The 120,052-nt window shown below is 56.8% G+C and overlaps 4 protein-coding genes and 2 long non-coding RNA genes across 14 annotated transcripts; 5 read left to right on the forward strand and 1 right to left on the reverse strand.

Moving 5' to 3' along the window:
- Positions 1–9,449: 9,449 nt before the first annotated feature.
- Positions 9,450–42,101, reverse strand: LOC131815076 (uncharacterized). The gene is made up of 3 exons (XR_009347552.1): positions 40,888–42,101; positions 38,124–38,180; positions 9,450–10,075 (listed from the first exon to the last, which is right to left on the reverse strand). It is a non-coding gene; the product is annotated as an uncharacterized LOC131815076 (long non-coding RNA).
- Positions 36,259–38,947, forward strand: LOC131815077 (uncharacterized). Its single transcript, XR_009347553.1, has 3 exons — positions 36,259–36,975; positions 37,368–37,471; positions 38,416–38,947. It is a non-coding gene; the product is annotated as an uncharacterized LOC131815077 (long non-coding RNA).
- Positions 42,102–42,205: 104 nt separating the features above from the next.
- Positions 42,206–44,903, forward strand: SLAMF9 (SLAM family member 9). 4 transcript variants are annotated; one of them, XM_059146710.1, is made up of 4 exons: positions 42,206–42,373; positions 42,798–43,139; positions 43,884–44,156; positions 44,544–44,903. In XM_059146710.1, the coding sequence occupies exons 1-4, from the start codon at positions 42,328–42,330 to the stop codon at positions 44,744–44,746; spliced, it is 864 nt and encodes a 287-aa protein (XP_059002693.1). In that variant the 5' UTR covers positions 42,206–42,327; the 3' UTR covers positions 44,747–44,903. The 4 variants fall into 4 exon arrangements, with proteins under 4 accessions (XP_059002693.1, XP_059002692.1, XP_059002694.1 ...); XM_059146709.1 differs by lacking the exons at positions 42,206–42,373; positions 44,544–44,903 and adding an exon at positions 43,567–43,676 and having other exon boundaries at positions 42,380–43,139; positions 43,884–44,054; XM_059146711.1 differs by lacking the exons at positions 42,206–42,373; positions 44,544–44,903 and adding an exon at positions 43,597–43,676 and having other exon boundaries at positions 42,380–43,139; positions 43,884–44,054.
- Positions 44,904–49,421: 4,518 nt separating this feature from the next.
- IGSF9 (immunoglobulin superfamily member 9) lies at positions 49,422–65,991 on the forward strand. 2 transcript variants are annotated; one of them, XM_059146706.1, is made up of 21 exons: positions 49,422–49,509; positions 51,458–51,706; positions 51,927–52,115; positions 56,046–56,216; positions 56,853–57,007; positions 57,239–57,356; positions 58,769–58,910; positions 58,995–59,140; positions 59,235–59,377; positions 60,540–60,680; positions 61,181–61,297; positions 61,486–61,636; positions 61,834–61,957; positions 62,202–62,377; positions 62,694–62,944; positions 63,110–63,194; positions 63,286–63,462; positions 63,683–63,725; positions 64,067–64,927; positions 65,179–65,306; positions 65,508–65,991. In XM_059146706.1, exons 2-21 carry the CDS (start codon positions 51,649–51,651, stop codon positions 65,687–65,689), a joined length of 3,558 nt encoding a protein of 1,185 aa, XP_059002689.1. In that variant the 5' UTR covers positions 49,422–49,509; positions 51,458–51,648; the 3' UTR covers positions 65,690–65,991. The 2 variants fall into 2 exon arrangements, with proteins under 2 accessions (XP_059002689.1, XP_059002690.1); XM_059146707.1 differs by having other exon boundaries at positions 56,046–56,198.
- Positions 65,992–67,424: 1,433 nt separating this feature from the next.
- Positions 67,425–74,547, forward strand: TAGLN2 (transgelin 2). The gene is made up of 5 exons (XM_059146712.1): positions 67,425–67,549; positions 72,433–72,640; positions 72,918–73,092; positions 73,411–73,513; positions 73,781–74,547. Exons 2-5 carry the CDS (start codon positions 72,461–72,463, stop codon positions 73,920–73,922), a joined length of 600 nt encoding a protein of 199 aa, XP_059002695.1. The 5' UTR covers positions 67,425–67,549; positions 72,433–72,460; the 3' UTR covers positions 73,923–74,547.
- A 14,215-nt stretch (positions 74,548–88,762) lies between these two features.
- Positions 88,763–111,230, forward strand: CFAP45 (cilia and flagella associated protein 45). Of its 5 annotated transcripts, XM_059146273.1 has the most exons (13): positions 88,794–88,837; positions 91,520–91,693; positions 93,170–93,295; positions 95,632–95,768; positions 97,547–97,691; positions 97,991–98,161; positions 99,249–99,427; positions 101,194–101,323; positions 104,087–104,233; positions 106,570–106,683; positions 107,282–107,475; positions 110,483–110,707; positions 111,030–111,230. In XM_059146273.1, the coding sequence occupies exons 1-13, from the start codon at positions 88,835–88,837 to the stop codon at positions 111,106–111,108; spliced, it is 1,824 nt and encodes a 607-aa protein (XP_059002256.1). In that variant the 5' UTR covers positions 88,794–88,834; the 3' UTR covers positions 111,109–111,230. The 5 variants fall into 5 exon arrangements, with proteins under 5 accessions (XP_059002257.1, XP_059002258.1, XP_059002260.1 ...); XM_059146274.1 differs by lacking the exon at positions 91,520–91,693 and having other exon boundaries at positions 88,763–88,837; XM_059146275.1 differs by lacking the exons at positions 110,483–110,707; positions 111,030–111,230 and adding an exon at positions 110,284–110,476 and having other exon boundaries at positions 88,771–88,837.
- Positions 111,231–120,052: the final 8,822 nt, after the last annotated feature.

Here is a 120,052-nt window from a genome sequence, read left to right on the forward strand (position 1 = left end):
TGCTAATTGCTCTGTCTGCTGTAGGAAATGAAACGACACAGTGACTATACTAATAATCTGGAGGCTGAATATTTGAAGCTCAGTTCATTTGTCAAAGGGAAGCTTTCACCTTTGTTCTCTATTTTTAGGCAATTCCATGGAGATCCAGGCCTGCGCCAAGTCTTACAATAGACGAGTTTGAAGAGTTACCAGTAAAGACAGAAACGCATCCTGTTGCATGCTCTGTGAGAGCCCACTGAGGCCACAACAGCCCTGTGATCTGCGATGCGGGCAGGTAGAGGGTGTCCCTGCTCCTGTTTTATGGGTAAGAACGCTGACAGAAACGACTTTCCAAGGTCGAACAGCTTGTTCATGGCAAGACTGGATCTCCTCTAATCCTACTATTTTCTATCCTGTTTTATTTTGCAAGTCCTTTTTAATTGCACATGATGACAGGTGACAACAGGGAAAAACCTCATTTCTTTGCCCAGTGTCATTTATTTGGCAAACCACATAGCACGAAGCCCCGAGTATCTTCATGTGCTGAGCTCCGTTCTGGGTGTCGTAAGGGAGGCGTGCTCTCCGCGCAGCTGACGTTTCAGGGGAGGCCAAGAAGCAGCAAAAACGTGATGACTGCCGTCCGGGAAGGGAGGACAGGCTGAGGAAGATGAGAGCCACCGCGGGGAGGAGGGGGCAGAGCTGCTTGCCACAGAGGTCTCAGGGAAGGCCCCGTGAGGCAGCTTCCCAGCCGAGGCCTGAAGGAAGTGCAGACACGACCTTCCCATTATCGGGGAAGAGTGAACAGCGGGGCAGAGGCCTGGGGTAGGAGCCAGCGTGGCACGTTTGAGGTATAGCAAGGTGAGTGCAAGTGATTGGGGCAAACGGAACAGCCAGAGGCCAGCTACGGCTCCCAGCAGGACAGTGTGGGTGCTGGTGGAAAAGCACAAGTAAAGACGGTATTTGGACTGGCCTGTAATACAGTAACTTTGAGTTCAATATGTTTTTTCTGACTTCGGAGTACAGGTTTGTTTGTAAAGAAGAGGGTAATGTATATTAGATACACCTTATGTTTGAGCAGTGTTACGAAGTGTTGGCACACATTATTTTGAGACTCCCAGGGTTTTTTGAAAAGCCCATCTTCATGGGGTCCCTCAGCGTGGCTCAGGGGGTTAAAGCCTCTGCCTTCGGCTCAGGTCATGATCCCAGGGAGCCTGCTTCCTCCTTTCTCTCTCTCTGCCTGCCTCTCTGCCTACTTGTGATCTCTCTCTCTGTCAAATAAATAGATAAAATCTTTTTTTTAAAAAAAAAAAAAGCCCATCTTCATAGACGAGAACCCTAGATTCTCAGGTTAGAACATATGCGCTTTGCCCGAGGTCCACGTTCTCATGAGGCAGTAGCAGAACCCAGATCTTCTGGAGCCAAATTCACTCCTTTGGGCTGCCCTTGGCATCTAGATGCGGTGAGATGACCAACTGGTTCGTAGGAGGCGGGACGTTCAGGAAAGTTTGCCTGACCGATCATTCATTCGTTCGTTCGTCCACACGTACGAGGCGATTGGGCTGGGCCCTCGGCGAGGCTGGGGGGTCCCTTGGCGAGGTTGGGGGGTCCCTCGGCGAGGCTGGGAATACAAGGACAAGCAGAGTCTCGGCCTCGAGGAACTCACTGCCTCTAGCCGAGGACACAGCCGGGAAGGGGACGGCAGTCCCCTGTGACGAAGGCTAGAGCAGGGCCCCTCTCTCGTAGCTGGATGGGCTTCCCTAACCCAGAGTCCGGCGAGGTTAGTGCAGAGCTGGGTGCGCCCGTGGTGATCACACAGGAGGCCATTGGGCTGCAGGTGGGTCTGACTCCCCAGTGGCCCACCAGAGCGCACGCAGCCCTCAGCCTGCCCGTGGCTCAAGGTGAAGAAGTCAAAACTGAAGAACAGCCAGTCCCAGTTCCGGCTTTTCCGTGGGCTTTCCCGAATGCTGCCACCGTGCAAGACACAGCTGTCCTTGCTTCGGGTCTGCCTCTCCCTGGGCTCCGGCTGGTGGTGGGAGCGGGCCTTACCCTGTTCCAGTCCAACCTGCCCGCTGGAGTCAGTTTTTACTCAAGCCCTGAAAGTGTTTCGTGTGCCTCAGTTTACCTTCCAGCTCCAGGCATCGAGACATTTGCTACCTTCCCTGCTTTCCTCCGGTACCGGGCAAGCGCCGGGGCCTTTCCCTGAAAGCTTTCTGTTTGTGCCCGCAGCCCATCGCTCGGGGTCCGCTCTGCTTTTGATGACCCTTGGCCCTTCCAGACGCATCCCGCCGGGCTCTCGCCTGTGTCAGCCTCGTCTTCACACCCCCTGCCCACAGCCCTGCCGAGTTCTGCCGCCCCTTCACGCCTTGGCAGCTGCCGGTACTGGGGCTAGAACACTCTGGTCGTGCCCTCGTCTCTCTCCCCAGCTCCTGCTTTGAGGCCGATGCCCTTCATGGAACGTTTCCGGGGGCAGCTCCTCCGCACGCCGTGACCGCGCAGGGCACCCTGGGCCGCGCTCGGCCTCTGTGTGCCTGGCCGCCTGGACTGTGAATTCCCCGCGGACGGTGATGATTATCCATTGACACCATTTCCCTGCGCCCGCCCAGACCAGGCAAAGACGGACAGGTCTAACCTGTCCCCGGGCCGGGCTGCTGGGCGGGGTCAGCCACACACACTCCCGGGTTTGCCAAACTGAGTTGTGCGGAGGTCTGGCGGGGGGGGGGGGGGGGGGAGCGGGGTGGGGGGGCGTGCGCTCCTCCCCGGAGCCGGTGCGGGCAGCTGTGAAAGGGAAAAGGAGCCGTTTCCCGGTGCCTGTCCTTTCTAAATGCCACCGGGAGCCACTCAGTGCCCAGGCTAGAATCGCATAATCCCCTCCGTTCCTTCTTCACTTGCGGCCAGCCTCCCCGTCTCATCAGGCACCAGCTCCTGTCAGGTCTACAGCTTGATGTCCCCGAGCTGCCTGGCATCTCGCCATTGTCCTTACGGCTTCTCTAGCTCAGGCCTCATTAGCGCTCCTCTGGAGTCCGTGGCTCCCGTCGGGTCTTGTTCCCCAGCTCTCCCGCCCTTCATCCCTCCTCTCCCGTGTCCTCCCACTGCCGCCAGGCGGGCTTGCCCGAGCGGGTCTGGTTCTGTCCCCATCCTCAGAGCAGCAGCCTGGGCGGCTCCGCCTCCCCTGCCAGACCGGGTCCGAATCCCTTCGCTTCCTCCACGCTGCACCGGTCTCTCCCACGCACGCTCCCTCTCGCCCACAGGATGACAGTGTCCGGAGATACTCGCGCCATTGGCCTTGGCCTTGCTGTTTCTAAGCCCGCGTGGTTCTCCTGTTTTCAAGACCCGACTCAGGGGCCCCTTCTGCTATCAGGAGGCAGGACCGCGAGCTCATGGAGAGAGACGAACTAAAAAGGGAAAAAAGAGATAAAGAGGGTCACAGTTACAAGATTTGTAAGTATTTCCGTGAACGCGCGTGTTCTGTTCAGAGGCCGGCGCTTTCCTCTCTGCGAGGCGGTTAGCTCCTCGAGGACAAGAATCGCGGCGTGTTTATCCTTTGCACACAGCCCAAGCACTCAGTAAATATTTGTGAAGTCAATGAGGCTGGAGTTGGGAGGGAACAAATGTTTGTTGAGAACCTATTGTGAACCAATATGCTTTGCACGCATTTCATTCCCAAAACAACTTTTTGAGAGAAATATTATTTGCTGACAAGACAACAGGCTCAAATAAATAGTGGGTTTTCTCAAGGTCATAGGCTTGTGAGGGATGGAGCGACAGTTGGAACCCAAGTCTGTCAGCTTCAACTTGCCTCGACCGAGTGGTTCTCAGCCAGGGGCTGTTTTGTCCCGACTCGGGGCACAAGTGTAGCTGTTGCTGGGGGGAGGGGTCACCAACATCCAGTGCTCAGAGGCCAGAGGCACTGCAGATCAGCCCCCTGCCCAGGACGGGTCCACGACAAAGACGCATCTGTCCCCAAATGTCAGCGACGCCCAGCTGGGGAAAGCCTGTCCCAGACTCTGTTGACTCTGTTGAAAAGCAAGTAATCAACCAAAACGCAAGCTTGCGTGGGAGAGGGGGCTGAAGGAAGCCTTAGGGTTTGGGGGCAATCCTGAGCCTCGGGCCCCGGCGGGCAAGCGGGCTCCCCGTCCAGTCCTGACTGGCCCCGATGTGCCGCCGCTTTCTCTACGGCCTCCACACAATCTTCCTTCTTTCCACCTCCTTCTCGCTTCTTCCTTCCCTTGGCACCTTCCCATTTAGCTGGGAGAAGGGCCCCAGGCCCCTAAGCAGAGGGTAGAGTCAGTGTTTGAGAAGCAGCAGGTTTCCAACCGACAACAGCCCTAAAATCTGGGAACAAGTCCAGAAGTGTCAACCTCTGAAACTGACAACAGAAAGTAGATGAGATTAATCACTGTGATAATCTTCCAGGAAACAACCCACCTAAGGAATTCTGGCCCAGGCTGCTGCTGATAAGGCTTGGCAGAGTCCTAATCTCTGTCAGGGTCCAGGAATGCCTCCCCGAGAAGGGAAGCACTTAAAACCCACCTGTGTGAAATCTGCTGTAATCTAGGAAATTTCAAAATGTTTGTCCAGGGAAGTGCCCTAACAGGGAATCTTTTAATGACTCGTAACTCGGGCTGCCTGTAATGGTTAGGAATGTGTGCACATGTGTGCGTGTACGTGTACATGTGTGTGTGTTTGTGTGCCTCGATCGCAGGACCCTGAGATCATGACCTGAGCTGAAGGCAGCGGCTTAACCCACTGAGCCACCCAGGCGCCCCGTGCCCATTTTTTGGTGGGAAATATCTGTAGCCTTCATCAGAGGGGCCCCTGGGCTCCAAAGAGTGAAGCCCCCAGCCCTGGTGTTGGCCCGCAGTTCCCGAGCCAATGAGAGAGGAAAAAGATAACCCAGGGAAGACGGGGAGGCGAGTTCCTCCCCGGAGACGGAGGTGTCTGTGTCTTCAGCGTTCAGACTTACTGATGTGCACACAGGAGCCCCTTCGCGCACGTGTGCGAGCATACGGCTGTGACCACGGTGGGCTCGCGGCAGGTGTCCTCTCTCGAAAAGAGTGGGAAACCCGTAGCCGAGTCCTCCGATGGCTGGTCACACAGCGCGTGCCTTCGAAGCATATTTTGAATTTCTTACCGTTTGAAAATCTAATTAATAGGAATGGACGAAAGTGGGGTAGGAGACGTTTCACCCAAAGCAAACAAAAGTGCAGGATGAGCTTGGAGTCCTGGAAATAGAAAGAAGGCCCTTGTGGCTAAGAATAATAATTGGCAGGACAGGGAAGCGGAGGCAGGGCGGTCATAGACCTTGCAGACCACGGCGAGAAGTTAAGGGGTTTCCCCACATGCGACAGAAAACCATGGAGGGATTCCGGCACAAAAATGACATTTAAAAAAAGTCCCTCTGCCAACACAGTGAGAACGTGTTCTAGAAAGATGCCCCTGGAGGTCACTGGAGCGGTGCAGGTGAGAGGCGCTGGTGGCCAGTCTTGGGAGTCAGCGGCCCGATTCCAGACAAACTCACAGCTCCAGGGGGTGTGGGGATCTAGGGGGACAGCAACAGGCAGAGGGGCAGGTAGTGGTCAGCCAGGTCCAAGAAATGCCATCACGTTTTTAAAGCTCAGGCTCTTAATCTGTAGCTTGCACACGTACCACTTACTTTATTTGGGGGCCTTGCCTTCTGACTGAAGACCCCACCCCCCGATTCACCTAGGGAATGTCGCACCCTTCCCAGCCCCACGCTTTCGCTCTAGCTTCTCTGTGTATTTGAGGGGTTGGCAGGAGGTCACTGTTAACCTGGAAGGAAGGCCAAGTCCGCCAGTAAATCTCTCCCTGGGCCTGTAAATATTTGTATATGGTCCATTAACTGTGTTAAGTCGCTGTGGATAAACCAGGCACTGACAGGCAATTCTCGTAAACCACCTAAAGAAAACCCACTTTGTGGATTATTTGCAATAACATTTTAATTTTTCAGAGCGTTCTGTGAAAGCCTGCCTGAGCTGGCTCCCGGCACTCCGCACATTTCCGGAGCGGCTCTCTTCACCGCGTTTAGCGTATGACTTGACTTTAAAAGCCGCCCAAGCAAAGCTGAAGTAGGCAGGTAAGCCCGCTGATGACACCCAGCGCGGGTGTTCGTCCCCGCACAGCTAACCACAGCGGGCGGACTATGTCTAGCTCCTCCTAACAACTAAGTAACATAATAACCAACGAGTCTACCCAAGGACCCCAGCTTCCTTTATCTTTTAATTTAAAATACAGTTTTCCTCTTTCTTTCTTTCTTTCTTTTTTTTGTTTTAAAGATTTTATTTATTTATTTGAGAGACAGAGATCACAAGCAGGCAGAGAGGCAGACAGAGAGAGAGGAAGGGAAGCAGGCTCCCTGCCGAGCAGAGAGCCCAATGCGGGGCTTGATCCCAGAACCCTGGGATCATGACCTGAGCCGAAGGCAGAGGCCTCAACCCACTGAGCCACCCAGGCGCCCCCCTCTTTCTTTTTTTGAAATCAGAACAGTATGTCCGTTAACAAACAATGTTAAAAAGATAATCTGGAACACAACAATTCCGAGTGCACTATCCAGAGGGGACCACTGAGGGAGTTCCTTTCTCATCTCTCTACAGACTGTGTAGTTTCAAGAGACACTGATTCAATAGTAAACTGAACTTATTTGTTTTAACTTCAAATGAAATTAAAATAATGCCTTTAAGGGGCACCTGGATAGCTCAGTCAGTTAAGTGTCTGACTCTTGATCTCAGCTCAGGTCTTGATCTCAGGGTCATGAGTTCACGCCCCGTATTGGGCTCCATGCTGGGTGTGGAGCCTACTTAAAATAATAATGATAAATAAATAAACTTAAAAAAAACTTTAGCAGTGTATCATATCTTTCAATAATAAATATTTTGGGGGGCACCTCGCTGGTTGGGTTGGTGGAGAATCTGACTCTTGATCTCGGGGTCATGGGTTCAAGCCCCACGTTGGGTGTAGAAATTACTTAAAAAAATAAAATCTTTAAAAAAAATTAAATACTTTTCAGGACTTTTTCAGACTAAGAATGCCAGGAATTTCATCCTGTGAAAGTACTCATTTATCTACTTCTCAGTCCGTGTGGGCATTGTTCTGTCTGTTTTTGTGTTTTGCTGTGATAGTAATGAAGTTCTAGAACCTAGGTGAGGTTCGGTGAGGTGAGGCCCGGAGCCGATGACCAAGAAAGAATGCTTGAAACATCTTTGGTGCAAAATGGTGGTTTACGAAAGCAGGGGGACAAGACCCCGTGGGCAGGAAGAGCTGCTGCCCCGGGGATGTGAGGAGTGCTCTCTTATATACTTGTAAATTGGGAAGGGGATTAGGGATGGCTAAGTCTCTAAGGAATTTTGGAAGCAAGGTTTCTAGGACCTTGAGGGGCTAGCTATTGTTTGGGGAAAAGGTTATTCATTACCAGTAATAAAACCTTCTCCTGAGACCCTTTAGATGTCTATCAGTGGGCCATATGCTTGGGAATGATTGTCAACACTATCTTGCAGGTTTAGAGATAAAGTTTCCAAAGGACTGAATTGTTCAAGTAGACTTACAGGATCCTGGCTGGGGGTAGAGGGGGTCGGTCAGGCTAGGATTGCCCTTTGCCCCTTAGCAAAGCCTTAAGGTGGGGGTAGTTGAGTCCCTAGAGGAGAGTCACTCTGCCCTGTTTTAAGGGCTTGTCAATAGGTAAGGAAATTTAATAATTTTTCTTCGGTCTCTGTTTCCCACATCAATAGCAGTAATGACATTTTGCAACTAAATACTTGTATATATTCTGATTTCCTTAGATTAACCTTCCAGAAATAGACTTGCTGAGTCGAAGGTTCTGACACATATTGCAGAATTGTTGTACACATTGTTTGTGTATCCTTCTACCAACCATGAATGCCTTTTCCGCCTGGACTAAAAACAAAAAACAAAACAAACAAACAAAAAACCAAACAAATAAAAAACTTTTGTCAAATCAGTAGGGGGAAATGGCATCATGTAATTGGCTAATTTGTATTTGTTTAATTGCTAGTGAGACTGAATGCCTACCATATACTCATCAGCCATCGATGATTCTTATTTTGGGCTGGCTTTTCAATCCTGTGCTTCGGATCTTCCGGAGGTTCTTGTTACTGATTTGTAAGACCAGTCTCTGTCTCGGGGATATTGACCCCATGTGTTTTTAATGTTTTTCCTAATCTGCCACTGACCTTTTATTTTTTGACCTGAAATTATTAAAAAGTATATATATAATCAAGGCCAGTCTTCTCTTTTTCTGATTTCTGGATTTGTTGTTATTTGTAGAAAGACTTCCCCACTCCAAGATCATATAAATATTTAAGTATTTTTTTTCCCAGTGCTTGTTTAGTTTCATTTTTTTACATTTAAATCTTTCTTCTGTGGCCTTTATTTGGTGTCATGTAAGAGGAAGAAGCTTAATTCAATTTATTTCAAATGATTAGCGATTCGAAAATTAATCAGTGTTTTCCTCCAAAATGTATTTCATTTTTAAAATTTAAATTCAGCTCATTAACATATGCTATATTCTTAGTTTCAGAGGTGGAGTTCACGGATTCACCAGCTGCGTGGAACACCCCGCGCTTGTCCCATCACACGCCCTCCTTAATGCCCGGCCCCGGTCACCCCTTCTCCTTACCCCTCTCCCCTCCAGCAACCCTCAGTTTGCTTCCTATGATTTCAGAGTCTCTTCTGCTTTGTCTCCCTCTCTGATTTCATCCTGTTTTATTTTTCCCTCCCTTCCCCTGGGATCCTCTGCTTTGTTTCTTAAATCCCACATAGGAGTGAGATCATAGGATAGTCGTCTTCCTCTGATTGAAAAATTGATCAGTTTTGGTCCTGGTTAACATTTGCTCCCATTATATTTTCGCATGAGTTCTACGGGAACGTGCTGATTGGAAGTCACACACTGGGGGCCCGTGGTCACATCTAGCCTACGGACACGGTTAGTCCAGACAATTTTTGAATTCATTACCCGCATATAGAAATTGGGAATTTTGATACAGAAAGCGGATTTTACCAATTCTCTTGAACAACCAGAATAACAAATCTGGGCTCGCTTTCCCTTTGCAAGGGATGTGTATTTACTGTCTCCATCCTCACGGAAGCTCCATTCGCTTTGTGCGCTGGAGGGCGTTGGAGGACATGATCACCACCACCAAGTTTTGTATGTTTATTTTGCAACTGAACATATTATAAGAACTCTCTAGTACTAATCATGTTTCAGTAAATTTTCTGGATTTAAAGGTAATTATGCCAGAAATGATAATTTGGCCTTCTCTTCCATATGTATATTTCCTAATTATTTTTTTCTTACCATATTATACTTGCCTAAAACTTAACAATTTCAAATAACATCATGATAGCAGATGTCTTTCTATTGCCCCAGATTTTAATAGGAATGCCCCTAGCATCCGACGTGTAAGTATGAAGTAAACGGTGTTCTTCTTTTTTTTTTGTAAAAGATTTTATTTATTTATTTATTTATTTGACAGACAGAGATCACAAGTAGGCAGAAAGGCAGGCAGAGAGAGAGAGGGAAGCAGGCTCCCCGCTGAGCAGAGAGCCCAATGCAGGGCTCAATCCCAGGACACTGGGATCACGACCTGACCTGAAGGCAGAAGCTTTAACCCATTGAGCCATCCAGGTCCCCCTAAATGGTGTTCTTCTGTCCAGGAGCTATACTTCTGTGGGTCAGTGATGAACAGGTTCCTTATTAAAATCAGTAAAATATGTTCAAGTTGATCAAATGAATTGCCAGCGATTATGGAGACTTTTCTCTGAATTTAATCCATTCAAATAGGAGATATGCCGAACCATGCGTGTGTTTTTATTACAAACGCCCACAGTGACTGACAGGATGGGCCCTAGTAGTAATACACTTCTCACTCTAATCGCCTATTTAAAAACCAAACAAGTAGGGATTTTGCATCTATTTTTGTGAATGAGATTCGTCTGTTATAATCTTCCTCTCTCTCTCTTTTTGGTGTTCTGACTTGTTGTTTCTTGAAATCTGCTGCGGGCAGCGTTCTTCCCGCCGCTGGTGCTTCCTCGGCTTTTAAGTCGGCTGGGACATTCTTTAAACCTGCAAGAAATTAATTTTTCATTATATGTTGCCTTTGCTTTCCACTTGAGATGTCTTCTTAAATTAAAAAAATTTTTTTAAAGATTTTATTTATTTATTTGAGAGTGAGAGGAAGCAGGAGAGAGAGCACAAGCAGGGGGAGCAGGAGAGGGAGAGGGAGAAGCAGGCTCCCCGCTGAGCAGGGCTGGGTCCCAGGATGCCAGGATCGTGACCTGAGCTGAAAGCAGACGCTTAACGACTGAGCCACCCAGGCACCCCGACATGTCTTTTTTCGGTGTTTTACAATTTTGTTTGAGACGGGTTGTCCGTGCGGAATAGTGTAAAACACGGGTCTGTGCCATTTCAAGGGCAACAGTAAGCCTCACGCCCGAGCCGCACGTGGAGCCTCATTACCGCCTGCAAGTTCCTTCCGATGGCGCCCCCCTCACCCCCAGACGGACCCGCTCTCCCGAGTTGTGCGTACCTGCGTCCTCGCTTTTCGCCTCCAGTCCCCCCTTGGCTACGCATCCTGGAACAAGGTGGTGTCCACTTGGGCGGCGTCTGAGGCCCGCGTGTGTGGACTCACCCTGTAGTCTCGGGCGCCCCCGTGCCCCCCGCACCCTCCGCATGTCGTGTGTGCAGCTCGTTCCCGCTTGTGATCGGGGCCTGTCCCTGTCCAGCCCACGCGCTCACTGTCTGCTCTGCTGTTGAAGGACATTCTTGCATTTGAGGTTGCAAAGGGGAAACCCGCTCCTTCTCAGTACCATACCCCGTTCTGTTTTCTACCTGGATGGTTAGAGGGGTTTGTTTTTTCTTTTTCTCTGTCTGACATTCCATCTTTGCTAGAATCTTTCCGGGTGAAACTTCTTTTATGGCATCCGCCTGGCGTGTCTCATCTCCGCCCCTTTAATTCTGTATCTGGTAATGTTTTCCGCAGGTTCTCAACCTTGAGGGGAAGATCTGGGTTTGTCCAGCCAGGGGGTGACCCACGTTCTGTTAGAAATGATGTGATCCCATTGAAATCTTTTAGTCTCGGCAAAGGAAACGAGTTTCTATTTTCCTGATGTCCGCAGCCTTCGAAATGTCACGGTCTGTGAGGGTCAGAGGGGCTGGCCGTGGGGGGTGCCGCCTCCGGTCTCAGGGTTCCCAGGCCGCAGCCAAAAGGCCTCCTGGCTCACTCGGGCCTGCCTGGGGTCACACGGCGGCAGGAGGGTTTGTCGTCTGTGCCACTAGTCATTTCATCTTGTGAAAGGCGAGTTTTTGTATTTTTTTTTTAAAGATTTTATTTATTCATTTGACAGAGATCACAAGTAGGCAGAGAGATAGAGAGGAGGAAGCAGGCTCCCTGTTGAGCAGAGAGCCTGATGCGGGCCTTGATCCCAGGACCCTCGAATCATGACCTGAGCCGAAGTCAGAGGCTTTAACCCACTGAGCCACCCAGGCGGCCCTTAAAGGCATCCCCTCGAATGGTCATTTTGGACAGGAAACAGCCCGTGTCCCCCGTGCTGACTCTTGCGCTGCATCATGGACCTTTGGGCGTTTGCAAGGCCTCTCAGAGCTGGGGGGCGGGGGGAGGGTGGGGGGCGGGCAGCATCTTTTCCCCCCCCGATCCCTGCCCTGAGAAAGTCGGAGCCTATTCAGCGGGTATCATGGAGACCCCTCTGAAGGCTGCAGATGCCCAGGGGGGCCCTCTGAAGGCTGCAGATGCCCAGGGGGGGCCCCTCTGAAGGCTGCAGATGCCCAGGGGGCCCTCTGAAGGCTGCAGATGCCCCGGAGCATAGGGTCCGCTCCCCGTGTTGAATCAGACGCCTCTCCTCTTCCTTTCTGGACAGCACGTGGGAGCCTGACCCTCTGCCCTCTGGCAAGGACACTGTGGGCAGGGGCCGGACAGTGTCCCTCATGCTTTTCTGTCCAGAAATGCCATCACTGGTGCACTGTCCGGCCGCTAAGGCGAGTCTCTCCAGTCCTGGAGTCTTAATGTTGCGTGGCGGCTCCTTCAGTGTCACCGAGGGTTTTGTGATCAGGCTTTGAAGGATGGGGCCATCTGGTGATCGCAGGGATATTTTTATTGTCTTAGGGCCTGACAAATCAGAGATGCCTTCCCTTCAGGGACCCTCCCGTCACAGCCCCCTTGCCGGGCCTGAAGGCCCCCATCAGGCTGTGATGACTTCCCTTCGTCCTGGGAAACGCATGGGGGTAGCAAACAGTGGCTTTGCTTACTGTTCCTAAGTACAGTGCATTCACATTTATACGCGCCTTTCCAAGAGAAGATAAATCACACACATTACGAGAAAGGATGAAAGCATGGGGATCACGACATTTCTGAGGGAAGGTTCTTTGCTTTTCACTCGCTGTATCATGTGTCTAGCAGAGCAGGCCTGTCCATCCAGCTCGTCTCAGATGTTGAGTTACGACCCGGAGTCTCCAGCGTACAGCTCCCGCTGCAGCGAAGATAATGCAAGGGTGAGAACCTTCCCGGTTGTGTCCGTGGGGCTCGGCAGGGAGGGTAGGGCACCTCCAGCCAAGATCTGGAAACCGCACATATGACCATCAGTTCTTGGATGGAGAAAAGAGGGGAGAGTAAAATAACTCTCTGATTCCTTCCTGCCTGTTGGAGCCTTGAAACTCGTCTTTGACTACAGTACCCGGCAGGTGGGCCCAACCTGGGAAGAATTAGATAAGCCTCCTTTATCTCAGCTACAGGAGGATTAGATTAGATAGATAAATCTAATTTAGACCGGCCGGATGCCAAGACGAGAGACCAGCCAAAAGGACTTGAACCGTCTCTTTTTAGGTTGTTTTTTCTTATTGGACAGAGTGCCAGGCAATATTCAGGCCCCGTCCATGCCCCCTCGGGCCTGGTGCAAATAGTCCTGGAGACCAGAGCCAGGCACCTGCTGCCCACAGCAGGGCCTTGGAGGGTGAGCGGTGGGCAGTGGGTGCAGGTGGGGCTCGTCTGACTGCTGTGTCTGCTTCCCCACGGGCAGAAAGTCTGGACCAGCCTCGTCAGCCAATCCTAACTTCCTTAGCTATTTAATGACTCCGTGTCTCAGTTTCCTGGTCTGTAAAATGGGGTTAAAAATGGACTGTCCTGGGCGCCTGGGTGGCTCAGTGGGTTGAGCCGCTGCCTTCGGCTCAGGTCATGATCTCAGGGTCCTGGGATCGAGTCCCGCATCGGGCTCTCTGCTCAGCAGGGGCCTGCTTCCTTCCCTTCCCCTCTCTCTGCCTGCCTCTCTGCCTACTGTGATCTCTCTCTGTCAAATAAATAAATAAAATCTTAAAAAAAAAATGGACTGTCCTTTCTAGGGATGTGGTGAGGATTAAATGAGTTAACAATGCTCTTGGAACCCTTTCTGGGCCAGAATAAGTACTTAATCAGTGCTAATTCTTCATGATGTATTATTACCTTATTTGGACCATTGAGGAGTAAATTTCTCCCTATACTTTTAAAATTCTTTTTTAGAATGTGAGCACAAGGGGTAGGGGTGGGGAGGGCAGAGGGAGAGGGAGAGAGAATCCCAGAGTAGGCTCCATTCCCAGCACGGAGCCCAATGTGGGACTCGATCTTACAACCTTGAGATCATGATCTGAGCCAAAATCAGTGTCTGAGGCTTAACCGACGGAGCCACCCAGACACCCTTCTTCCTATTCTTTAATAGAAATGTTTAAATATTAAACAACTTGAATTCTGAATGAAGATGAATAGGAAATTCCTCTAATGGGAAATTTGAAGATAGCTTACATGTCTGCCCTTGTTGTAGATATATAGCCTGTTTTCTGGGTCCGGACACCTAGAGCCTTATAGACTTTGCTTAAAAACCAAAGATAATGCTTACAAAGTCTCTTAATCTCCCGGGCTTCCCATGAGAAGGACATGGGTACGTAGTGACAGTGAATCTCAACTCCGTGACGGCTTCTTCCCAAGAGACTCCTGAAACATTTGTTTTACAGTGGAGATGACTTCCAGCAAGACAGACTATAAAAAGAATTTTCTTTCCCATTGATTTGTATTATAAAATCAAAGATATGATCACATGGAAAAAATACCCTAAAGATTTGGCAAAGATGCTTTATTAAGGAAGGAGTAGCAGCCGATGTGCTGGTTTTAGTCCACGATCAGGTTGTAAGCCCTTTTGGAGAAGGGACTCGTATTTGTAGCTCAGAGAGAGTTAGTACAGGATCTTCGAATGTGGCAGGCGCAGGAAATGTTGTTGATGGGCACTGGCCAGGTCTTTATAGCAGAAGCAGAATTTTTGAAAACTTAGAAAGAGCTCTGAAATTCTTTTCGAAATCACAGTATTATTTTAAAAATTAGTATATAAAGAGACAAAAAGAGAAGTACCTAGATCAGAGGGAAGGGGAGGAGCCTGTCTTGGCCCTGCCTTTCTGACACGCCGCTGGGGGTACCCTTAGGGCTTTAGGGGCACAAGGTTGTAGCCCCTGAAATGCTGTGATCCCCACCCCCTGTGATGCTAGATGAGGCTCCTTTGGCCGGGACACCAAGCGACCCAACCGAGTTTATACAGCTGGCAAAGTGAGGACCAGAACTCGGGCTTGTAACTCGGGCTTGTTCTGGAAGACTCCAAGATCTCCCCTCTGTGTTCTCTCTATAACAGGAATTTCTCCTATTTTGATTTACAGGGGAGACAAGTAGGATCGACCCCAAGTGGCTCCTTCTATTTCCTAGAAAAAGAAATTGAGTGCAATACCCCCACTGACCAGTAGATGTCACTATGTGCCACGTTATTGAGCAGCCGGTCTTCACCCGACACGGTACTTGAATTTTCAAACTCTGGGGCTGGGGCCTGGGAGGAGCTAGCCTTCCCTGGCAGTCCCTTGGGCTCACCTCCAGCATCACTGTTTTCTCAGCCTGGATCAAATGGAAGATTCTTGGCTTAATATCGAGGTCAGCCTCCCCAACTGAGATGCAGAGAGTCATTTCTATTAAATTACATTAAATTAAATCACTTCCCGGCTGCCTTGAACGGAAGCCCTTTCCTTCCTCTTATATGGAGCCTCCTCATCAAAGCAGTGCAAACCTCCTGTATTAGTCGGGGTTCTCCGAAGAAACAGGACAATCGGAGACTTACGGAAAAACACAGATTTACTGTCACATTTGACTGGTGCACAGGGCTGCACACGCTGTCCGCCTGGCCCTGCGGCCGCTGGCTTCCGCCGCCCGTGAAGGGAGGAAGGTTCTCCATCATCATCATTTATGAACTGAATACTTCCCATGCGGGATGTATTGAATATAAAAATAGCTCCTGACCCTGAGTTATCACAATCTTTTCTCAGCCTGGCAGGGCAGACGCTGGGGCTCATGGGTCAGACTCACGCGCCCGTGGATTAATTTCCAGCGGGCACCGTCACACTAACAATGTTCTAGCTGCACCCAGAAATGAGCAGCACCTCCTCCCCAGCCACGCGCCCTCCGTGCTCCTGCTGTTTCTCCTCTGTGATGGGAGGCTGTGGTCTTCGGTCCCCTACCGATCCCAATCCATCCGATGCATCCAGAGGCCAAGCTCTCTTGTCCAGAGAGCGTGTGCTCGTACCCCCCTGTGCTCCCCTCCTCGAGGGCATCTGGTCATGGGAGGGGGTGTCCCTGGCTCCCAGACCAGGGCTTGGGGGCTATTTCCTCCACCTCAACAGACTGCCATCAGTTCCTCTGAATCTTAGTGTAGTCTCTCCTGCTAATTAACCGCACTTTCATCTCACATGTACTCTCTTCTAAGTTCACAATACATTCAGCACATCTGCAAAGACCCTATTTCTGAATTAGGATGCATTCGGAGGTTCTGGGCTGACGCGAGTTTTGGGGGACGCTATTCCATACACGGTCCCCTCCCTCCTGAGTTTTCCGTCACCCACGTACATACCTGCTCTCAGCCTGTCTACTGTCCCTCAGGGACTTTATCGAGACAAATGGCTGATATAAATATTTTCTGAAAACTAAACATCAAGATTGACAGATCTTATCAAATTTTATCTTAAAATTCATGGGCCATGAATCTGGCCAAATGTCTGTCAGTTTGATTGAATACGGCTGAAAGGCAACCCGCGGTAGAAATCCAAAACGCGGGTGGCATCAGTCCAGGGCAGTCTTCGTCCAGAGTTTGAACCCAAGCACCAATGTGGCACATTAGTTAAGAGTTGGTTTTTAGTCATCTTTGTCTGTGCACATCTTCGAAATGCGTATTTCACACTACTTAGCTGTTTATGAGCTGTTCTTCCTTAAGTGTGCTGGTGAGTATCTGGGGCGCGGTGGCATAAAGAAACCCAAGAGGAAGTGAAAGGTATTGACATTGGAGAGGTACAACTCTGTAACAGAAGGACTTTGGGTTGGTTCATGTGATTACTTAAAAACACGGCGTTCATACATACGAAATTAATATACAGTCGTTGCCAAAGACCTGGAAAACCATATCACCAGGGAGAGAAAAGAAGATGCTCCTGTAATCCCAACCAGCACAAGAACCATCGTTCACACTTGGGGATTTCCCGTCCTTCGTTGCGACCACAGCAAGTAGTAATACGTAAACACGAAGCGCGAAGCGAAGACGTCCGCCTTGACAACCTGCGTCCACACGACGGTGGCTGCTTCTGCCTTTATGAGGACAAGGGAACTCCTCTCGACGAAGCTTTGTTTTAATTTAGAGACATTCCTGTTGCTGGGTCTACAGCGGGCATGGCGGGCACCTGCCACCCCGCCTCCCCTCCAGGGCGCGGAGAGCCCTGAATGGCAACTTCGAGCTGGCAGCTCAAGCGACGGGGCCGCTGGAGGCCGGGGGTGCAGAGCTACAGAGCGGCAGGAGACGCGGGAGAAGCACTGGCAGCAGAGAACATGGTAGACCCTCCAGAGGCTCATGGCGGGCGAGGAATTCCCCATCGCAGGCAATGCCAGCTGTTAAACGGGAAGTGGTTTCCTCCCCTGGCGATAAGTGTCCGCCGTGACTCCACCCCTCAGTAAAACTGTGCTATTCACAACACCCTTGGGTTGCGTTGCCCTGGTTGGAAGGAAGCATGGAAGAAAGGAGAGACGCAAGGGAGCGAAGGAGCCGGAACAGAGGTCAGGAGAGGACGCTACGGGTAACCAGAGTACACCGCAAGCGTAGAAGGCTGGGTCGTTTTTGTGCTTAGCAGAAATGACAACAACAGCGCAGCTTCGCAGAAACGACAGTCTTCCACACCCCTGGCCCTCAGCCTGATATTCATAGCACTTTTCAAATACTAGCATTTCTGGTGGCACAGGGGAAGGGGTGGCAGGACTCAGGACGACACGAACCCGCTGGCAGTAATCTCGGTCCAGTTGCCAACGTGGGAGAACAGTGTCTGTGGTCCCCCCCTAACCGAGTCTAGATGGAGACCCTGCAGCCAGATACACACGTGACGCTGTGGTGGCGTCGCTGCACCTGCCGGCTGCCCACATCTCTAATGATTTCCTTGAAAACGCCCGGAAGCGGAGTCACAAGGTCCGAGGAGCATCTCAGACCACTGACCGGCATCACCAGTTGTCTTTCCCAAAGCGCCGTCACTGGTACTTCAGCCACTTACCCTTCCCAAGACGGGGTGATAGCCGTCACTCACGTCCCCTCATACCGTAGAGTTTAAAAAATAGCCTTAGTTTTATTGTCATTTTTTGGTCACTGCTTGTGAGGTTGAATTGTCTGTTTCCATCTTTCCCCTATTTTTCCTATTAGGGTGATCGTCATTTTCTTAATGACTTTTGGGATCTCATAGAATAAGAATGTACCTCGGGGCTCCTGGGTGGCTCCGTCGGTCAAGTGCCCAACTTTTGGTTTTGGCTCAGGGCATGATCCCAGGGTGTGAGATCAAGCCTCTGTGCTGAGCGTGGAGCCTGCTTGGGACTTTCTCTCTCGTTCTCCTTCTGCCCCTCCCCACCCCGCTTGCACCCTCTCTCAAAATAAAAAAAAAAAAGAATAGACCTGTACTCGTTAATTATTGCATGCATTTTGTCCTGATTTACCATTTGCCTTTCATTTTAGTTACGGCATTTTGGGACTGAGAGATGGTTTAAGTTTTCCTGCAGTCAAAATTGTGTATCTTTTCCTTTATGGATTTGGTGTTACGGTTTAAGAGTCTTCCAAACCCAAGAGTACGAGTTTTTTTCTAGCTCCTTTATGATTTTGTTTGTTTGTTGTTTTATTTTGTTTTTTAAGATTTTATTTGTTTATTTAACAGACAGAGATCACAAGTAGGCAGAGAAGCAGGCAGAAAGAGAGAAGAAAGCAGGCTCTTAGCTGAGCAGAGAGCCCGACGTGGGGCTGGATCCCAGGACCCTGGGATCACGACCCGAGCCAAAGGCAGAGGCCTTAACCCACTGAGCCACCCAGGCACCCCATGATTTTGTTTTTTAAATGTTCACCTCTTTAATCCACTGGGAATTTATTTTGATATAAAAAATGTAGTGGAGCTTTAGCTTAACTACTCAAAAGGCTAGCCACTGATCTCAGCACCCCATTACTAGATAACCCTCTCTCTCCACTGGCTGTAAATGCCACCTCTACACTATGCTGAATTACACTCAGTGCCAGGATGGCCCTTCTCTTCTTCATCTTCAGTAACGGAACTTCCTAATTTAGCTGGGCACAAGGTTCCCCCAAATCAGAACTATGTTCCCCAGCCTCCTTTGCTGGTAGGTATGCTCACGTGGCTATGTGAGACAGGAATGTTGTATGTAACTTTCAGGACTTACCCTGAAAGAGAAGGATCATACTCTTCTTCATGTCTTTTCCTCCTTTCTGACAAGTGCGGTGACAAAGAGCATTCTGGAAGCCATCTTGGACCATGAACAGAAGTTACTTGTTGAACATTATGGCAAAATAGAAGTCTCAGTGTCAAAAGGGTTCTTGATGACTTTCTATCAGCTATGGATTATTTGCCTTGGTTTTTTCTTTGTTGTTGTTGTTTTTGTTGTTATCTTGTTGTTTATACTAGTAAATGAGAGAAAAATAAACTTCTGTACTGTTTAAACCATTATTAGGTTGTTTTATTGGTCATTGCAGATGAACCAAATTCTAACTGATGGAGATTCTTATTAAGTTCCCTTAGTATTCGCATATTCATGTAACAAATTATGCCATTTGATTTCAACATTGTAACATTTTAGTATGTGACAATGCAGACAGCTGTCTTTCTTCATTTAGAATGTTTTCTTGACTATTCTCATTTGTTATTCTTCATGGTAGACTTTATGATAATATGTCGATTTGCAAAGAAATTCCCTTGGGGTTTTGATTGAAAGTGCATTAAATTTATGAGTTAATATAAGAGCACTGACACTTTTACAATATTGAATTTTATCATCCAGGAATATGGTGTCTCTTTCTCAAATCTTTTTTATAATCCTCAATATAAGGTTTATAATATTTCCTTATATCAATTCTACATACTTTTTATATTTATTGTCAAGCATCCTTTTTATTGTTTATATTGTTAACAGAATTTATCCCCATAAATTCTTATACTAAAATATAGGTGATTTTCACAAATTCATCTTGTGTCAGAGAACAGACAAAAGTAGGTTTGAAGAAAGAACTGTTACCTCTGCCTTATACCCCAATGTCATAACTCATCTTTGGAGTACATGGATCTGTGTCTTTTTTTTTTTTTTAAGACTTTATTTATTTATTTGACAGAGAGAGACACAGCGAGAGAGGGAACACAAGCAGGGGGAGAGAGAGAAGGAGAAGCAGGCTTCCTGCAGAGCAGGGAGCCCAACATGGGGCTCGATCCCAGGACCCTGGGATCATGACCTGAGCCGAAGGCAGAGGCTTAATGGCTGAGTCACCCAGGTGCCCCATGGATCTGTGTCTTAAGCAAATTCCTCAAGGGGCAATTTTGCTTGAGGAAGTCACAGCTTCATATTTGGTTAGGCAAGACTTAAAGAGGCCTGAATGACATTATTATAAAGTGAAAAGAATTTTAAGTGCCTGCAAGCAGGTTGGGGGGGGGGTGAGGGGCCAAGGGCCGGAAGGTGAATGGAGAGTGAGGGGTGTCTGGAGAGGGGGGTGGGGGGGACTGGAGAGAAAGAGGCTGAGATGCCCACGTAGACTGGCATGCAAAGTCAAGTTGCTGGTGTAGACTAGTGCCCAAGGTTGATACGCTAGTGTAGACTGGCACCCAAGGATTATGGTCAGTGGGAAAGTCCCCATGTTGAGAAACAAAAGATGCATTTTTAAGACAACGATGCCTTATATTCCATGTGGTCATCTACACTGTTCTGCAATAAAGAAGTCTCTTTCTCAGGTGCTTTGCCTAAACGTCCACTATATACAACAGATTTGGGTTAACAGTGCTTCGGTGCATGAAGGAATAGGGTCACCTCCAGGGTAGCACTAAGGGATGGTGGAAGAATAAAATTGTCATGAGAGGTGAGTTCAGGGCAAAAACTACGGATCAGTGAAATGCAAGAGTCACAAAGAGAGACGGGTCCCTGGGAGAGGTATAAAGTCCTCGGAGAATCTCATTTAATTGGATGCTGTTCTGTTTGAATTAAAGAGAAAGGTAATTCAGGAAGCCTGAATGACTCAGACATCCTGGTGGCAGAAATCTGGGTTACAGCTGTACTTCGTTACCTTATTATGTTATTGGTTTTCATTTCTTTTTCGGCCAATATTAAAAGATTAAATATGCAAATGAATGACAGTCACACCATAAGTGACTGTAGCACTCTGACCCACATCCTTGGCAGCGACCAACCAGGGAAGTCGAACCAGGACCTCTGGAGGGATAGGCTCAGGAATTGAGGACTCGCTCGGTGACAGCCAGCTGCCCCAGTTTCTACCCCCTATTCCAACTCAACACCAACGAGAGAAAACCAAAGATGCTCCCCAAACCGAACCCACAGGCTGCACCTCGTGAGGCTTCCTCCAGCTTCCTTGTGCCAACAGCCTCCTATTGGAACATATGAACACTCTCCCGTTTCCGCTTTAAAGCCTTCCTGTCCCTGACCGGCCTTTGAGTTTCCACAAAGCAAGGGAAGGTGGTTGACTCCCCTGAGATAGCCAGCTCTGAGCAAATAGCCTCTGTTTTCATTTGGGTGGGCTTCTTTATTTCCACAACATTCTTGGCTTTTTAACAGATAGCAGTTGTATGACAGGCGATGAAAACTTCCTCCTCTCTGACAGCTGTACATTTGCGTCTTTTCCTGTCTTATTGCGTGGGGTTGAAACCACCACCACAATGTCACCCGAGGAGGGCAGGAGCAATCACGATTTCTTACTCTTTTTATTGTATTGGGAATGTCTCTAAAATTTTGCCCATTTTTTTTTAAGTTTTATTTATTTATTTGAGAGACACAGTGCGTGTGCATGCAGCCGGGAGGGGCAGAAGGAGAAGGGGAGAGAATCTCAAGCAGGCTTTCTGATGAGCACAGAGTCCAACAAGGGGACGGATCCCACCACCCATGAGATGGTGACCTGAGTGGAGATCATGACATTCGACTGACTGAGCCACCCAGGCGCCCCTAAAGTTTTGCCTTAAATCCAACATTGCCCATTGGTTTGAAATGAATATTCCTTTTCCTATTAATAAGTGTATTTTCAGCTCGAGTTTACTTTCTTTTTTAATATCAGAAAGCAGTGTTTATAGTGTCTGTTGAGTTAATCTTTTAATTTTTCTCTTTATGGGCAATAACATATTAATAGATGTTCTAATTTTGGTCCTTACTATATCCTTATAAAAATAAACCTACACCATCACAGTGTGTTATTCTCTTAACACAGTGCTGCATTTAATTGGCTAATATTTTATTCAGAATTTTTGTGTCTATATTCATGAGTCAGGTTGGTCTGTAATTTTCTCTTTTTGGTGCTATTTTAGTCAGACTTGGACTGGAAATCTATCTCTTTCACCATTAATATTGTAAAGTCTCCTTACGCTTTCTGCTAGCATTAACAACTGGCTGTTGGTTCGAACTATCTATTTCTCGGCATGTTAAGGGACTGTATCTAGATCTGCCATAGGGAAGATGCGGTTCTTCAGCGATGATCTACGACCTATCCCATGCTTCTTACTTTTCTCAGACCTACATTCTTTTGAGTCAGTTTTGATCCTTGTATTTTCCCATAAATTTGCCATTTTGTTAAGATTTGCAAATAATCTGGCTTAAAGTTTTATATAGAATTTTTAAAAATTTGCTCCCTATTTGTGTGATTATAACCTTTAGTTTTAATCTGTGGCTGTTACCTCTAATTTGGTTCATTTTGGTTTTCTTTTTTTTTTTCTTCCCCTATAGGTACAGAGTTTTGTTTGTTTGTTTTAGATTTTTATTTGGTGTATAGTTAGGGTTTTCCCAAGACAAGGGTTTGAGTTCAAGCAGGTTCTGTTCTTTTCTTTTCTTTCCTTTCTTTCTTGCTCTCTTTCTCTTTCTTTTTTTAAATTTAACTAAACTCTATGCCCAGGATGGGGCTCGAACTCCCGACCCTGAGAATGATGCTCTTTGAGTCTCATGCTCTATGGACTGAGCAGCTACCAGGCGCCCCTGAGTTGAAGTGGTTTGTTTGGTTGGTGTAGGGAAACACTGGGCGGGGGGCGGGGGCAGCAGGGAGGTGACCCTGGGGAAGGAAAGCAGCCGAAAAAGGATGAATTGTTCAGCCATCCACCCCCGTAGGGAGGGGCTGGAATGTGATCCCCGGGACTCTGGGGAGCAGAAGCATGTCTCAGAGGCTTCCCACCGGAGGGATGGTGGAGTCGAGTGATTTACACACAACTCCAACAGTTGTTGGTTGAGGGCTACTGTGCATGGCGGTGGGGTGTGTTGGGGGGGCTTAGGCATCTGCAGAAAGGCCTCCCACAATCTCAGAAAAAGCCGTCGTGTCTTGCAAAGGGATGCAGGTCCTGGCGCTGGGATTTCTCCCGAAGACCCTGAGGGATCGAGCCCTCGATGTACTAGGACCCGCTGCTCCCCATGCCCTGGGGCTGATTTACCACATCTGCTCTTTCACGGGTTTCCAATTAATTCCATCTCTTAGCTTTTTAATTTATTTCTTCTCCTTTTTTTTTTTTTTTTGTTAAGCTTTAATGTTCCTCTTTTTAACCTCTTCAATTACATGCTTGTTTCATATTTTTTTACTCTCAATTTGAGAGAAGCCTGGAAACTTCAGCCCCTCCTGCTCCCCTTCCAACATACAGGGAGTTGCGGGGGTGGGGGGGGCTGGAGATTGAGTCAATCACCGATGGCCAATGACTGAGCAATCATGCCTTCACAGAAAACCCCATAAAGACCCTAAATGATGGGATTCGGGCAGCTTCTGGGTTGGCAAACACACCGTGTGCTGGGCAGGGGGCTCCGGGCCACCCCGCGGGGACACAGGCTGCCAGATGCGGGACTTCTCAGGACCTTGCCCTCCGGTCATTTCCTTGGCTTGTTCACTTGTGAGCTTTATGATAAAAGAGAATCTGAAGCATATTAAAACTCCGAAGAGCTTATTTGAGCAAACATGGTTTGGTAGCGGCGAGACGCGCTCTGCTGAAGACCCGGCAGGGACAGAAGCAAGCAAGGAAGCATCGACCGGCTGCAGCTTCAAGCTCGTGGGCTGTTTGTGTCGGTGTTTGTCCTTGAGCTTTGGCTTCCTAACCTGGAGGCATTTGTGAGCTTAGATCTGGGTTCACTCTCTAGGCCATCAGGGAGTTGGAACTACCTCAGTCTCAGGGCCTCCTTGTCTAATTAACAGAACCGTAATGAATCACAATTGCAAATGTAGAATTTTCCGGATTCTGGGAGTTTTCCAGCAAATTATGGGACCTGGTTGGGGGTGGGTTGGTGGGAATCCCTGATTTTGTAGCCACGTTGGGCAGAAGTGCGAGTGAGCCGGAAACTGATTCTGAAGGGAAGACAGCGGAATGGGACGGAGCCCGGCCGCCCGTGGGTCCGGGGCTAGCTCGCGCCCCGCATCTGTGCACCTAGTGCTGGAATCCCAGTGAAGGGCGGACACCCCACTGGCGCCAGACGAGCAGAGAACAAGACAAAACCCTCATGCTTGGCAATGATGGAATTTACTTGTAATGCATGTGTGTGCTTGCAATTAAGAAACACTCGTCATTTAGGCGTAGACCTGTTCCTGCCCGGCCTCATGGCTGGTGGGGCCCGTGAACGTCCGACGTGATTCCTGTTCCTCCTTTGCTGCTGCTGCTGGGCCTCGTGCTTGGCTCCTCGGGAAGCCCGCCGTCTCACCGGACCCCATCTGCACCCTTCCTGGCTCCTCCCGGGGGCCTCCCCTTGCATTGGCCTCTGTCTGTGCAAGAGCAGGGGAAGCTGCAGAGCGTGGGGCGGCGGGGAGGGACGGTTGTGCTTCCTCGAGGAAGAGGAAGAGAGGTGAAAACCACCCTGTCGTCTTTCTCCAGCCTTGTCCTACCTGAGCTTGTCTCAGAGAGATGCACTGATGTTTCCGGCACGTGTTTGCTGTCTTCTTTGAACTTTGGTTAAAGCAGAGTTTTCAAACAGATGAAAGCCCTATTCTCATGCAACTATAAAATAAACCATGTCAAAAATTGTATTCGGCCAACTCATGAATTAAAATGGAAACCAGTAAGGTGTTCAAACGGGCTCAGACCGTGTGCAAGAACTAGATATACATACATAGATAGAGTTAGGCAATTTACTTTTTAAAAATATTTTATTTATTTATTTGACAGAGAAAGAGAGAGAGAGAACACAAGCAGGGGGAGAGGGAGAAGCAGGCTTGCGTCTGAGCAGGGAGCCCGAGGCGGGGCTCAATCCCAGGACTCTGGGATCATGACCTGAGCCGAAGGCAGAAGCTCAACCCACTGAGCCACCCAAGCGCCCCAACAGATATGCAATTTAATAAAGAAGTGTTAAGTTGAGATTGTTGGATTAGATTCAGAACCCCTTTATGGTTGGGTGCCCCACCTGGCGATAGATTATCTACTGAATGGCGAGCTTCACGCGAGCTTCCTCAGTCTTGCAAAATGACTCGATGATAGGCATCGAGCCCAGCGCTGCTCTGGGAGACACTTAGAAATCTCTTTGGCCTGAGTTACAGATCGTTTTTGTGACAGACATGTCATTTTCCACTTTTCACTAATTATTTCTGGCCTGGGTGGAGGTAGGGGACTTGCCATCGTCCTTAAATATTCGCGCTGGGCTGGGGCGACGTCCCAGGAGACTTTCCCATTTCTCTTACTGATGGGTTATTGGCAGGCTCCGCATCGTCTTGGCTAAACGAGGTGTCTTCGGTTATGAAAGCAGCTTCTCCGACATTTATTACAAATGTCTTATTCATTTAAAAAATGCAAACACCCGAGCTCAAATACAGGAGAACTGCAGGATGTACTTGTTTCAGGAGTAAATCCGAGAACATACTAAGCCAGAGAGCACGTTGCCTAAGAAAGGAGGCCGCGCTCGCCGGTCGGTGCCTTTGCTGCCGGGAAGGGGATGAGCGGAGCCCTGGCTTGGCTCGCGCTGTTAATCTCAGCTTTCCTGTGCGAGCATCTCAGCATGCTGAGTGTGACGTGGTGTTGAAAACACATACATTTTTGAGCCACATGGTCTCTAAATGAAAGCCACCTACTTCAACTCGTACCATAAGCTCCAGTCTAGAAGGGAGAAACCTAGCTCTCACGTCGGCTTGCTTCAGGGATTTTCTCGGGTAATTTTAACACTGAATTTCCTCTGCCTCGCACCACGTCTGCAGATGCTGTATGACTTGTTTTCTTGCTGCGTAACAAACTGCCACAGGTTTAGCTGCTTGAAAAACACACACGCTCATCAGCTTACCGGGTCAGGAGCCCGGGCGTGGCTCAGCAGAGTCCTCTGCCAGGGTCTCCCCAGAGGGCAGTCGGGGTTTTAGCGGGGTTGTGCTTTCATCTGGCAGCTCGACTGCGGGCACATCTGCTTCTGAGCCCATCGGAGTCACTGGCAGCATCAGTTCCTTTGTGGTCACAGGTCTCCGTGCCAGCAGCAGGCTCTGCTCGGTTCTCTGCTGTGTAGACTTCTTCCAAATGGCTCATACTTCATCAGGTCACCAAGGAGAGCCCTCTGACCTCAGGCAGGACCTAGTCCTTCACTTAAGGACTTCCACCTGATTAAGTCAGGCCCACCCCCAGACCGCCTCTTTTTACTAACACAAAGTCAAATGCTCTGGGGCCTTAATTACGGCTGCAGAATTCCTTCCCCTCTGCTGTGCTCTGTGGTTGGAAGCAGGTCACAGGTCCTGCGCATGCTCAACAGGACAGCCTACCGAGCCTGCACGCCAGGGGCCAGGAGTCCTGGGGTCACTCTAAGGGTCTATAGGCCACAGACCTTAACCACCATTGCAGTCAGGGGCTGGCCAGAAAAACAACCAGCACACTAGGCAGGTTAGCAGAAAATAGTTAATGTAAGCAGTTGGTTAAATAGTTATTGGAGGACTAAAACAAATGTGAGGTAGGAAGGTAACAAGAGAAACAGGTGCAGGAAGCAGCTGCCCTCCGGGGCTGGGGCACAAGGGCTGAGGTCAGGGTTCTGGGCTGTGAGCTTGGAGAGCTGCTGTTGCCACTGTTGGGCCCCTCCTCGAGGAGCAGCAAGCCTGGGGAGGAACCTCGCTCCCTCCCCCTGCCTTCGGGCCTCTGCCCTGCATCCCTGCTGGCGGAGCCCAGCAGTCTCAAGCCGGCAGAGGGGAGACATAATCTGCAGAGCCAAGCAGGGAAGGGCACACTTGGAACCTCCAGACGATAGCTTCCTAAGCAGTGCACACCGTCCTAAGGTAAGCTTGCCCAAACCTAGGCGCATGAAAACCGCACTTGGCCTTCTGGTCTAATATGGGCAGCGCTGGGATTTGAGGGGGTCACGGGCTAATACCTCTCTGTCCTGGGCTTGACGTCGAGCCAGCCCCGGGAGCATCCGTGCTTAGAAGAAGGAGATACCCATCTCGGCTTTATCGCCACCAGGCTCGGGTGTCAGGTGTGAGGCCCTCAGTGCTCGCCAGCGTCCCAGGGGCGGGACTTACTGCCGTGGCCTGAGGGCTCCCCAGGTTGGTCCTGTGGCGCATGCGCTCTGGAGGCCCAAGGACAGGCGGGGAGGCGTGGGAGCGAAGCCCACCAGGCCCCGGGGTGGGAGAGGCCTGGGGGGTCCCCGGTGGGGGCTCCTCCCCGCCGGAAAGGGAGGGGCACGCGAGGAGTGTTTCAGATTTGGGGACCTGTTTGGTAACATCCTGGCTCTGGTTAGAGATCGAGAAACTCAGATTTTTTTCCCCCTAAGTTGGAGGCACTTTTTGTTTTAAATCGTGGTAAAGTAGCCGTAACATAAAGTTTACCGTTTTAACCATTTTTAAGTGTGCCGCGCAGTGGCGTGGGGTACGTTGACCCTGATGCACGACCCTCCCCACCACGACCCCCAGGACATCCCAGACCACCCCCTGCACCGTTCATCAGGGAGTCCGCCTCTGCCTTCGACATCGGCCTGGAACCCGGAATCCGCTTTCTGTCCTAGGCGCGGGGCTCCTCTCCCGGCCTCACCGGCTGGGTGCCACAGTAGTTCCCATTTTGCGTCTGGCTTGTTGCATGGAGCACGGGGTCCTCGAGGTTCATCCCTGCGTGCAGCTTCTGTCCAAACGCTCTCTTTTTAGGGCGGATGCTGTTCCGCCGCGTGGGGGGACCCCGTTTTGTTCCCCGCCCATGGACCCTTGGGTAGCTCCCGAATTTGGCCACCGTGAATAACGCTGTCTTGCAAACACTGTGAACATGGGTGTCCTAATGTCTGTCTGGAGGGGCTGCCTTCAGTTCTTCGGGGTCTATACCCAGAAGGAGGATGGCTGGATCTGTGTTAATTCTCTGTTTGGTAGGAACACAGACCTTCATGGGGATGGTGAGGGGTGTCCGGAGGGAGATAGGAGCAGGGAGTGAAGTGGGCATCACCCAGGCCTACTAGTGGGGAGTGGGCTCCGCAGACACGGGAGCCGGCAGCCCTCACCTTCAGGCGGTGAGTCCCACCCCGGGCATCTGGGCAGGGTCCGATGCCCACTTCAGTGCCACACTTGGGACTGGTCACAAGAGTCGAGCGGGACCTGTTTGCCCAGCCCTGTCCTCTGTGGACTGTCCCCTGTCTTGAGGGCTGTGTGTGTGCGTCTCCAGGGACAAAGTGGAGGGGGAGCCATGCTGGGAGGTTCTGGTCGCAGGCCGCTCTGGGGCCAGAGGAGCAGGGAAACGTGTGGAGGCCGACGGTTCTGGAGGCTGACCGTTGTCAGCCCCAGCCTCCACCTCCAGACGGGGTTAAAGGTCCTCTTCACGAGCATCACCCGAACCGCGAACGGTTGCATGGAGCCAGCTGGCGAGTGAACGTTTTGGAACAGATGGCAGCGATTAAAAGGACAGTCCAGCATGGGGCGGGGGTTCTGGCACCTGCTGAAGCCCGTGTAAGGATGTGCTTCTGGCTCACCGTGAGTCTCAAAGGCTGAGAGGCAGTTCCCCATCGCCGCAGCCCTGGGGCTGGGATGCACGCTATGTCTGAGCCCAGCCGGACTTGCAGTCCTGGTCTAGTCGTACTGGACAGTCACCAACGAAGCGTGATCCCCAGAGCATCCCGGGGTCAGCATCATGGGTGTGCCAAGAGAAGCAGCAGGTGAGCCCCGGAGTGGGGGCCACTTCTCCGAATGCGTCCAGCTTTCCTCTGTACCTTGGCCAGCAGGTGCCAGAGATGCCAAGGACGCTGCCTGGTGGAAAGACAATGGGAGCCACAGTCAGAAACCTACATGTTCTAACAGCTACTTTACCATGAGGCTAATGGCAAGGGGACAGGAAACAGGTGACATTAATGTTAATAATTTGGTTACGTATCCAGTACATCCAGAATATGATCATTTTGATGTGTTCCATAGAAGAACGATTGGGCCGTGTTCTTCTCGGTATTGAGTATTTAACATTAGGATGTATTTTGCTTGTGGCATCCCTCAGTCCGGACGGGCCACGTTTCCGGTGCTCAGAGTTCCCCGTGGCTTGTGGCACTGTTGCTGCGGGTAGTGCACAGTCACTGCCGTGACGGGGATTAATCACTTAACCCTCACTGACTCCCGGGTAGCAATGCTTCGAGGTGGCTGCTGTCTCCCGAGGACCGCAGGTGTGTCGGTTTGCGGACCCCTTCTTCTGTCTTTAAAGAGTCTGTCCCAGAGCATCTTCTGTCCCTGATAGTGCTTCCCTCGGCATCCGTCGTCACCGGGCCGCCTTTGATGGTGACCTCTCCAGAGTCCCTTTTCTAAGGACCCCGTGGGGACATCAGGTCTTTCCAGATCTCCCAGGATCATGTCCCCACGGCAAAATCCTTATTTGAATTACATCTGCAAAGTCTCTTTTTGTCATAGAGTGGAATGGTGATAGGTTCGGGGGTTAGGGCTTGGAAACATCTTGAGGGGATGTGATGCAGCCTGCCTGGAGCGAGGGGGCCTCCCTTTTCATAATCACAGCAGGGGGACGCTGAGCCTAGGCCACTTTCCCCTTCCACTTCTCACCTTCCGTGTTGTCAGAGAGCCCTGCTCCTGCCAGGGGCCACTGCCTGTTGCTGGGGGAGGTATGGCCACTCCTGTGCCTCCCCCGCCCTGGGGGCTTGCAGCTGAGAGTGACCCTGTCTGGATTTACATGCCTCCCTCCTCCGAGGGAGCTGGAGATGTGTGAGGAGTTCTTATTGCTGCTTTTTTGCTTCTCATTTTGGGGGGAGAAGAGGGAGGAGACTGGCAGCATAATGGACCCGAAGAGGCACCTCTGTCCTCCAAGGAGGGACCTCAAATGTCATGCAACCTTTTCCCCCAGCCCTGCCCTGCCACCACCCTGCTCTGCTGTGTCCTCGCTGACCCTGACTTGCAACTGAAGCTTAACCTCTCGAGCAAGTCATTTCCTTTCTAACAAAGATCTTTCCAATGAATTCATTAAAGTCCCTTAGTAGCAAGTAATAGAAACGGACATGAAATAACTCATGAAAAAAAAAAAAAAAAAAACGTGGCCAGGAAACATCTTCTTGGGGAGATCTGATCTCTTGCTTTTCCTGGTAACTTGGGGACCCCTTCTCCAGAAAGGGAAGTCTCCCTGTCCACCTCTGAACCCCAGCCCACACTCACGCCCGGGATACTTCAGGCTGCGGTTCCTCAACTACCCACCCGTCCTATGCCCCTGGCTGCCCGCAAGGGACGGAGCCTCGCAGACCTGTGGTTGTCCCGGGGCAGGTGCTGAGGGCAGGGTACGACCCTGAGAGAGGAGCCTGTCCCGAGCAGGACGGCAGGACGTAAGCGGCACCTTCAGAGTTGTTCTTCTGTGTGGGTATCTTGGGGGGGAGGGGTGCGGGGAAGGAAGGATTAGGGGGCCCTTCCTGCGAGCACGCCTGGCACCACCGTTCTCGCGGGCGGGCGGGAGGAGTTCTCAGCAGCAGCAGCAGCAGCAGGAGAAACACAGAGGAGCAGCAGACGTGTTGCTGATCGGCCCCAACCCCCTTGGCCTTGGTCTTGCTCCGAGGGTCCCAATCTTCAGTCCGACCCTTATTTTCTCCCGATTTTCTTATTTCTCCTGCTCCCGCCCCATGCTCCATGCAGACCCGACCATGGATGTTTCCTGAAGCATCCTGTGACTTCGCTTCCCCGTGTCTCCTTCCTGTCACCGCCTTCACAGGCAACGCATCCCGCTTCGGGCTGCCGGCAAATCCCTTCCAGATGCCGGCAGAGCCCTCCGACGGGGTGGGCTGCCTCCCCCTCCCAGCTCTCCTGCTCCCCCCGCCTCGGCTTTGTGTGTCTGTGTGTTTGGTCTTGCGTGGCCAGGCCGCCTGGGAATGGGGCTGCCGTATGCCATTTGGTCCCCATTTCTAGCCAGCACAGTGCCTTCCCTGTGGCAGCATTAAAGAGATCTTTGTTGAGTTGAACTGGAGTAGAAGAAGATGTTATTTTGTCTGTGTCATTCATGGCAAAGAGACCCACGAGGGGCTCTTCCAGTCAAGAAGGTATCTTTCTGGCGCCCGTCCTTTGACTCTTAACTCCTGCCCTTTGAAGCTTAGATTGATTTAAAGCCCTTTGCTTTAAGTGTTTAAGCACATTTACTGAAAGGAGCACACGGCCTCATCTAAGCCTGCCGGCTCGGGAAGATTTACATTTTCCGGGCACATTTACAGACGTACCAGAATGGTTTCTAAGAAGATATGATGTGGTTCCCTCTTATCTTCCTAGCACTGTTTGCATATTAAAAGAAGAACTTGCGGAACATAGTGACCAGAAAGAAATCAGCGAGATTTCATGTGTGGGGCGGGGTGGACGCCGGAGACATGGGACTGGAGGGGCTTCTGTGAAACCACTCGGAGGACACCAGCCCGCAGCTTCCGCTTCCCCTGCTCTGTAACCCCTGCGACCACTCCCCCTACCCACCCCACTTCTGCAAGCGTTCCTTCTGGCAGCTGTGCCCAGCAAGCCACAAGGGGACAAGGGGAACTGAACGTGGCCAGTCACAAGGTCAAGGGACAGAAAGCTGCAGCCTCACGGGACCCATGTGCTAACATCCGGGGTTCGGGGGTACCTCGCCGTGAGCACAGATGAATCCCCTGCACCACAAAACCCGAAGCTGCCCGTGTTGCCACACAGTCTAATGGGGTGTTTTCTGGGAGTGGTTTGGAGAGAAGACGGAGTGAGAGGAACTCCCCTTCCTGCCGGAGCAGAGAGCCGGTGTGCTGCTTGGTCGATGTATTTGCAGGGAAGCGTTGCCTTCTTAGACAGGACCCGAATTCAGGGCTTAGCCAAGTTGGGCCTGGAGCCCATTTCTCCGGTTTGTGGGGAGGGGCAGCTGGACCTCAGAGACCCAACACTCTCCCCGCCCCTGAGGCTCGCCTTCTCTCAGAGGCTCTCCGTGCTTCACTGCCAATGCCCCCTGTGCTGGGCTTTGGGGGACCTGTTTTCCCTCTCCCACGTGGCTGACCCCTTCAGACAAGTACGTAGTGAAGACTGGGGTAAGCAAAAGAGAAACTTGAGGGAAAGACAGAGAGTACGAAGAATCGGTCTTCCCAGACGTGACTTGGGCATCTTCAGCTGCCTCCCTCCTGAGCTCCGGGCGTGCCTTAGTGCCATCCCGGCGGCCGTCACCCAGGGGACTCCAAATTGGAGCCAGGCTGCCGAGGGATTGGGAGTCCTTTCTGCCTGCCGGACGCACCTCATCGGAGCAGGGGCCTGCGTGGAGAGCTGCTCTTCCGCAAATCCGACACCGGAGTCCGGCTCTCCTCTGCAAACTGCTCCTCTCCGACCCCGGGGATTGTCCCGCTTGCTGCTGCTTAGAGGACGAGGTGGCTGTGCTCGGCCTCCTTTCCATGTGCCTCCTGAGGCAGGGAGGACAGAGAGTGGGGAGCCTCCAACAGCAGTGGGAGCCAAGGCCGGCGTGAGCTCTTCCACGCGTGTTGTCACGTGGACGCCAGGTGTGTAACTCGGGGAGAGGATACGCTCGGCTCTTTTCCGGGGCCGACGGACTCCCCCACTGGGCTGAGCTCAATCTGTCGCCTTTCCCTGTCATAAACCACAGTAGTGAATGTAAAAGCTTCCAGCGTGTTCTAGGAATCCTTCTAGCAGATCACCGAAGCCCCGGTGGTTCTGGGAACCTCTGCAGCTTGCGCTTGGTGGGCCGTGTTCTCTAACTGCACCTGCGGCGAGCCTCTTGCGTGTGGTCTGCGAAAGGCTGCGAAAAGCTGCCAGTCCGTCGGGGGAATGAGCCAAAGCCAGCAGGGTGAAAAGAGGAGCCAGAGCCAGGAACGAGGTCAGGATCCAAAGGGCACACGTCAGCGCTCTGTCCTGGCAGTGGCCGGGCCGCGGGTGTGGCTGTCCCCTGATGGCAGCGAGGTCTATGGCATCACAGGACAGGTCTATGCCCATCTCAGGGCAATGGCAAACTGCGTCTCTCACTGCGTCTTGTCCATGACCCCCGGACTATTCCTGCTTCATGCCCCTCCACACAGGCTCTGGGCCCCGCGGCCAATTGCTTGGGAAGGGCCAGTGGGCAGGGTCCCTGCGGGATGTGGTTTGGCTTTCTGCCGTAACCGGGCTGGTGATTCTCCAAGGCCGGGGCAAACTCCCCGCACCCCAGCTGTGATAACCTCGGCTAGAGCCGACCATGCTCAGAGCGGGGTGAGGTATTCTCTTGCGATTTGAGAGCTACAAAGTTGGTAAAACAACAACAACAACAACAACAACAAAACACCAACACAGTATTTTAAAGAATTTCTAGTATAGTGGGGGGATGGTTTTTGAAAGGCAAGTTCTCCCCTGCCCCCCAAGAAATCTTTCCATAAGCCCAACATGTGAGTAAGAGGGAGTAGGTCTAGAAGCCCCTCTCCCTGCTGTCCTGTCCGTCAGACCCTGAGGGCCCCGGTTGCTGCCGTGGGGTTTACGACGAGAGGGGCTTCACCCTCCAGCTCCCACCAGAAAAGTCCACTTGTGTTTCACAAACTGGGTTTCTCTTCATACTTCCTTTGAGGAAGCGACCGTGTGGATATTTTTGAACATTGAGAATCCCCCGGTCTGAAGGTAGAACTGGGTGGCACAGACTTCGGGGGACACGGAACCAGGCGAGCTTTTGCAAAGCGTCGAGTTCGGACCCGGCCCCTTGCTCCTGCTGCGCGCCCTCCCAGCGCGCAGTCGGCCGGCCTGGCGGTCCGCGGCTCCAGGAGCTGTCCGTTCCCGGGACCCGTCTCCCCCAGCTTCTCCCCCTCCCACAGAGCGGCCTGCTGGGAGCCGCTAATTCTCCACTTCTCCTTATGACCTTCTAGTTCCTCTTCTAGTAGATGGGGGTCCCCGAGGCCTTCCCCACTCCTTACGCATTTCCACAGATTGAGGGGACATGGCTCATTGTTGGTGTCTGTTACAGGCTGCTGCCCCCTCGGAGAAGGGTACCCTCTCAGTTCCAGGAGATGGCTTGGCCCCCAGGCCGCCTTCGGTGCTCTGGCTCAGGCCCCAGAGAGCCCCTCTCTTGTCTAGGAGGAAAGATTTGACCCAGAGGGCCCGCTGAACCCACTGGGTATCATGAAACCTCTCTAGGGAATCTGCTCTTTGGGGAACTGGATGGGGAAGAGGGAGCCGTTTTTTAATCTGAGATGAGGAGCGCAGCATTTCTCGGAAAGTATTTAGTGTGTTGGGGGGCGGCGAGTGGCGGGGAGGACCAGGTAGCCCTGGAGAAGGGGAAATTGAGGTCGCCTTCGGAGTCCCAAATCAGTACATTTGCCAATTAGTGGATCCGGGATGAGATTTACAAATCATCCCCAAAGAAACAAATGATCCAACGGAAGTACCTGCCTTATTAGAAAAACAAGATGGGGTGCTTGTGGACGCATTGCAATGACAGTCACAGAGGTGACTCCTGACGGTGGCTGCTGGCTTCTGTCTGGGGCTCTGACAGTCGACCCGTGGCGGCCCAGTGGCCTGGCAGAAGGAGCACCACGGAAATGGGCACGGCGGGTTGTCACGAAACTGTTGGACCCCGACCGCCTCTGTGCCCCGAATCCCATGCTCCCGGCAGCCTTCTGTTGATAACCCCTCAAACTGACTGTTCGTGTGGGACACGCAGGGGCCGGAGGGCTACTGCTGGTGTGGGGGATCCCAGCACCCTCAACCGCGTGGATTTCTGGCCCCCGTCCCAGGTCATAACTTGGTCCGGCTCAGTTCTCACTTTATTATCTAATGTCAGGTGCCTCAGCGCAGTAGGTAGCACGTCAGTCTCATATTACCCAGTGTCAGGGATTTGTTTGCTTCTCCTCTGTTGCCGGTCTACCCCAGCCCCACTCAGTGATGGGGCCTCCACGTTTTCCTGCTCACGGCTGCTGTCCCCATCCTGGGCAGCGCCTGGCACTCACCCGGAGCTTTGTAAATACTTGTAGGACGAGGGGGTAATTGTATACATCAGCTCGTGACCGCTGCGGTGATATCAGGCAGCATCCCAGGTTCTGGTCGATTCTGGGACGTGGAAGAGCTGGAGTTCTGAGCCTGGGATGCGAGAGCCGGGGTCGGATCCAGGTGAGTTCCGTGAGAAAAACAGCATCAGGCACAGACCTGCGTGGGCTGCCCGCCACGGCTTTCTTTCTTTCTTTTTCCTTTTAAAAATTTATTTAAATTCAATTAGCCAACTCGCAGTACATCATTAGTTTCAGAGGTAGCGTTGAATAATCGGTCGGTTTTGTATAACTCAGCCCAGTGCTCATCCCATCGCGTGCGCTCCTCCACGCCCGTCCCCCCCCCCCCCGCCCCGTTACCCCACCCCCACCCAGGCCCCAGCTTTTCTCTGCACCCTCCTCTTTGAGCTTCGAGTCTTCAATACAATGAGCAAACGAATACAAATACAAACTAATAATTCCACCAACAGTGACAACATTTACTGAGGTGTTTTTTTTTTTTTTTTGAGATTTTATTTATTTATTTGACAGACAGAGATCACAAGTAGGCAGAGAGGCAGGCAGAGAGAAAGGAGGAAGCAGGCTCCCTGCTGAGCAGAGAGCCCGATGCGGGACTCGATCCCAGGACCCTGAGATCATGACCTGAGCCGAAGGCAGCGGCTTAACCCACTGAGCCACCCAGGCACCCCTTTACTGAGGTTTTTCTGTGCGCTGGGACATCACCAGACACAGGTCTGTTACCTGCAGAACTACTCTAGTCCGGTCTGGTCAGCAAGACACCAGGTGACCCAGGACTGGGCTCAGCTCTGCCTTGTGCGACCTCAGACCTCTTGATGCCAGGCCCTCCGGTTTTTGTTTTTACCTTTTGTGGTTTTGATTTGTAAAATAAGGGGCTGGACAAGACCAGTAGATTCTAAACTCTTTTTCTTTTGGCAATAGCGCCCTCGCATCCAACAAGTTCTGCTTCATCACCCCCCATGTCCACAGATAAAGCAGACGGGTCAGGTGCAAGTTCCCAGGCCTCACACCTGTTTCCCATCTCCTGGGAGACGGTGCTCCCAAATTCCCCGGGGGGGGGGGGGCAGGAGGACAGACTGAAAGCCCCAGAGACCCTCTCATGTTCTAGGAAACCCAGCCCAAGAAGGTGGCAGTCTCACTGCCCTACTCATGGGGAGAGAAAGCTTTTGTGACAGAAGACAAAGGCTAATGACGGGGGAGGCTGGGGAACTTCCTCTCGGTTTCAGTGAAACACAAGAACAGAGTGTGGTGTTCTCAAACTTAAGTGCACACTGGAACCCCCAGGGGACCTTAAGCAGCAGGTGGATTTGCGGCCCCTCCCCCCACAGCCTCCCCCTGATTCCTTGGGGCTGGAGTGGAGCCAAAGGAGCCAGCCCTGGGGCGCCTGCATGGCTCAGTGGGCTGGGCCTCTGCCTTCAGCTCAGGTCATGATCTCAGGGTCCTGGGATCGAGCCCCGCATCGGGCTCTCTGCTCAGCAGGGAGCCGGCTTCCCCCTCTCTCTTTGCCTGCCTCTCTGCCTACTTGTGATCCCTGCCTGTCAAATAAATCAAAAAAAAAAAATCTTTAAAAAAAAAAAAAAAAGGAGCCGGCCCTGTGACCAGCCCTCCCTGGCACTGCGTGTGACTTTGCCTGCACGTGCTCCAAACCGCGTTCTGGGAACCAGAGCCCCTGACACAGAAGTGGAAGGACGGGGGCGTGTGGGAACCCAGTGTGGGATCCGGGAAGCACGAGAGACGAGGAAGGAGTTCCCCGCCAGAGCATGCAAGGGGCTGCGCCTGGCCCTTGCCTCCCGGACCGGGGCTCACTGGTCCTGCCAGAGAACGTTCTGGAATAACCTGTTCATGTCCTGTACCATAGACTCCCTGTGTGTTCTCCTCCATCGTCGCAGACCCTGGCCAACGGCACGGGGGCTCCGGGGCCTCCTGGCACCAAAGCCCTTGGTCTCTCCACTTCACCAGCGGTCATCGGCAGGCACAGCTCGCAGGCACGGACCCTCCCGGTGCGCCCGGCTCATCTCATTCGTCGTCTAATTCCGTTCCCCGCTGCCCCGAGGAGCAGGTGTGGTGAGCAGCTCCCTGCAGGCCGCGGATCTGCGGGTCGTTCTCTTACCCCTGGCCCCCCCGCCGCCCGCCAGATCTGCGGGGCACTTCTTTGGCCAGATAAGCTAAGGGTGGCCCGGGACTCAAAACTTAGCCAGCTCATGGATAAGACTTCGCTCCTGTTCTAGAGTAAACACATAATGTGTCCTGCAAACAGGACCCTTTCTGAGAGTGAAAAGGGGCATTGCAGGTAATCGGGCGGGGACAACAGGCTTAAACTGGGACAGCCCCCAGACACCTGGACGCAAAGTCCCCTCATCTGTTTCAAAGCCTGTCCTTTCTCCTAAAACACCTGCCTTGGACGCACCTCCAACCTCGGTTTCAGCCAATAATGTGGTCTTCACTTTGCAGGGGAGATGGAACCGCTAGGCAGGGCTCCCCTTGACGTGCCGCAGACACACCGACCTCCCTCTCCGGCCGGCTGACTCCGCTAAAACACCACCTTGCAACCTAAGGTTGGGTCTTCCTGCTGGGCTCCGAGTCTGAGCTCCCTCCCTTCCTCAGGGGCCAGTGGGGCCGCGCTTCGTCCCCTGGCTCCTTTATGTCCGGCTTCCCCATCCCCACTCCCTGCTTGTTTCTCTTCTCAACATTTAAATATGTTCGGATCTCTCCCATCTTAAAAAAAACCAACAGCGATACAACTTTCCCTCTACCCCACACTCTGCTTTCCCCTCCCTGCTGTATTTCTCCTGCCTCTGAAAGGCGAATGCTGGCGAGAGGGGCCCTTACAAACCCAAGCTGCCCGTGAGGCCCAGGGGCTGGCTCTGGCCCTCTCCTGGCAGCCCCCGCCGCCCCCCTGCCCGCTTCCGCTCAGCTCCTCCAACCCAGTCTCTCGGTCCTACCAGGCAGATCCCTGTGCTTCCGTGGGTGTGGCTGTTCTCTCCCACCTTGGGGACCCCGTGAGGGCCCGTCCCTCCTCCGCAGGGAGGGCTGCTGTCCCCTCTGTCCCCAGTGGCCGCTCTGGGTACACCTTCCTGGTGCGGCTGAGAAACCAGCCTTTTAACCCTGACACAAGAGAAGGCAGACCGGGCAGATGGAATAAAATCGAAGACGCGCACGTCTCCACCCGCTTTGCTGTGAGAGGGAGGTGACTTGTTGGGGACTTACCTGTTGATGGCTCCTCCAGGGTCATGGTTTGCTGTGTGGGTCCCCGTCTTTCCAGACCTAAAGAGAAGCCAAGGAGAGAGACTGATGAAGGGTTTGACCTTTTGTCGCCGCCCCCAGCCCTCCATCAGAGCAGGACTTGCTTCTCCTGGTTCCTCTTTCCCAGGGTTGTTACGGCAGGAGAACTGGGGTGGGGGCTTATTCCTTCTCAGTGACGGATTTGCCCATAAAATCCAGGGCATCTAAATTTTACTGGCTCAACTACCTTATCATGTACTATTGTGCCATAATCTAGGTCCCTCCCAGAGCAGGGCCTTGGACATGGACTTGGGTGGAGGACGTCTTTATGGGAGGTGAGCTCGGAACCAAGCGGAAAGGATGGAACACATGCCTGGACCCGGGAACAGGAGAAAACGAACGAAGGGTGTGTCGATGGCTGGGTGCGCTCTGGGGTCTGCACTCTCCCCCCACGTCCCGCGGCACCGCGCCTGGGCTGAGTGGCCTTCCGCTCCTTCCCTGAAAGCCCCGAAGGGAGCAGCAGAGGTGCGCACAGAGGGCGCGGAGGGGAGCCCTCACGCAGCTGTCCGCTGCGCCCCAGGCTGCAGGAAGGGAACCCCCGCAGGATGTTAGCTGGAAGCTCCCTGCGGGGTCCCACCACGGGGCTATGGGAGGGTCAGCAGATCAGCAGGAATGAAGGGGAGCCTTGTCACTGCTCTGGGTCCCCTCCCCCGGGGTAGGGAGCTCAGAGTAGGAGACTGGGAAGAGATTTCTTTGGAAACAGCTGTTACTTCCTTGTGAGTCCTCACCACTTCCAGTGGGGGGCTAGTGAGAGGGGTGAAGGACAGGACTGGGGAGGTTTGTCCTGCGGGCCCCGCAGGGATGGGGGACCAGGGGACAGGGGCCGACACCAGGCCTGGGAGAGTGGAAACCATCGTGCACTGAGGTCGGGGTCCTCGCAGGCAGACAGCGGATCTTGGTGTCAGGGGAGGAATACGGCGGGCCACCAAGCGTCGGCAGGGAGACACAGCTTGGGTGGTGGGTCTGGTGCCGCTCAGTGGGGACGGCTGGCCAGATGTCCAGGGGCTGTGGGGCGGGACCTTCAAAGGACCACCCAGAATAGAGATGCAGCCACCCAGGGTCAAGGGTAGGAGAGATGGGACCAGTGGAAACTCTTAGAACTGACAAAACTCTTCCTCGGAGGAAGAGACCATCGTATCCGTCTGCCAGACCCCCAGACAGCAAAGCCACTCAGCCCTGTGAGAATGATTCCATCATTGCTGGCCTTCCTGGAAAGGCAGGAGACAGGTTGGGGAAGGGAGTTCAGGGCAGCAGAAGTGCGGGGGTAAGCTGGGATTGAGGAGAGAGGGCCCTTCCCATCCCCCAGTGTCAGCTTCCAGCCCGAGACAGAGCCAAGCCAGGGGAAGGGGAGATTGCTTTGAATTTTAGTTTGAAATTTTGTATATTTCATGAGACAGGAAGTTCTCGTTTCTGAACTGAGACAGAAACCAAGACCAGAGTTCTCATTTGGGGCAGGAGAAGACCACCCCACTGAATAAAAGTGACGGGTCGGGGGTGCCTGGCTGGCTCCGTTGGTGGAGTATGTGGGACTCTTGATCTCAGGGTTCTGAGTTTGAGGCCCAAGTTGCGTGTAGAGATTAATGTAAGTTAATTAAATAATAAGTTAAATATTTATTATTTAATAATGATTAAATAATTAATATAAATTAAATTAATAAAATATCTGGGCTACCTGGGTGTTGGTGAAGCCTCTGACCTTCCCACAGGTCATGATCTCAAGATCCTGAGATCAAGGGTCCAGGCTATGCACTCAGTGGGGAGCCTGCTTCTCTGTCTCCCTCTGCACCTCTCCCACTTGTGCTCTTGCTCTTTCTCTTTCAAATAAATAAATAACTTTTTAAAAAATAGAATCTTAAAAAAAAAAGTGAAGGGGTGGTGAAAGACAGAAATGGAGTTGAGTTTGGATCCTAATCAATGAGCCAGAATGAAAATCAGATTTTCAGGGGCGCCTGGGTGGCTCAGTGGGTTAAAGCCTCTGCCTTCGGCCCAGGTCATGATCCCAGGGTCCTGGGATCGAGCCCCGCATCAGGCTCTCTGCTCAGTGCAGAGCCTGCTTCTCTCTCTCTCTCTCTCTCTGCTGCCTCTCTGCCTACTTGTGTTCTCTGTCAAATAAATAAATAAAATCTTTTAAAAAAAAAAGAAAATCAGATTTTCAGAACACCGTCTTCGGAGAAGTCCTTTCTCCACATTGGACTGGGTGTGTGTGCGTGTGTGTGTGTGTGTGTGTGTGTGTGTGTGTGTGTGAGAGAGAATTACCTCCCTCTACTCAAGAAGCACACGCACTGTTTGTTTTTGTTGGTGGAGACGGGTCTAACCCACCTGAACACAGCTCCCGTTGGTGGATATCTGAGGAGCTGCCATGGGGGGGTCCCTGGGTCTCCTTCCCAGAGAGCTTGTCTTCAGCTGCAGGGTTGCAGCTGGATCCCTGCTCCTCCGGGGCAGGTTCAGAGAGCACAGCGGGGTGGGGGCGGGGGCAGATCTTGGCCCCAGAACCCCCACTAACTTAGCAACTTGCCCTGGCAGAGACTGGGCTGATCTGCTTTGCATGACAGGGGCGTGGGCTCCCCCTGCCCCACTCTGCTTCCTTCCCTTTTATCTTTCATAGGGCGGGCATTCCCCTCCACCACAGGAAACCTCCTTCACACCCAAAGCCCACCGGCACCTGCCTCGCAGAGACCCCCGGACTCACCTTTTAAACTCGGGATTACACAAGTGACCTTGTTTCCGTTTTTAAAAAAATTCTGCTTTAAATTTTTTTAAACAGGAAGACTGCATAAGAACGTTTTCATCTGCATTTTCAGAAAACCACAGTCTCTCAGGTTTGATGCTCCCAAATTGAACTTTCAGAGCTGCCCACTCTCTTCCCTTCTGCACTTCGCAGATCCTAGTACCTTGAGGTCATTTCTCCTGGAGGACTTTCTCTGACCTCCTGAATTCAGATGTTAAACCCCTTGTCCTGAGCAACCCAGACGAGTCCGTGGGGGAAACTCATCCAACTCGCTCTTAGTTGTCCTTGGTCAGATCTCAGCCCCTGAGAAGTCATGATCTGAAGATCTTGGTCACAGCTAATTGCTCAGAACTTAGGGCCTGGGCCAGCAGCTGCTCAGAAAGTATCTGACAAGGGCTGAATCTGACGCCGCGAACGCCCGGGGGGCTTCCAGCTGCCTCCGCCGTGGCCTCAGTCTTAGGCCATCACTCCTGCTTCCTGATCACCACACAGACCTGTAAGACTGGGCACTCGAAAAATGTAAAAGTTCTCCTGTCCAAGTAGCCAGCGAGAGGGTCTGTAGTCCCCCACCGACCCAAGACTGTCCCCTGTGAGCTTGAACACCAGCGACGGAGACTCCTCCCAAGGCCACCGGGCATCCTGAGCGGCTCCGCCTGTCGGACCTCCTCTAGCTTTGGTCCGCGTCACAGCCTCACAGGACAAGTTAGTCTTTCCGTAATATTAACCTAGATGGCCTCTCTGGCCCAAAGTGTGCTTTTTTTTTTTTTTTCCTTAAGAGAGTTAAAATTTTTCTTCCTCTTGATAGTCTCTCAAGTGGGAACCTGGCAAGCTTGAAATATGGAGTGCTTCGTTTGTTCGTCCGTGCCAGAAGTATCAACCGGGTGCTGCCTGTGTCCAGCATGGGACATAGAGGTGTCCCAAAAGACGGGGTCCATCTGGGGAGACAAAAACGCTTATAAGGTCAATGCATGACAGCAACATGGGAACCGCCGAGCAAGAGCTGACGGAGGATACGCTCAAGGCCAAGAGCTCCGGGCAGGTGGGGGAGGGGGGCTGCCTGGGAGCACAGGGGCAGGGCGTCTAGGAAGGTTTCTCTTAGGAAGTGGGATCTGAGTGGGGTCTGATGGACAGGAAGCACGGGCCAGTGGGTGAGCCAGCTGGGCAACCAGACTCCGAGAGAGAACTTCCCAAGATGGACAGGGAGGGGCTTAGTGGGGATGAAGGAAGTTGGAGGCTGCTGGCGGGGCGGGGGGGGGGGGGGGGCGGGTGTTGAGAAGCATTTCCCCTCCAGGACACTGTCTGTCAGTCATTCGTCTCCAGCAGCCTCCTGACCCAGCAGCTGGTCTGCTTCATCAGCTCGGGGGCCAGGAGGCCAACCTGCTGGCGAGCAGGGCTGCTGTCATGGGGGCCCTTCCGTGGCTCCTCCTACTCTTGCTGGTCCGGACAGGTGAGAGAGGAGAGGCTGCAGCCCTGGATGGGAGCCTCTCCCTCCCTCTGCTCTCCTGTCCTGCTGGGGTTTGGGCTGGCCAGGCTCGGGGCTGGATGCTTCAGCTCTCCGGGAGTCAAGAGGAAGAGGGTGTGGCTGCGGTTTAGGACCAAGAGGTGGGGAAGCCTGCAGCGTAGAAGGAGCCAGCCCACCGCGGCAAATGGCCACGGTGAAATTTGGAGGAGGAGGGCCCAGACGGAAGCCAAGGCCTGGGAGGTGCTCAGGTCGAGTGCAGCGGGAGCTAGAGCCAGAGAGGGTTGGGACGGAGCCGGGGGCCACGGAAGCCACATGTGGGAGACAGGTGCCCATCACTGCCCCGGCCCCAGGCGCAGCAGCGCAGACACACCAGCTGGGCTGCTCCCGTCTTTTCTTCCTTTTTCTGCAGCGGAAGGGTATTCTGGAGATGATGGGGACACAGAAGATGTTGTTGCGGTCCTTCAGGAGTCCGTCAGCCTCCCCCTGGAAGTTCCAGCCGATGAAGAGGTTGAGAATATCATCTGGTCCTCTCATATAAGGCTTGCCACCGTGGTCCCTGGGAAAAAGGGGCAGCCGGCCACCATCGAGGTGACCAACCCTCGATACAAGGGCCGAGCGAGCTTCCTGGACCCTGGCTACTCCCTGCACATCAGCAATCTCAGCTGGGAGGACTCAGGGCCGTACGAGGCTCAGGTCAATCTGAGGACGTCGCAGATCTCCGTCGTGCAGCGGTACCATCTACGAGTGTACCGTGAGTGTCGGCTTGGAGGTCCGGCGCTGCTTGTCCAGGGCTCTCCCCCGCTTTGCACGCGAAGGAGCAGTGGTCTCGGGACTCAGAGTTACGGCTGGAGGGGCGGGGATGGGGGGTGGGCTGTCTCCTGTGTGCCCAAGCCCGGGGTCTGAGCTGCGGAGTAGCCGGAGCGGCGAGGCCCTGGGCACGCGGGCTGTTCCCCTGGGCCTTCCGCGCGCAGGGAGACGGGTCTGGAGTCTGTGTGCGGACGTCCGGGGGCCCTTCTCTCCCACTGAGATCCTGCATCCTGGGAATGGGTGCCGCCTCTAGGCCTGAGTGCTCCATCTCCCTGTGCCCTTGAGGGCTGCTAATCAATGTCTCCTCTCCACCCGAACCAAGTTTCTCAGTGCCGGTAACACAGACTGATACTCCATCTCGAATCTTGCAGAGACACTGATTAATCTATCAATGCCCTCAGGAGGTGTGGCGATATTTTCTGGGATCGAAAAGGCAGAACGGGTTTGGAAGAAGGTGGGGTATGCAGGGGACAGAGAGAAGGTGAGGCCATGTTGCGGGGCGCGTAGAAAATGCCAAAGGCAGCCCTGTCTACCTTAGCAGTTGCCCGGGGGACCCTGGAACCAGATTTTATGGCGGCTTTGTTAGTTTCTGGACAGGCACCCCTGTCCCCCCAGGATCGAGGACCTTAAGAGAACAGCCCCAACCCCTGATTACTTAAGAGGGTCTTTGTGTCCCTCCTTCATCCAGGCCGGCTGTCGGAGCCTCGCGTCACCGTGAACTTTGAGATCTCTCGGGAAGATGGCTGTAATATATCTCTGACCTGCTTTGTGGAGAAGGCAGGCCTGGACGTGACCTACAGCTGGCTATCCGGGGAGGATGGCGTGGACGCAGTGCACGAGGGCTCTGCCCTCAGCACATCCTGGCGGCCTGGGGACAGTGCCCCCTCATACACCTGCAGGGCCAGCAACCCCATCAGCAGCATCGTTTCCAGCCCCATCCCTGCTGGGTCCTTCTGTTCAGGTACCAGGTCCCTGGGGACAGCCCCGAGCTACTGCAGGGCTCACAGCTACCACCACCCTTCCTCCGTTCTTCCCAGGAGAGTACCTGGTACCCAGAACCGCACTCCTCCCCAGGGGACCTGGTCCCCTGGGCTGGGGATGGGGCCGGCGCTCCCAACTCCCAAAGGTTCTCGAGTCTCTCGCTCAGCTTGAGATCATTCCCTGCATCTCAGCACCTGACTTCTGTGATCAGAACACACATGCCCAGGGACCCTTGACAAGGAACAGCAATTGGCTGTGAACTTGAGACCCCTCTGTGGGATCTGGGCTGGATGTCCGCCTCTGAATCTGGACCTCCCCCCTCCCCTGCCCTGGCGAGCCCCTCTCTCCTTACCTCCTTCTGCCCCAGATCCTGGCTATCCTTCGGAGAAGTCCACTTACCTCTGCGTCTTGGCCAAGGGGCTGCTGCTCCTCGTGCTCCTCGTGGTTCTGGCTGCGGGGCTGTGGCTCACCGGAGCCCCAACATGGGGCCGAACACCAAGGATGAGGAAGCTCAAGAGAAATAGACTCAGACTGAAAAAGAAGGAGAAGCCCCACCCCAGCCTGGCCTGAGCGACCCTGGGACCCCAGTCCTGAGCACTGTTTCTCCCCCAGCCCCGGGGGCCTCTCCTCCCAGAGGGCGGAGGGCTGGGCGCTGTAAGGGCCATACTCCACAGGGGGTGGGGGAGAGGATGATTATCCTGCAATAAAGTCGAATTAGGTGACCACCGCTCTGGGGGGGTGGTGTTGGGTCCTCGGCCGCGTGACTCCCCAGACCTGCTTCCCAGGCTTTCCTTGTGATCTGGGCATCCTCCCGGCCAGCCGCTATGCTTTCCCACACCTGCCTCTGCTAAGGAGAGTGAGTCCAAAGCTCCGTTCACAGTGGTCTTTATTCTTCAGCCCCTACCCCAACCTCGCCCAGGGTACACTTTCCTGTGACCCTACCTGAGTCTGGGAGTCCTACCCCGGGGAGAGGTGCTGGAGAGATGCCGGAGAGAGGTGGGAACACTGAGCAGCCCCAGGGGGGCTAAACTTCCCGCTCAGATTCTGCTCTCAGAGCCTGCCGCCTGCCCAGTCCCCGGGCTCAGGGCAGAAGCTGTGTGGCCCATTGAGATGTCCTGTGTCCCGGGGCTGAGCCGAGACGGGTGGCCCTCAGTCAGTCGCCTTCCTGTTCACTTGACACTCGCTAGCTGCTCTGGACCTCTACGGCCTGGCCTTTGAGGCCGGCCCCAGACGGACGACGCCTCGGCTGGACTGGTAGCTGGAGTCTGGACCGCTGATGCCGTCTGTGGTTGGTACCGCTGTCCGGTCCTCTGTCTGTGGTTGGTACTGCTGCCTGGTCCTCTTCTCCAGATTTCCCGTCTCGGACCTACTCCCTGGGCCCTTGTCCTGGGGGCACGCCCGCCCGCTCCACGCACACCCATCCCCGGCCAAGCCCTTATGCTGATCCCAGGAGCCTGAATCCCCCACCCAAGACTGCTGAGCCCTTGTCGAGGTCATCGGATAGGGTGAGAGCCCTGGGGGCGGGGATCGCAGGGGCTCTTGGCTCTGCTCTGCCTCTCTCACAGGACACTTTGTCCAGCAGACACCCATTCAGGCTCCGTCCCTTTCCTGGGGCTGTGGAGGCGCAGGAAGGCTGGCTGGTACCCCTGGGGGGGGGGGGTCTCTGAAGTAGAGTGAGGAACCAGGGGTGGGCCGCGTGGCAGAAACTGTCTGACATTCCTCCTCCTCTCTCAGTGAGAAGGATGCTGGTCTCCAAAATGACTTCCAAGGGGCAGTGGGATGCGTAGGGGAATCGTGGGGACCAAGGACACTGCTTTTGGGAAGACAGGACAGGTGGGCCAGGCACTAGGACACCCAGGAGGAGGGTTCTTTCCCGGGTTCCAGCCTGGAAAGGAAGCAGGACCATGAGGCAAGGGAGGGGGGAGGGGAGTGTCCTAAGTTTCTAGGCAGGAGATGGAGCCCCTTGGGGCCTGGAATGGAGTTGGTGACGTTGGGAAACCAGACCCCAAAGAGCTCCTCAGGTGGGCAACAGATCAGCTCTACTCCCTGAGGGCCTGAGCCTTTGTCCCACTGGACAGCAGTCCTGGCCCGAGGCTGATTCTCTGCCCCTCTGCCCCGCCCCCCAGGAGGTCCCACCTTCCAAGAGGCCTGAGGTTTAGGGCCAAGGCTGCAGCCCCTGTTCCTCCAGCTCCTGCATTCTGTTTCTGGAGACTGACTGGGAAGGCACGCGGGGCCTCTGGTTTTTCCTGGATCTCAGAGTCAGGCCCACGGAAAGCGAGTAAAGAGACGGAGGGTCCCTGTCCGGCTGGTCCAGGGCTCTCCCCGGAGCTGGCCAAGTCTTTCTCCCACCATCCCCCAACAGAGAAGGGCTGAGGCCCCAAAGCATCAGGGGGAACCTGAAAGAGGAAGGCAGAGCCCCTCAGACGGAGGAACGGAGGCTCAGGGAGGTCCGGGCCTCTCTGTCTGCAGGAAGCCAGGGAAAGGATCAGCCGGTAGCACTTCGCCCCTGGCCGAGTTCGCCTGTCCTTTGACACAGATGGAAGCAAACCGGGGCGGGATTGGCGTGGGGCTGAGGAGGGAGGGCAGTATTTAGGGATCCACTAAGAGTCAGGCACTGGGCTAGCCCTGGGGAGGCAGGAAAGACCTGGCCTGCCCTCAAGGAAGTCTTCCTGCAGCCTGTGAAGACCATAATTACGAGGTGTGACAAGGGCCATGGGTGAAGGTGAGGGCACAGTGGGCGGAGAGGTCCCTGCCCCCGAGAGGAGAGGAGAGCACAGTTTCTGACCCCAGATTAGCCGGGAGTCCGAGGAAGGGACATTCTCGCCTGACAGAAGACGAGTTGGAAGACACTGGTTTGTGGCAGAGCACAGTGACTTCTAGGGACTTTGAGACCGCACCTGGCAGGGGACAAAGGGAGAGGTAAGAAGCGGGTCTGAAGAGGAGGCCAGGCCCCTCTGATAGACTCAGCGTTGTGGGATATTCAAGCAGGAACACCCTCCTGGACCTACAGCCTCACGGGGACAGAAGGCAGGGATGCCCATGACGAGGGGACAGTCTGTGAGAGACCACACTGGGTGACAGGGCTGGTGCTCCCAGGTGTCAGCGGTGCCCGTGGAACTGACCACAATGTCTGATCTTCTTCTCAGCAAGTTGAAAATATGTGGGCCGGCTGATGCTTGGGTTACATAAAATCCTAGTGGGTTGAACACCCTTTCCCTGAGAGTAACAATCACAGATCGAGGGGGACCCAGAAGAAAATCTTAATTTTGAGACTCAGAGACTATTTTTAATCAACTTTCACTTCTGGCACAGTGAGGGAACAAGTTTCGGGGCTAGGTTCCTGTTCTTGCCCCAAAGCCCCCAAGATACTTCAGAATCAGAGCAAAATGACAATAATAATACATTCCACAAAATAAGGATTCAGGGTGGGAAATGACCAGACCATCAACTTTTTAAAAATGGAAAGCTATTTTAAATCCCAAGATCACAAAAAGTTATTTTACAACCAAATGAAATTAGCTCCTCCTCAAGAAAACCCTGGAAACAGGGGGCGCCTGGGTGGTTCAGTCAGTTGTCTGTCCGTCTTTGGCTTAGGTGGTGATCCCAGGGTCCTGGGATCAAGTCCCGCATTGGGCTCTCTGCCTTGCAGGGAACCTGCTTTTCCTTCTTCCTCTGCCTGCTCCCCCTTTGTGCGCTCTGTTAATAAACAAAATTAAGAAAAATAGGAAAAAAAAAACCCGCAGGAAACAGCAGATGCGAACTTTTGGATCAGAGGGGGAGGGAGATCTTCTCTGCTGGCTAGCGAGGGACCACGGGGTAGAGAAGGCTGCGTGCGGACATCTGTTTGAAGCCGTCTCCTGGCTTTCGCACGGCGTCCACTAACCTGTGCTCTGAGCGGCCTCGTCGCGGTCATGAGGTCTAGTACCTTGTAAAGGAATGTGGAGAGCTGCCACCTGGAGAGTCTCCGCTGGAAGGGTGGTGGGAAATAGCCCCCCACCTCTCCTGCCCCCCCCTTCTCCCCTTCCTCTGCCACATTCTCTCAGGCTGTTGCAAGGAGCCCACAGATGTTCACACCTGGAAGAACTTTCCAGCAGTCTGTCCCTAAGGATGGAACGGATTACTAGGGGGATGGCGAAGCTTCCTGGCCCAGGATGTGGGCCCGTGGGGCCAGAGACCACCTGGAAGGCGAATGTGGCTGGGGTCCTGGTGGGAGTGGTTCAGCGTGTCCCGCAGGGTCTCTCCTGGCAGACCTGGAGGCCATGAATCCATGAATGGGATGCCTGGAAGGCTCCAGGGGGTCCCGGAGTTCAGACTGGGGGGAAAGCAGTGAACGGGAGGGACCTGCACAGGTCTGGCTGCTTAAGCCTGCTGGAGAAGGCGTGATGACCCTAGATCCCTAAGGGGACCCTCAGGTCGCCAAGGAGAAAGCTCTGAGGGGCAGCAGTGCCAGACATCTTTTGGCCTGAAGTCTCTGACGAGGTGGGTTTCACGAAGTCCAGGCTGGGAGAGCGCTCAGCCCTGCGCAGATCGGGATGGGAAGCCCGGGACAAGTCCCAGTTTTCTCAAAGCAGAGCCATACCCCTCCCCAGGTTCTTGGTCCAGGGGACCTAAGGGCTGCAAAGCCCGTAGTCCAGGGTCTGGCCCCCTGCAGAGTTCAGGAGGCGATCTTTCCATGCGCCTGTCCGGATGCCTCCCGTCCTGCCCGCGCCCCGCCCCCCGCCCCCGGGACTGTTTCGCGGGGTCGCGGGCGCAGTGAGCTGCCGCGGGGGCGACCTGGCAGCCTCGGCCGGGGCGCACGGTCCCCTCGGCACCCTGTGGGAGGTGCCGGGGCAGGACCTGGGAGCTCGCCAGCGCAGACAGGTATTTCCAGTCGGGCCGGAGCAGAGGCGGGTGGGTGGCGGTGGGGGTGGGGCCGGGGAGGCGAGCCCGGGTCCCACCCACCACCCCCCATCGCGCGGGTCCCCCGGGGGTCCTGTTCCCGGCCGAGCGCGGACGGCAGGGCTCGCGGGCGGCTGGCCGGGGACGGGGGCGGGCCGGCTCCGGTCGGCCGGGGCCCGGGTCCTGGCGGCCGCTGCCCCGGGTGGCGCCCAGCGCGCGGAGCTCCGCCAGGGGGCGGCCCGAGCCCGCGGCCACGCGTCCCGCGCCGCCGAAACTACAACTCCCAGGCCGCTCGGGGGTCGCGGCCGCCCCGCCCCGCCCCGCCGGTCGGCCCCCTCGGCGGCGGGCGGGGCGCGGCGGTCTCCAGGGCGACGCGGGCGCTGGGGCGCCGGGCGGGAGGCGGGCCCGCCCCCTATTGTGTGGCTGCGGGAGCCGGGCCGCGCGGCGCCGGGCAGGTGAGGGCGGGGGCGCGCCGGGGGCAGGGACAGCCGCCCGCGGGGCTCGGGAGTCCGGGGGCGCGGAGCACGCGGGGGCGCTGGGGCGCCGTGGGATTCTTTGGGGAGCAGAACTAGAGTTCTGGGGAGTGAAGTGGGCTTTTTGGTGGGCGGGTGGGGGGGTTCCCCGAGACCCGGAGGCGTCTGAAGGTAACGCGCGCGCACGCGTGTGTGGGTGTGTGGGTGTGCGCGCGCGCGTCTGTCCATCGGGTGGGTCCCGGGGTTCCGAAAGGGAGAGTTCTGGGGTCCGGAGCGGGCGAAGGAGCGGGGAACTGGGGGTGGGGCATCAGAAGAGTCTTGTGCGCTGAGGCCGGAGAATTTGGGGAGGGAGATTCCAGGGCAGAGGATGGGAGAAGTGGGTTGCCGGGTGGATCCTGGAGGAGACAGGAGGGGAGTTCCTTGAAGCGCGGAGGACCTGGCGCAGTTGGAGATCAGGGGTGGAAGATGGGTACTGGGGGCGGGGGGTACGGTGAGAAGTAGAGGGGTAGCTGGAATTGGAGCACTTGGTGGGGAGACCCAACAGGTGAGGACATGGTTGGGGGGTGGGTGGGCAGAGGAGTAGGAAGATGTAGGAAAAACAGAGGAATTCGGGGGAAACCCGGGAGGGGACTGGGGTTCCTATCCACTTGGAAAATGACCTGTCAGGGAAGAATGGGAGAGCTGGCTGGGGGCACGGGGAAGCAAGCGGAATGTTTGCTGGTGAGCTGTTGGGGCCGCTGGCCGCTGAGTAGAAGCCCGGGCCAGGCTGCTGGGCGTGGAAGACATTTTACAACCAGTCCAGAAGTGGGAGGCCAAGAGGGGGGTGGAGGCCACAGTGCAGAGCCTGGTGGGCTTTCCCCGGCTCCAGCTGGGCCCCTGACCCCAGCCGGCTGTGACTACCCTAGATGCTCTGGGGCTGGGGCGGCTCTACCCCAGGGCTCACTCTGTACACCCTAGGGACTCGCAGGCTCTCTGGCTTCTCCTGGGTCTGCCTCTAGGGTTGGGGAAGGGAAAGCCTGGCAAACCCTGGGCCCCAAGGACCGTGAATGGGGAGCCCTGGGGTGCAGCACCTGGGTTGGGCCGAGGGCTGCCTGGCAGCATCACGGAGGGAAAGGTGCCAGCGGGAGGGAAAGGTGCCAGCGGCCTGCCAGGGGACCTGCCCAGACCTGGAGGATGCTGGGGGCGGGAGCCTTCCACCAGGTGGGGGAAGCCACCCCTCCTCCCCCAGAGCCTGACTCACTTGCTGCCCAAGCTGTGTTGGGAGGCCGAGTGGAGGAAGAGATGTAAGGTCTCCAGTTTCCAGGGTTCACAGAGGCTGGGGAAATGGGCAAGGAATCATGCGTGGGGGTTCCCTGGGAGCCGCTGTGTGTGGTTCTGATACAGGTTTTGCCCTTCACGGGCTCCGTGCCCCTGAGCAAGCCTGTCTGGGATCCCGGGGGTCCCGGCTTGTCACTGCGGGGTGCAGGCATTGCGATCTCGTTATTAGCCTCAGGGCTAGGGAAGGAGAACAGAGGAGGCTGAGCCGTGGGGCTTCTTCCTTTCCCATTTTCCTGACATCTTATTCCCAGTGGATAGGAGCCCCAGTTCCCTCCCAGCTCAGCCTTCTGAGCACTCACGGAACCCCAGGTTTCCCTGGAATTCCTCCGCCTTCCTTAAGATCTTCCTACTGCTCTGCCCCACCCTCCCTGTGTCCTCACCTGTCGGGTCTCCCCACCCGGTGCTCCCGGGCTCTTCCAGGGCTCCCACCCCGGCCCTGGAGGGCCCTGATTCCCCAGGGCGACAGGATCTCTGGTCTCTGGGCCCCTCCCCTACTTACCTGCTCTCCCCTCTCCTCCTCTGCTCTCGCGTCCTGGCCTTTCTCTAACTGTGGGGTTTCTTCCGGTCCTGAGGATTGGCCAACTCTGTATGCTGCTGTGCATTTTGCGCTTAGGTCTAGTGGTGCTCCAGGAGCGGCTTCAGCAGGTGTTATGTGAGCCAAACCCGGATCGTCCAGAAGAGTGAGCGCTGAAAGCTGCCACCCACTCAGAAGGCTCTGTGGGGCTTGCTGGGCTGTGGATACCCCCAGGCCCCTCCGCCTGGGCCCCCGTGGATAGGAGGGGCCGGGCACGCAGGCCGTGGGCTATGGTTTGGTGCCTCGGTGTGGCCATCCTCAGCCTGATCATCAGCCGGGGGGCTGACGGTGAGCCGGACTCCTGGGGCTCAGGTGCTCCCTGCTGGCCTTGGGGTGGGGGGCAGTCCCCGGGGAGGGAAGCGGGGGTGGGGTGGTAGGGTGGGTCCTGGAGATGTTGGGGAGTCTCTCGGTCACTTCGCCAAGCCCGGGGGAGCCCTCAGAGCTATGGAGGAGCGCCCTCTCCCAGCCCTGACTAGGGTCCCTGCTGTGGGCCTGCCCCACCTCACAGGTCGAGGGAAGCCTGAGGTGGTGTCGGTGGTGGGCCGGGCCGGCGAGACTGCAGTGCTGGGCTGTGACCTGCTGCCCCCCGCCGGCCGCCCACCCCTGCATGTCATTGAGTGGCTGCGTTTTGGATTCCTGCTTCCCATCTTCATCCAGTTCGGCCTCTACTCTCCCCGCATCGACCCTGATTACGTGGGTAAGACGGTCCTCAGGCGGGAAGTTGGGAGGTGCTACCACCACACGGTGGTGGGGGGTGGGTGGAGGGCAGGACTCGCTACTGCTCTGCCCCCCACCACTGTTTCAAATGCCCCTTAGGAGGTTCAAGGCCTCTGGGGGGTGGGCGGATGGGCAGCAGGGTGGGTGGGTCTGTGACCTGCCTGCTTCTCCAGTGGGGGCCCAGTCTGGTGTGAGTACAGAAGGACGTGTGTGTGAGTCTGGTGGGGGGCTGGCCAGGCCGAGTTCCTGCTTCTGATGGCTCCTGTCCGGATTTCCACTAGTACATTGGCCTCCCAGGGGCCACCTTCTCCGCCTTCTGCACCCCTGCCCCCTCGCTGGCTCCCTAGAGGGCTTGGATTCCTCCTAATCCCAGATGGATCCTTAATCTGAGCGGTTTCCTGAAGGCCTCCGAGGGCAGTGTGTGGCAGGGCCCAAGGTGGGGGCTGGGGCTCCTGGGCTAGACCGTCTTCCTGCCTTTCTCTGCCTGGGGGGATCCGGGAAAGGCCACCTGGGCAGACGTTAGTGGGGGAGAGCCCCCCAACCTTTTCCCTCTCGAGTTTGAATCCCGAGAGCAGCCCTGGGATTGGCTGAGGTCTTCCCGAGGGGCAGGCTGAGCTCAGGCAGGTGCTGCCGAAGGAAGAGTTTATTTTCAAAGTGGGGACCGTTGTTGGCAAACAGCCTGCTGGGAGCATGTGTGTCTCCACAGGCTGAGGCAAGCAGGCCCCAGTGAGGACAGTGCGGGGAAAGGGCCGTACCCAGCAGCCCTCCCTCCCTGCCTCTGTGGGCTCTGGCAGGCAGGAGGGGTTTGGGCCCCGGAGCTGAGGCTGGGCTGTTAGAGAGTGTCCCGGGTGCGGACAGGGCAGGTGTGGGCGGGCGGTGGAGGGAGAGGGCTTTTCCTGGGGGCTGTGCAACTCTCCTTCCCGCCCTCTGCCCTGGCTTGGGGTCCCTGGGGCCGACAAGCCACTGTGTGGCTGGCAACTTTGTGCCCCGTGGGTTTCCGTTCTCTTTGTTGCTCCTTGGAGCTGCAAGGACCGGGGCAGTCCCCGCCGGGCTCTTCCTACCCTGCCCTTTGTGTCCACCCCTGCCCCTCCTCTGGAGCTCCTGGTCTGGCCTGCGCTGGTCTGGGGCGTCGGGGCCCTGGGGGGAGGCCCCCGTGCCCATTAACTCTCTTACTGCCTCCCAGTGTGGAAGGGGCCTCTCTGCCTTTGTGTAGGGGACTCGGGACTGTGGTTGCTAGGCAACAGGAGGTGGAGGTTGCTAAGGACAATGGTGTCCTGTCATAAGCTCTCTGGGCAAGGGAAGGAGAGATGGCCCGGGACTGTGTGAGGCCGGCGGCCTAGAGTGTGGGAGGGACTGTGCCCGAGACCAAAGCAGCCCCTCTTGGAGTACTCCAGAACCCATCTGGCGGAGTTGCCGGGCTTTACAGACTAGCACAGAGTAGGGGAGAGCAGTACGGACCAGGCTGGGGCTGCGTCCAGGTGAAGGCAGTGACTGTCCCTCCAGCGCCCAGCACCGAGCCTGTGCAGGACACCTTTGTGGTCCCGGCGTCCAGAGGGATGGCAGCCTCGGATTACTCAGACTTGAGTAACCCCGGGGGCAGGGGTGGTCTCAGACCTGCCCTTTTAATCCACGACACGGTTCTGGTCCTTGACTTTCCTGGTGTCTTTCTTGGCGGTTTGAAGGTAGCCCGTGCTGCAAGGAGGCACGGGTTTTCTCTCTGCCTTGAGCAGTGGGGTTCAAAGCAGGTCTCGCCTTCTGTTCAGAACCCCTGCTCTCTCCTGTCCTCTCCCCTCGCTGCCCTCCGGGTGGTCTCTGGAAGTGCTCGGTATTCCTCGCGCTTGGCGGTCCTTGGACTGTCTGGACACACCAAACACCATTTCTTGAGCTGTGTGTATGTGAACTTGTACATGAGTGTGGGTTCTCTGCCTTCCAAGAGCTTGAGAGCAGAGTCTGTGTCTCCTCCTCCCCTTACACACCCCTGCATGCGGGAGGTCTAGAACCCACCAGGCTCCGGCCCTTCCGGTCCTTTGCTCTAAGTGAAATCTTGGGAGGATTAAGTGTGGTGCTGGTGGTCCAGGTTCAGGGCTCAGTCTCCCTTTTCTCCTCTTCCTCCCTTGTAGAACTTGAGGGTCACCATCGTGAAAAGTTGCTATCCTACGGCACTTAGGAGAGGCCGCACGCGGGAGTCTGCAGGGCTCCGTGGCCACGCCAGTTAGGGTGCCGGACGAATCCCAGAGCAGGGTGGAGGGTGTGATTATGTTAAATATTTACCTGCAAAGTGTAGGCTTATCTCCTGGGTGGGGAATTCAACCCCAGCCTGTGAAGCAGGTCCCCACCCGGAGAGTCCACACCTCTGGACCTCATGCTTGGAAGGAAAAAGCCGTGGCCTTACTAAGATCGCCACCGCAGCCCGAAGCCCATCATTCTCCTCTTCCCTGACAACACTAGGGGCACTGCAGGCTTCAATTATACTTTGGAGACATCACCCTGGAGGTAGAAGGGAAGCAGACGCACAGCGTCAGAATTTCTGGTCTTAGGAAGGGCCGATTAGGGGCGATGTCTGGTCCGTGGGCGCAGGCAGGCGTGAAAGGACTTGTCTTAAGACTGGCAGTGGTTTTGTGTAACCCCAAAGATTTAGAAATGTTCATCCATCCATATCAAAGGCCAAGGTGTGGTGGGCTGATGCCTGGAACGGAAGGGGGGCTCAGGCAGGGGAGACGAGCTGGTGGGCCGCGGAGGAAGGCAGGGGAGAGGTGCTCCGGGACCACACCAACGCGAGGCTCTGGGAGAAGGAACAGAGAGCGAGGAGCAAGGATTTCGAAGATGGACTGAGAACGCAGGGGTGGGAGGTAACAGACAGGAGTTGGGGTGGTCCCAGTTTCTGGTAGGGCAGCTTGGTGCGTGGTGGGGCTGGCCATTGCTCGGGCGGGAGGAGAGGACGTGTTACCAGGCAAGGGGCAGGAGCAGGGGCAGGGGCAAGGTCCAGTCCAGCTTCTGATTTCAGATCTTGTGCTCGTTCGTTTGTTCAGCAGTATGTGAGCCCAGTGTTCCCCACACCCCACCCGGCCAGGTTTGCCTTCCCCCTCTTACAGGTGACACTGAAGTCGGCTGACTCGTCCAAGGGAGTGTCTCTGGCTCCCGAGTGCAGGCCTCGGTCACTAGGCCGCCCCGCCAGGGACATCCGAGGCTGTGTGGGGAGGGTGCTGAGGGATCTGCGGGGGCGGCCTCCGTCGGAGCCTGCCGCTGTGCCAGATGCTAACTGAGGGTGCACCGGGGTGTCTGCCTGGGCTGTGGCTCTGTGGCTTTGTGGAGCTCCACGTGGCCAGCTGGCGGGGGGGCCCCGGGGACATGGGGGGATGGGGTGAGGAGGCTGCTGACCTTGCTGCCTGGCTGGGCTGGACTCTGGCCACCCTAAGGCGCTTAGGCCGTTGATAATAGCCCTGGGGGATTAGCGGCTTTGGGAGGCGAGACCTGGGTCCCTGCTCAGGCCCCAAACACTGCTGAGGTTTCCAGGGACTGTCCTCTGGCAGGAGGAGTACTCGGGGAGCCAGACCTTGCCCCTGTAAAGAGCTGTGGGGCGGGATAGGTCCTGTAGGAGTCACAGGGAGACTAAGTGTGGCTCTTAACCCCCGACCCCGTCCCCCAACGGCCTTTGCAGCCCCTGCGGTTCAGGAGAGTGTGTCGTCCACCTGCTGCCGCTCGGGGTTCTCTTGGTCTAGACAGGGTCGCAGCTGCTGAAAGGCAGGGGTGATCCAGGGCTGAGTGGAGGGACCTGCCCTCCGTGACCCAGCCCCACCTGTGTCTCTCTGGGCCGGGCCCCCCTTGATCAGGGTAACTGGAGGAGACTGGGCCCATTCTTGAGCTCTGAGAGAACCACAGTGTGACCAGGGCTTTGGGGCTCCTCTCCCAGGGCGAGTCCGGCTGCAGAAAGGGGCGTCTCTCCAGATTGAGGGGCTCCGAGCGGAAGACCAGGGCTGGTACGAGTGCCGCGTGCTCTTCCTGGACCAGCACAGCCCTGAGGACGACGCTGCTAACGGCTCCTGGGTGCACCTCACAGTCAATTGTATGAAGCCGGGAGCAGGTGGTGGTGAAGGGAGGCGAGCAGCATGATGGGGGCCTGTGGCTTGGGGGAGGGCAGGGGTCCCCGTGCCCCACCCTTGTTCACACCCCTTGTGTGCTGGCTCACTGCCTCCCCGCCCTCCCACGCCGGCGCTCCCTCTTCTTCAGCCGGGGTCCCAGCTGCCTGCGAGGCCCTGTTGGAACTTCCTTGAGTCTTACCTGGGGGACGCCACAGGGGCTGTGGGGTCCTGAGTGACACATAGCTCACGACATACACAGCGTGTTTTTTTTTTTTCCCCAAACACCTTTGAACGCAGCACCTCATGAACTCTCTCAGCCCCTAGAAGGGAGGGAAGTCCTAATTGTTCTCATTTCGCTGTGGAGACTGGGTGATGCTACTGATTAGGGGCAAAATGGGTCTCCTGGAACAGTGTCGGAGGCCACGGGCTCTCCCGCAGCCCCCAGCCTGTGCGCAGCCCTGTGGCCAGCTCTACAGGCCAGTGCGGGGATGGGCTGACACATTCCTCACTGGGCCCGGAGGGCGGCAGGCAGGGTGTCCCTGGCTTGGTGGGCTGAGGGGTGCAGCCCTGACCTGCCTTCCTGGCCCTCGGACACTGCTCTGTGGACTGACATCTGGCACCCCCATGCCTCTCTGCAGCACCCCCTCAGTTCCTGGAGACGCCTCCCCAGGTGCTGGAAGTGCGGGAACTCGAGCCTGTGACCCTGCGTTGTGTGGCCAGGGGCAGCCCGCAGCCTCATGTGACCTGGAAGCTCCGAGGACAGGACCTTGGCCAGGGCCAGGGTCAGGTGCAAGTGAGTACTGGGGCTGGGCAAGGAGGGCAGATAGAGCGGGAGAGGCAGGTGGAGGCCTGGGAGCGGGGCTGGAGGACCGGGCGAAGGCCAAGCTCCCGCAGGAGGGGCTTTGTGTTGGCTTCCTGAGCCCGGTGTGCTGCCTCCCTCTGCCGGCCAGTCTCGGGAGTGCAGGGTCGGAGGCCGGCAGGGGGAGGAGGCACAGGGGACCCTCCTCATCGCCTCCTACCCTAGGTGCAGAATGGGACGCTGTGGATCCGACGGGTGGAGCGAGACAGCTCCGGAGTCTACACCTGCCAAGCCTCCAGCACCGAGGGCAGCACCTCCCACGCCACCCAGCTGCTGGTGCTAGGTGCTCTGGGGCGGGGGGGGGGGGGGCATGGCCTGCGGCTGGGGTGCACACAGCAGAAGTGGGGAGGGGTGTGTGGAGAGAGAGGGAGCTCCCAATGCAGGCGGGTCCTCCAAAACCAGCATCTTAATTTTTAAAGGATCAGTGAATGGACAAGTAGACATTTAGTGCCCAGCAGTGTAGTGTGTGACCCCCCAAACCCCCAGTTTCCTCGTCTACATATAAGGAGGTTGATATCCGCATCTTAGCACTATTACAAGAATTTAACCGAGCACAGTGATCAGCAGTTAGTAATTCCTGTCCAAGCCCCTTTGAGGAAAGTGAGCAACGGGGCCTGGACGCTGCCTGTGATCCGGAACCACTGTCCTGTCGCTCTCCTTGGTCCTGAGGGCGGGCGTGTGCGGAACTGCTAGGGGCCAAGTCCACCAGTGGCGGGAAGGCCTGGATGAGGCCTGCCTGCCCTGTTAACCTGGGGCAGCTCTCCTCACTTTTCTGCCTCTGAGCCTCCATTTCCTCATTTGTGGAGGGAGACAGTGACTCCTCCCACAGAAGGCACTTGTGAGGACTTGTGAACGAGTCGTGCGGTGACGTGCTTACGGGAGCGGCCTGTGTGCCGGTGGTGTTCTCTATGCTAGCTTGGATCATTACCTCTTAGGACTGACCACTGGCGCAGCAGAGCCCAGGGAGGGGCGAGGGCGGTGGAGCAGCCGACCAGACTGCGTGGCCTGGCCCGACTCTGTGGGAAGAGTGTTCCAGATGGGGTTTGGAGCAAAGGCAGGGCAGTGGGAATGAGGCGCAGAGCCGGCTGCCCTAGTGACCTGAGTCTGTAATGGTTGGCCAGGCTGGGAGCCGTTGGATCATGAGGGCCCATGAGGCTAGATCAAGAAGTTTGAGCTTAACGTGGTAGGAGCCAGGAGCTGTTGTGAGTTCTGGGGCAGAAGTGTCCCGTGGCCAAAGGGAGGCATTTCTACATGAACGGCTGCCGGAGGGGCAGAGATGGGGAGCCGGATCAGAGGTTGCTGCAGTATCTTGGGGTAAGGTCCTGGGTGTCCACAGCAGGGTAAGACACACAGCGGTGACTTCAGATGGGACAGATGAGGGATGTTAAGGGTAAATAGGCAAAGAATAAACCCGATTTCCCAACCGCACACACATGCACACGCACACGCACACGCATACACACAGCTTCTAGGCCGGGGAATCTGGGTGAATGGTGGTGTTCCTGGAGGGAAGGAAGGGGAGCCGGTCTGGGGGAGAGAAGGAACTTTTTTTCACGTACAGGGTCAGAGCCTGTTTCAGTTCCCCGAGGCTTCTGTATTCCAGAAGTCAGATCCGGAAGAACTGCTGAAGGGACCTCAGGGTTCTGGGCAGACTGTGGGCTGATGCCCCTCCCTCCCCTTGTGCTCCCCCAACAGGTCCCCCCGTCATCGTGGTACCCCCCAGGAACAGCACGGTCAATGCCTCCCAGGATGTTTCCCTGGCCTGCCGGGCTGAGGCGTACCCCACTAACCTCACCTATAGCTGGTTCCAGGACAGCACCAACGTGTTCCACATCAGGTGGGGCTCGGGGGTGGGTGAGGGGCTGGTAGGCAGCCTTCGGGGAGTGAGCCTGGAACCCAGCCCACACGTGCCATCTTGCAGACGGCTGCAGCCCCGCGTGCGGATCCTGGTGGATGGGAGTCTGCGACTGCAGGCCGCCCAGCCTGATGACGCGGGCCGCTACACCTGCGTGGCCAGCAACGGCCTCCTGCACCCAACCTCGGCCTCTGCCTACCTCACGGTGCTCTGTAAGCCTGACCCCGCTCCCTCCCCAGTCTGCTCCCCTCCCCTGGGCCAGGCTGAGCCCCTGCCCTCCAACCTGCCACTGCTCCCCTCCACCAGACCCAGCCCAGGTGACAGCGATGCCTCCGGAGACACCCCTGCCCGTGGGCATGCGGGGGGTGATCCAGTGCCCGGTCCGGGCTAACCCCCCACTGCTCTTTGTCAGCTGGACCAAGGATGGGCAGGCCCTGCAGCTGGATAAGGTAGGGGCCTTGGCCCCAGGGGAAGGAAGGGCTCGGCTTGGTGTTCTCCTAGTCAGGGTAGCTGGGCTGGAGGGAGCTCCACTGAATTCAGGTCGGTGGCTAGGGTACACTTCTTCCCCGGGGCTGTGTGGGGTGTTTGGGGAACAGGAATGCCACAGCTGTCCTTAAAAGCACAGCCTGGAGGGGCTAGGGCAGCACACATGCTGGAAGGCCCGGGCTGGTTGAGGAGAGCTCAGCAGCCGCTTCTGGGACTTTGGTGATGGGCCTTGGGGATGCACAGACATTCCAAGCGGAAGCCAGGGCCCTGGGGCAGGGAACCGTGCAGAGTGTGGAGGGTATGGTGAACCCCAGGGTCGGGGTGGGGGGCTGGTGGGAGTCACAGTGCCTGTGGGGACGTGATGCTACCGAGAAAGCTCAAGGGATAGGTTGGGGCCAAAAGGAAGCTCTGTGGATACCGAGCGACTGTTCCATCGTTCCCTGGCAATCTTTGCAAAGGGAACACAACCCATGGGGCGCTGTCCCCATGTCTTTGGATCCCAGGGTCCCCGGGGCTTCTGCAATTAGGACTCAGTACATTTTTGTTGAATGTTACCAAAAAAGCCTGCAGGCAGTTGGAGCCCGTGAAGTTGTCTGAGCAGAGGTGTGACAGCTTCGGAGCTCTGAGCAGGAGCTGAGTCCGTCAGTGAGTGGAGGACAGAGTGGACGCGGGGACAGGGGTTCAGAGGCTGTTGAGACGGTCCAGGGGAGAGGTGAGGAGGTCATGGCAGTGGACGGGCTTGACGCCTAGACAAAGGCCTTCCCAGAGGACAGAGCTGGTGAGCATTCGGATGGGGGAGTGAGGAGTCTGGGGCTAGTAGAAACAGTGGGGCCCTTAACACAGAAATAGGGAAGCCAGGGAAAGGAAGGGATTTGGGACGGAAAATGCTGACTTTCATCATGGAGTGATGGGAAGACAGGTGGGGGACACCCCGGCAGGCAGGGCGCCCCCTACCAGGGCTCAGCTCCAGGGGGCGCCCCTGGGGAAGAGAAGTGAAGGACCAGTTCAGAGAGAGGTCAGGCCTGGAGGAGGAGTCCTCTGTAGGGAGGCGGCTTTCTCCTCCCTCTCCCACCCCTGCCCTGCTGCTGGGACTGGTGGCCATCTCCTCTCTCCTGTCCCCTCCAGCTCCCTGGCTGGTCCCAGGGCCCGGAGGGCTCACTGATCATTGCCCTGGGGACCGAGGACGCTCTGGGAGAGTACTCCTGCACGCCCTACAACAGTCTCGGTACCGCGGGGCCCTCCCCGGTGACCCGCGTGCTGCTCAAGGTGAGCCTGTGGACAGGCCGCCGCACCGGGCCAGGGAGCTGAGGATGCACCCTGGCCTTGATGCTGGAGGACCAGGGGTGGGGCAGTCACACGTGGGGAGGGGCTTCCCATCTTTCCTATGGTGGGCACAGCCGTAGCTGTCAGGCACCACCCCAGAGGTTTCTGCAGAGATGGTGCTGGGGAGGGGGGGCGGAAGGCCGGCACACCCCCAAAGTCAGATACCCCGCCGGGCCAACTCACTAACCTTGGCCTCTCTGGAGAAGGAGTGGGCAGCAGAAGGGAGGTGAAAGGGCGTCCTGTGGGGCTGTATACATCCCTGGAGAGGCTTCCCAGCCCCCAGTCCTTGTGCAGTCCCCCAATTCCCTGCAGCCCCTCCAGGGAGCAGAGACTACGGGGAGGGAGATGGGGCCTGAGAAGGGAGAATGACTGGAGACCCAGAGAGGGGAGCGGCCCTTCGCTAGCAGGGCGAGGCCCTTCCCGATGCCAGATCTGGCTTGCAGGCTCCCCCAGCTTTTCTAGAACGGCCCAAGGAAGAATATTTCCAAGAAGTAGGGCGGGAGCTACTCATCCCCTGCTCCGCTCAAGGAGACCCCCCTCCTGCCATCTCTTGGGCCAAGGTAAGGCTCCTGAGTCCTCTCTGCCCGGGCTCCCGCCCACTACACCCCTGCCTCTCCCTGCCCTGCTCATCCAGTGGGAAGGAGGGGGCCCTCAGGGCCCGGGTGGGGAGGACACTGGAGCTGCCCTCAGTGAGGGGTGGCTGCGTGTGTCCTCAGGGCTGACCAGTGGTTGACCAGTGGTTCTGTAGGTGGGCCGGGGGCTGCAGGCCCAGGCCCAGGTGGACAACAGCAGCAGCCTCATCCTGCGGCCACTGACCAAGGAGGCCCATGGGCGCTGGGAGTGCACCGCCAGCAACGCTGTGGCCCGAGTGGCCACCTCCACACATGTCTATGTGCTGGGTTAGTGGCTGGAGGGCCGGCCAGGAGCTGGAGGAAACTGTGTGGGACAGGAGATGGGGGCGGGGAGAGGGGGATTATTTTTGGAGGTCCACATGGGGGGGGAGGGGAGGGGATGCCTGGGACGATACACAGAGGTGCGAGGCCCCGGGCCTCCCCTTAGTTCTTCACCTCCCCCTCCCTCAATTCCCCCTCCCCAGGCACCAGCCCCCACGTTGTCACCAATGTGTCCGTGGTGCCTTTGCCCAAGGGTGCCAATGTCTCCTGGGAGCCTGGCTTTGACGGCGGCTATCTGCAGAGGTTCAGTGTCTGGTATACCCCGCTGTAAGTGACCTGCCCCTGCCATTCCTGTCCCCCCAGCCCCCATTCCATCGGACCCTCTGCCCTTTCCCCCACCCCTCCAGTCCAGCCCTGCCCGAAATCTGCCCTATTTCCAGGGGATCTTAGGTGTTCAGGCCCCGCGTCTTGAGACCCCAGATGGCTGAGAAGGGACAGGTCGGATCTCTACACTCCAAAGCTTCCTGGGCCTCCTAGTTCACAAGTTTCCTCATTTTCTCACGTCCTCTAGGGCCAAGCGTCCTGACCGAACCCACCATGACTGGGTGTCCCTGGCAGTGCCTGTGGGGGCTGCTTACCTCCTCGTGCCGGGGCTGCAGCCCCAAACCCAGTACCAGTTCAGCGTTCTAGCGCAGAACAAGCTGGGGAGTGGGCCCTTCAGCGAGATCGTCTTGTCTGCCCCAGAAGGTGAGAAGCCTCTGCCCCGGAGAGCAGGGAGAGCAGCCGGCGGGGTGGGAAAGGACTGGTAGGGAGCACCCAGATGTGTGACCGCCGGGGTGGGAGGGGGCAGAGGTGCTGGGCAGCTGCTTGGGGTCCGCAGGGGTTTGTGGAACATGATTCAGGCTTGTCTTTGGGGCTCTGGGAAAATGGGCACGGAGGTGGGGGCAGGGGTGGTGGTGAGAGGTGGGTTGGAGGGGCGGGTGTGTAGTGGAAGGGGCAGGGGATAGGGGAAGGGCACTGGGAGCCTAACCCTGTCTCCGTCGTGCTTCTCTGCCCTATTCAGGGCTTCCCACCACACCGGCGGCCCCCAGGCTTCCGCCTACTGAGATGCCTCAGCTCCTCTCACCTCCCCGAGGCCTGGCAGCAGTGAGGACACCCCGGGGGGTGCTCCTGCATTGGGATCCCCCAGAACTGGTCCCTGAGACGCTGGACGGCTATGTCCTGGAGGGACGGCAGGGCTCCCAGGGCTGGGAGGTGCTGGACCGCGTCGCGGCAGGCACGGAAGCGCAGCTGCTGGTGCCCGGGCTCATCAAGGTGAGTGGGAGGCAGGCGCAGGGACGGGCCCCTGCTCGGCTGTCCCGGCCCCAGCTCCAGCCCAGGCCTCAGCCTCGCACCCTAACCTCCCAACTGCAGTCTTTCTGAACGGGGCTGCGGTGGGGGGAGCTGGGCCCTGACGCCTTCCTGGACCCCCACCCCCAGGACGTCCTGTACGAGTTCCGGCTCGTGGCCCTGGCCGGTAGCTATGTCAGCGATCCCAGCAACACGGCCAACGTCTCCACTTCCGGTGAGAAGCCGGCGGGAGGGCAGGGCGCTGGGCCTGGGGGCTCCGAGCCCACCGTCGCGGGCACCGACACTCCCCTCGTGGCCCCGTCCAGGCCTGGAAGTCTACCCCTCGCGCACGCAGCTGCCGGGCCTGCTGCCCCAGCCGGTCCTGGCCGGCGTGGTGGGCGGGGTCTGCTTCCTGGGCGTGGCTGTCCTCGTGAGCATCCTGGCCGCCTGCCTGACCAACCGGCGCAGGGCAGCCCGTCGCCGCCGCAAGCGCCTCCGCCAAGGTAGGCCCCGCCCTCCCTAGGCCCCGCCCACGGGGGGGGGAATGGAAGCCCCTCCCCGCCGCTGCCACGCCCCGCGGCTCGGGGGGCCAGGTGCGTCCTGTCCGCCAGCACAGTCCCGGGGCGGGAGGGGTGCGGGCGGGCGATGGCTGAGGCTCCGCGCCTGGGGCCCTGGAGGCCCTGAGTTTTGCCGCTGTCTCCTCTGGTTCTCCTGCCCGAACAGATGCGCCTCTTATCTTCTCTCCTCCCGGGAAGTCAGCTCCACAGTAAGTCCTTCCACCTCCGCGGCCCCCTCCTGCCTGCCCTCTGCGCCCACTATCTCGGTTTCTGGGGTGGTGCTGTGGGGTGGTGCTGTGGGGTGGGCTGGGAGGGGCGGAACGGAAGTGGGAAGGGGGTGAGGGTGGGAGTGCGGAGGCCCCGGCTTGGGGCCGCCACTGCGGCCTGTGCCAGCTCCACCACGGGGGTCCTCGTCTCCCTCACTCTCCCCAGCCCCGCTCTGTGGTACACCAAACCTCTCAAGGCCCCGAGGCTGGTTCCTGGGGGGGAGGAGGGGGTCGGCCGGGGACAGGACGCCTGCCACAGAGCCTGATCTCCTGTCCTTCCCCAGCTCTGCCCCGGGCTCAGGCAGCCCTGATAGCGTGGCGAAGCTGAAGCTCCAGGGTTCCCCAGTCCCCAGCCTGCGCCAGAGTCTACTCTGGGGGGAGCCTGCTGGCCCCCCCAGCCCCCCTCCGGATCCTCCGCCTAGTCGGGGGCCCTTACCCTTGGAGCCCATCTCTCGGGGACCAGACGGACGCTTTGTGATGGGACCCAATGTGGGAACCCCCGAAGAAAGGTCAGGCTCTGAAGGAGCTGAACCTCGGACCCCGGCCCAGCGCCAGGCCAGGTCCTACGACTGCAGCAGCAGCAGCCCCAGCGGGCAGCCCCAGCCGCTCTGCATTGCAGACATCAGCCCCGTGGGGTCCCCTCCCGCAGCACCACCTAGTCCTCGGCCTGCTCCGGGACCCTTGCTCCAGTACCTGAGCCTGCCCTTCTTCCGGGAGATGAACGTGGACGGGGACTGGCCCCCTTTTGAGGAGCCCGCGCCTGCTCCACCCCCAGATTACATGGATACCCGGCCCTGCCCCACTTCCTCTCTCCTTCATCCCCTGGACCCCGACACTGTGTCTCCCGGGGCAGTGCTTCCCAGGGCTGCGATGGGGGCCGGGGCCGCCCCAGAGCCCCTGTACACAGCCCTGGCTGACTGGACGCTGAGGGACCGGCTGCTGCCAAGCCTCCTGCCTGCCGCCCCTCGGGGCAGCCTCACCAGCCAGAGCAGCGGACGGGGCAGTGCCTCGTTCCTTCGGCCCCCCTCTACAGCCCCCTCTGCAGGAGGCAGCTACCTCAGCCCTGCTCCCGGAGACACCAGCAGCTGGGCCAGTGGCCCTGAGAGGTGGCCCCGGAGGGAGCATATAGTGACAGTCAGCAAGAGGTGAGGACAGTCCCTGTCCATCCCTGTCCTGGTTCCTGTTCCTGCCCAGACTTCCCCTAATGCTCTGTGCCTTCAGGCTCCACTCCCATCCTGGGACCAGGAAAACTTGTGCCTTGTTAGAAGCTTTGGCTGAGGTCCCAAGGATCTGCAGGGAATGCATGGCCCCTCCTCAGCTTGGGGACTCTGGGTTGGGGCTTTTGTGGTCACTCTCAAAACTCCACCCAGTGCTGGACATGTGTCCCTTTTAACAGGAGGAACACGTCTGTGGATGAGAACTACGAGTGGGACTCAGAATTCCCTGGGGACATGGAACTGCTGGAGACTCTGCACCTGGGCTTGGCTGGCCCTCGGCCCCGACCTGAAGCTGAGCCAGAGCTAGGTGTGTGAGGTCTCAGAGGGGCAGTGTGGCCTCACTGTTCCCCGTCTCCCCACTCTGTTCTCCGTCTGGTCCCCATCGCCCCGTGCCCCAGCCTTGCTGTTCCTGTTCGCATGGCTCATCTGCACTGGCAGGCCCCGGGGGCTTCATGGGGCTGCTGACCCTCAGACCTCTCCCTCCCCTTGTTCTGCTTTCCCCTTGCAGATGTGAAGACTCCAGTGGAGGGCAGCCTCCCTAGCATGGCCTGTGCTCCAGGCCCCGAGGCTCGGTGCGCTGCCCTCCGGGAGGAGTTCCTGGCTTTCCGGCGCCGCAGAGATGCCACTAGGGCCCGGTTACCAGTGTACAGACAGCCAGTGCCCCATCCTGAACAGGCCACCCTGCTGTGACAGCTGGGTGAAGATACACAGACTGGGCAGAGGAGGGCCCGTGGAGACCCAGCTCCAGCCCGGAGCCCTGGCCTGCCCCTTTGGTGCTCAGACATAGCCCTGATGGTGGGTTGGGAGGGTTTGGCAGGAGATGTCTGTGCTGGGCCCTTAGAGCCTGGGGACTGGCGCAGGGATCTTAGGTCTTCCCGTGTGTGTGTGTGTGTGTGTGTGTGTGTGTGTGTGTGTGCTCGCGCGGTGAAGGTGATGGTATTTGTGATGTGGGTGAGGTTTTTTACATGTGAATAAAGAAATTCTGAAAAATGTTTGTGTATCTTCTGCCTTTGAATCTGAGAGAGAGGTAGAAAAATCCCTGAACCCTGACAAAGGAGGAGACTCTTCCGGAATGAACAGAAGTGCATTCAACAGGTCTTTGCAGAAAGCATTTATTGAGTGCCTACTGAGGCCAGCTACTAAAGACAGCCATTGAGTTCGATGCTAAGAAAACAAAGCTTATTAGGTCAAGCCTTTGCCCTTGGCAAGTTCTTTCCAGTCCGAGAAGCTGGCAGAGAAACAGTTACAGTGTGATGTGATAAGTTCTGTGATAAAGCTATGTGTTGCGTATTGTGGCTGCACAAAGGAATGGGTCAACAATGAGTATTTATAGCGTGTGCTGGGACCGTGCTACCTCCAGCTGGGAGATCCTCCTGGAGTGGGAGTGATAGCAGTAGTGAGGGGCTGAGCCCCCACTGTGTGCCAGGCACGGCTCTAAGCCCCTTCCACTCATCATTTTCCACCACTCAGAGGGAGGAACCATTCTTGGCTCCCATTTTCTAGACTGTGGAACGGAAGCGTGGAGGCTGTAGGAATTTGTCCAAAGGTCACACAGCGGGTATGGAGTAGGGCAGGTCAGAAGTTGGTCAAGGGAGGGACAGCATCCCAGGCAGAAGGCACAGAAAAGTGAAAAACACCTGGTTTCCCAAGGGCTCACTTGGCAGCGGGTTATAACATTGGGGGGTGGGGTGGAGCATTGGAGGGAGGACACTGGTGGTTGATGTCCTTGGAAACCAGGCGAAACAGTAGCTTCTACCAAACAGGAAGGTCCCTGCTGTTGGATGCAGGCAGGGACTCTACCAGAGGGGAAGAGAAGCCTCCGTAGAAGCCTGAAGAGGGGTGCTCCTTCAACCCTTAAACTATGCCCCCTCCACCCTCAGACACAGAAGAACTGCCAGGCTCCTCCCCTGAGGCCTCCTCTTCTGATCCCTGGGATCCCTCCAGGATTAAGAGATGCCAGGTCAGAGAGGAGGTAACGGAGGGGAGAGAAATCAGATCTGAACCCTGGGTCCCAAGGCAAAGAATGACCTCACTGTGGGTTCCTGCCCAGGCCTGAAGAAGGCGGAGAGCAGGAGTACTGTCCTGGCCTGCAGCCCCAGTACTGTCACACCCTAGTCACCTGGGGGATGGGGGTGGGGGTCTTCCGGTGCCTCCATATACCTAACCACCCTTTTAAAGTCAAGAGGCTTCTTCCCACTTAAACATGCCCATAGTCTTGAGCTGACCTTCCAGGCAAAAAGCTTCCCGCCAAGGCATAAGTTTAAGGGCTTCGGGGTGGAGGTCGAGGTTCTCACCGATGGCGACCGCCATCACGGCCCGCATAGGCTCGGACTCCTCATACCCTCCGGCCCAGCTTCCCGCCCACCGCCCCTCCAGCAGAAGCTCTGCCCTCCGCGCCCGCCACGCGGCGCCTTTAAAGCCAGGGGCGCTCGCCCCGCCCCGGGTCCGCCCCGTCCGAGGCGGGACCCCGCTGAAAACCCCCGGCCCCGGCCCCGCGCGCCACTCGGCCCGCAGGCCCCGCCAGAAGTGTATCGCGGCAACCGGCCAACGGTGAGCAGGGGGCGGGGGGCGCGCCCCGGCAAGCGGGAGGCCGGTGCTTGCTCCCGGGACTGCGGCGAGGGTCCGACGACCGCTCTGCCCGCCCTGTGCTGTCGGGTCCTGTCCCCAAGCCCCGACCCCGCATTGCTGGGCGATGAGGTCAGCCCCGGTTGCGGGTGCACGGACAGGGCGTCCGTCCGGAGCGGGGGGGACCCGGCCCTCGGGGGAGAGGAGCGGCGGGCGCCGGGGCTTGAGCCGCGTGCCCCGAGGGCGGGCGCGCCGGAGCTTCCCCGCGACCCTCAGTGCCGGGTTCCAGGAGCACGTGTGGGAGCTGCCCGCGCTCCGCGGCCCCGAGGCCGCCCTTTCCGTTCCTCTTCCCGCCCGCCGTCCTGCTGGCGAGTCGGGGTCTCGGGCTGGCGCGGACAGCTCCCCGACCTGGGGCTCCCGGGGCCGCAGCCCGCGCCGGCGGGCGGTGTGGGGCGGGGGTTGGTTGCGGGCGCTCCCGCCGCCGCGCCCGCCGGGGCCCCCACCCCGCGCCCCCTGCTGCTGGGAAAGCCGGCGGGGGCTGCGGGCGGGCGGCGGGCGGGCTGCCCAGACCACTGCGTCACCCCGGCGGTGGGCGGTGGGTGACTCATCCGGCCTTAACGGCCCAGGGCGTGGCGTGGCGAGGCGGCGGGGCCGGACCTGCAGGACCGGAAGTGGACGGCCGCCTTCCCGCCCCTGCGGGCCCCCCGGAGCCTGCTGGCGCCCCGGCCCGGGGAGGTCTGGGGCAGCCCGGCGTCTGGGAGCAGACGGGAGCGTGGCGGGAGTGAGGGTGGGTGGGGGGAGGTCCCGGGTACGGCTTGGCTAGGCTCTCCCGACTGCTGACTTCAGAGCACGGGGCGCAGGGACAGCTCCCCTCCCCAGCGCCCCTCCCTGCCTAGGTCTCCTTCCTCGGTCCCCCGGGAGACCAGCTGCCCGGGGGCCAAGGGAGGGTGGGGCGGCGGGGCCCCGCCCTGCGCGGGGCAACCGGTGGTCTTTGTCCGGCTGCGGCCCCCAACTAGCGCCCCAGCCCTCTGCTGCTCCTGGACTGGCCTGGGATCCTCCCTCTGCCCAGCCCTTCTCTCTCCAGGATTTCAGGGAGCGGGCGCTCTAACTCCGGACTTGCCCTCGGTGCCCGGAGCATTGCTTCTGAACTAGTGCTTGAGTCCGCTTCTCTGTCCCCCGACGGGTAACTTCCCACGCCTCCAGCCCCCCACACCCGCCTCTGCCGCTGACCTAGCCCCCCCACCCCCCGCCCCACAAGGGATCCCTCGCACCTGCCTGCACCTGGGAACTGCCGTGGGGCGGGGGGGGCTTTTCCACGGAGGCCGCGTGTGGCCCCCGGGCGCGGAGCCTCCTCCCCACTGCATGGGTGTTGCGTGCGTGTTTCTGCCCGGCGCCCGCACCCTGCGGAGTTCCTTTGTTTGGTACACAGAAGCCATGGCAACGGCCCCACCTCACCCCTCCGCCCGCTAGCCTTGCGGCTTCCTGTTTGTGCGGCTTGGGCTTTCTCTTCTGTTCTTCTGCTCTGCTCGCTGACTTGATGGGGAGGGGCTGTCCCCCGAGGGGCTCCTCGATCCCAGGTGTCCACCACCCTTGCCTCTGCCTGCTTCCTCTGCGTTTCCCTCTGGGGGCGGGCCCCCCCAATCTGGTCCTTTCGGAATAGCCCTAAGCCCCATTCTGACTTGGGAAGTTCCCCTGCGACCTGTGTGCACAATGAAAGGAGAGTCTCTTTGTCCCCCCCCCGCCCCCCCCCCCCGTGAGACGCCCCAGCCACGGATCTTTGGCATCTGCGTGGGGTGGGGTGACGTGAGAGGCCTGCCCCTCCCCCTCGTGAGAGCACTGCAGTCTTGTGGGTGGGGGGTGAGGGCTGTTCCCCCTGCTGTAGGCAGCTGTAGGCCCCTCTGGCTTATGTTACTCACCAGGGGGCCGACCCCCAAGTGGCTCAGCTCTGGTCTCCTCTTTGGCTCCCCAGCCCTGGGGCTCCACCACTCCCCACCCCAGCAGGCACCTGGCTGTCTGCCGTTCTGTTGAGGCAGGACTGCAGAAGGTCCCCTGGGTGCTGGGGCCTGTCAGCTCGAGCCTGCCCAGCGGGGCGGGGACAAGCCACAGCTGGGGACAGGCTGGCTGGGCCGCCCCTTCCTGGAGCTCTGCCCCAGGGCTCCTCACCTACCAGGTTCCAGGACAGTGACCCCTGGGGGACCCAAAACAACTGCGGCTGGAGGCTGTGACAGGCCCAGCTGTGTCCAAGCTCCAGAGTGGGGAAGGGGCCCTCAGCATCCTCTCGGAGCTGGAGCCCCGGGGCGGGGAGGAGGGGTGGGCGGCTGGGAGGCCAAGTCTGTTTTGCCCCTGTGCGGGGACACTGGAAGGGTAGGGCGTCAGGACTGCTCTCCCCTCTTAACCCGGTGCCTGGGTTAATGATTCTTCTGCCCTTTTTCTCCCTGGGCCACTGGGATCTCTTGGCCTCAGGCCACTTGGCTGCAAGGAGACAACCCTTAGGCCCAGGGGACCCTGGTGAAGCTGCTCCAGAAAAGAGATCTGGACATTGAAACGGGGGCTTACTGGTGGCTGCAGCCCCATCCCCCCTTTTCCCCCCAGGTATCCTAGCCATGCCCCTGTGTGTCATGGACCCCAGGTTGAGCTGCTGGGGCCGCGCTGGGAGGAGACAGTCTTGTCCGCCTTGCTTCTGAGCTGCTCTCTGCTTGCCCTCCCCCAGCCGAGAGTCTGTGTGCCTGGTGGTGTGGGTCAAGGCTCAGACCAGCATTTATCTGGGCCAGCCTTCAGGCGGGGGGAAGTGAGGGTGGGTTGCTCTTAATGAGGTATAAAAATAACTGATTTATGGGGAGGATCGGGGCGGAAATGTGCTGCTGGATAAGCTGGAGTAGAAGGGAGCCGCCAGGCTGGAGTGTGGGGGAGGGGACCGGCCTGCGACCCAGGGGCTGAGAGCAGGAGGGGTTTGGGGCGGCTCTGCCCCTGCCCCTGGGCCTGGCTCCACCGCTGAGCCCCGAGGCCCTTGGAGGGGGTGGCAGGATAGTTGAACTTGGGGTGTGTGGGAGGGAGGGAGACAGTGACTTCATCCCTTCAGTCTGACCTGGCCTGGAGCCAGATGTGGGGAGTAGGAGTGGCTTCCTTTCCTGTCTTTGGGCACAGGTGCCTGTGCCTGGGGGTCCCCCCTCCCCCGCCCTGTCGGCCACAGCTGGATCTCACGGTGGAAGGGGAAGAAAGGGAAGCTCATTCACAGAGGGTTGGGGACAGGGAGTGAGGTCCTGGCCCACCCCCCAACCCCCCACGCCCCCACATGGGTAGCATCCCGGGACTTGCGCCCCAGGGTCCTGGGGCTGGGACCTAGGCAGTGAGGTAGGAGGTGGCGACAGACTGCCCCTGGGCCCGCGGTCTGGAAACCACCCAGTTCTTCCCAATGCAGGTTCTCAACCGAAGTTCAAACCTCCTGTGTGTTTCCCCAAGTCTCCCTTCCCTCCAAAGTTTCCCTAAAACTACCACCCACCTCCGGGGTTAGTTCCCTATTCCTGCTGTAACAGATGAGTACAAATTCAGTGACTTAGAGCCACACCCGTTTCACGTGGCAGGGACCTCAGCAGAGGTTCAAATCAAAGTGTCAGCAGGGCTACCTTCCTCCTTGGGGAGTTCAGGGGAGAACGCCTTGCCTTGCCTTCTCCAGCCTCTGGAGGCCCGTCTCCCCGACTCCAGCTTCTTGCTTCTCCCGCTCTGACTTGTCTGCCTCCCCCCCTCGCTTGTAAGGCTCCTGCTGTGTGTATAAAGCCCCTTGCTGTGAGGACACTAGGCCGTCTTGGACGATCAGCACAGCGTCCCTGTGTCGGGACCCTTCATTCAGTCCCACCTGCAAAGGCCCTTTTTGCCACGTAACATTCGCGGGCTCTGGGCGTTAGGATGCAGACACCTTTGGGTGGCACCGTTATTCTGCCCACTGTAGCTTGTCAAGGGCAGGTGGGATTGGTTTTGATTGCCTGGTTTCTCATGGGAAGTTCCTTCTGCCTGCTGAAATCTTTTTCTTTTTTTAAAAAAATTTATTTATTTGACAGAGATCATAAGTAGGCAGAGAAGCAGGCAGAGGGGGGGTGGGGGGGGGAAGCAGGGGATGCGGGTTAGGACCTGAGCTGAAGGCAGAGGCTTAACCCACTGAACCACTCCAGCACCCCCTGCTGAAATCTTTTAAGGGACTACTCAGACCTGCTCTTCCAGGAAGGCTTCCGGACTGCTTCTGCCCATACTCTTCTCTACCTTTCTGTCACATAGGGTCTGATTTGTACAGTATCTTCCCGCACAAGCCTTCCGCTTTCCTGGGTGCTCTCTTTGTCTCTCTGTTGGCTTTCCAGGACCATGAGCTTCCACCGCTTCCACAGTCGCGGGCACAGATCGGGGGTGCTCGCTCAAGCCCAGAGGCTGGTGGTGAGGGTGGGTGTGTCCGGTTCTCTGGCTCCTGGAAGAAGTTCCCTAGTCATGTCTTCCTCTCCCCAAATCCTCCTCCTCCCCACGGCTGCGGTTCTAATGACCGGTTTGCCTTGGCTAAAGCAGACCACCCCGAATGAGGGGCCTCGTGTACGCCGTATTCTACTCCAGTGGGTTTTCTATTTCATTCCAGTAGTGGGGCCGTTCGAATGAAGTCTAATGGCAGCACTCAGCGAAGTCAGCCTGCCGTGGGGGTGCCCAGAGATGGCCTGCACGGGCCCTTACCCCAGAGCTCTGAGCAGTGTAGTTTTGGGCCCTGTGCCAGAGGTGGGGTGAGCCCCGTGTTTGACCGTGGTTCTCACCTCTGGGGCGCACCCTGGGGATACAAGGTGTGTCCCTGCAGGCTCAGAGTACTGACTGCGGGCCCCGCCGTGTCCTCTCTCCAGCACCCCACAGCCACCACTGCCCTAGGGAATGGCCAACAGGGGACCTGCCTACGGCCTGAGCCGGGAGGTGCAGCAGAAGATCGAGAAGCAGTACGATGCGGACCTGGAACAGATCCTGGTCCAGTGGATCACTACCCAGTGCCGCAAGGACGTGGGCCGGCCCCAGCCTGGGCGTGAGAACTTCCAGAACTGGCTTAAGGATGGCACGGTGAGAGCTGAGCCCTCTGACTGGAAGTGCCTGGAGCGCTGCGGGGCCTGGGGGGCCTGGGGGGCCTGGGTTTGTTCCACTTCCTCCTGAGCCTGGGTCTCTACCTCACAGAGGACCCACGGAGTGAAAGGGGGTGCCCTGGGGGACTCCGGGAAGAAGTGCTCCAGGGAGAGGACCACGGGAGGGTGTGTTCCGGTGGGACAGGAACCCCGGGGGCACACCGTCTGCCTCCCGGCCAGCGGGCTCTCACCGCCGCACACCTTCTGTCCTCACCCAGGTGCTGTGTGAGCTCATCAATGGGCTGTACCCCGAGGGACAGGCCCCAGTGAAGAAGATCCAGGCCTCCACCATGGCCTTCAAGCAGATGGAGCAGATCTCCCAGTTCCTGCAGGCGGCCGAGCGCTACGGCATCAACACCACTGACATCTTCCAGACCGTGGACCTCTGGGAAGGTGGGTCGGGCCAGGGGACTGTCTCCCAGAAGAACAGACACCAGGCAGGGCCAGCTAGCTCCGGGAGACGGGGTGGGTTTCTGGCACCCTGAAGACAAAGGGTGTGTGTGTGTGTGTGTGTGTGTGTGTGTGTGTGTATTTCATGGTGGGATGGGCCCTGTGGGAGGCTGGGGGGGAAGGAGGGTGTGGGGACAAAGGGAATTAGGAAACCATTAGGTGCATTAGGGAGTTAGGTGCTGGCCTAAGTGGTCGGGGTGGAAGGCGGGCCCCCAGGACCCCAGCGTCGCTGAGGCCAACACAGCCCCTCCCCTCTCCTAGGAAAGAATATGGCCTGTGTGCAGCGGACGCTGATGAACCTGGGCGGGCTGGCCGTAGCCCGGGACGATGGACTGTTCTCTGGGGATCCCAACTGGTTTCCCAAGTGAGTATGGCACGGTGGCCCAGGCCTGTCCCTGTCCCTAGCGAAGGGTCTGGCACAAAGCCCTTTCCTGTCCCTCGCAACTCTCCAGGGGTGGCAAGGTACTGTCCCCTTTGAGACACGAGGCGGTGTCTTGAGAGAGCTCGGGCCTCTCAGACGGGGTGGACACCGGCTCCCGAGCCCCCCAGCGAAGCCTCAGCCTGTGCAAAGGCAGACGTGTGCTGAGGCAGCCTGCGGGCTCGTCCTCACCGGCGCTTCCTTTCCACCCAGGAAGTCCAAGGAGAACCCTCGGAACTTCTCGGACAACCAGCTGCAGGAGGGCAAGAATGTCATCGGGCTGCAGATGGGCACCAACCGCGGGGCGTCCCAGGCCGGCATGACTGGCTACGGGATGCCGCGCCAGATCCTCTGACCCCGCCCCAGCCCCGTGCCCACCTTCCCATGGATGGTTAATATATATATATATTTTTTAGCAGTGACATTCCCCGAGAGCCCCTGGGACTCTCAGACTCCCTTGGCCAGGGTGGGGGCCCGGCCTGCCTCCTCTGGGGTGCCCGGTGGCAGGCCCCCCGACCCCGTGCTTACTAATACATTCCCTTCTTCAAACCCACCCAAACTGGACCAACTGGCCTCCTTCCTCCTAGGACCAAAAGTGGGGGGCCTCGCCACCCTGCAGCCCCATAGCTCTTCTCTTTCCCTTTGGCTTCTTTCCGCCCTGAGCTCTGCCCTCAATCTGTTCCTTGGCTGGGGGTCCGAGACCCTGCCTTCTGGCCTTCCTTCGCCTCGCCCCTTAGCTGGGGCTGCAGGGACTTAATTTATAGGGAGAGGCCTGGGGCGGTGGCCACCGGCCCCGGCTGGGCTGCCGTCCCCACACACGGAGGCGGTCTACCCCTGGCGGCGCCTTCTCTCCCAGCTTCCCCTTTTCCGTTCCCTGTGCTGTGGCTACGGGGTGGGGGTGAGGGGACAGGACTGCGACCATGGGCTGGGGCTCGAAGAACCTGAGTTTGCTGATTTCAATAAATATCTCTTGTCTTTTTTGGGTGGTCTCTGGCTGTGTCGGGGCCCTGAGTCCCCCATGGAGTGTGGGGAGTGAAAGGAGGAGTGTGGGGACGGTTCCATGACTTTGACAGGGAGAGGGCTTCGAGATGAAAGGCTACAGTCCTCACCCCCATCTTCTGATTTCCTTCCCGGGCACCTTCGTCCCCAGGTTTAAGGGAGGGGAGGTTGGGTTGAGGACCACGGCCCTTGGTCCCGGAGCCGAAATGCAGGAGATGTGGGCGGTGTCCACACGCCAGCCTAGGAATCGGGCATCCACCCTGGTGCTGGGGTTGGGCCCCTCGCCCAGCCCAAGTGGCTTCTTCGCCACCGCAGGAGGGTGGGGCTGGCTGCTGGCCCTGCCCGGAGTCCTGGCAAGTCTGGGGGCGGGAGGCCCCTCGGGCGGGCCTGGGGTAAGGCGGCCTCTGTGGGAGTTGGCCAGACCAGCTTGGGGGCCTGGGCAAGGGCGGCAGTGCTGGGGAGGAATGGCCCGGCTGTGAGTGAGCCGGAGGGAAGAAGCCCTGCAGACGTGGGAGCTCTGTGCTTTGGAGAGCCGAGAACTTTACTTCCAGGCACTGGCCTGGTACCAGGTTATCTGGAGCTTGCCCTGATGGAGGCCTGAATGTCCCCCCCACCCCACCCCCCGTTTCCAACTCCTGACCCTACGGCCTCCCCATCAGACCCTGGGACTTTCTAGGGAGAACGGGACAGAGCCTGGGCCAGCCCCTCACACCAAGCTCCCCCACCCTCTCTACTTCAGCGCATGTTTCCTTAGGAGGGCAGAGCCCCAGCACTGTGCCAGGGGGTGACAGATGCTGAGGAGGTTGCTAACCAGAGGGCTTCCCGTCTCTTCTCCCTCTGCCTCACTGGCTCCCTCTGCCAAGGAGCACCTACTGCGCGCTCGCCTCAGGCTCAGCCGGCATCTGGAGGGGTCCCGACGTGACCCGCCTGAGGGAGGGGATTTGCTGCACAGCAGGGGCTGAGGTGCAGATAAGATAGGCTGCCGCCTGTATGCAAATTCCCAGGGATTAGCTGTCATTCGGTCCCTTTATCTCTGGCTCTGGAAGGCTTTCTCCCAGGAGTACGGGGAGGGAGAGTGACGTCATTGCAGAGAAAACCTTGAATTCGCTAATGGTTCCACTGAAACACTGACCTATGCACATCCTTCCCAGCTTTAACCGCTTACAGCTTCCCGTCCTTGGCTGGGTGCTTCCCGACATTCTGAGACACTCCGCTTGATCCAGGGCTGAGACACTGGGTCCCAGGGCATCCATGGCCACGTAAAGACTAAAGGGGGGATGTGGGTTCGATGCCAGGTCAACCTGGCTGTGATCTCGTGCCCTTGGAGGCTCAGTAGGAAGGGGAGTCGTGGAGGGGATGCGGGGGCGGTGGGTGCCCCTCCTCTGAAAACTGGAGGTACTGGCTCCTTCCTCCTGTAGCTGTAGGGGTTTTGCCAGCCTGGGCAGCAAGTGCGGTCCTTGGCCCAGCAAAGGCTCCAGAGACAGACAGGCAGGTGCAGCGGCATCCGTGTGGATGCCTCGGGGCGGGGTGGGGGGGGGTGCTGCCTGGCTGGGCTCCAAGATGCTTCAGGCAACAGCCAGGCCACCCTCCCCAGAGCAACTGACTTCCAGCCGGACACGGAGGGGATGGGGGAAGTGCTTGGTTAAGGGGCGCGCCTCCCTTCTGGCTGTGACCGCCACCCCCACAGGCCCCGTGAGCCACTGCTGCCCGCAATCCACCCGGCCACAGCTCCAGCAAATGTGTTCTGGAAATGGCCTGCACCGATACCCCAAAATCGGGTACGTGTTTTGTCGCATGGGAGGCCACAGTTTTGTGCTGAATCTGGCCTGTTCCACCTCTCCTGACCTCTTCCCCCTTCGGGGTCCAAGAACTAGGGGAGAGGGGCAGCCTCTGTGCGGCACTTCCTTCTCCGGGGCTCCCTATCCTGCTGTCTCCTGACGCCCCACCTGCGGACTGTCCCCACTGCTGCTAGGACCCCTGTCCCCTCCAGGTCTCACCAGGGCTTGTCCTTCAAGTCTTTGGTCAAAGTTTACCTTCCAAGTGCAGCCTTCCCTGGTCGGCCTACTTTGCGCATTCCTCCCTCGCCCCACCCCCACCCGCTTTCTCCTATCACCGCCTCTGGGTGTATTTTACTTTCTGTCTCCACCCACAGAATGTACACTCTTTAAGGGCAGGTTTGTGTTGGTTTTGTGGATGTGGAGAGGTGCCTGGCCCGTGGTCGGTGCTGAATAAATATTTGTTGAACAAATGAATGAATATCACCCCACTCTCCAGTTCCTCAAACCCTTGGCCCCCGTGACACGGCGCCCCGGTCAGGCCAGGGTCTCAGCAAGCCAGCCTGACCTTGGGTCTGAGATGGAAACAGCGCCTCTGTCCGCTTCCTTCCAGTGCTCCCCCATGGTTCATTTCCAGCAGGTGGAACACCCGAGACTCTGGGGCTCCAGAAGGCTGGAAGGGGGGGCTGGGGAAGGAGGGGAGAGCCCTGTGTGGTCTGCGCAAAAGGAAGGCTCACTGTGGATTTGCGGGAAGACAGCGTGCCTGCGAGTAGGGCAGGAAGAGGTAGGAGCCGACTTAGGTTCAGGCTCATTGACTCCTTGCCTTCAGCTTTGAAGTGCAGAATCCCTGAGGAGGTAGAGAGAAGGCAGGTTTGGCTCCTTGTGGCCCAATGGAAAGAACTGGAGTAGGAAGGCAGGGAGAGGCAGGGAGAGGCAGGGAGAGGCAGAGCGGGGAGGAGGAAGAGGAAGAGGGCTCCCAGGGCTCAGCCTAGCTTGGCTCACCCTTGGGGGAAAAGCACAGGTCTCTGTGGTCCCTTCCCGTGCGTGTGTGTCCAGGTGGGTGAGCATTTGCAGGGCTGGGGCTCAGGGGCACAGGTGGGAGCAGAGGAGTCTGTCACCCCGCGTGGAGGCCACCTACAAGCGTGTCTGCCAAGGAGCGGAATGGGTGCAGAGAGCTGTGCGTCCTGCGTGCGTAGGCAGAAGGTAAGCATCTGTGAGTTTGCGCACGGGTCCTTGGAGAACAAACAGTATGTCCCATTCCTGCCTTTCAGCTGGGGGAGGCCTTGGAGAGCTTGGCAAAAAGCCCAAGGAGCGGCAGAACAGGGAAAAGGCTGGGCAATAGGGCCCTGGGGAGAGAACTATAAAGGGTCTGGGATTAAACTTGTTGAAGAGAAGCCCAGAGAGTAAATTAGTAACTGTCTCTGTGCAAAGCAATGAGTTTTAGTCCCAGTGGCCATAGAGGTGGATTAGAAGAAAATGCACTGAAGTTGTATCTAGAGAAATTTAGGTCAGCCAAGGAAAAACGATGCCCTTGGCTCTGAAGGTTATCAGCCTCTGGTCTCTCTTACAGATCAAGAGGCATGTTTTCAATAATAGGATGGATCCCGTCTTGGGGTAGAAAATGGGCAGTCTGCTTGGGAACGCATATACTACACCCATCTTTAAAATTCAGGCCTTCATTCAATATTTATTGGGGTTCTCTATGTCAGGCCTTATGGGGGAGATGAAGATTATTAATACGTGATCTCTTTGCTCAAAGAGCACAGAGTCCTGCAGGAGAGAGAAAACACAGATATGAGCCGAGCCACGATCATTGGGGAAGCCAGCGCTCTGTGCCTGTGGAGAAAAGCAAACAGCAATGTTTGGGCGGGTCACTCGCCAACCTCCCGCAGCCCTGGGTCCCTTCTGCAGTGGAAGGGGGTGACATCATAGGGAGCTAAGACTGCATATCTCGGGGATCAGCTCAGGGGGGAGCAGGGCTGTAGGTTGGGGGCTAGGGGGGCTCCTCCAGGAAAAGGAGCAGTCCTTGCTCTGTGGTCAGAGGTCAACTCCTCCAGGAAAAGGAGCAGTCCTTGCTCTGTGGTCAGAGGTCAACTTTCAGCGCTGGTGGAGGGGGGCTGTTCCCTTCCATCCTGGAGTCGGGAGTGGGAAAAGAGGCCTGAGTTTGGGTGAGCACCAGGGACTGGGTAGGGAGAGATCAGCATCACGGGTGGGCTGTGAGGAGAGCATGAAAGAACTCAGACACGTCGCCCTGCGCCCAGCAGACCCTGAGTTCCTCTTCTTCTTTTTTTTAAGAATTTATTTATTTATTTGACAGGCAGATCACAAGCAGGCAGAGAAGCAGGCAGAGACAGAGGGAGGAAACAGGCTCTCTGCTGAGCGGGGAGCCTGATGCGGGGCTCTATCCCAGGACTCTGAGATCACGACCCCAGTGGGTCCGACACTTAACCGACAGAGCCACCCAGGTGCCCCTCAACAAATAGTTCTCGAGCACCCATTTTGGATAAGGTATTTGCTGAGTGCTGGGGTTACAGCATCAGCAAGGCGAGTAGAGTTTTTGCCCTCCTGGGAGGAGCTAGGCAAAGCAAAGAGCAGGTTATAATGGGAGATGGGGGGTGGAAAGGGGAGCGAGCCTAGGTGCTAAGGGACCCCGCAGCAGGGGACTCAACCCAGCCTTGCAGGGGTGGGGTGGGCAGGGGAATCCATGAGAATCTCTGGAAGATGCTGGAGTCTGAGCTGGAGATTTAAGGACAATGAGAAGCACGAAGGCAGGGCCCGTGCTGGTGGGGAGAATGTTCCAGGCATGGGTGCAGCATGGGCACGGCCTGGAGGTAAGAATGTGCACAGCCGGACAGTAGAGGGCCGGTTCATGGGCTGAGAATGCAGCTGAGAAGAGAAGAAAGGCCCAGCTCTTCCAAGGAGCGTCAAAGCCAAATGAAAGATTTTGGATATTTCATTAAGGACTTGGGGGTACCCCTGAGAAATTTTAAGCAGGGGGCTGCAGAGACGAGACTTGTGTCTTATTTAGAAAGCTTCCCTCCATTGTAGGGCAGAGAAAGGCCTGGGGTTGGGAAGACTATGGAGGCACGCCAGCCTTAAGAGTCTACTGCACAGGTCCAGGCTGGAGAAGAGCCGGGGCTTTAGGGGGCTCGGCAGGCGTGAGAAGGGGAGAATGGATTTCCAGATTGGCTTGTGCTCTGTGGAGAGTGAAGAGGGTTTCAGCAACCAGGTGAGAGCTGCTGTGATCTCCCGGGATGCGAACTCCAGGAGCAACACAACACAACACAACGGATGCGTTTCCTCTTCTCTCCCATAGTCCAGGTGAGGAAACTGAGGCTAAGAGCAAAAGTTACTTCAGAACCCAGCTGGTGGCTGAACTGGGATTTGAACTGATAAGCAAAGCAGTTCAAGCTTATCGCTTGCCCCATCGGGGCCTGCGAGCTGGCTGACCCGGGGAAGGGTTCGGCTGGCAGCCAGAGTGAACTGGGCTGTTTCTGTGGGCGGAGGCCGGGGCCGCAGTGAGGAAGCAGGAGGTCAGGCCTCAGAAGCGGGGCAGGAAGTTCAGCTCGGAGGCGGCTGCCCCTCCAAGGCCGTTGCCGATCTGGCAGCTTCAGAAAGAGGCTAATGGAGAGACCCCGAGGCCCAGGCCCTGGATCTTGCAACTCGGGGTTCCTGTCCTCAAGGCTCTCTGACTTTCTGGAGCTTTCTGACTGCTCAGCTTACCCTGGCAACAAAGGCTATCGAGACCATGAGGACTTGGAAGGCACTCCCGTGTCTTGGAAAGGCTTTAGTATTCCCATATCCTTTGTAGAAAAGAGAAAAACACACCTGAACAGTGTTAAGTGGCGTGCTCTAGGTCCCAGCGTCCTCGAACCCCTGGTGTATCTGCCTCTGGCTTCTGGCGCTCAGCCCGGTAGCTCCTGGCCCACCAGCCGGCTCACGGGGAGTTGGTGGTTCTGCACTGGCTCTGCATGTTCTAGAATCCAGATCTCTGGACTCCTGATCACTCCCTGGACACTGAAGATACCTAAAGTGAAGCATCAACAGGCCTGGGGCCGGTGGCCGGCGCCGGCAGACACAGCAGGGTTGGGCGACCCTAGGTCCCCTCCCGTATCTCCCCCGGTCCTCCACAAGGAGCCCAGCTTGCTCAGATGTCTTCTGTTCTCCAAGTGACATCTGTCCTCACGGTGCCAATACTGAAGTCACCCCGGGCGCTGGTTTGAGATGTTTAGAAACACAGATTCCAGTTTGTCCTCTTAGAACCCTCCACCCTCCCAGTTCCCCCGGGGGCTGGGGGGTGCTCTCTGGAATTTGGTTTTAAACGGGTTTCCCCCATAATTCTTAGGCAGCCCTGTCCTCAGAGATGCAGAGAGAAGTTTCTCCACGGAAAACAGGTCTGGGAGGGCCCTGGCTGGAGGCCTGGCCCGGGAGTCGTGCCCCCCCTCCCCCCCTACTGCCCTGTTTGGCGACTGCGGCTGGGTTGCCGGGGAAACAGGCTCTGTAACTTCCGGCCTTCGGCGGCTCTCCCACCTCGGCCTTATCTCAACATCCGCCAGGCAGTCCCGGGTCTGTGCCGGTCACGTAGGAGGGGAAGCTGGTGCCAGGCGTGGGGAGGCGTGTGGGGCACCAGGGACCTGGGGCAGGCCGGAGGGTGGAGATGGGGTTTGGAGGAGGGGCGGAGGCTGTGGTTTCCTCTAAGGTCTTTCTCCTTGGCCTGGGGGCTCTCTGCCCTGGGGGGCTGGGGCCAGGTAGGGGGTGGGCCGTGTGGCCTGCAGGGCTCTGTCAGCGCTCTGGAGGTCCCCCCCACCCCCCAGGCCTGAGGGGGGTAGGGCACAGCGCTTCCTCAGCCGGTTCCCCTCACCCCTTCCCTGCTTCCTCCCTCAGGCCCCAGCGCCCTGGGGCGCCTGCCACACCCTCCTCTCTCTCCCCCAGCCCTCCGTCCCCGGCCCTTTGCCTTGTGCTTCCCAACGTTCCCCAGGGTCCTCCAACTCTCTCCCCAGGCCTCGCCTCCTGGCTGTAGCGGGAGGCCCCACAGTTTTTAAGGATGGGCAGGAGAGTTGTAAAGAAAGAGGGGAGGCAGTGAATACTCGGGGGAGAACAATTCACGCATTTGAATGTTTGTTCCTGTGTTCGGCTCTACTCTGCTTTGGGAAGAACTGAAGGCCGTTTTGAGAGTTCAGGTGCTCCAGGAAGAAGGGGGTGCTGAGACAGGCTCTCAGGCATCTTTCAGGCACCCTGATTCCTGACCGCATTTGTACTACACCGAGGACGAAGATGTCCCCCACCGTGGCCCACACATCCCCTCCTCTGGCGGGGAGGAGAAGGAGTAGTAACCGCCAGGCACGGTGCAAACTGTTTTTCGAGCCTGGTCGGCACAGTGCCTTTTGGGTCGGTTACCCCATGTCAGATGAAGAGGCAAGGCCCCGTGGCTGGGCAGGTGGCCCAAGGGCTCTCCCCTGTGAGCGGCTAGGTCAGGGCTCTAATCCTGCCAGTCTGGTTCCGAAGCTGCTGCCCCTCGAGCACAGATTCAGAGACCACACGAGCGGCCAAGGCCCCGTGGGAGAGCTTCTTCACCGGCTGGATGGACTTCCTGGCCACGAGGCAGCCGAGGAGCAGCGTGTTTTCCTGAAAACAGAGTGCGCATCCGCAATTCCCTTTACCGACAGCTGGTCCCCCCCCCCCGGCCTCCAGCAGAAGCTGGCAGGCCGAGGCAGGCAGGTCCAGAGGAAGGAGATGGGGGCCCTGTGTCGGAGAACTCCCAAGACCCGTGCATCAAAGGCGTTCAGAGACCACAGGAGCGAGGAGAGAACTCACCGCGACCAACACAAACTCTTGGAAGCCCCTGGGCTGCCGGCCATTCTCTCGGTGTGGCCCAGCTACCCCCAAGTCCCTTACAGGACCCTCGGCCTCGCGGGTCCCCGGCCTGCAAAACGCAGGTTCCTAAATGCTTTTCAAGCACGGAAAGAGAGAGAGAGATCGAAAGAGATAGAAGGGAATCAGCTTCTCTTCTTGCCCTTAGGAGACGCGCTCCAGCGAGCGCCCAGACTTGTTTTAACCATCGGCTCCTCGGGTCTTCTGTCCCCGGCTCCTCCCATTTAAATGTGCTTATTCGTCAGGGTCCAGGTTCTTACCCCTCTGGCCGGAGCCAGTGTGGGGAGGGCGTCGGGACGCCTGCAGGGTGCGGCCGAGGCCCGGGAGGGCTCCAAGGCCTCGTGCGGCGAGAAGGAGCTGCGGGGGTGCCCAGGGCACCCCGGGGACCGCGGGGTGGCTGCTCTGGGAGTGGCGACGCGGTAGGGACGGCCCGGGGGGGGGCCGGGGTGGGATTCGGGCAGGGCCGGGAGCCGGGACCGGCCTCTCCCGCCGCGGACTGCTCTCCCGCTGGGCTGGCGGGGCCGCGGGGCCGCGGCGAAGGGGCGGAGCGCAGGGCGCGAGGGAACCGGGAGCCTGGGGATGCGGCCGCGGGAAGCGGACGTCCGAGTCGCGCCGCGAGGAGGCGGGACCAGAGGGAGGGCAGCGCGCAGGGGAGGAGGTGGGCGAGGGCGGCGGGGAGGAGTGGACGGAGCGGGCGGAGGCTGGGAGCGGAGAGCGAGGGCCGCCCACCCCGGCCCCGCCGGATACGGCCGTACTGGGGAGCCGAGTTGTGCTAAGGGGAAGGCTGCCTCCCGGCTTCTGCGGGTGGACCCAGGCTCGGGGCGGCCCGAAGCGCGCGCAGTCTGGGAAGCCCCATCGGGGGAGACAAGGCCGCGCTATGTTAATGGCGAGCCTGAACGTTTATGTAGTTTAATCCAACGTGACAGGTTGGAAATGTTTCAAAGTCTGGCAAATACTGTAAACATCATCACATCTGGAAGAGTAACAGATTTAAGTGAAGTCACGGCCTGAGACAACCCCGAAATAGCTTTCACCCTTCCCTTTTTTGGGCTGTTTATTCTTTGTGTCCAAATGACAGCGATTTTATTGATATTTTATATGGAGAATAGAGTGATAATTCATTCCTCCTGATATGGATTGACACTTTTATTATTATTAATAGATTAAGGGGGCGCTTGGGTGGCTCAGTGGGTTAAAGCCTCTGCCTTCAGCTCAGGTCATGATCTCAGGGTCCTGGGATCGAGCCCCGAATGGGCTCTCTGCTCCGCAGGGAGCCTGTTTCCTCCTCTCTCTCTGCCTGTCTTTCTGCTTGTGTCTGTCAAATAAATAAATAAATCTTTAAAAAGAAATAGATTAGGATGTTTCTTTTATTTCAGTTTGCCTTTGGTAAAATCATATCAATTTTTGTAATTGTACAATTTGGGGAAATCTGTGCTACGTTCCTTACCTGGGCTGTAGAATTTCAGGACATTGTTCAGTAATTACATGTTCTTTGAATTGATGGCACTCATGAACCAACTTGTCATCGGTTCTGATTCTAGTGTACTGAGTTTTATGCAAGCTCTGTCAATGTCAGTATTTTATGTCAGATCAACAGGAAATCTGATACACTCCCGATGTGTTCATAGGATTTTCTTCTTGTTAATTGCATTATTCAACAATCCAAGGGCCTATTTATTCAAAATTTGTCTATTTCTCTTATTGAATTATGCTGTTGATAGAGTCTGAACGTTTTTGCTACAATTTACTTTTCAATTTCATAATAATTTGTACTGATTTCATGGTTCATTTTTATCACTTTGGTTTCATAAACCTACTGAGTTCTTTTATTGAGATATAATTGACACATAACATTATATTAGCTTCAGGTGTGCAACAGAATGATACAGTTTGTATAAACTGAGAAATGATCACCACGAGAAGTCAAGTCAGTGTCTGTCACCACAAATGGTGACACATTTTTTTTTCTTATGATGGGAGATGTTAAGGTCTATCCCTTAGCATCTTCCAAATATACAGTACGGTATCATTAACCACAGTCGTCCTGTTGCACATTCATCTCCGCGACTTACTTATTTGATAACTGGGAGTTTGTGCCTCGGGTGGGAGCCGGACGGTTGGATCTTCCACCTGCCCCTCCAAAATCTTAAAAGTTTGAGGCCTTAGCTGGGTCCAGTCATATATACTGGCCAAGTGGTCTCAGTGCCCCATCGTTCTCTTAAGGCTGTGTTCTTGGAGCAGCCTCTGGGAGTGGTAAAGCCAAGTGGAACCCATATTCCAAGGTCAGGGTGGGGCTCAGGAGCCTCTGATTGCCTGGGTCCAGCTTACGGGTCAGCCAGTGGTCAGGTCTTTGATGACCTCCCCCAACAGCGGGATCATACCATTTGTCTCTTCCTGTCCAACTCATTTCACTTAGCAAAATGCCCTTGAGATGTATCCATGTTATCACAGATGGCAGGATTTCATTCTTTATGGCTGACTAGTATTCCATTATATATAATATATGTATCACATTTTCTGTATTCATTCATTCATCGGTGGACACTTAGGTTGATTTCATGTCTTGGCTATTGTAAATAATGCTGCAAGGAACACAGAAGCATCTATATCTTTTTGATCTAAGTGTTTTTGTTTTGTTTGGATAAATACCCAGAAGTTGATTGCTGGATCATACGGCAGTTCTCATTCTAGTTGTGTGCGGAACGCTGTTTTCCACTGTGGCACTAATTTACATTGCCACCAGCAATGCACAAGGGGTTCCTTTTCCCCACACCCTTGCCAACACTTGTCACTTCTTGTCTTTTTTGAAACTAGCCATTCTGACAGGTGTGAGCTAATATCTCATTGTGGTTGGCATTTGCATTGTCCTGATGATCAGTGATGTTGAGCCCCTTTTCATGTACCTGTTGGCCATTTGTATGCCTTTTCTTAAAAAAAAGATTTTATTTATTTATTTGAGAGACGGAGACAGAGCACAGGCAGGGACCAGGGATAGAGGAAGAGGGAAAAGCAGACTCCCCGCTGAGCCCCATCCCTCCCCCCCCCCCCCCCCCGCTCGATCCCAGGACCCTGAGATCATGACCCCAGCCAAAGGCAGACGCTTAACTGCCCTTGACTGAGCCACCCAGGTGCCCCCATTTTTATATCTTCTTTGGAAAAATGTCTACTCGGAACATTTGCCCATTTTTGCATTGGATTTTTTTCTTTTTTCTTTTCTTCCTTTTTTTTTTTTTTTTTTTTTTGCTGTGGAGTTGTAGGAGTTCTTTATATATTTTGGATATTAACCCCTCATCAGATACACAATTGGTAAATATTTCCTCTCATTCAATGGATTGCCTTTTCATTTTGTTGATCGTTTTCCTTTCTTGCGCAGAATATACTCATCAATTTTAAAGTAACTTTTCTGTTCTTCAACACATACGTTTAAAGTTGATGAAAGAAGGGAATGTGCTCTTTTTAAAAAATTAAAAAAAAATTTTTTTTTAAAGTAAACTCTGTGCCCAACATGGGACTGAACCTCACGACCTGGAGATCAGGAGTGGCACGCTCTCCCGACTGAGTCAGCCAGGTGCCCCGAAGAGGATGTCCTCTTGACGTAGGTCCACGTCTGTTCAATCTCACTTACATTATTGAAATCTTCAGAGAGACTCCAAGATCAGTTTAGAAAGGCATATTCAAGTTGTATCAACTTTTTGAATAAATAGTTTTGCATTTCCTTTTTTGTATTTCTCTTCCCAACCTTTGAAAATATGTTACAGATCCTTAAAAGGTCCATGTTACCGAGCAATGTGTGGTAGGCAGAATAAGGCACCACCTCCCCTCCAAGTACCTACCTCTTAATCCCCAAGCCTCTAAATATTTACCTTACGTGGTAAAAGGACTTTGCAGGTAGGAATAAGTTAAAGATCCTGACATGGGGAGATTCTCTTGGATTATCATGGTGGGCTCAACCTAATCAGGAGTCCCTAAATGAGAGCAATTTCCCCAGTAGAAGGAAGGATGACTTCTTAGAGTTGCTCAGCTGCGTGATGTGACAGGCTTTAAAGACGGGAGCAGGGGGCCGTGAGCCCAGGAACATCGTGGCCTTCAGAAGCTGGATAAAGGACTCACCCTAGAGCCTCCGTAAGGAACACAGTCCTGCTGATACCTCAGTTTTTAGGCCGGTGGGAACTCCAGGACCATGAGATAATACATTTGTGCTCTTTTAAGCAACTAAATTTGGGGTAATTTGCTAGAGCAGCAGTAGAAAACTAATATACAGGCTTGAACAGTTTTTAAATGGAAAGACTGTCTCACTATACTCAGAAGAGTTCAAGTGGGTGTGTGGGTTTGAAATTATCTACGAGAAGAATGCAAAAAGGAAAAACTGTGTCTATCACTGTTGGCAAAAACAGAAGTTGTCAACACGTTTAGGCCCTCTGGAGGCAGTTTCTTCTCTGGTGAGATGTGTAATGTGTTTATAATCATATATGTTGTATTATTAGGTCTCTTCCTGGCCAGCGAGAACTTCCTTTTCGGCCCGGCAGTGATAAGAACAGAATCTCCACTTACAATTTTACAGAGTAGGAGGGTTAACATTGATTCATGGACTGGCTTCTGGCTTCTGAAAAAATTTCAAACTTTGTTTTTCTTCCACTTTGCAAATCTTTCTGCTGTCGGGCACGACAGCCCCTTTTTCCCACGGAGAATGTGGCCAGCACTTTCCTGTCCGGACCTCAGGTGAGGTGGCAGGGTAGAGGGTAGAGGTACGTGGTGTCGGCCTCACCAACAGCCCGCCGGGGAGGCAGTAAAGCAACGAGAGAGGTGATGGGGAACCGACACAAACAGGTTTCACCCAGCCAAAATCCATGGATCCCTAACCCCGCTTCCTTTTGCAAACTCCAAGCAAACACACAGCAAAGAGCCCTGAAGGCCCGGAAGCATATTGGGCTTCCAGGTCAATGCAAACAAAGCTGGGCGAGGGGCTCCCACTCTCCTTCCTGCCTCAGCCTTAACCTGGCCTTCAGAGCTCACCTGGGTTGAGAAAAGAACACCAAGTGTTGAGTTTGGACGGTGGTCCCTCTGGGCCTGTCTCCTCTCTGGGGATGGGGATGGGTACACAGAGATGTGGCTGCGAACACTCAGTGGGACACTTAGGGGAAGAGTCCCGTCTGGGGCAGGCCGCTCACGTCGTCCTGTCCCTTCTCTCCATGCTGCTGGGAAGAGGCTGGGAGGAACCCCAAAGCCCTCCCCTCATTCCCAAGCCCGTGGGTTGTGCTTCCCCTTCAGGCCTGCCCGGTGGGGTCGCTGCTCTCTCCTCCAGGTCGGATCCCACCTCCCACACTGTGGTCTCCCTCAGTCCCGCCCCCATGTTCTTTTGAGGATCCCAAAGGAGATAAGGCTGGGAAATCTGGAGAAGGAATGTGAGGTCTGTGGGAGTTAAGTCCTTTTAAGAAGAACTGGAGGTGACCCCGGCTGCCTTCCTCCGTCCCCCTGGGGCTGTGGACAGCCCTCGGGCCCCTGGCTCTGCGGACGGTCCAGCCCGGAGTGTGTCCCGGATGCAGCGCGGGGCTTGGAAGCAACAAGTCAAGCTGGAGGGAGCTTCAGAAGGGCGGGCTGTGAGGGCGTGGGGAGAGGTTCCCCAGTGGGAGGCAGTTCCCAGGATCACGATGTCATCGCGGCCTTCTGGCGGGAGTTCAGCTCGTCAGGGCTGGAGGGGAAACGTGCCTGGTGCTTGCAGAGGCTCCGAGGGGCTTGGGGTCAGCAGGCCGAGGCCCCAGCTCAGTTCATCCCTGCAGGCTGGGAGGCGTGAGGGCGAGCCAAACTGGGAGAATCCTAGAGCTCCTAAGACCTCTTCCAGAACAGTCCACACAAACGTTAAAAGGCAGATTTCCTAAGGCCAGTTCTGTCGATTTCCATGCTGGTAGTCTTTGGGGCCTCCCCGGTGGCTGAGCTGGAGGGCCCAGGAACTGCTCCTGAAGCTACACGCGCGCACGCACACACACACGCACACACACGCGCAAGGACAACATGCACGCACACACATACACACACACATGCACGCATGCGCACACACGTGCGCACTCACATGCACATGCATGCACACACGCACACACCCACACGCACGCACGCTCACACACACGCACGCACGTGCTTACACACGTACTCGCGGTGGTAAGTTCGTCCTGCGGTCTCACTAGGCTCCCTCCTGGTGTGCAACTTGTCTCCTCTGATCCAGGGTTGCCTGGCATCTCCCAGGCGGCCCTTGGGCAACAGTAACCATGGTAACCAGGGGGCGTCTGGGCCTGGCTCTTGCAGGAGTGCCCGCAGTTGGACGTCCTCGGCCCGTGCCAGGCCCTTGAGGGTTCGGGTTGACCCTACGGTCCAGCCAGAGCCAGTGAAGAGCCGTGCGCCCTGGGCTCAGGCTTTCGGGAGCGCGGTTCCCAGTCGAGGCGGGGGTTCGGGTCCCGGAGATCACTGGACGCCGCGAGCGTCTGCGGGAGCCGAGGGGCGGGGCCGGGGGCGGGCCTGGGGCGGGGCCGCGGCTCTCGCTCGCGCGCTCTCTTGTTGCTATGGTAACGCATCAACATCCAGTGCCCGAGGCGGAGGTGGCCGAGGCTCTGAGCCCGGGCGGACCGCTGAGATGGTGAGGTCCCGGGAGGACAAGGGTGGGGGCCCTCGTGTGTCCTGCACTGGGTTGGGGTTCTGAGCGGGGAGCGCGGGGAGCTGGGGAGCGCAGAAGATGAGTCAGGGTCTGCGGTCCGGAAGGGCCAGGGGCAAAGAGGACATCTCTATAAGAAGTAAGGGAAGTCCTGAGGAGGGTCCACGGGGGGAATTAGGGGTGGGGTCGACAGGGCTCCAAAACGTGGAAAGGTGCTAGCCCGAAAGTTGCCGAGAGAGGGACACTCCCTTCCCTCTCCGTCGGCCTAGAGCCTCCATGGGCGAGGCTACATGCAGGTTATAGGACCTGCTGGGCCACAGCTAGCAGAGTGACAATGCGTAAGTCACCTAATGTCCCCGAGCGTCAGGTTTCTCTTCTGTTGGTGGGACCTTTGTTCCCGCACTAGGGCTCACGAAGTACTTGTGCATGAATGAACGGATGGGTAGGTACCAGCTTTGAAAGACCCTGGGGAGGGACCGGGTCTGCTCTAGCAGTTGACAAGGGCACCAGGCCCAGGAGGAGCTGTGAAGAGGTGTCCGGTTTCCAGTAAGGAACGTGTTGGTCCCTGAGGGATGAGGGAGTGAGCCAGAAGGTAGGCACTGGAGCCTTGGGGTGTTGGAAGTAATGTAAGAACTTCTGGGGCACACCAAGGGGCAGAGATGGCGACCTGTGTATTCTGTGGGCACATTTCACGCCCATAGGTCACGCTGCTTCTCTAGGACCAGTGGTTCCAATTCAGGGCCGCCAAATAGGGATTTCCAAGAACTTTGTTAATTATACACAAACCAGTCTCCAACCAATGCAGCTCCCAGTGTCTGAGGACTCCTTGTGGTGTGGCAGTGGGGGCCCCTCGCGGATCTGTTTTATCACATAGTTATCCCGGGCTCTCCCTGGGGCTTCCTAAGTGCAGGGTGTAATCTGTTTATCTGGGACGGCCTAGCGTCACCTCAGGCATCCCGGCTGGCATCTCAGGGCACCCAGTAACGGTTACTTCCTTTCTTTCCGGTTTAAAACAATTCATATTTTCCAGTGCAAATGAATCAGCTGCACTTAGGCTGGACGTGTGGGAATTAGCAGATCGGGCTTCCCCGCCAAGGGCCACTCAGGGCAGGGGTCAGCCCACTGTCTGAGCATTTCTGAGATCCCTTGGACAGGACCGGGCCTGCAGGCACCTTTGGGAAGCAGTGGGTCGAGTTAGTGGTCTCCGCCTCCTAGCAGGCTGTGTGTGCGCGTGTGCGTGTGTGTGGCTGCTGCTGAGTGTGTTTGGAGGGATGGGGAGAGGTGCTGGCGGCCGCCGTGGGGAAGGCAGGGGCCCAGGGAGGCGGAGTCCCAGGACTCTTACGGAAATGACGAATAACACCATCCTCCAGAAGGAGGCTTGGGACCTCGGTACTGACTAGGATGCCACCTTGTCTCCCATTTGAGGAAAGAGGTGCCCTAAGTGGATCACTCAGTAAAAGGCAGGAGCCGCGTGCTGGGGCACCCTCGCCTTCTGGGTAACCACAGCCCACGGAAAGGGAAACAGCGTCGGGCTGAGAGCTGGAAGCTTGCCTTTGCTGGCCCCTGAGGAAGCTATATGCAAAAGGAACGGGGCGGCAGGGTGAAGAGGGCGTCCGGGGAAGGACGCCAGAGGTCTTTGTTCAGTCGGCAGGTGTTACCATTACGTCAGGGACACTCGCCAGCTGTCCGCGCCACCTGTGCCAGCCCCTTCTCACCGGATTCGAGCTGAACGTACAGGACCGGGGACATCCAATACTGCTGTTAAGGGCTACACCCTTCTGTTCAGAGTCCGGGACTAGCCCCAAGGCCAGTCCTTTTATTTGTTTTCAAATAAAAATACAGTGTGTTACCTACAAAAATAGTTACCGACTCAAAGGCAGAAAATTATTCTCTACGGGAACTGACGGAAGTTAGTAATGCTTACCCCAAATTTCTGATCAGTGTTGTTTGGTGAACATTCCTTTAATACGCCCTTGGGGTGCATACCCTTCAAACAGATATTTTCGCAGGAAGAACTTTCATGGGTCTTCTCATCTGCTTTCTTCAGATCTCAATATGTTCTGGAGATTGTCCGTATCAATGACCGTGAAAATCGTCCGACTGACCCGCTCATCTTTTGGCACTGGAGCCTCTCCCCACATTCCTAGCAGTGGCCACATTCCTGCGGCCCTGGGGAGGGAGGGTATGCGAAGGGAGGGGTTAGCTGGGTCAGCAAGATGAGAACATCAAAGCGGAGCTGGCGTCTTTATCTGTCCCCTGTCCTCATCTTTGCCCGTGGAACTAGGAACTAGATGGGCTTGTCTCTGGGCGCTGCTCACCCTCTTGGGGACATTTATTTCGTGATCCAAGAAGTCACACCAGCCCCTCATTTCCTGAAAGAACCTTTTGGCTGCCGTCTCTGGCCTAGAAGGATCTAACTTTCCATTTCTGCTTGGCTCTTCATTTTTTTTGAGTGCTGTTCCACAGTGACCTCCCTAATTCTTCTTGTTGCTCTTGGCCAAAGTGACCATTCTAACCATGGTGCGTGGCTTGTGGCTTCAAAGTCAGCATTTCCTCAGTGAGGTTTCTCAGCCACCCAGCCCTAGACAGCGCAGTGCCTCCCTCCGCCCTGCCCACTGGCCACTTCTCTGTGGTCATCTCTTTTCCTTCCTCTGTTCTGACTTCTAGGCTCTGGCGGTGGACCGTCCCTTGAGTGGCTTCCTCTTGAGCTGGGTGCCAAGGGTGCAGGAAAGAGATCACTCGGTGTCAGCCCCAGAGGAGCCTGCTGCCCGGTGGGCACCCGAGCAAAGGGCAAACCTGCAGGAGCCCTTGGAAAGAGACAAGAGAACACATACAAAAACAGTAATAATACTTTCCATCTGCCTTTCAAAGCCCCGTCACGGTGTTATTTTCCACAGCGATTTGGAAGATGTGGGGTCGGGGAGGGGCCTGGAGTCAGGCGTGTTCTGGGGAAGCTTCCAGCTCAAGCTGGCCCGTGGCCCTCGAGGGGTCACCTTGCTTGGTTCCATTCATTCGCACTTCATCAAACGCGTGTCGAGCTCCTCTGACGTGCCAGGCACCCCGGCTTTTCCCGTACTTAGAGACGAACTCACCCCGTCCCTGCTGATCTGGTAGCTTCCACCTCTCCTCCTTCCCAGTGCTTCCCCTCAATCCCACTACTGCCGGGTCTGGTCGTTTCCTCTGGTTCTATTTTTGGTGGACAGGGGAGCAGTGGCTCACCACTAACCATGCAATAACCCTTTCGAGTCTGTTATTAGGCGTCCTCGGGGATGTTATATTTACCTTTTAATAAACCCAAGCTTTCCTGCCCTGCTGTATCGGGGTTGCCTGGAGCTCTAAAGGGAGGCTCCCACCTCACTGGCCAAGAGCCAGTAAGCCTCTTGCTGGCTGGGGAGGCAGAGAGGGGCCAGGCGCACGCAGCGGTACTCAGCTGGAGAATCAACTGGTTTAGCGGTGGGGCAGGTGCTGGGGAGTCTGGTTGGTTAGGGCAGACGGGAGAGAGCTTTGGAAACACTGTCCAGGGCTTACTGACCCGGAACGACAGGGTCCGTCTCCCTGTCTACACTGTCCCCTTGACGGCTGCTGATTCCCAGGCTTGGGAGACCCAGAGTAGGTAGCTCATGCTGCGGGACATCTCATCTTAGAGACTGGGGGGCAGGATGTCTCCTGCAAAGGAAGAGTGGGATCAGCTGGAGAGTAAGGCGGGAGATGCCCACAGTCCTCACCAAAGTCACCTGCCGGAGACAGACTCCTCTGAGGGCTGAGCTGGGCTGTGGGAGTGGAGGTCGTCTAGTGCTGTTAGGTGCAGACAACAGAGTCAGAACTCTGGTTCAAGTACAAGGGCACACAGGGCGGGGGTATTGGAGAGCTTGCTGGCTGGGAAACTGTGCTTGGAAAATGGGGACAAAGGGAGGCCCTGCAACTGGAACCGGGGCCCAAATCACAACCCAGACCCGGTCTGGCCAGGCCCAGGCATGCGCCGCAGCCCGCCCAGCACTGGCAGCTTCGTGGGGTGCTGCTGTGCGTCCTTATCAGCACGGCCCCAGACGCCGGCTGTGGCTGCTGCTCTGCCTCCGCCAGAGCTTCTCTGGGCTCTCCGGGTGCCACCAGCTCCCCTCCATCTCCGGCTCTGGAGATCTGTGCCCAGCCCTGTGCCCAGGCTCCTACATATCAGGGTTTACCCGGTGCTTCCCCCCAGTGGTGTCCCCACATGCCCACCTGCTTCTCCCCAGCACAGGCTGGTGAAGTGTTTACCTTGCCCAGAGTCCTGCCGGCCTCTCCGTACAGATGAGTCGACCTTTCTGCCTCTCCCTGCAGCCGCTGAGCACCGCTGGCGTCCTGAGCTCCGCTTCTACTGCTTCCAACAGGTCGAGGAATAGGACGCGCTATAGGACCAAAGCCGTGAGCTCCGAGGTGGATGAGAGCCTCTTTGGAGGGGTCAAGGTAACCATCCCCCAGCCCCTCCCGGCAGCTGGCTCCTGGAGGCAGTGGCCGACTGGCATTGCTCAGGATGAAGCCGGCCCTGGGCAAGCCGTCCCCTCCCCTGGTTGACTCTCAGAGGGAGACTGGAGCCGCGGCACGCTGGCACCTACTGGGGCCCTTGTGAACGGGGGCACCCAGCTCCCTCCACCCCTGCAGTCTTCACATCTGCCCTGTTGTGATGTCAGGGTTGGGGGGCTCTGCTGCAGAGAGCAGATCGCTGCCCAGTGAGTGCCCCAGGAGGAAGGCCTGCGAGGGCCACGGACGGAGCTCGCAGACCCGGAGCTGCGCATGGCCCCCAGCCCGAGAACAGCGTTAGAGACAACCACAGATCCCCTCTCCCAGTGCCCCAGCAGCAGGGCTCATCAGCTCTGGGGAACCCCGAGCAGGTCTTCTTGGGCCGGTGTGGTCCCCACTGAAAGGCCGACAGCGTCCTCCGTGCGGAGGACGAGCGCTGGCTAGAGCATGACTCGGACTGTGGGACGTGTAGCAGGTGAGAAGGGGGAGGGCAAGGACGCAGGAGAATGGGACACGGGGAGAGGGCGGAGAGGGACAGACAGAGAGACAGACGGACCGGACCGAGCCAAGGGCGGGAAAGATGCCGGCAGCTGTGTGAGCGCCAGCATGGATGCCTCTGCACGCCGGGGGGGCAGGAGGCGAGCGGATGTGTGTGCTCCTCGCTGTCCTCAGAGCCTAGAAGGACTCTCCGGGGACATCTGGGTGGCTCAGCTGGCTGAGCGTGCGACTCCTGGTGTCGGCTCTGGTCTGATTTCGGGGGTGTGAGATCGAGGCCCCGCCCGCATGTCAGCTCGGCGGTGTGACCCGTGATCGTGGCAGTCGGCTTGGGGAGTCCTTCACCCTCTGCCTCTGCCCCCCCAACCCCTGGGTGCTCTCTTTCTTTCAAGTAAATAAATAAATCTTTAAACAAACAAACAAACAGACAAACAGAACTTTCCAGAGATTTCAAGATGGGCATCTTTCTCCCTTTATTGTTTTTCCTTATTTATTTGTTTATTTATTTATTTGGGAGAGAGAGAGAGAGAGAGATGAGCGAGCCCACGGAGGGAGAAGCAGGCTCCCCACTGAGCAGGGAGCCCGATGCAGGGCTTGATTCCACCACCGGAGCCAAAGGCAGATGCTTAACCGACTGAGCCCCTTAAGTGCCCTGCTGTTCTCCATTTAGAAGACCCCCATCTACGACATTTCTATCGATGGGGAAGGAATCGAAGGAACATACCCTCACTTACAGACAGGTTCTGATTTGGGCCCCGGGGGTGACGAAATGTTTTGGAAATGGCCAAGTTCTTCAGGTGTCCGCCGTCCCGCGGGCTCTCGGGAGGGGCCGTCAGAGACTTGCCGGTTCCTGGCCCTTGGGCCTCCTTGCTGGGGGAGTCTGAGGTCTCTCAAGCCGGCAGCAGGGGGCAGGAGCGGTCTGTGGCGCCCCAGGCGCGCCCTCTTGGAAGCACACGGACAGCAGGTGGCAGCAGCGCTCTGGGGACGCTCTGTGCAAAGGGCCCTCAGGACCCCAAGGCCCACCCCCCAGGCCGGCCGCTGGCCTCCACGCAGGATCACCGTCACTGCATTCATGAGACAAAATTCTCTCCTGTGTCCAGAATTTTCCTGAAATAAGTGGTTTCATTTTCTTATTATCTGACTCCTTCAATGAAGGTCGGAATGTTTCGGAAAAAACAAAACAAAGCAAAACATGCATTTAATATGTATTCCTGCTAATTCTGACTCCCTGACATGCTCACCGCATTCCATTTGGCCATTTCTAACATCCTCCAGGTGATTTTTTTCGGGGGAGCCAAAGTAAATTAATCATAAGGAAAGATTGAAAATTTCGAATATCATAGGTTGGATGAGTCTGTAACAAATTGTATTAACTCAAGTCACACTGTGGTCCGAGAGAGATCATTATTTCTTCTTTCCTAAATCATGGAGGGGGAGCAACGAGAGACCCCAGATTTTCATCCCTGATGGTTTTAGGTTAGGAACGGACACAAGCTAGCCACTCCCCTCCCCATCCATCCAGGACTATCTGCGCGAGACACGGGAGGGCCCTGCTCTCAGATGGGCTGGTCAGGAGGAACGCACATAGCCATGGTCAAGGGCCAAGCCGTGTGCTGCTTCCTCAGTGCCCTGGAGACTCTGGTGGTCCTGAGGTCTGGGCCCCAGCCAGCCTTCTCTGCCACCGGATGGGCTGGAAGAAAGCGGGGAAGGCTGCCCTTGAGGAAGTTGGGATGGACCCGTAGGATGTGGGCTGAGCAGCTTCTAAGCTGTCCTTCCTGACCCCACAGCCTCAGGCCCAGAGCGACAGCCCCATCGTGCTCCTCCGAGATAAGCATGCCATTAGGAAGACGCTCACGGCCCTGGGCTTGGAGAACAAGCCAGAGACCATCCAGCTCATCACCCGAGACATGGTCCGGGAACTCATGTGAGTACCCAGGGCACAGGGCCTGCCTCCCCATCCGGGCCTGCGTTTCTGCTGAGAACCTGAGCAGGGAGAGTGGCCGTCTGGTCTCCTCCAGAGAGCCCAGCCCCACTTCTGTCCTGTTCATCTGCCCCGTTCGCTTCCTGGCTGTCCTTCCTCGGCATCCGGCCTCTCTCGTTTCTCTGCCTCTTGTATCGATTCTTGCCTTGGCCTTCGGTTTCCAGCTCCTTCCTCTTCCCTGTCTCCTGGCTGTGCAGGGACCCGTGGACCGCGAGAGGTGCCGTGTGTGGTGGGTCCTCGCTGAGCCCTCCTGAGTGCCCTTGGTAGAGGGAAACTGTGCAGATGAGCCAACGCCTTCTGGCTGCACCAAGAATCTGAAGTGAAGGGAAACTGACCAGAGGCTAATCGGGCCCCGGGCTTCTTCCCAGGCTCTGAGGCCACAAGAGAAAGTTCCCCGGGTCTCTCGGGTTCCTTTGGGATTGGCTTAGCCTGGCTTCCTGACTGGAGCTGCCCCCTTGCTTGGCACCTGACTGGAGCTGCCCCCTTGCTTGGCACCCCTGTGGTATCAGCAGTGGGAACTGAGCTGTCGCTGGGCGCGGGTTGGTGGGGGGAGGTGAGCTGCTCTCTTGGAAACCGTCCTCCCAACTCTGGGTTCGCCCTCGGGGAATCTGAGCGCCCAGGAAGTGCCATCTGTGTCACGAGCCCAGGGTCACGGAGCGTGGTCTAGTCAGCCGTGGTGGCAGATGGCCATTCATGGTCCGCGCCATCCTGTAGCTCCCGTGGTGTGGCTTCTTGGTGTGGTCTAGTCTGGCAAGCGTGAGATCCGTCCTGGTCAGTCCAGGTCCCATGACAAGCCCCAGATCCACCCACTCATTCAGTCTTCCTCCTGGACTGCCCCCCAGCATGCACACGCACACACACACATTTTACGAGATGAGGTTTCACTTCCTGCCTCAGACCGGCTGCGTCTCTGTTAAAGGGCCTCACCCAGAAGCAGCTTCGTTCCTGGCCCCTGCTGCTGCCGTGCCCTCCACCTCCAGTGCCTGTCGTTTGTTTGTAATCATTATAATTAGCTATTGGTTTGTTGAGTGTGCTGGGCGGCTCGGAGGAGAGGTCCCCAGACATGCCTCTGACTGTTGTTGATCAGAGATTTTAATTAATATTTAGGGTTCAAAGCTTCTCTCTGGGCCGGATGGACCAGCATGCTTGGGTTTCTCATAGCATCCGTTTCAAACTGGGCTGGCGTCCCCCTGCCCTTTTTATGTCATCCTTGAGGAATAAGCTATTTTAAAAGTCTAGTTCACCAGCGCGGTTTTGAGGCCTCCCCCTGGGCTCAGCACGGCACCGGGGGGCTGTGCGGCCACTGTGGCCAGTAGAGGCTGCATCCTCGGGGAGCACACGGGCCATGCCTGGGAGTGGGGACACAGCCCAGTCCATGAGGGCAGAGCGTGGTGGCCTCCAAGGAGGTTGGCTCTTGGCCTGGCTGGGGGAACTGGCCTATGTTTACATGGTGGGGAGGTTCTCTGATGGGTGCACAGAGAAAGTGACACACGTACTAGGCCTTTTAGTGAAAGTCCTTAAAATGTCTCTGTTTGGCTCATCCCTCACCTGGGGCCCTTTCTCCCCAGTGGGCCAGGGGTGCAGTGGGCGGTCTCTCCTGCCATCGGTGTGGCACTGTGGGACACGGGCCGTGACGGGGGAGGGGTGACGGGGCCCGCCTGAGCACCAGCAACACTGTGCTAAGAGCTTCCCTCCCCACTGACTGCTATCCCCTGGGGCAGCGTTCCTGCCAAGGATCCCTCCGGGGAGTCCCTCATCATGAGCCCTGAGGAATTTGAGCGCATCAAGTCGGCATCCCACGTCCTGACCAGAGAAGAGCTCGAGGCCAGGGAGCAGGCCTTCAAGAAGGAGAAGGAGGCCGTCGTGGTAGCTGCCCTCCGCCAGCCCTGATCTCTGCAGATGGGAGGGGGGAGCTGTGGTCTGGGGGCCCTGGAAGGAGGCGTGAGTGTCTGCCTCGCGGAGACCAGAGGCGTGGTAGCGTGGACCCCAGGTGTGGGAAGAGCTGGGGGCGGGGGTGAGGTGAGGAGGACTCCAGGCTCGGAAACTTCTGGGTTCTGCTAGCAGGACGGGCGAAGCCGCATGGTTGGGGGGTCCCACTGGGTGGCCTGTGGTAGCTGGGCCAGCGCCCCTGGCAATCCCCCGCTGATCCAGACCGTCTCCTGTAGGAGGCGGTGACCAAGCGCAAGAAGATCATGAAGCAGAAGGAGATGGCGCGGAGAAACAGCGAGAAGCTCAGTGACCTGGAGGAGGCGGCCCAGGAGAGGGCCCGGAGCCTGCTGCAGAGAGCCAGCGCGCTGCGCATGGAGCAGGAGGAGGAGCTCAAGGACATGAGCAAGGTGGGGACGTCGGTCCTTCCCTCCTCCGAGGACTCGCGGCCACTCCCCCTCCCTCCTCGTGGGCTCTGACAGCCCGGCTCCAGATGGACTTGGGGCAAGGAGGGAGTGACGGGTGGGGGGCTGGCGGCGGGGGGCTGTTGCCGCTGTGAGAGGGAGGAATGGCCCTGCCGCGTGCTAGCTGTGTGACCTTCAGCCGGTCACTCACCCGCCCTGGGCCCCACTTTCTTCCTGGGTCAGACCACTTAGCAGGGTGATTGGTGGGGAGAACTGAGCTCTGCCAAGTGGGGACCTGCCTTCTGTTTCTCTCCCACGGGCTCAGTCGTGGCCGCATGTGGGGGCCCTGGGAAACGGGCTTCTCCTCAGGAAGAGGAGAAACCAAACTAAACCAAGTCCTTCCTTTAGCTGAGAGCGAGAAGACCGGAGGCTGGGGTGGGTATTTGGGTTCTCATTTGCATGTGGTTCACTTCCCAAGCAAATGAACCCTGCTGACGCCCAAGCCCGTCATCTACACCTTCTCTCCCAGGCCGATCTGTCCTCATGCCTCCTCTTGTTCTCTGGTGCTTTCACTTGGTCGTTCTCGTGGACGGCTGTCCCCCGACTGTCATGTCGGGTAGCTTGGCCTCTGCATGAGAATTTTAGTTTCCCTGAGAAGTAGAGCAGATGTTGGGGTTCATGGGTCCCTAAGGGGGACCTTGAATCTCTGCAGTTTTGTGGAAATTTTATGTTCTGTATACAATGAATCTTAAGGAGGACAGAGCCCATTGCTTCCCTCATACTCTCAAAAAGGGGTCCATGGCCCCCCAAATACGAAGACCCAATGCCCCGAAAGGTACTCCCATGGCTTCTCCTTTCACGGACTAGCACTTTGCAGGAGCCCAGTAAGTGCCAGTGCAGAGCTATAGTCAGGGCACGGGAGCAGAAGAACGCTCTTGCACTCGCGGGCTTGCGCGTGGCTGCGCGTGTGTCCAGTGCACTCCGTAGCACTCTGCTCCCGTTTCCCCCTCCAGCTCCCTCACCCAGTGATGCGTCCCTCCCTATCTTCGTGCCTAGACCTGGTGCCACTGTGTCATTCCACCCCCCTCCCCAGATCATCCTTAATGCCAAGTGCCACGCCATCCGGGATGCCCAGATCCTGGAGAAGCAGCTGATTCAAAGAGAGCTGGATGCAGAGGAAAGGCGACTGGACCAGATGATGGAGGTGGAAAGGCAGAAATCCATTCAAAGGCAGGAGGAGCTGGACCGGAAGAGGAGGGAGGAGAGAATCCGGTAAAGCGGTGGTTTTGGCATCTCCCTGCCTGTCATTTTCATGCTTCTCTTTGTCAAGAGGGAAGAGAAAGGGTCGTTGCCGCCATCTATTAGGGTCTCAAAACCTTACGAAGAGATTCATAGAACCACAGACTTTCTTAAAGCTGATTCCTAAGATCACAGCAGGAGCTTCACAGCCGGGCCCCCGTGCAGCCTCACTCCCCGCCTTCCCCTGCCTTCCCCTTTGCACTCTGCTGCCCCCCAGCACACCTGGACTGCTCACGGTTTATGCTGTGGTCGTTCCTTCCGCTTTTAGTACACTCGTCTTTCCTTTTCCTCTGGAAAACGCTTTCTCTTCCTTTAGTACGTGGCTTTGCTATCGCCTCCCCTGGAAAGCGCGCTCCCCCCAGCAAGCAGGCTTGGGGGCTCCCTTGCTTGTGCCCTGCCACACCGTGTTTATACCCCAGCACATGGCTTCTTGCGCTGGGACTCTCTGGCCCTCACTGGAGGCCTGCACGCTCACGGAGGACAGCACTCCTGGTGTGGTTCATTTCTGTAGCTCTTGGAACTAGCGCACTGTTTGGCCTGTGGCAGCTGCTTAACACACATTAGAGGGATACATTCAGTCCCCTTCCTTTTGCAGAGAAGGACAAGTAAATTTACCCGAGCAGGTAAGTTATTTACCAAAACGACAAGTAGATTGACCAGAACAGGTAAATTACAGAATCCCAGGGTCCCGGGTCTAGAACATCAACCACAGAACGCGAGCGTCACCTTGAACCACCCTGACCGGCTCTGCGCTCTCCCGCTCTGATTCTGTGCTCTTGAACCATTCATCTCTGGGCCTCCAGTAGGTACCTGCTCGACTGTGGCAGGCTCCCTATAAATGTGGATTTAATGGCTAAGTGGCTCTTCATCTTCTGCATAAATAGCTCCAATTAAAGAAAAATCTCTGCCTCATTAGGCCGCTCTAATGACCTGAGCTGGTCCTTACGCCGAGCCCCAGCCTGCTGCCGTGTAACTCTTTTACTCATTCCTCCCGCGTATTTCATCTGGAGTCATGAAGCCATTCAAGGGCTCCACCTGAACGGGCGCCCCATTGTCCTTCCTCTTGATTCTTACCTTACCCCGTGTCTTCTCTCATTCTCCTAGCCTTTACTCATACATCATGGGGTCTGGATGCTTCTAAGTGTATTGCCATCCAGCAGCACCTAGGGAGTCACTGGCAGCAGCACAGATTGTAGACTCCGGGCTCTCTGCTTTTTACTGTGGAGCAAGGGCCTCGCTGAGTGGGGAGGCTTGTTCAGACCCAGCCCTGTCCGCCTGCGGTGGGGGAACCGTGGCACGTGATAGCGAACGCAGTGGGTGTGGGAGGCGGGTGGGAGACAGGACACACCGGGTGCTAGCAGGAGCCCCGGAGGAAGGAGAGGTCCTGGGCTTTCTAAATCTGTGACGCTGGCAGAGGAAGCTAGCTCCCCACGGTTGCTCCGGAAGGGTTTGGGAGGTGGTAGGATTTCAGAAGCTCTTGACCCACTGAAAGGCAGAAGGTTTGTTGCTGATGTGGGGTGCAAACAAAGTGGGGGGAGTCTCAAGACGGGCAGCTTGCGAGAGGAGAGGACAGCCCCTCACGACACTCGACACTTGAGGACTTTGGTCCGGGCTCGCGTGTAGGAGGCGCTTGTCCCATTGTCCCTGCGACACCTCCCATCTCGGTTATTTGGGTGGAGGTTGGAGCAGAGAAATGTGGGTGTGGGTTTCTAAGCCCCTGCGGTACCGTTCACCCCTAGAGGAAGACGGCACATCGTGGAGCAGATGGAAAAGAACGAGGAGGAGCGGTCGCTGCTCGCGGAGCAGCGGGAGCAGGAGAAGGAGCAGATGCTGGGATACATGGAACAGCTCCAGGAGGAGGATCTACGGGTAACGGGCCAGACAGATAATGCCAGGTTCCACCAGCAACAGGGACAAAGCTCTCCGGGTTTGGGGGTGTCAGGGGGTGGACCAATTTGCTGTCAGGCCCGTGCTCACTTTGCAAAACCATCACTGTCAGCTTTTATGGCCATGTTGAACGTTCATTTGGCTGTGGCACCATACTGGGGGTCGAGCCGGGATTTGGACAGCTATCCTCTGCCTCCTGGGGACTTGGGGTCTGAGACCAACGCATCCACGGGCATGGACACAGAAAGGAAATACACAGCTCTATGCATTGCACCAGTAAACATAAGGATGTTTCCTGGTCTTTCCGCAGCTGGTTAGAGATGTGATACATTTTGTAGATGTCTTAGCCCTCTGTGTCTTAGGCTCAGGCTCCCTGCTGTTCCCTCATATCAAGTACACAGCATGTGAGTGTGGTTAATAGTGTGAAGGAGCCACCCCCCCCCCACCACTAATCTAGATAAGATTAGCAGGCATTTCCATTGCAAAAGAAATGACGACATGCCTGCTCAGACCCTCTTCTGTTTGCCTGCTCCAGTCTGTTCCAATACAGGGACCCCTCGCACGTGGGGGGCCGGGCGAGCCTTGGGGTGTTCATTCTTTCTGTCCCCCTCAGTTTTTTACCTTTGAAAATTTTTATACACACAGACACGTTGAAAGAATTGTATCAGACCCGTCCACGCTTCATCTAGATTTCATGATGAGATGAAGGTGAATCTGCCTTCATTGTTTGTCCCTTTTCGGGGCATTTTTGTGTTCTGTTACTGTGAAAGTCTTTGACAGTGAGTTGCGGACATCTTGAGACTTTGCTACTAAACGCTTCAGCCCTCGCCTCTGAAGAACAGAGACGTTCTCTTACCAGTTCTCTCACCATTACAGCTGTTTCATTCCCTCCTCCAAAAATGGAATCCAACGGAATCCAGTGTCATTTAATACTTAATTCACATTCAGATCTCCCCAATTGTTCTAAAAATGTATTTTTAGTTTTCTTTTTTTCCAGCCAGGATCCATTCAGGTTCCCTGCCTTGCATTCACCTAAACCTCTTTTCATCTACTTTGACCTAGAATTCTCTCGTTCCTTCCTTCCTTCAATTTTGGGCACCCAGGCCAATTGGCTTGAAGAGTTCCCTCCATTCTGATCTGTCGGATTATTTCCTCATGGTGTCATTTGACTAGTGGGACACGCATTCTTCAATTTTTCTCCTCTTCCCCCACGATAATGGACAGTGGGGTTGTCGTCTCCCAGTGATCTGATGATGGTGGAACCAACAGAAACAACAACATGGAAAGTAAATAAATAGGCAAAGAAGTAAGTCAATACATGACGGTATACTTGTCCTAGATCAGCATTTGGCAGGTTTCCCAGCTGTGCTGGTCAGTGGGATTAAATAATGCGTGGGTCCCGACGGCAGGACTGACCCTGGAGGGAAGCTGCGAGAAAGGGAAGGAAGAAAGGGAGAAGAGGGAAAGGAGTGGAGAGTCACTGGGCCAGTGGGGAAAAGTGGGGTGAGTGAGAAGTGGGCCCGGGGAGGGTGAGGGAATGCTGGCGGCCGTGAGTCACGCACCACTGGCCGGGTGGGAGGCAGGCAGCACCGGGCGCAGATCTGGTGCAGAAGGCTCTCCAGGAGGCCGGCACGTGGCTGTGAGTCAAGCTTGGGGAGAGCCGACTCCGGATGAGTCAGGGTAGAAGCTGGCCTGAGGAGGAGCTGGAAGCAGAGGGTGGGGCATAGCCTTTGAGGAATGGAGGGAGCCGGGGACAGCGTGTGTGGGGAGCTGCTGCGAGGAAGAATTTGGAGGAGAGTTGGAGGTCAGTGGGAGGTCATCGGTGGGCCAGCTGCCGAAAATTCTACACTGGGGCCTGAGAATGTGCTCTGCTGACCATCCGGGGCTTTGAAAGGCTCAGGATCCTTCCTTAGGAGGGAACTTGTCACTCAAGGTCACGCTGGTACCCTGACCTCCATCATTCATTGTCTCTCTCTGTGTCTACTGGTTTTTCCCCCTTTTTCCTCACATGCCACTCACTTTGGTTCCCCCTTTCCTTGTTTTAGTTTATTATTTGTTGTTTTCCTCTCATCGGGCTATGCATGTTGCCAGGGAAGACAGGGAGTGTGACATGGTCCCCATCCCCCGAGAAGATTGGAACTTGAATTCGGAAAGACCAGGTTTCAAAATTCTGGCTCTGCATTTTGTTAGCTGGATGGCCCTGGACAAGTAAATCTGGGGCCTCATCGTCTTCATCAGCACGAGAAAAATAACAGGTTCTACCTTTCAGGGCTTGGGGCTGTATCTGGGTTTCCGAGATAGGCTATGTAAAGTGCCCAGTGAATAGAAGATACTCAATGAGGGCGATACTTCATTATTTCACTCCTCACTATTGAACAGAGGCCAGAAGCCAGGGTTTGACGACGAGAGGGAAACTGAAGGCAGGGGAAAAGACCAGGAACAATGGGTAGAACTTCGCTTGACATGTGGGAGACACTGGGGAGACTTTTAAGAGCCTCCTCTTCCCTGAGAGTGCGTAGAAATCATCTGAGCCAGGTTGCCACCAAGCCAGGTGGGTACAGACTGAGAAGAGGCCATTCGGCTGCGAGGGGTCATTGATGACGCTTGAGAGAGCTGCTTTACCAGAGGCTAGTGGCAGCAGCTGGCTTGCAGATGTGCCCCTGCCCTTGTGTTTCTGTCCTTACGGGCCAGTGTCTCTGGATCTTGTCCACTTCTACTGGGAGTCTCTCTTCCTTCTGATGCCAGGACATGGAACGGAGGCACCAGGAGAAACTAAAGATGCAAGCTGAGATTAAGCGCATTAATGACGAAAACCAGAAACAGAAGGCAGAGCTACTGGCTCAGGAGAAGCTGGCGGACCAGATGGTGATGGAGTTCACCAAGAAGAAGATGGTAGGTTCCTGATGCCTGGGACTTCTGGCCATGGGGAGTGGCCAGGTGAGATCTAGGGGACTCACACCAGAAAGCCGTGTGTCCGTTCCGGAACTCATGTCCTTCGTTCAAGGGCCTGGCTGCTCCTCCTCTTCCTTTTGGCCAGTGGTTCATTAGGCTGGAAGGGACACCCAAATTAGGGCATTATATCCTCGTTAACACCTGTGATTAGAAGTCGAATGAGGGTCAGTTACAGGCCGGGGAGAAGATGAAAACTATTGGGGAAAGTAAAGTTTTGTGGATTCCTCATGGAAAGCATAATTACATCCCCAGTAATCAGAGGTCACCCGCCCTATAAATTTCTTGTGACAATTCTGCTATTGGGCATCCTGTACTGGGGGCTAGACTTCGAGAGGAGAGCGTCTCCCACCGCGGCTGTGAGAACTCCAAGCACAAATGCAGTGCGGGGCAGAGAGCGACACCGCTCACAGGGACCCGGAGATGCTGCTCTGACGCAGGGGCCAGGCTGAGTAACGGAGTGACTGGGGCAGTGAGAGGTGGAGGGCGAGAAAAGCTTCTAAGCCCAGTTTAGATGGAGTGAATATGGGGTGACACAGAAAGAGAAGGACTGAACGTGGCAGGAATGTTATTCCGTTCTTCATGTGTTGGTCCTGCCTCCCCTGCTAGTTTCGAGACTCCATGGTGACAGAGAGCACATCATACTTTTCTCCGGTAGGGGTGACAGGCAGGGAGATGGGTGCACTCTGAAAAGGCGTATTTGGTATGGCCATATGCTCCGAACGCAAACCTCAGAAAATGAAGCTCAACCAAGGGTATGTTTGGGCTTTGGCTTTCTTATTGGATGCTGGGATATGGAGGCAGCAGAGCAAGAACACATACGGGGACAAGGGTGGTTGGTGCCTAAGAATGACCACCCAACTCCATTCATTGAAGGTGAAGACTGTGCATGGGCTCTGTGCTAAGTGCTTTCCCTGTGGGTCTCGTCAAGCCATTACAATCCTGTCACTGAGTGATTCAAAATATCCTATGCGCTTCCCTGTGTGTCCAGTATGAGCCTGGGCTGAGTAACGGTGTGGACTTTGTGCAGAGCTCAGCCGCCGTTTCCTGGTGGGTGAAGGTGGTGAGATGAGCCGGTCAAGTGCAGGAGCTGCTGAACAGGTTGGCTGGCTGCAGCAGACCTGATGATGGTCATGGTCAGAGAAGAGGTGGTGAGGAGGCGGGTTGCTGAGAGCAGTTGCTGGGGATACCTTGAACCTTGAGCAGAGCTGGAAGCACGGAATGAGGAGGAGTCACTGTAGATTTCTGAGACTAGGACCTGTCTTCGTACGTGGAAAGAACATCGGTGGGAGGAGCCACAGGACAGGCCATCAGCCACTGCCAAAGGGTTGGGCATTTGGGCATGCCCACAGCCCGCCCTAAGTACCAAGTGTATCACAAGTCCATCCCTGACCCCACAGTGGTCTCTCTTCTTGTAGCTGGGGCTGCCCCTTTAAAGCTAGGGGCAGAGATTGGTTGTGGAAACCTCCAGAGTTCCGTGCCCTGCCGTCTACGGGGGAGGTGGAACAGAGACCAGCTTTGACACCCAGCTCACAATCAGGCAACTCGCTGGGCTGCCCTGGAGTCTGGGCAGGTAGAACGGTGGTTATAGAACGTTGTTTAGGGGAGGATCCTATTTCCACTCAGCTCAAGCCATTCGTCTTATGACTACCCAAGAATGGCGGTTGGGAGGCTGGGTTGGGGAAGATCTTAGGGGTATGTCTGTTCTTTCAGAGAAGTGGCAAAGGGAGCTAACTTTGATGGTTCACTCCTTTCATATCTGCTAACCGCAGTGGGACTGCCCAAAGCATGGTTGGCCATTCGCCCAGGGACTAATGAAATAACTTCCACCTGCTGCACTTTACAAGACAGGCGGGCTGCCACAGTTGTTACTTGTAGAAACGTGACCCAGTGGCCTTGAAACTTAGACATTGTCTGCAATGCAGTGGAAGGGACATGAGGGCTGGGCTTGGGATACCTGTGTTCAGATCCTCTTTGGTAGTTGACTACGGGATCTTGGGCAGGACCCTTGATCTGTATGAATGTCAGTTTCCTCATCTATAAAACCTGTCCCACAAAATGTTGTAGGGGCCCTCTGGGATCCTATAGGAGGAAGCATTTTGTAAACAATGAAGCATTTTGCAATGCTAATTGACTTTGGTCATGCATTGCTAGTTATTTTGCCCTACTTTAAAAAGAGGGAGTGATACGGAAGATACTGGACAGACTGTGGCAGGAACTGTTTCTCTGCAAGGCTGGGGCAAGGGGAACCAATCTACAAGACCTTTTCTTCCTGGCAGGCTCGAGAAGCAGAGTTTGAGGCTGAGCAGGAGAGAATACGGAGGGAGAAAGAGAAGGAGATCACTCGTCTGAGGGCCATGCAGGAGAAGGCCCAGGACTACCAGGCAGAGCAGGTACCTTCTTAGTCTCAGCTTCCTCGAGCCTCTGCAACCCCTTAACTATTCCCTTGACAGCCTGCAAAATCGACCTGAAGGAGAGATGTGGAAGAGAGGGTGCAGGTTACCTAGACTTGAGTCATCTGAGGGCAAAGGGGTGGGCTGCCCCAGTGCCTGGTGCAGCAAGAACAGGGCAGGGTGTTACGTGCTGAAGGTTCAAGAGAAAGTTTTCGGCTGCTGTGAAAAGAACTTTCGACCTTAACTCTCACTGGAAAGTGTCACCAGAGGAACTGTGGTGCCTCCATCATTAGAATGAGAGGTGACTGCAGGATCGCCTGGAAGTGTTGGAGATACAGGGAAAGAACTGGGGTCAGTGGTGGGAGAGGACAAGCCAAGACACCTCAGGGTATCTGTCAACCAGAAAGTTCTACAAGAGTCCATGTGCTCTCCCTCGCACTCCACCTTGCTCTGGACTCTACCTTGTTGCCAGGGAAATTCAAAGCTCTTCTCAAAGAAGGCTGTGTCAGATCCTGCGGTTGGCATCTTCCTAAGGTGCCCTGTTGGTACCGAGGTCAGTTTGCACCCTCGCAGGTCTCCCCACCCTGTCCTTTCCCAGGACGCCCTGCGCGCCAAGCGCAACCAGGAGGTTGCAGACAGGGAGTGGCGCAGAAAGGAAAAGGAAAATGCACAGAAGAAGATGGAGACAGAGGCCAAACTACGCAGCAGCCGGCTGGAGCAGGTGGCTTTCAAGGAGCACAGTCTGGCCGTTCAGGTGCAACGGGACCGGGATGAGTTTGAGAGGATTCTTCGGTAGGTGGGGCTGGGCGCCTTGGCTTCCTTTCCTCGTAGTGTGGCAGGGGTGGCCTCTACTGGGTGGAGAGGATCTTCCTGGCATGTCCACAGATGGATGTGTGTCCATCTTGCCTGGGGTGGTAGAGTCATTCCAATGAGATGAACAGCTGAAATGGGCAAAGACAAAAATTGAAAGCCAAGAATGTTCTGATCAGAGATTTGGAAAACAGCACCTGGACATGTCTAAGGAACTGGGTATTCCTGGTGTGAGTAAAAGTGTCTATCTTGTCTCTCTGCCTCCCCTGCTTCCATGTTCCCCCTGCAAGTTAGGGATGAAGCTGCGGCAGGGAGGGTGAGGAGAGAAAGAGAGGCGTTCCAGCACTAAGGTTCTGGGTCCCTGGAGAAGAGCCTGGTTTGGGGGCTGGGGCCTTTGCCATTCATTTGATAAATATGTATGAAGCACATAAATTCAGGACTCGGTGCTGGATTGTCTGGGAGGTATTGGAGGTGAGCAAAAGGCTGTCCTTGCCCAGTCATGTAGGAGGAGGCAGAAGACTCATATTTGGAGAGACCTCACCTAGATTTATGCATCTGGCCCGGCTGGCCTGCTCCTCATCCTTTTATTTTTGTTCTCTTTTGGCTCCGTGATAATCCCCACCCATAAGTGGAAGTGAAGAGCTCATGCCCGTCGCTGTCCCCGCCCCGCGTCCACCCCCAGAGCTGCCAGCAGCCACAGCTGCTCTGGCGTCTATCAGTCAGATCTGCCACCGCCAGACCCGGCCCCTGGGTGCTCCCCTGGCTCTGTTCCGGCCTAACTGGCAATGACTCCTTTCTTGCTCTGGTTCAAAATCTGTAAGATCAGAAGCTTTCAAAGGAAACAAACAAAACCGGAAGGGGGAGGGTGTAGATGCAAAATTAGAGAAATTCCGTTTAGGTGAGTGGAGATGCGATGGTGCAGCTTGGCTTTCTGGTCTACCCGGTGAGTGGAGATGCGATGGTGCAGCTTGGCTTTCTGGTCTACCCGCTCTCAGTCCCTGGCATTGTCCCAAGTACTTGCCAGGCAGCTCCGGGCCCCCTCAGCCCCCCCCCCCCCCCCCCCGTCCAGGGCCCCCAGCTAGAGGCAGAGCCGACCTGTAGGAATCTCCGTGCTTGCCAGAGCCAAGTTCCTGGTCTTTTACCAGGGCCCCAGCCTGCCCCCACTAGCTGTGGCGCCCTTTGGCTCTGTAGCTTTCCTGGTTGGTACTGGGCCCTCAAGGGTCGTGCGATGGTCTCTGGAAGCCTGCTGAAGGAGGCAGCTTCCTCGATGGCCCCACAGATTCCGCCCCTGGGCTCCAGACTGCCTTTCAGATGTCTGCCATCACCGGCCTCTATGCTCTTGGACACCCCTGTTGCCTTTAGCAGGGAGTAACAAATATTAATGAAAAGGAAGTAAGGGTCCTCCTTTTGTCACTGACTCATTTGTCCCTTCTTCACTTTGTCTGCCCAAAGCATATACACTAGCCGGTTAGTAAAGTGAGATCAGCCCTTTGGAGATCAGCCTAAGTGTGACACATAGGCTTCCATTTCCAGCCTGTTTTGCTTCACCTGATCTTCTAGGTGAGCATCTAGACCTGGTGTCCCTGGGGACACGTGACCGTCAGCGTGACTGTCTTCAAGAGCTCTGAGCATCTCTGCCATAGCCAGCAATCCAGGTTTTCCTATGTCAAAAACACGACCTTGTAGACGGCCTCTCTAGGGGCTTCCTGCTTCTGGCGAGAGCGATGCCTTTGCCAGGCAGCCCACTGACTAAGCAGTGATAGCTGACCTACCCTACCCGGGGGCTCTTAGAGATGTCTGGGAGCTCCCATAGAGCCCTGAGACCTGGGCTCCAACCCCACAGATTCTGATGTAACTGGTCTGGGGTGAGTCCTAGACAGCTGTAGGTTTTAGAAGCTCCTGGGTTTCTGTAAGACAGCAGGCTCCAAGGTCATGGCCCTAATCCCATGAAGTGACCAGACTTTTCCCCATTCAGATTTCTTACTGCCTGTCAGCCCAGGGGCTCCCTACTGTGACACATAGGCTTCCATTTCCAGCCTGTTTTGCTGCTCGTGAAATAACAGAACGCCATTCTCTATATAGGAGAATACATGGGCAAGGCCAAGAGGTGGGGCTTCCTGTTATCACGGAGGAGTCTGAGTGGTTGGGTTTGGAGTCTAAACAGAGGAGTGAGGAAGTCGGCAGGTGTTTCCTGGTGGACTGGGGGGGGGAGGTGTCCTCTGGGGCAGGTGCAGCACTGGGAGGTGGTCCTGGGCAGCTGAGCTCAGTGTTTCCCCTGAGATGTGAATACATTTCATTCGAGGTCTGGCCCACATTGGCTGCTTTCTCCAGGGTATCGGGGCCGGTGAAAACCCCCTTGTGGGGAGGTTCCTCTGAAGAATCTGGAGAGCTGGAGGAGCCGGAGCACTGAGAGGTCCTGGGGCAGCTCCTTCCTCCTTCCAGCAAGTGGCAGAGCTGCTGTTACCAACACCAGCGCTTTTCCCTTCGGAGCATCCCGGGGTTGCAGTTTTGTTGATGTCATTGCTACTGTTCCTGGGAAGGGAGGAAGGAGATCTCCCTGTCTTAGAACCAGCTAGAGAGGAGCTGTGCATTGTTGCAAAAGAGAAGAACTGGAAACATAGTTTCTGATTCTGATGGGTGAGCCCCTGAGTGCAGGCCAGCTACGGAATTTGCAGGGCCTGGGGGTTCCCTGGTTCAAATAAGTATGAAGAATTTCAAAACAGTGATGGAAGAGCAGTAAAGCAATGTGGGGCCCTTCTAAGCATGGACATAGAGTCCTGTGCCCCACAGCGCCAGGCCTGGCAGAGGAGAGGGGCCGCATGCCCAGAAGCAGCTTGGAGGCTGATGTCTGAGCCACAGAAGACGGTGGGAGTGGGCAGGGCTCTGAAGCGCGTCCCCTGGAGAAGCCCTTCTGGAAGGCTTCCTCAGTGCCTCTCCTCGCTGGGTCAGCTCAGCCTAGTCCATTCGGCAACCCGTGTCCCTCCTCCAGGGCTCAGAGAGAGCAGATCGAGAGGGAGAGGCTAGAGGAGGAGAAAAAGGCCACGGGGCGCTTGTGGCATGCCAACGAGCTCAGGCGCCAGGTGCGCGAGAACCAGCAGAAGCAGGTGCAGGACCGCATTGCCACCTTCGAGGAGGGCCGGCGCCTCAAAGAGGAGGCCCAGAAGCGGCGTGAGCGCATCGATGACATCAAGAAGAAGAAGATCGAGGAGCTGAGGTGCGCTGCAGCTCCCGCCGCCCCCTGCCTCTCCCCGTCGCCCCCTCCACCCCAGGGCAGGGCATGTGGAGTCAGGGGACCGAGGGCATGACACGTGCTCTGGGAGGGCCCTTTCTCCTGAAGGGAGCTGCGGCTGAAGGCTCTGGGACAGGGGCTGCCTGGCTTTCTGGGAACTCCGAGGCTGGGGGCTGGAGCCTTGGGGGGAACGGGTTTGGGGGGTGGATTGTGGGGGTAGGGGTGGGGGCAGCCCCCAGGTTCTGTAAACCCCCCACAGGGTCTGCTTCCTGTGTCCCCGTCACACCTGCCCTGTGTCCCCCTGCAGAGCCACCGGTCTCCCCGAGAAGTATTGCATCGAAGTGGAGCGCAAAGCAAACATCCTGCCAGCCGCCTCTGTGAACTAGGGGAGTCTCGGTGTCCCCGGGGACGCCCGCGGGGACAGGCTCTGCCCAGCCTCTGGGCGTCCATAACTGCCACTATCCTAGACATTTTATAGTTACAGATTAAATTGATTCTACTTAATTAAGCCACAGTCCAGCTTTCTTGGGGGCCTGTGGCTGCCAGGGGCAGGGGGTCCTGCGCTGAGAGCCCAGTGGCCCGTGGGAGCGGAGGTCATGGGTGGTGTCATGTTCTGGGGTGGGGGACGGAGCGGAGGTCGTGGGTGGTGTCATGTTCTGGGGTGGGGGACGGAAGTGTGCTCTCTGTGGGTGGTCCCTCCTAGCCGCACAGGCCTTTTGCCCTGGGTCCCCTGACTTTTTTGGGACCCTGGGGACATTGCCTTTACGTCCACCTACAGCACAGCCTTGCTCTGGCTCTTTTCCGTGCCCGGTTCAGAGGTATTTCGGGGCGGGGGGCTGGGGCTGCTCTCTCCAGGAGGGGCAGGGTCAGGAGGGAGCAGGGCTTCAGACACAGAGCTCCATGGGGCACCTGTAACTCAGATCACACCTGTGCGGGGGGTGCATGTGCACCTGGGGCTTACCCTCGGGCTCTACCCTCCCCGCCAGAGTCCCACAGACACCTGCTGTCCCCTCAGGCACACCCAGGGCCCCACTCCTCACCCAGACCCGGCTGCCCCCTCACTGGAGCGGCCGGCCGGGCTCTCCTCGCTCCGCCTCACGCTGACGGGTGGGGCTCCCCATGGTCCTTGTTGCCGGTGTCAGCCTGCCTCTGTTTCCCCCAAACCCTCTCAGTCATTCGGTCCCTCACTCAAATGCTGCTTGGGTGTCTCCTTCGTGGGGTCCACGCTGGGCCCCCAGTGCCGCAGACCTGGGTCCACCATATGTCTTGTGCCTTTAGAATAATCTCGGCTCCTTTGGAAGCAGCCTGATTCCCAGGCCCCTTGGGGGCTGCAGAGCTGTGGTCCGGGTGTAGAGCCATTTTTCCGTTTTGTGTGCCTGGGGCATGGGGAAGGGCTTGCCTCCCAGCTCCCAGCCCTCGGGGCCACCCTGCCCTCTCAGTGCTCCGTTCCTCCAATCCAGAGCCCAGCCTTGCCGCCCTCGATGGGCCCAGCACAGAGGAGGCCGAGAGCAGCAGCTGGGCGCGTCCTGAGTGTTTACAACGCCAGGTTATAAGGGCCCCGGGCAAGAGTCCTCTTTTCATAGGACCCAGGGAGAGTGGGCGGGCAAGCTGCTCCCTGGGCTTCCTCCTCCTCAGAGAAGCCTCTCCAGGGCCCTCTCCACCTGCCCCGCCCCGGCCAGGCTAGCTGCTGGGGAGGGTGGTGCCTACCCTCCTGTTCAGTGTCCCCAAGGACGCCCGTCCTACCTGGGGAAGCTGCTCCCTTCCTCCCAGAGGCTTTGGAAAGACGTGGTACTCCCCCAGGATGGGAGGGAGCCCCTGATCTCATGGCAGCACCACCGAGGGGCCCGGCATCTCCTGTGGCTGGCTGGTGGCTCAGCCTCCGGTGGGTGAAGCCTCTCGCTGTTCATACCTGCAGGGACCGAGCCATGACCCCTAACGTGTTCCAGGGGACCCTCCTGCCAGGACAGCCAGACAAGGCCTTGGGTGCTTGGAGTTTGAGCAGATCCCTCCCTGAGTCACCCGTCTCGGGGCGGGAGGAATGGGCGTCCTCGGAGTAAGGGTCAGGAACAAAGGCGTTCCAGGCCCATCGCTAACTTGTGAGGCCACGTGGAGAGAAACTGGCGACGTTCACAGGCTTAAAGCCAGGCTTGCATTTTGGCAGAACGGGTCCCCGTGAAGCTTCAGGTGTACAGGGCCTGGCGGAACCCACAGCCTAAAACTGAGACCATCCTGACATGGCCTGGATCGCGGAGGGGCGCGCGGCTGTAGTTCTGAGTAAATGCCTGGCTTCAGAGGCTGAGGGGCCGGGGGTGGGGGCGGGACACAGCTGCCTCGGAGCAGGGGAGGACAGGTCTGCCCTCGGAGTCGCCCCCTCTGGGAATTCTTGGAGTCGGCCTGTGATGCGGAAGGGAGGTTTGGTAGCTCCCCTGGGGATTCCTCAACAGCCCCCGTGCTGGCTCCCTCGGGCTTCGGGACAGGCCTGAGTCACCCGCAGGAACCCAGTTCCTAGAAGTGGACATTCCCGAGGGCCAGGCGGGCCGCTGGCATCTGAGACGAGCAGGCGGCTTCGGGGCTCCATCTTTTATAAACACCCTCCCGCCCCCTTGCTGGGACAGCAGTTGGGATAATGACAGGGAAGCAGAACGTGTTAGTGGGGCCAGTGGGGTCAGGCTGCAGGAGGGCAGAGGCAGAGCCCCACTGACAGAGAGGGGGCGGGACACTTCGGGGCAAAGCGGAGAGACTCATGGGATTCCTGGAGGACTTCGTGGGCCCCGAGCTCAGGAACAACCAGCCCAAGTCCTGCTGCTAGAGATTGGGCCTTGGGGTGGACGGTGTTTTCTCCTAGGGAGGGCTTTGTTTTTTGTTTTTTCTTCCCTGCTCTGGGGTGGACGTGTCGTAACCCATTGAGCCCCCGAAACAGCTCAGGGGTGTCTGGGAGAGAGAGAGCCGTGCTGGGGGAATCAGGGCGGGCTGTTTGGTGCGCTGTGTTGGTTTCTGTAAAGATGTTAGAAATTTGTGGGGAAAAACAAAGTATGTCCAAGCTACGATTTAGTTGTGTGGGTACCCAAGGGGCTCCCCAGCTGCCTGTCCCCGTCTCCTTGGGTCTTCTGGTTCTGGTAGTGTCAGATCGGGCTGGTTGGCGTCGTCTGGCAAATCCAGTGGTGGGGCTTCACCTCGGAGCCCTGGGTCAGGTCTCCAGGCAGCTGCCTCCCGCACACGTGACCCCGGCTGCTGGCGGGCCCGGTGCCCCTACCTGGCCCTGTGTGCCTGTTGCCTGTGTCATGCTGTAGCTTGGGGGCAGTCTCCAACCTTTGCACCTGCCGGAGAAGCAGCTCCAGTTGAGTGTGACTCAGCAGCATTCCCTGGTGGCCAAGCCAGGCTGTCCCTGACTCAGTGGGGCGCTGGGATGTCCTCAGCATCCCCATCTGGGACTGGGGTCACAGCCGGGCGTTAATTGGTCTCAGTAAAAGCACTTTGATTAGGCTCGGATGAAAGGGGCTCAGAGAGTTCAAAGCCACATGGGGCTTTTGGGGTGAGAAAGGGTGGCAGCCATCTAGGTGACAGTAGAGGGGAGACGCGGGAGTCTCAGACAAGAAGTCTGGGGGTGGAGGCCAGGGAGCTCCTCACTGGTCTCCCTTTCATCCAGGCTGACAGCTCCTTCTGCAGAGGGGGAGTCTGGGAGACAGCTGGGTGGGAGGCTGCCTCCCCCTGCATCCGAGGCTGCTGCCAAGGTGACCTGCCCCTCCCCCACACTCTGGGAGGTATCCCCACAAAGCACCCAAGTTCCCCCGGAAGAAGCTCATTTGCACAGACCTCCATCTGCCAGGCTTTACATGGTTAGACCTTCCCCCTCTCGTAGCCTCCCTGGCTCAAGGTCTTCCTTCCCCCTTGGGTCCTCTTGGGAGAGCTGTGGTCACCATCTCAGTGCCCATCGATGGCTTTGATGCTGGGATAGGAATAGGGTTGAGGGTTTGGGTGGCTTTTTCAGGAGGCTCCTGGGAAGAGGAGTCAAGGGGGTGGTGAGAGTGGAGATCGCGAGGAAGCGGCCAGAGCTAATGAGCGTTTCTGTGTGGCTCCTGGGGAGAGACCGTCCCCAGGCTAGTGGGGCGAGCCCCAAATCAGAGAATTTGAAGTCTTGAAGGGACCCACAACACCCTCTGGTGCTTGGATCTCCTTTGTAAGCTCTAACCAAACAACTGGGCAGTGTGAACTTGCACACTCCGAGAGAGAGGGTGCTCACGACCTCAGAAGGCAACCCAAGCTCACCCAGACCAGCCCTGATGCTCAGAATGTCCGCCTGTGCACCCACCTGCTGGTGGGGCCCTTTCTACACACCACACCCCTTCGGGCACCTCGTACCCCGGGTCCTGTGTAGTCCGGCTCCGTGTGGGCACGGGTTTGAAATTCTGGAAACACAGAACTCTTCTAAGAGTTTGTGGGGTGGGGACAGTTGTTGGAAGGAGGAGGCGGGGGAGGGAAGAAGCTGGGCATTTAGCCCTCCTGACAGTGAACGCTTCTGCTGCCCGGGCCAGGCTGGCGGGGCTGTGCTGCCCCTGAGTCCCACCCCTCGGCACCGCCTCCCCTCGCCTCGCCCAGTGCCTGGGCAACAGGGAACAAACAAACACAAGGAGAGCCCAGGGAGGGCCGGGCGGCTCCGTGGGGAAGCCTGAAGCTGACCCCCACCGGGCCTGGGTCTGCCCCTGCCAGTTTCCACGCATCGGCCACTGCCAGGGCCACGGCCAGGGGCCGCCCTGGGCACCGAGGAGGACCGCTGTGCTGCTCTGCAGCATGTGTTGGGGGATCCACACGGCACAATCAGAAGCAAATTTTATTTCTATAAATTCAAAGTCAGAGTCCCACTGGATGTGTGGAGTCACCCAGCCCAAGGTCTCCCCGCAGACAGATGTGTGCAGGCGTCTGGGAGGACCAGTCTGCGTCACGGGTCTGTCCTGCAGGCCCGGCTCCAATCCCAGTGATCGCCCTGCTGCAGGGGGGAGCAGCTCCCCAGCGGTCCGGGCCTCGAGGATCTTCCCCTCAGTGCGAAAGCCGGCATCAGCTGACTCTCCTGGCCTCATCCTCTTCTCCGGTGGTTGGACACCTTCTGGTTTATTTCCCGAGGGCCGACACACTCCTCCGGCCACTCTCCGTGCTCCCGGGGGCATCACGAGTGGTCCTCCAGAGCTCTTTGTATGCCCCTCCCACTAGGGCTGCCCGCCTAGCGCCATGGCTTGCGGCCCCGTGAGCGAGGGGGCACCTCTTCCCTTGCTGATCTCCCCCAAAGATGGGGCTCCAGGAGGACAGGGGGGTTGTGCTGCTGGCTGCCTCCCCGGGGCCCAGCCGTTTGTGGGATGCATGAGGGTCCCGCAGGATACGGCTGCCCTCTGTGAGGGGAGCACAGCTCGGTTCTCCAGAGCCACTCCGATCTCTGGGCTTGTCCCCAGGAATCCCACACTCCTTCTAAACCAGCTCAGCCGGGGATGCTGAGCCCCTCAGCCCCAACCCGGTTCCCGAAACTGAGCCCACACACGCATGTCGGCCTTTGTCCATCACTGACCACCGCTTCCTCGTCCGAACTCGGCAATCTCCCGCCACACCCCCGGTGCCCCCCGTAACCCACTCTTCTCGTCCCCCCCACCATGGCCTCACCTGGTCGCCCGCCCACCGGCAGCCGTTGCTGAGAACAGCTGGAAAGGGTGGTCAGCCGTGGGGCTCTTCTCTGCCACCCTGAACTCGGAAGCAGGTCTGCGCGCTCTGACCCCGCGTGCTGGTGTCCCTCCCGTGGCCGTTCAGACAGCTGCTCCTGGACCCTGTCCTCCAGGGCCCCTCCCGGGTCTGCTGCCTGCGCCCTGGGTGGGGTAGGGGTGAGCCTGGGTCTACACAGGGTCCTGAGAGAGGGGGTGAGGAGGAGCCTGCTCTGAGCGTGTGTGTGGAGCTTCGCGGGCGGCAGGCTGCAGACCCAGGGCCCTGGAAGGGGGGGCGGTGGGAGCTCGAGCTTGAGCCTGCGGCCCCGGCGGCGAGGCCGGAGGCCGGGCCCAGCAGGCTGCGTGTGAGCCGTGCGGGGCTTCAGAGGAAGAGGAGGTTGGCTGCGGCCTCTGCTGTCCTTCCTTCCCCAAGACGTCGTGGGGCCGCGCTGCCCCTCGGCTCAGAGGCAGCCTCTGGCTCCTCTGGCTCCTGCGTCTGTCTCTTCCCTTCTGCTCGGTGTCTCTGTTTACTCCTTTCTATGTCTCTGTCTTGAGATTCTGCCTCTGTCTTAGGAAACAAGGAAATACAACCCACACTGGGCGGCCCGTACAGAGGAAGGGCCATCTCCCCCGGTGAACGGCGGATTTCTTAGGAAATGTGGGTGCTGCACCCCGAATGGCAGCCTGGGCCTCTGCCGCCTCTGTCCCTCGGAGCCCCTGATGAGCCACCCGGGGGCCTCTGCCTTCACGAGCGCTGCTCTCCCTATCAGCTTCTCTCCCCCTGGGGCGCAGGCAGACGCCACAGTCCCCTGGATGTGGCCAACCTTTCTGAGACCTGCAGAGAAAGTGGGTGGGGACATGGGAAGGTTGGGGCGGAGGCTGGGCGGGGGAAGGAAGGGGAGAAGGAGGAGTTGGAGTCAGTCGGGGGGGGGGGGGGGCTCCCACGAGTGACCTCTCTTCCTTTGCTGAGGAGCAGCCCAGAGCGACACTCAGGCTGGGGGCCAGGTCTGTGCTGTGAAAACCAAGCTGATTCCCCAGGGCCCACCCTCTGCGCCTCCCCTCAGAACCCTGCAGGGCTCAGGGCACAAGGCAGGAAGGCTGGCGGCCTCGTTTATGGGCCCCAAACTGTAAGGAGGCGGCAATTAGCCCTCAGTGGGTCAAAGGGAACAACAATGTGCTTTGCCTTTTGAGGCTTTAAGGGGCCTCTATGTGGAGTCCTCAAAAGTGGCTGTCCTTCTAGAAGCATCTAGGCCCTCAGTCTCTCCCAACATGCATCCCCAAGACTCCAAAACCAGCCTCGTCTGAGCCAGTAACACTGCCGCTGGTGGACCCTGTCTTCCGGTTTGATATGGTGTCTGCGCCCCACTCACTGCTGAGGGCTCCGGCACCCCACAGCCGTCACCCGGGGAGCCGCACTAGGGGCAGGCTTAGGCTGTGAAGCAGGACTCCTGCGGTTACGTTTGCTAGGGGATTAGGTTGCTTTACTGCGCTCCTGCATACGTGGAACTCTCTCTCCAGCCCTGGGACCTCCGTTCACACGCTGAGCTACGATGAGAGGGCGCTGGTGTTCCAGAGCCAAGGAGTGAATATTCTAGCCAGTCTGGGATTTAGCAGGCGGACACTGAAGTCTTTCTGTCTCATAAATAAAACCTCACTTTGGCTCCCCACACATCACCCTGCCCATAGAACGGCAGCCCATGTCCTAAATGGAACCATCGTCCGTCCAAACCCAAGTCCCCTACTCAGATCGAACAAATTCTTGTAGCAGGAGGCCCAGCCCGTCTCAGTCCCGCCTTCAGCTTCCCGAGCCAGGCTGTGAATGCAAGTGAGCCCCTGTTCATGCCTTGTCCTAACACGGACCCGGACCAGGACCGGGCGCCACAAGCCCCAGCCTCAGCTCCTGCTGTTAATCTAGCTTAATCTAGGCTTTTGCTCCCCTCCTGGCCTCAAGGCTGACCGTGAGCTCATTGGCGATCCCAACTAACTGACCGAAGTTTCACCCTGATTCTGGCAGGAGTCATCAGGACCCAATGTACCAACCCTATACTCCAGTGTGTCCAATCTCCTTCTTCCTGGCCCACGGTTCTCCCCCTGCCCATCCCTGACCTTCCACGCTTTTCCCCTGCCCGTGGGTCTATGATCCCACAGGGCCACGGAACCCTTTCCTGGGGCCACTCTGAGAGTCAGGATGCTCGGCTGTCCCCCACTCTGTCAGGCCCACAGCAGCCCCCCGGGCTGTGTACCCTGTCTGTGGGGTGGGGAATGGTGATCCCTGTTCTGAACGTGCAGGACAATCCCATAAACCTTGAAATAAACAAGGAAATAAGGATATTTTCTGGTACGTCGGAGCACCCTGTCATTGCCGAGAGCGCGGTGGAGCGGTATGGAGCGCGGAGACGCGTGCATTCCTTGTGCTTCCTTGTTGGGCTGCTACTGAGCCTGGAGCTTTCCCCGAGATTCCCCCCCCCCCACCCCCACCATCCTGTCCTCTCTGTGCCTCCTGCCAGGGAGGGGGAGGCCCTGGGTTCCTTTGAGGGAGCTGAGCTGCTGCAGCCGGCCACTCAGGACCCCCAAAATCGTGAGCGGGCGGCCCTGGGACACCCCGCCCCAGAGACCATTAGTGGGGCTGGTGCTCTGCCTTGTGCCTTTCCCTGCCAGGACCTCCCCACCCAGCTCCAATATGCCCAGAGCTGCGCTGGCCTTGTCACCCCAGTGAGCTGTCCAGATCACAAGGGTCCTGGTTGCCTTTCTGGGCAGAGAAGCAAGGACACCAAGTGGTCCCTAAAATAAGTACACACAGCAGAGATGTGGCTCATGTCAGGTGAGCAGGTGCACATGGGCTCGCCACCCCAGTCCCCAACCCTCTTGGGACTGTTCCTGCCAGTCCCCTGGCTGCCCCAGTGGCCCGTGCTCTCCCCTCGCCCCCTCCACACACCCTGGCTCCTCTCCTGCCAAGCCCCGCTGCAGTGGTGTTGGTTTTGCAGGGAGGGAGGCCTGATCCCCCAGCAGCTCTGCTCCCAGGGATTCCCTGCGCTCAGGGCTGACCCCCGTCCCGGGTATGGGTGTGGGGCACGGCTCCGGAGCGGGGAAGACCCCCATTCCCAGACATCCTTTTCTCTCAGCTCTGGAGGCTTGACTCCCCTTGAAAGGCCAGAAGCCTACCAGGGAAGGTGGGCTAGACATTCCCTGGTCCCTTTCATCTGCCTGGGCCTTCCCTCCAGCCTCTGTCCGCTTCCCAGCAGGCCACTTCCACAGACCTCCACGTGGTGGGGGGGGTTCCCTAGGGTCTGGATGCTGGAAGGAGGGACTTGGAACGCTAGAGCCTGCAGGGGAGGCTGGGTCAGGCCCTTGGGCTCAGTACTGACCCTTCAAGGCCTGGCCGCCCTTCCTCCCCAAGCCTGACACTCCTTCCACTTCCCCATTTCCCCCAGGGAAGGAGGCGACAAATGAGTGGTGAGGGGAGCCTTGTGGACGCTGTGAAATGGGGCGACTGTTGTTACCCCGAGGATGGGGCCAGGAGGAAGTGGAAGTTTAACAGGAGCCTAATTACAAGACCCGCTGGCCGCCCTGCGCCACTCTCGGGATCGGGAAGAGCTTGGGTGAGGGCTGGGTAATGCCTGGGTAGGCCACTCTGTCACCCCGATAATTA

This window comes from Mustela lutreola, chromosome 14, assembly GCF_030435805.1.
Source record: "Mustela lutreola isolate mMusLut2 chromosome 14, mMusLut2.pri, whole genome shotgun sequence".
NCBI lineage: Eukaryota > Metazoa > Chordata > Mammalia > Carnivora > Mustelidae > Mustela > Mustela lutreola.

What these genes read in the sequence shown, in the direction of transcription:
- SLAMF9 (XM_059146708.1), top strand. Translation starts at nt 42,401, where the DNA reads ATGGGAGCCTCTCCCTCCCTCTGCTCTCCTGTCCTGCTGGGGTTTGGG. An exon ending in GTACCATCTACGAGTGTACC is followed by an intron (nt 43,140 to 43,883) that starts GTGAGTGTCGGC and finishes TCCTTCATCCAG; the next exon opens with GCCGGCTGTCGGAGCCTCGC. An exon ending in TGCTGGGTCCTTCTGTTCAG is followed by an intron (nt 44,157 to 44,543) that starts GTACCAGGTCCC and finishes CTTCTGCCCCAG; the next exon opens with ATCCTGGCTATCCTTCGGAG.
- IGSF9 (XM_059146706.1), top strand. Translation starts at nt 51,649, where the DNA reads ATGGTTTGGTGCCTCGGTGTGGCCATCCTCAGCCTGATCATCAGCCGG. An exon ending in CATCAGCCGGGGGGCTGACG is followed by an intron (nt 51,707 to 51,926) that starts GTGAGCCGGACT and finishes CCCACCTCACAG; the next exon opens with GTCGAGGGAAGCCTGAGGTG. An exon ending in TGAAGCTGAGCCAGAGCTAG is followed by an intron (nt 65,307 to 65,507) that starts GTGTGTGAGGTC and finishes TTCCCCTTGCAG; the next exon opens with ATGTGAAGACTCCAGTGGAG.
- TAGLN2 (XM_059146712.1), top strand. Translation starts at nt 72,461, where the DNA reads ATGGCCAACAGGGGACCTGCCTACGGCCTGAGCCGGGAGGTGCAGCAG. An exon ending in ACTGGCTTAAGGATGGCACG is followed by an intron (nt 72,641 to 72,917) that starts GTGAGAGCTGAG and finishes GTCCTCACCCAG; the next exon opens with GTGCTGTGTGAGCTCATCAA. An exon ending in GATCCCAACTGGTTTCCCAA is followed by an intron (nt 73,514 to 73,780) that starts GTGAGTATGGCA and finishes CTTTCCACCCAG; the next exon opens with GAAGTCCAAGGAGAACCCTC.
- CFAP45 (XM_059146273.1), top strand. An exon ending in AGGAGGGAGGAGAGAATCCG is followed by an intron (nt 99,428 to 101,193) that starts GTAAAGCGGTGG and finishes GTTCACCCCTAG; the next exon opens with AGGAAGACGGCACATCGTGG. An exon ending in AAGAAGATCGAGGAGCTGAG is followed by an intron (nt 110,708 to 111,029) that starts GTGCGCTGCAGC and finishes GTCCCCCTGCAG; the next exon opens with AGCCACCGGTCTCCCCGAGA.